At 41.0% G+C, this 144,179-nt stretch overlaps 1 protein-coding gene across 1 annotated transcript; it reads left to right on the forward strand.

The window, feature by feature from the left end:
* The first annotated feature begins 4,387 nt into the window (after positions 1–4,387).
* LOC134601015 (chloride anion exchanger-like) lies at positions 4,388–64,956 on the forward strand. Its single transcript, XM_063445430.1, has 21 exons — positions 4,388–4,441; positions 5,745–5,893; positions 27,773–27,912; positions 31,754–31,864; positions 32,560–32,732; positions 35,099–35,263; positions 36,483–36,635; positions 38,084–38,166; positions 39,228–39,375; positions 39,593–39,706; positions 43,646–43,723; positions 44,283–44,378; positions 50,471–50,577; positions 50,946–51,015; positions 51,096–51,188; positions 51,276–51,371; positions 51,693–51,929; positions 55,195–55,249; positions 57,232–57,377; positions 58,663–58,719; positions 64,066–64,956. Exons 2-21 carry the CDS (start codon positions 5,760–5,762, stop codon positions 64,087–64,089), a joined length of 2,280 nt encoding a protein of 759 aa, XP_063301500.1. The 5' UTR covers positions 4,388–4,441; positions 5,745–5,759; the 3' UTR covers positions 64,090–64,956.
* The last annotated feature ends 79,223 nt before the right edge of the window (positions 64,957–144,179 follow it).

Consider the following 144,179-nt stretch of genomic DNA (forward strand, 5'->3'; position numbering starts at 1 on the left):
TTGGATGTAATTTAATATGCATTGAAATAGAATTTAAGGTTGAAAACTTCTTGAGTCCACTGTGATGGAAACAATTTTTTTTGTTAGTTTTGTTGTTTTGCCCTGTGTTTTTCCCTGTGTTAGGGTATTATTATCTTATTGTTTAGTTATCGAATAAAGTATTTCTGGCCCATATCTACACTGTGTTTAGCCATATACTTTTTAGGTACTTTATTTTTTTTTATATTTTAAGCTATTTTAGTTTTCTTTGTTTCTGGCACTCTACAAAGAATGCTACCATTGGTAGATTATAGATTATTGGAGATTATACCACCATCGCTGAATATTTTGAGCCTGTTGAGATGGAAGATCATACAATCTATAGATATCCATATGGTGGGATATGAAGATTTTTCGCACAGGGCAACTAAAAGCCTAAGGCCAGCCTAAAATACAACAATATAATGGGGAATGGCTAGTTTTTGTGGAAGAAAGGAACATTCATATACATAAATGTTACTCAGGCTTGTAGATAGTAAGGGTCCAAAAATGTGTCAGTTACCCCCAGGCATTTATATGGGAAGTCCAGTGCCACCGTTCACCAAAGGAAGTTTTCCAACTCTTAAATACACACTGAACTGAAGTAACTACAAGTTATGTTTTAATGATCTGGCTATAGGCTATTGTAGGAAACATCTACAAGGATATATACTTGTTAATGATATAATAATATCCAGGAGACTGGTAAGATTAACTCTACACATGCATGCAAGTATGTAAAGCATAACAAATGAACGATATTTCAGTTTTGTTTTGGGTTTTTTTCAGGTTTTTTTTTTTTTTTTTTTACAATATTTCAAAATATTTTATATTTTATCATCATTAATTTGTATCAAGACCTTGCAATGCATTGAAAGAGAATGGATGCTTTACACCATGGTTTACTTTACAGAAAATACGAGACTGGCATTAGGCTGGCATCTTATTGAGACAATTGAGTTATAGTCAGTGAATGAATACAAGTGACTAGAAGTATAATTTTAAAAAGGGAGAGGTTACTACTGGATTTCTGATTCACACAGGCGTAAACAAGAATAGTATACAGATGCATAAACTGAAAAATTATTCATTCTAAATTTAGACTTTCATTATATAAGCATTTTTATCTTTATTTAAACAGGTCTATCAACAAAGGTCTTCTAGTCGTTCTACAAATAACAAAATGCATTATGGGAACATAATGTAATCAGGCAAAGTTAAGTTAGAAATCTTCTTTTCAAAAATATCATTTTTTAATTGGGGTTTCAAAGGTTGACACATGCTAAATATGATTATATATTAAATGGTTCGTTCCAGTTAATCATTACTACACCACAATACGCCTTCTGTAAGGGTATATGAAATGCTTATTAATGAAAGGAAAGTCACTATTTTCTAGAACTTGGTTTAGAAAATCACATTTATAAGGATTTGCAGCATTGGATAAAGGGTAAGCATTACAGAAAAATATAAATGATAATTCTCAGAAAGAGATATGTGGCACATAATTAATGTACACCTCCGCACCTGTTAATGGTATTTGATAGGATGCTGTTGCTTTTAGTGGCACATGTGGATAATATTAGGGGTACATTTTGCTTGTAAGTAGAAGTATAATTAATATAATTAATAATTTGTTACTAGTGCTACTTGGTTGGTAAAACATTTAAAAAGGTTCTGAGTCTTATCTAATATAAATGAATATTGTATATCATTATTTATCTATTGTCATGCATATGAGTTATAATTATTTATCTATTGTCATGTATATGTTCTTAGTTTGAAAATATTCATTATTTATTATTAATCTTATTATAATTAATGTATGTAGACAACAAACACCACATCAAACTGGTACCATTTTGTCAATTTTCGTATTTACAAACTTAAAAGGTAATCATTTAATTGCAGATTGTTTGGATGAAGATTTTAAATTGTAAACAACGCCTACAGACTGGCTTCGAATAATTTGGCATTTCATTGCAATGAAAGCAAACAAAGACATGCTGTCATTTGCCTCCAATTCTATGCTAATTCTCACCAAATCAATTTTTTACATTGACACTACCATCATTCACTCAGCTATGCTTGGAGGGAAAATTATTTTAGCCCTGTCTCCACAGATGCTGCTCTGCTTTTGTCACACAACAAGGCATGTCTAAAGGCTGAAATATAGATGTTTAATTTTGCAAGACACCTATATTTCATCTATGTGTATATTTTCCATCATAAAGGGATAATGTGTATTTAGACGGTTCTATTGGGAACTTGCAGCCAATGCCTTTCAAATACTGATTGGCATATATTACCATTTTTATATTTAAGTGTATCACTTTCTGCATGTATATTTTGCATTCTAGAATACATTTCCTGAAACTGCTGGAAGTGACACTAATTATATAACTGGATGGCAGTATGAGTACACGGTGGTTTAGGTATGCTTAGTAACCCCAATAAGTACCTCGTATTGTAGGGGGCAAGCAGATAGAATTGCAGAAATGCTAAGTATGTAACTGATGGTAGCATTGGGAGTAGAGTAGGTGGAGGGTGGGGAAGGTGGGGTCCAATTGTGATTCATAAAGTATTACTTATATCAGGATGGATATTATACAATACTGAGTAACACTCAAACATTATATGTGTCTGGGCCTCTAACTGTATACATTTTTGCAACTAGTGTAGGTTCATTATATATTGTGAAACATATATACAACTGATGCATGGCTATCCACACCTTCCCTCTTGCTATATGGTATGCTGATGTTTCAGGAAAAGGGCAGTTAACTTCACACCTGAACAAATTCAGAAAAATGATAATGCCCTTAAATTTTCAATTTACTTTAAATTCTTACTTTAGTGAATAAATCTGTCAGTTTTCTAGCACTCTGGTTTTCAGGTCCAGAGGCACCAGGATATCTTAAGTACACTTCGGAGCTGGTTCTGGTGTCTATAGTCTGTCCCTGAAGGGTGAACACCTCTCCTGGTTAAACACTTTGTTTTAATTATTATTCAATCAAACCAATACATAAAGTGCCCAAAATAAAAGTGAGAAAAAAAACCACACTTGGCAAACGGCACAATGCACGTTTCATCTGGGGCCATTATGAAGGTGCGTTCACAGTGACGAAATACGCTGCTTGTAGGCGGACGGGACTTTGCTACCAACTGTGGGTCATTTCAATGTGTGTATAACCCTTATATGGTGCATCTTATTTGAACACTGCAATAGTAATATATATTGTGTGGTTACATTTTATATGTACAGTATAGGTCAATACTTTTTGGGGTATTATACTGCTAGAGACCCTAGTCTGGCTTAACCCTTTATACAGGTAATAGTTCGCAGTTATGAGTGTACACCTTCTCACCCGGGAGTTATCTCATAGTACTAGTTTTAATTGATTTAAATTTATATTGAGACATTTACTTAGCTTCTTTTGGTCATAGGGGAAACCCTTATGGGACCCTGGTGAATTGCCCCTTCCTTGTAATAGTTCATTTCTATACACTGCTTAATCTAGGAGATAATTTTCCTCTGGCTAGAAGGTGAATTTAAGTTTCTACACAATGTATATCAGTTTGTGAAGATGCTGTTACATTTCTGCTCTTATTTCACACCCAACCTATTTTAATAGGTGTATTATATTTATTTTATATGTTTCATACATATCCCATTAAAGATTTTTTTTTTTTCATCACATTTAACCCCTTAAGGACCAAACTTCTGGAATAAAAGGGAATCATGACGTGTCACACATGACATGTGTCCTTAAGGGGTTAAAGGGATGTTATTGTTGGTATGTGTCAGACATTTTTGTGAATGTGTTTAAGTTTAGCGAGGTTAACCCCTCAGCACGATAATTCTGCTCTGGGGAACTATCCTAAACTATTCATAACTTCACACCTGGCTTACACATAAGGAAGGCAAGATTATGATGCACTGTACCTGGGGTGCCCAAAAGGTAGATCCCTAGATGTTTTTACTACAGCTTCCATGGTGCTTTGCCATTCTAAAGGCATTCCAAAGGCATGCAAAGCATCACGTGAGTTGTAGTTCTACAAAATCTGGGGATCTACCTTCTGGGCACCCCTGCACTGGACAAGGCAGGGGAAAACCAAAAATAGCTTATGGGGTCCAAGGTACAATTGCTTTGGGTCCCAGGGGAATGAATGTGCTCTTTGCAGCTGCTCATTTTGTGCTGTGATAAATTATACAGTGGGTAATTTTATTTTCTAGGGTCACAAATATACCTTACAAGGTTTTTGGAGAACTCCTTCTGTGCTCCTCCTCTGGGCACTACAATTCTCATTGAACATCACAAGCATCAATACAGTGTGAAGGAACATTTCACACCGACCAGAGTTCTGATGCAGGAATTTGTTACTGTGCCTGGTAAAAACTAGTACAGGAGCAGACTGAAAGGTAAGCTAAGATTGTTTTAACAAAATTGTTTTGCATTCCAATATAGTGCACATTCACATCTTGAGTAGGGAGGGAAATGATCAAGTCATTGAACACCAGTTATATAGTAAAGTACACAAGTAGATATATTTTAATTCCTCAAAAAATCAATGTTACTTCATTCTCAGAATATTATAAATACTTTTAAATAGAAATAATTATATATCAGGGAATGACAACTCCTAATTTTAAATAACGTGTGCAAAAATAAAGCCTGCAAATCACATGTTGTAACAGAAGAATCAGCATACATTATTTAATAAGTTATTATCAAATAATTATTCAATCATATTATGTTTATAAATTATTTTTCCTATGTAATCAGTAAAGTAGAAAATATTTATGTTATTTTTTTTCCGGCCCAGTCATTTCTTTTAAAGGATCAGTATAGGGTCAGGAACACAAACATTTATTCCTCACCCTATAGTGTTAAAAACCACCAACTAGCTCCCCTGGGCCCCCCATGCCTCCATAAATATAGCAAAATCTTACTGTATTCAAGCCAGAAGCTGTAACTCTGCATGCTGTTTGCCTAAAAAAAAAAAAAACAGGTTACTGACATCATCAGAAGTAGTAGCCTGATCCAATCACAGTGCTTCCTCATAGGATTGGCTTAGACTGACAAAGAGGCAGATCAGGGGCAGAGCCAGCATGATTCAAACACAGCCCTGGCCAATCAGCATCTCCTCATAGAGATGAATTGGATCAGTGAATCTCTATGAGGAAAGTTCAGTGTCTGCATGCAGAGGGAGGAGATACTGAATGTTTGGATGCATTTTAGGCAGCCATGACCCAGGAAGGATCTCTAACAGCTATCTGAGGAGTGGCCAGTGAAGTTATTACTAGGCTGTAATGTAAACACTGCATTTTCTCTGAAAAGACAGTGTTTACAGCAAAAAGCCTGAAGGTAATGATTCTACTCACCAGAACAAATTCAATAAGCTGTAGTTGTTCTGGTGATTATAGTGTCCCTTTAACCTCCTTCATGACAGACCGCCTGCTAGGACCGTCATGATATCAAACACAGGGGTAGGCAACGTTCGGCCCTCTAGATGTTCTGGACTACATTTCTCCTGATGCTTTTCCAGCATTTAGGCTGTAAAAACATTATGGGATATATAGTCCACAACATCTGGAGGGCTGAAGGTTGCCCACCCATGATACAATTTGCCTTTCCCTTCTGGGAGTTAAAAAAGTGAATGTTTTATTATATTTGTATGACATAAAATTATGCTGACTAAATATAAAGTTTCTGTCCCAACAGAAACATTTTGATATAATGACTGACTTTGTTGTGGAGAATAAATATGTGGTGGAAAGACCAATTTATTCTGAAGACTCCTTCAGCGCAGATCATGAAATAGTGGACAGGCGCCATACAACTGTTTTAGACCACTTTAAGCGAATATGTGGGTAAGGAGAAATATCATGATTATATTTTGTAGATATTATAGTTTCAGCACTTCAAGACTAGGGAGAAGTGACATAAAGATTAACCATTTACGCTTAGAAGAAAGAAGTTTGTATAAGGTGTTGTACATTTTTAATGAAGGGCTAGCAAGATTCTTGCACAGTTTGGATTTCCAAACCAGTTGATATATAATAAGCATTAATTAAAATGCAGCCACTTATTTTAACCTTTCTTTTTTCTGGGTTGTATACTAAACAGGAATTATAATGTTAGGCTAAAGTAGCCAAGTGGAAAATATTCTTCAAGAATACTATAGTATCAGGAATGTAAACTATAGTAGCAGGAATGTATTTCTTACACTGTAGTGTTTAGCTAAACATTGAGGTCACTGGACTCTGTCCGATTGCATGGGAAAGGTGTTTTTTATAACTTTTCTCCAAACCTTGCGCTGGCCTCACCGAGGCTAGCCCTACCTGGCACCGCCTCCATGCCTGAGATAATAAATCTTGATTAGACATGTGCAATTTGTTTAGTTCCAGATGTACATTCGGATGAATTTTGACAGTTCGGACGTTCTGATGCTTCCTGAAAAGTGGCAAAACAAGAGAGGGAGGGAAAATTACGGGAATAATGACAGGAATCTAACCCTAACCTACCGATAACCCCTAACCTTACCCCTAACCCTACCCATAACCCCTAACCTTGACCCTACCAATAACCCTAACCCCAACCCTAACACTTCTCATAACCCTACCCCTAACCGTGCCCCCAACTCTAACCCTACCCCTAACCCTACCTCTAACCCTAGCCCTTACCCTAGATATAGTTACATAGCTGAAAAGAGACTTATGTCCATCAAGTTCAGCCTTCCTAACTTTTGTTTTTTGCTCTTGATTCAAAAGAAGGCAAAAGCCCCAATTTTAAGCACTTCCAATTTCTTGGATCAAGAAGCTATTACCCTATATTGAAAAATGATATCCTTGAATATTCTGTTTTTGCAAGTATGCATCTAGCTGCTGTTTGAACATCTGTATGGACTCTGATAAAACCACTTCTTCAGGCAGAGAATTCCACATCCTTGTTCTTACAGTAAAAAATAAACTTTTCTTTGCCTTAGATGAAATCTTCTTTCTTCCAGTCTAAACGCATGACCTCATGTCCTATGTAAAGTCCAGTTCGTGAATACATTTCCACACAATGGTTTGTATTGGCCCCGAATATATTTGTATAAAGTTATCATATCCCCTCTCAGGCGATGTTTTTCTAAACTAAAGAGGTTTAAATTTGTTAACCTTTCTTCATAGCTGATATGTTCCATTCCTTTTATTAATTTTGTAGCCTGCCTCTGCACTTTTTCTAGTGCCATAATATCCTTCTTTAGAACAGGTGCCAAAATTGCACAGCATTTTTAAGATGTGGTCTAACCAGGGATTTATAAAGCGGCAAAATGATAGATGTGTAAGTGGCTGTGGTGGTTAGGGTAGGGGTTAGGATTGGGGTAGCATTAGGGTTAAGGGTAGGTTTAGGGTTGGGGTAGGGTTAGGGGTAGGGTTGGGGTTAGGGGTAGGGTTAGGGGTAGGGTTGAGTGTAGGATTAGGGGTAGGGTTAGGGTTGGGGTAGGGGTTGGATTTAGGGGTGCAGTAAGGGGTGGTGGTAAGGTTAGGGGTAGGGTTAGGGGTGGGGTTGGAGTTAGGGTTAAGGGTAGGGGTAGGGTTAGGGATAGAGTTAGGGTTGGGGTTGGAGTTAGAGGTAGGATTAGGGTTGGGGGTAGGGTTAGGGTTAGGGTTTAGAGTTAGAGAATTGCCGAAATCCCAAATAGCTGTAATCCTGAAGTGCCGAGGTTCCGAAGTGCCGAAATGCCAAAGTCCCGAATTGCCGAAGTCCCGAATTGCCAAAGTCCCGAATTTCGGAAGTGCTGAACCGAACCAAATTTTTTTCCCATGCACATCCCTAATCTTGATGACCTCAGCCAATTCAATGCTTTCCCATAGGCTATTGTGCTTGTGCTACAAAATGCTGCGCTGAGCCAATCAGCACATCCTAGTAGAGTCGAATTGAATCATGTTCAGCGCTTCCATGCAGAGAGTGGAGATGCTGAACACCAGTGCTTGCACATTGTGCAGCACTAGACTAGGAAGCACCTCTAGTTACTGTCTGAGTGACTGCCAGTTGAGGTGTTCTTAGGTAGCAATGTGCTCACCATGCAAGGATAGGCTAGAGACACCAGAACCAGCCCTGAAGTGTACTTAAATATCCTGATGTATCCTGATTCTAGAATACTGGCAGATTTATTTATTAAAGTAAGAATTCCAAGTGCATTTGAAATTTAAGGGTAAAATACTTGAAATGGAAAAATTATTTAAGTCATATCTGCTTCCAGTTAAGCTGAAAGCTTTGACGTGAAATTTAAATTCTTACTTTAGTAAATAAACTTGTTAGGATTAGACCTTTCCCTAATTCCTGATTAGTTTGCTAATGTTAAGTGCCTGTTTGCTTGTTAACCTATAGATAGGACCTGTATTTATTTATTTATTTTTTAAATATCTTTTTTCATTTTCTGTAACATTTAAAAACATACAAATGATGAATGTAACAAATCTCAACATACCCAGCATTTACTTACACCTATAGCCGATAGTGCAAAAAACAAATATCCACAAGTTAGTATTTAAAATAATTAACATATTGAAGAGAAAAAACATACAAACATACTACAAGGATATATCAAAGACTATAAAAGAAATCATTTCAGACGGACTTTGGGCAGTACCACAAGTACAGAGTTTATAAATGTTAGTGATGGCCCTCGGGGGAAAGAAAATTCATGAAATTTATTTCATTCACAGGGTAAGGCTAAGTCTAGAATACTTATTTTTCTGCGGTTGTCTGAAAATTTATTTGAGTTTTTAATTCCGCCCTTGTTGGAACAGATAAGTTTTTCCAGTATCTGACTAAGTACATTTTTACTGCTGCAAAGATATTAATACAAACATATTTATTGTGCTTGTCAGTTACGGAAAGATTAATACAAAAAAGAAACCAACTATATGCTAAAGAAAACAGATCTGCAATCTGTTGTGCTATAGATTTTTTAAGGAGAGCAAGACTCAGGCATTCTTACCTAATATGTATTTGTGTGGAGGCACATTTTTGGCATCACCAGCAACGGCTCCCTGAGTTTGAGTAAAACTTTGAATGACAAGAAGGAACCATATACCACCTTTGCATAAGTTTCAAATATTGCTCATGTAAATTGATACTATGCATGGCACTAGTGAGGCCAAGTTTTCTATTCACTTTAAAACTGTTCCTTTGTCAATGATTTTACCAATTGTAGCTGGCTCTAAGGCAAGGTCTAAAGAAAGAAAACATATTATCCTAATACAGCTAAATATCTGACGAGGAGACAGATTATATTTTTCCTGCATGTCGGTAAAAGAGTTTAATAAATCATTATCATAAAGATCTAACAATATTTGTATATCATGTGATTGCCAATGTGAAATGTTCAGATTTTCTATATATATAGAGAGGGATGAAATATGTCTAGCACTAGTGATATAGTTTGATGTATACAGCTTCCAACCCATCCCTCTAAATTTGAAATTCCATATCATCAACCCCCCCCCCCCCCCCAATATCTGATTAGAAATATTGAGTTGTCTAAAATGTTTAGGGGCCAACCAAAGAAATAGGCAGGGCCGTCTTTAATATTGATTGGACCATGGGCAAGCATCTGCTTGGGCCCCCTGGGCATGCAATCACTCCCTCCACCCCAACCTAGAGGCGAAACTACTGTAGAGAGTGCCTTGGTGCAAAAAAAAAAAAAAAATTCAGGCCTGCCCTGTAGCACAAGAGTAAAGAAAAGATAGATCCCCATCTGTCATACAACTCCTGCGATGCTATGCCAGCTGGGTATCTACCATCCTTGCAGGGTTGTATTTTTGAGCTGTGTTTGTGCAATTGAATGTCAGCATGTTATTGTATAGAGTGCATGTGTGCATGTAGGGGTGTATTTGTATGTACTGTTACCATTGGAATGCAGTGGTGTACTTGTGTGTAGTGTTTGCGTTTGAATGCAGGGATGTGTGATTGTCTGTAGTGTTGGCTTTTAAATGCAGGTGTACTTTTGTGTGTAGAGTTGGTGTTTGTATATACATTTATCGTTTTAATACAGGAATGTGTTTGCATGTAATGTTTGTATTTACATGCAGGGTGGTGTTTGGATGTAGTGTTGTGTTTTAAATGCATATGTACATTTGTGTGTAGTATTGGTGTTTCAGCAAACTGGTGTGCTTGTATGTAATGTTTGTGTTTGCAGGGGTCTGTTTGCATGTTGTGTGATTTCTATAACACATATACATACACACATTAACACGCAGAAACACACATAAGCACACTGACACATGCTCACACCTTGACACATACTGGCACATACATACACACACACTCATATACACACCCTTTGACAAACAGATACAAGCACTTTGATACACACACACACTGGCACATCCACACACAGAGATACACACACACACACACACACACACACAGGTATGTACACACACACTCAGATACACACATACATAAAGGTATAAATGCAGGGGTGTATATGTATACAGTGCTAGAGATGGAATATAGGAGTGTATTTGTGTTGGCATTATAATGCTGGGATGTATGCATTACCACACACTCAGATGCACACTTACACACACCGACACATGCATACACACACACACAGGTACACATACACAGGTATACATACACACAGAAACACTGACACACAGACAAACACAGCCAGATACACACACTGACACAAACACAGCCAGATACACACACACACACACACACACACACACATATGTGTACATTTACATATTTTAATATCTGCCTTCTAGCAGCTCTTGGACAGCAACTCCCAGCAACCTTGGCCAATATAATGTCTCAACTCTGTTCTTACATACCCTGGTCCAGAATTTGGCAAAAGTGACATTTGGAAATGGTGTACAGCCTTTGATAACACTTGATGCAATAATATGTTAAAATACATACTTTTTACATTTATATTTAATAGGGAACTGCCAGGTTCTTCTAGGATTTTGAACATGTACTTATTCCCTGTGTGTTACATTACAAACACCAACACTTGAATAAAAGTGATATCAGAAATAAGCAAAACAAAAACCAAACAATATTTAGCCACCCTCCTGTCTCCTTACCTTTTGGGTACAGAGGGGTGGCTTCCCTGGGGTCCAGTGGGAGCTTGCTGGCCAAGGCTGATGGGAGTCTGCCATCAGCTTTCTCAGTCCCTCTCCCCCACAATGCCTCCATGTGGTGTGTGCCTCCTCCCCAGCGGCACTGAGGAGGAGGCGATCTGACCTCACTTCCTCCCAGCATGCCACGAGAAGAAAAGGGATCACAGGGCAGTGTGTGCAGGGGGCTAGCTGTGAGTATGTATTCAGCCAACCCACATATTACAGGGGCCAGGTCCAGAGCAGTATTAAAGGGCCGGGGCCCCTGATTACCTCAGGTGCTGCAGGGGGCCCATGGGGCAGCTGCCTTAGGGCCCCCAGGAGTAACTGGGCCCAGGGCAGCTGCCCCTTTTGCCCCTCCTTAAAAACGGCCCTGGAAATAGGTAAGGATCAAGTCCCCAACATTTGCTCCTTTCTAAATTATACCACCCCAGATTTGTATTTATTTTTATGTTTAACATAAATCAATGAGAAAGCATACAAGCTTCGTGGATTTTATGTAAGTCTGGGTTACCCAGGCCATCTTTCTTTTATGTGTAATACCAGGAATTGTTAGTTTACTGGATTCCGAGACATATGTTGAAAAAAAATATCTCAATCTCCTTAATTATATTAAAGAGAACTGGGATTGGAATAGCTCTGAAAAGGTATAAGATCTTGAGAACCAAATATGCTTTAAGTGTGTTTATTAGTCCAAGCCATGAGATCTCCATGCCCTTTCATTGAGAAATAGTTTCTTTGAGATCTGTGATCAGGTCGGAAAATTTCTAGACATCATGCTCTTGGAATATGAGCAGAGCCTGATTACCAAGTATTGTACCTCCTTGTAAGACCAATTCAGTGTTTCATATTCTTTTAGAATCTGAAGTTCAGAATCAGATGTATAAAATTGCAAATTGCATAAAAGTTGGGAAAATGTAAGTTTATAATTAGAGAACAGACTAAACATCTGCAATATTTTTAAAACAAAAAAAGAAGAGCCGGGGTGGACAATGTCAATAATACGCCCTCTGCATATAGGAAGACTAAATTGTCTTGTCGGCCAACCAGTTCTGTATGAGGCCGTCAATGTTTCAATTGTAAGGACATAAAGAAGGGGGGCTAGCGGGAAACCCTGACAGGTGCCATTTTGAATTTCCAGGATCATAGAGCTAAGAAAGGGGCCAGTAATCTTAGTGCTAGGAACTGTATACAGCGCCATAGTCCGCTCTGCAAAATGACCCATGAGTCCAAATACCCGCAGAATTTGTCTTAGGAATCTCCAGTTTACTCGATCAAACTCCTTTTTGGCTCTTAGGGCCATAATGATCAATGAATTTTCTTGAGATGGATTTCATCTTCTACCAATCTACCTACCTACACTTCCCTTACCTTTTGTGTCACTTTACCCCACTCCCTCTAGCATGTAAGCTCATTGAGCACGGAACCTTAACCCCTCTGTTCCTGTGCATCAAACTTTTCTGGTTACAAATACATGTTTGTTAGTCCACCCATTGAAAAGCACTTTGGAATTTGTTGGTGCTATGTAAATATTATAATAATAATAATAATAATAATAATAATAATAATAATGAGCCTGTGGGTGTTGTCCTCCCCTGATCTGCTAACTACAATACAATTTGATATGGGTGTATTAGATCTAAAATGATTAATTTTAACCTTAGATCTTAGAAAATATTTTTATATCTAGGTTAATTAGTGAAGTTGATCTCTAGCTGGTTACACTGGTGAGATCTCTACCTGTTTTTTAACTGGGTGAGATAGTGGCTTCAAGCATTTCTTGTGGAAATCCCTCTGGTCTGCATATTGCACCGTAGATGCGCTCCAAAAGTGGGGTAATCGTGGGCTGTAAAATCTGGTAAAACATCTGTGTACAGCACCTTCCATTTCTTCATGTGCCCAATTGTATTAGCGATCTCTGTCTGAGTAAATTATTTATTTATTTTCCAGGGAGTAAGAAATTCTGCAATTTCCTGATCTGTTTTTTGGGGTTCAGGCAAATTATATAAGGATTCATAATAAAATCTAAATGCCCTGCTGATCTGGAGAAAAGAAAGACAAGTCATGCCCTCATGAGCATTTAATTTATTTATTGGATCCCTTCCAACTCTATTATGTTTGAGATACGCTAATGTATTATTAGCCTGTTCTTTTAATTAGTTCTTAATTTCTGTGATGGACCGTCTGGTACCCTGGCTGGGTTCCTCCGCCAAGCACACTTCCTAGCTTTAACTGGGACACCCATAGCGCTTTAGTCTCTCTGGAGATTCCCACCATAGAACAGGGTCCTGTGCTACAGCTCTAAGTGATCAAGCTCTCCTGAAGAATGTATAGTTGTATAGCTGTCTCACCCAAACACTAGCCGAGAATTAGTGAAGGGTGAATAAGAACTACGTTTATTGAACACAACACAGGTATATATAGGAGTAATTACAACAGGGGATCATCAAACAAAACAATACAAGCCACTCCTTGGAGTCTTGGACAGAATTAGGCCAAGAGTCCATAATCAAATTGCCTGCCTGACACCAAGATCCATTGCACAATAGCTATTGTATAACAAACACAGACATGCTAACACAATTATCTCCCATAGCACAAGAACACACTAAAACACATATAATACTATACAACAAATGAAAGTTGTCTCTGGAACAATGGGACAACACCCTTCTGGGAAAACAACAAGGAAAGGGGCGGGGGGACTACAACTAACAAACAAATACATTACACACCCTGTACTTATAATGGACACATGGTGGCTAAAACATATAAGCAATCTGGGAACCCACATAAAGTTTCTGTCTTCAGCCTCTAGTGACGGTGACTACCCTAACAATTTCTTTCTGATTCATTACTATTTCTCTATGGATTTCACAAGAACGGACATAGTTTGTTTGTACTCTCCAGATTGGCAAGGTGAATATAAAGATCAGCTAAAGATTTACCTTGCCTCTTTTTAAAATATATTCCCTGTTTGATCAAATGACCCCTAAGAAAACACTTAATCGAACACCATAAAATAGAATCTGATCCAGCTCTATTATCATTTTTACAGAGGAAGTCTCACCTGCTTTCAGAAGAACTTTCTTACTGATCTTCGAGGATAAAATGGAGTCAATCAGTCTCCACTTGGAGCTAATCTTGTAATGTGGATTATTTTTTAAAGACACAAATACAGGGGCATGGTCTGACCAGCTTATGTAACCAATTTTTTGAGTCAACATGAGATTCTGAAGTTATAATTCTCATAAAAGCTTTCACCTTAGCTCTATTATTGATCACACTATCTTTAAAATACCTTTTTATATCTAGGTCAAAACATCCTACACAGTTCAGATCTCTACCCAGTATAAGGGAACCTTAAGAAAATTCTTTAATGATTTCCAATGTGAAGTCTGACGGTGATTATAGGTTCACTAGGGTAAATGTGATGTCATTAATTTTCCAGATTAATATAAAAAAACTCTCCATTTATTACCACTCCCTCACTCTTTTTACCCAGAAAACATGAGTGTTTACGATATTTCCATAGGCTATTGTCTGTGTTTTTCCAATGTTTTTCGTGAATAAAGACAATGTCTATATGATGTCTTAAAAGATCTAATAGAAAAGTTATCTTAAAAGGAGAGTTCAACTTGAATTTATAGTCACTAGAAAAAAGCAAAGAGAAAGAAAAAAGAAGAAATTGAGCCTGCTAGTTCGCTAGTACCTCCTAATGGGGGATAACCCCTTGAGGTTTAAATATATCTTAAAAGATCTAATAGAAACATTATCTTAAAAGGAGAGTTCAACTTGAATTTATAGTCACTAGAAAAAAGCAAAGAGAAAGAAAAAAGAAGAAATTGAGCCTGCTAGTTCGCTAGTACCTCCTAATGGGGGATAACCCCTTGAGGTTTAAATATATATAGGAGAGAGAAGAGTTGGAGGTAGTAGCAATGCAATATCTAGATAAAGTGGAATATTTTGAGAAAGTAATATATGGATAATTTTAAAACATCACTTTTAATCTTTTAAAAGGTCCCAACACGTGGACTGTATTATAGGCAAAAATAAAAAGAAACAAAAATTGTGAATAAAATTAAAAATCAGTAAAATATCAGACTACAAAAGGAAACAAATCTTTCCACTAAGTCTTTATAAGGACTTGATTAGAATAGAGCCAAATGGTGTATATATATATATAAACCCTAAAAGGTTAGTTGTGATCAGCAAAAATATTGCTTAGCGGTATTCAGCTCTATTGGGCAATTACCAGCTAGGTCAATCTCTAGAGATTCAAATTTTATTGGTGCATTGATAGTAATTACTATGTGTAATATAGTGTCTATAAGGTTGTAGCAATTAGATACTGTAGCAGAGGCTTGCTGTATGTCGTCTGGTATGTTAATCTGCTGCAGTGTACTTAATGATATCTGCTTCACGGTAGCCTCAATTTAAGGCTGATGTTAAAATACAATGATTTAACACCTTGTGGGTAAAAGTAACCGTTTGTCTGTGGAATTTACAATCTTTTTGAGCCCTGGGCAGTGCTGATCATTAGCATAACTATGAATACTTTCTCAAGATATTCAACTTTATCTAGATATTGCATTGCTACTACCTCCAACTCTTCTCTCTCCTATATATATTTGACTTTATAGAAATAAACTTTAATGACATCTAGCTCCATTCTTCCACCCCTATCAGCCACAAACCCATCCCAGCAAAAAAATTGTATGCCCTGGTATGTCCAAAATTTGTATGTAAACTAAAATATTCACCTCAATCCAGTGCCTACAAAAATAGAAACTGTAAAAATACAACCTACTAGCACGTAAATGGAATCCAAAATCTCCCATCACATGCTATAAAAGTAACTAAAAATCACCAGGGACATTTGCGTGCTAAATAAATGCGTGGGGCTAGATAAAGGAAAATTTTCCTTTCCCGGTAATGGCCATGGCAGCACTACCCTAGGGTTAGCTAAATTTTAGCTCATAAAAGGCCACATGACCATAATTCTTTAGTTCGTAACAAGCCAACGACCAGGGAGGGTGCCTAGTGCTGCCATGGCCCATTACCGGGAAAGGAAAGTATGAAACAATTTTCTAGGGCACTGCCCAAGCTATACAACTCTGTGGGGGGGGGGGGGGGGGGGGGCTGAAATGTATTAATTGACAACATAAGTTCAAGAAGCCAATAAGATGGCAGAACCAAATTGAGCCTCTCTAGAGGATCTCACATCCAGTCAATATTGCCGGATAAAGGTATTCTGAGATGACCATTTCACTGCTTTGCAGATCTGATCAGAAGACAACAGCTGCCCAGGAAGTGGATAGAGCTCGGGTTGAATGGGCTTACAGACCTTGAGGAACCAGAACACGTTTAGCCTCATAAACCTTAGTAATGGCCGAGACCAGCCACCTAGAGATGGTCTTACGAGATGCTTGCAGGCCATTATCATGCCCTTCAGGGAGGATAAAAAACCTAGAGGATCTCCTCCAGCTGCTAGTTCTGTCGAGGTAGACCGATAACCAGCAAATCACATCCAGGGTGTGAGACAAACGTTCCTCCTCCTCCTCCGAAGGAGATGGGAAGAAAGCAGGCAAGATGATCTCTTGGTTCATATGAAATTATGAAACTAATTTAGGCCTGAACTCTAGAACTGTTCTCAGAATCACCTTATCCTGTTGGAATGAGATGAAAGGCTCGTCTGATGAGAGTGCTGCCAATTCTGAGACTCTTCTACTTGAAGTCAAGGGGACCAGAAGAGATGTTTTAAGAGTAAGGAACGCAACTGGAATCTCTGTTATAAGTTCAAATGGGGAACACTGTAAGGCTGACAGAACAAGTAGCAAGTCCCAAGGATGAGAAATGGACTTGATAGGAGGTATGATATGCATGACAGCCTTCATAAACAGAGTCACATCAGAGTCTAGTGCCCATTGAATTCTCCTTAGAAGGGTGAAGATAAGGGAAATCAGGGGAAAAACATACTGTAGCGAAAGCCACTTCGCCACTGTGTTTTGGAGGGGGCTGCTTGCCCGCCTCTTACCGTGTGACTACGGTCCCTGGGCGATTTGGCCCTTTATGCACGGTATTTGGGCATACTGTGTTTTATCGTGCGGCTACTGGCCCTTTAAGCACAGTGAATGGACTTTTATTGTACTGTGCTGGCCTTTTAAAAACAGTGTATGGACATACTGAAACTTTTTGGACACTTCCTCTTCCCCTCCCCCGGATCCATTGTTCTCCAGCAGGGTGTTGTCCCAGGGACAAGGAAAAGCCATGCTTGCAAGTGAAAACAAAGGACTTCGACCTAACCGTTAAACCCCTGAACCTATTCAAGTGAATTTTGGATATGTTTGTCCCCAAGTTATACTGGTTAAAATAATATAAGTTTTATGTATGTACGATGTTAACTCACAAAGTTATAAAAATGTATAAAAAGTGTAACTTTTCAGCTTGGAGATAATTGAGTAGATACAGTAATTGACTCAATTATCTCCTAAGCAGAGGGGAGGAATATGCTGGGTGTGTTTCTATTGTCCCATTGTGTCTGATTGGCTGCTGTACTTGCATTGTATGTGTTGTAATGTGTTTATTGGTTGTTCTGCAAAACCCTGTGAGCAGTACTAGGTTTTGTGGATTGTGAATAAAAAGGGCTGCAAGCTAGCAGCCAGAGAGTTCTATTTTTACCCTCAACTTGAGTCCTGTCTCTTATTGGGGGAATCTGCTACAAGGGATTGCTATGCTAGGCATATTCCCTTGCTATAATCACTGAGCTCTTGTAAGAGCTTGTTCCTGCTTCGTTCTGAAGGGAGATAGCTGCAGCCTGCGGTGCTTATGGTGTCTGGTGGAGTGCTTGGAGTCCTCTGGAAGCGCTAGGAGCATCTTTCAACGGAGGTACCCAGTCGGGGTGCCAGGCGATCCGTTACATTGGTGGCAGCGGTGGGATGGCGTCCTAGTGCGAGGAGAAGCAGCTCAGAGACACCGGTAACTTGTGGAGTTGTGCAGCGTCCCTATCTTCAGCAACATAATGGAACCAGCAGTGGCTACAGCAAGCATGGCGTATAGCTACTCCGTACTAGAGTTTGGCACGATGGTAGGGTTGCGCCTGAAGTTTTACGGACCCAATCCAGAGGAGAAATACGTGCGGTTTGTGTGGGACATGGTGACCCGGAACCTACAACACAGGGCGTTGAGGGAAGGCCAGTGGGCACGTTGGGAGAAACTCCAGCCACAGGTAGAGTGGGACGAGGAAGAAACCGAGGTAGCCGGTGGAGATGGGACCGAGGTCTCTCTACCGGCCCTACAGGGATGCTGGGCACCCGGCCCAGATCCCCAGCGGCAGTATGTTTTACAGGGAGGGGAGACAGTCGGTCTCACTCCCCAGCGGCAGAATGTGTTATTGGAGGAAGAGACAACCGGTCTCCCTCCCCAACAGCAACCAGAGGTACCCGAGGTAGAGGACCTCATAGACTGGTCCTGGGAGGACCCCCTGCAGGCAGGTGGAGATGGGACCGAGATCTCTCCACCGGCCCTACAGGGATGCTGGGCAACCGGCCCAGATCCCCAACTAGAGCTGGAGTTACAGAAAGTGGAGAGCATCGACCTCCCCCCCCAGCAGCAGCCGGAGTACCAGGGGGAGGTAAGTGATATTTCTCCTCCCCAGTCAACTCCTTTGTTCCCTGACCCCCCAGCAGAAGAGCTGGCAACTGGGCAGAGCGCCGCTGGCCTCTGTCCTCCCTTGTTTCCTTCCCCTGAGCCTGACTTTCTACAGGCTGCCTCAGCGGAAGAGCTGGCAACTGGGCAGAGCGCCGCTGGCCTCTGTCCTTCCTTTTTTCCTTACCCTGAGACTACCCCAGCTCTGACCCCGGAGCAGAGCACATCGGGCATCTGGCCCCCAAGTACTCACAGCCATTTGCCCAGCAAGGCCGAGGGTGCCACAGTTTCACCCCACAACTTGGGACCTACAGGCCAGTATGACTTATTGTTGGGGGGCTATTCTGTGAATTCTTTATTGTGGGGGAGCTACACTGCTAAATTTGTTTTGTGGGTTAGACCCTCTGTGAACTATGTACCGTGGGTGGGCCATTCTGTGAATTCTTTATTGTGGGGGGGCTACACTGCTAAATTTGTTTTGTGGGTGGGCTACTCTGCTAATTTTGTTTTATGGGTGGGCTGCCCGACTAATCTAGGTACTGACCGGCAGAAGGTCAGGTACCTGGTTAGTCTACCCCCGAATGGGAAGATATGTAGCGAAAGCCACTTCGCCACTGTGTTTTGGAGGGGGCTGCTTGCCCGCCTCTTACCGTGTGACTACGGTCCCTGGGCGATTTGGCCCTTTATGCACGGTATTTGGGCATACTGTGTTTTATCGTGCGGCTACTGGCCCTTTAAGCACAGTGAATGGACTTTTATTGTACTGTGCTGGCCTTTTAAAAACAGTGTATGGACATACTGAAACTTTTTGGACACTTCCTCTTCCCCTCCCCCGGATCCATTGTTCTCCAGCAGGGTGTTGTCCCAGGGACAAGGAAAAGCCATGCTTGCAAGTGAAAACAAAGGACTTCGACCTAACCGTTAAACCCCTGAACCTATTCAAGTGAATTTTGGATATGTTTGTCCCCAAGTTATACTGGTTAAAATAATATAAGTTTTATGTATGTACGATGTTAACTCACAAAGTTATAAAAATGTATAAAAAGTGTAACTTTTCAGCTTGGAGATAATTGAGTAGATACAGTAATTGACTCAATTATCTCCTAAGCAGAGGGGAGGAATATGCTGGGTGTGTTTCTATTGTCCCATTGTGTCTGATTGGCTGCTGTACTTGCATTGTATGTGTTGTAATGTGTTTATTGGTTGTTCTGCAAAACCCTGTGAGCAGTACTAGGTTTTGTGGATTGTGAATAAAAAGGGCTGCAAGCTAGCAGCCAGAGAGTTCTATTTTTACCCTCAACTTGAGTCCTGTCTCTTATTGGGGGAATCTGCTACAAGGGATTGCTATGCTAGGCATATTCCCTTGCTATAATCACTGAGCTCTTGTAAGAGCTTGTTCCTGCTTCGTTCTGATGGGAGATAGCTGCAGCCTGCGGTGCTTATGGTGTCTGGTGGAGTGCTTGGAGTCCTCTGGAAGCGCTAGGAGCATCTTTCAACGGAGGTACCCAGTCGGGGTGCCAGGCGATCCGTTACACATACCCCGTCTGGAAATTCCATGAACAGCTGAGGGCATCCCAACCTTCCACTAGGGGATGATGTTCCCTGGACAAAAACCTCTAAACCTGTCTGTTCTGGAAGTTGGCCATCATGTTGATCTCTGGAAGACCCCATCTGTGAACCAACTTGTGAAAGGCCCATTTTGCTAGACACCATTCTCCTGGCAAGATTTTGCGTCTGCTCAGGAAATCTGCCTTGGTGTTCATGGAACCTGGAAGGTAAATTGCACATATCCCCAGAAGGTATTTTTGTGCCCATTTCATGAGAGGAACCATGATACTTATCATCCTTGGACTGAGAGTACCTCCTTGGTTGTTCACGTATGCCACCACTGCAATGTTGTCCACCTGTACTTTCACCCAATGATGTCGGATTCTTGACTTTAGGTGATGCAAGGCCTGCAAAACCTCCGAGAAGCATCTTCCAACTATCTGGAACTGAGTTCCAACTATCTGGAACTCAGTTCCAGATAGTTGGAAGATGCTCCTCGGAGGGATACAGGCCATTTCCCTTGAAGGTATATCTGGTTCAGATGGGCACCCCATCCTGTTTGGCATGCATCCGTTGTGACTACCATACAAGGTATATCTCCCAGGGAAAAACCTTTGGTCAGGTTTGCCTTTGAGAGCCCCCATCTGAGAGCTTCCTTTACTTTGGATGTATGATGAATGGGCTGATTCAAATCCAGATGCTTGTACTGGGTCAGGAAGATCTTTGAGGGATCTGGAGATGCCATTGAGCCCATCGGGTAAGGCCTATAGTAGATGAAAGGGACCCAAGGATGCTCATGTAAGCTCTTGCAGTGATCTTGCGAAGACAAAGTATTCTCCCCAATTTCTCTTTCAGCTGATATCTTCTGTCTTCTGATAGACGGACAAACCCTAGATTTGTATCGAACCAGGCTCCCAGATAGATCATCTGTTGACTGGGTTGGAGTTGACTCTTCTGTAAATTCAGAACCCAACCATGGTTCTCCAAGATCGATCTGGGATGTCTCGATGGGCAAACATTGATGGGTAATTCTTTGCCAATATCAAGATGTCATCCAAGTAGTGGAAAATGAAGATACCCTTCTTTCTGATTTCTGCAATCAGGGAAACTAGGACTTTGGAGAACACCCTGGGTGCTGAGCTTAGCCAAATGGAAGGGCCCTCAACTGCCAGTGTTTGTTGTTCAGACAGAACCTCAGGAACCTTTGATGTACACCGGCGATTGGGATGTGGAAAGAGGCATCCTTGAGATCGATGGAAATTAATCACCTGGAGATACTGCCTGGATGATGGAGGCTAATGATTCCATCCTGGATCATCTGGCACACAGAAAGGTATTGAGGATGGACAAATTCAGGCTTGGCCTCCATGCATATTTGCCTTTTGGGGCAAGAAAAAGCCTTGAGTAGAATCCCTGAAATCGTTCTTCTCTGGAACTTGGCAGATCATCAATTGTCGGGACAGAGAATCTATGAATTCTATTTTCTGGAAATGAGGACCTGAAAAATTTTCCTGAAGGAGGTGTCTCCTCTTATTCTAGCCAAGAAATGAAGCAATCTGGCGCCTATTCCTGGAGACTGAGCCTGGAAGCAGTCAGACCCTCTGCCCCTACCACCTCTATGAGAGGATTGACCGGCCTTCTATGGCTGGCTCTGTAAGGACTGTCATCTAGGTCTGTATTGCCTTGAGTCTCTGAATGACCTCCTGTCAGCATTAGAGGATCTTCTATTGCTCCTGTTACATGTCAATAAGGCTTTACTGCCTTCTGCAGCCTTTTTGATACACTCATCCAGCTGACGTCTGAAAAGCATGTCACCCTGAAAAGGTAGTGAGCAGAGACTATTCTTGGATGTGGTGTCTGCATCCCAGGCCTTAAGCCAGAGTGCTCTACAGCCAGCAACATTGAGGGCCATGGACCTAGCTATAGAGCGTACCAGATCCACAGAGGCATCGGAGCAAAAATCTGCCGCAAGACTAATGTCTTCTACAGCTCTGATGAGACATGATCTACTGACTCCATCCTTGATGTCAGCTTCCAGATCCTCTGCCCATTGCTTAAGGGCCCTGGAAACTGAAGTTAAGGCAGCTGCTGGGTGCAGACTAGCTCCTGCTGCCACGTAGGCCTTGTAAAGATTAGTATCCATCCTTTTCTCTATAGGTTCTCTCAAAGAGCCAGAGTCGTCCAGAGGCAAGGTGGTCTTCTTGGCTAGTCTGACTACTGTCGCGTCCACCTTGGGAGCCGAGATCCATAAGGATTTATCCGACATTGCAAGGTTCCTAGCTGCTACCCAAGGGTCACTCCAGTATGCACCCTGGCCTGTTAGAGAGGAAAACAAAGGTTTGTGCAGGGACTAAATGAATGGGTATCTATCCATACAATTAAATATGAATTGAAATGAAAATATATTGCAAATCTACAAACAATCTCGACTAGTATAAAAATGCCCTCATACTAGCTTGAAATCTAATGAATAAAATAAGAATTAAAAATCCTAAACGTACCAGGAGATGACTTGCAGGAAATGCAGAAAAATATATAATAGCTGTTGCTAAAACGGGTAATTATATGACATATCTATTATAACTAAAAAAAATACATATATAAAATAACATATAAAACACTAATTAAGAAAATCAGATAAACACTCAATAGGAAATGTCCAGGAAAAGACTATTACCAAACAAATCAACTCTGCTGTAAAAACTCCACGCACGTGCCTGCTACAGTACAGAGAGAAAAAAATATCTACACAAGTGCCACTTGTGGTCACCTACAACCCAGCTCTTGAGGAAATACGGAAAATCATTAAAGACCTACAACCAATGCTAACAGAAGATGAGACTCTGAAAATTTTTTTCTCTGTAACACCCATTTTGGCCTTCAGACAACCACCAAACCTCCAACAAAAATGAATCAACAGGAAGCAGGGAAGAATAAAGAAAATGGGACCAGTCAATGCAAAAAATCTCACTGCAAACGGTGTCACCACATATGCAGAGACAACACAATAAAACCTACAGCATTAAACGTTCATACTCCTGCACATCCAGCAATGTGGTATACATGATTCAATGCACCAAATGCCACCTAGGATGATACATTGGGGAAACCACCCAGCAATTAAATGGCAGAATGAAGAATCATACTGCACTCCTGTGGGGCACCACTTTACCCAGCCTGGCCACTCAATGAAGGACCTAAAAATCAAAAAAACTTTTGAAGCAAGAATTATCAAATTGTTTAGCAGCAAGAATAGAGGACTAAATATAGATTTGGGTTTCCTGTCCAACTACCAACACTTTACATGAACATTCCCCCCACATTATCTTACTGTTCTGTCATATGTATCAACACTTTAAAGCGCATTCCAATAGGTTTATTCTATCAATATACATAGTACTATGTGTAGACTTATGCTTTTCCATACTCTTATGCATGTATGCTTATATATGTGACTGTGCATTTATATTTCTGTATATAAGTTCATGTGCATGTATGTATATGTGTTCATGTGTTTATGTGTTTGCATATATATATATATATATATATATATATATATAAATATATGTGTATGTGTGTATGTATAGTGTACCATCTACATTGTCTGCTTGTTTGTTTTTTCTCCCTCTCCCCACTCACTCTAATCTTCAGAAAGATATTTATGACCCTCTGTAAGAATGTTGTCTATTTTCTATCAAACCTGTGTCTTATCTGCACTCATGTCGCTTTAACCCCTGTATCACAACTCATCTTTGAATTGTATGTGTCGTCTTGCTCAGAAAATGCTTCAGACTTGAGAAAGGGAGGTTCTCCCGAAAGCTTGTCATTAAAAAAATCTGTTAGTCCAATAAAAAAGGTATTACAAGATACATTTTATACATTTTAGCTGTTTTTTTTACATCTACATCACTGGACTAATACAGCTACAATCTCTACTTTTATATATAACATTCCCCCCACATTATCTTACTGTTCTGTCATATGTATCAACACTTTAAAGCGCATTCCAATAGGTTTATTCTATCAATATACATAGTACTATGTGTAGACTTATGCTTTTCCATACTCTTATGCATGTATGCTTATATATGTGACTGTGCATTTATATTTCTGTATATAAGTTCATGTGCATGTATGTATATGTGTTCATGTGTTTATGTGTTTGCATATATATATATATATATATATATATATATATATAAATATATGTGTATGTGTGTATGTATAGTGTACCATCTACATTGTCTGCTTGTTTGTTTTTTCTCCCTCTCCCCACTCACTCTAATCTTCAGAAAGATATTTATGACCCTCTGTAAGAATGTTGTCTATTTTCTATCAAACCTGTGTCTTATCTGCACTCATGTCGCTTTAACCCCTGTATCACAACTCATCTTTGAATTGTATGTGTCGTCTTGCTCAGAAAATGCTTCAGACTTGAGAAAGGGAGGTTCTCCCGAAAGCTTGTCATTAAAAAAATCTGTTAGTCCAATAAAAAAGGTATTACAAGATACATTTTATACATTTTAGCTGTTTTTTTTACATCTACATCACTGGACTAATACAGCTACAATCTCTACTTTTATATATAACATTCCCCCCACATTATCTTACTGTTCTGTCATATGTATCAACACTTTAAAGCGCATTCCAATAGGTTTATTCTATCAATATACATAGTACTATGTGTAGACTTATGCTTTTCCATACTCTTATGCATGTATGCTTATATATGTGACTGTGCATTTATATTTCTGTATATAAGTTCATGTGCATGTATGTATATGTGTTCATGTGTTTATGTGTTTGCATATATATATATATATATATATATATATATATATATATAAATATATGTGTATGTGTGTATGTATAGTGTACCATCTACATTGTCTGCTTGTTTGTTTTTTCTCCCTCTCCCCACTCACTCTAATCTTCAGAAAGATATTTATGACCCTCTGTAAGAATGTTGTCTATTTTCTATCAAACCTGTGTCTTATCTGCACTCATGTCGCTTTAACCCCTGTATCACAACTCATCTTTGAATTGTATGTGTCGTCTTGCTCAGAAAATGCTTCAGACTTGAGAAAGGGAGGTTCTCCCGAAAGCTTGTTATATATGTATATGAAAACTGGGATGTTTTCATATACATATATATACGTATATATATATATATATATATATATATACACACACTGAACAAAATTATAAATGCAACACTTTTGTTTTTGCCCCCATTTTTCATGGGCTGAACTCAAAGATCTAAGACTTTTTCTATGTACACAAAAGGCCTATTTCTCTCAAATATCGTTCAAAAATCTGTCTAAATCTCCTTCTCCTTTGCCGAGATAATCCATCCACCTCACAGGTGTGGCATATCAAGATACTGCATGATTATTGCACAGGTGTTCCTTAGACTGGCCACATTAACAGGTCACTCTAAAATGGGCAGTTTTACTGTATTGGGGGATCTGGAAGGGTCCGAAAACCAGTCAGTATCTAGTGTGACCACCATTCGCCTCACGCAGTGCAGCACATCTCCTTCGCATAGAGTTGATCAGGTTGTTGATTGTGGCCTGTGGAATGTTGGTCCACTCCTCTTCAATGGCTATGCGAAGTTGCTGGATATTGGCAGGACCTGGAACACGCTGTTGTATACGCCAATCCAGAGCATCCCAAACATGCTCATTGGTTGACATGTACAGTGAGTATGCTGGCCATGCAAGAACTGGGATGTTTTCAGCTTCCAGGAATTGTGTACAGATCTTTGCAACATGGGGCCCGGCATGTATTATGCTGCAACATGAGGTGATGGTCATGGATGAATGGCACAACAATGGGCCTCAGGATCTCATCACGGTATCTCTGTGCATTCAAAATGCCATCAATAAAATGCACCTGTATTTGTTGTCCCTAACATACGCCTACCCATACCATAACCCCACCGCCACCATGGGCCACTTGATCTACAATGTTGACATCAGCAAACCGCTCACCCACACAATGCCATACACACTGTCTGCCATCTGCCCTGTACACTGAAAACCGGGATTCATCCGTGAAGAGTACACCTCTCCAAAGTGCCAGACACCATCGAATGTGAGCATTTGCCCATTCAAGTCAGTTACGACAAACTGCAGTCAGGTCAACAACCTGATGAGGACGATGATCATGCAGATGAGCTTTCCTGAAATGGTTCCTGACAGTTTGTGAAGAAATTCTTTGGTTATGCAAACCGATCGTTGCAGCAGCTGTCCGGGTGGCTGGTCTCAGATGATCTTGGAGGTGAAGATGCTGGATGTGGAGGTCCTGGGTTGGTGTGGTTACTCATAGTCTGTGGTTGTGAGGCCGGTTGGATGTACTGCCAAATTCTCTGAAACGGCTTTGGTTGAGAAATGAACATTCAATTCACGGGCAACAGCTCTGGTGGACATTCCTGCAGTCAGAATGCCAGTTGCATGCTCCCTCAAAACTTGCGACATCTGTGGCATTTTGCTGTGTGATAAAACTGCACATTTTAGTGTGGCCTTTTATTGTGGCCAGCCTAAGGCACACTTGTGCAATAATCATGCTGACTAATCATCATCTTGATATGCCACACCTGTGAGGTGGATGGATTATCTGGACAAAGGAGAAGTGCTCACTAACACAGATTTAGACAGATTTGTGAACAATATTTGGGAGAAATAGGTATTTTGTGTACATAGAAAAAGTCTTAGATCTTTGAGTTCAGCTCATGAAAAATGGGGGCAAAAACAAAAGTGTTGCATTTATAATTTTGTTCAGTGTAGATATATATATATATACTTTTTGATCTAGCGTCTTAATTTTCGTATGAAACAGATGCCTTAGTGCTAAAAAAAATAGTTTGAATAGTATATTGACATATTGAACATGATGCACTACATCATCACGCTCACGTGATGGTCAGGGTAATATCATGAATCTGTCTTTATTGTATGGTGTACTGAACCTATTTTTCTATGGCTTTAGCATAGCCACTGCTATGCCTCTGGACACCAGTTCCAGATTTTGCTCCTAGTTCATTTTGTTTCTCCTTTTCAGTTGCTCTATTTGCCCCAAGCTAAGGCTTACTCTCATGCCATCTTGGTAGTGATGTTTGCTTGGGTGTATTCTTCTCTACAACTGGATTCCAGAGCACTGTAAATAATTTTTTACATCTGGATTTCAGAGAACTGGAAGAATTAATTTTACGACATTTTTTTAAATTTTTTTTTGTATAATGCCAGCTTGTGGGCTTAGGACTGCATACTGGCCTGGGCAGAAGATTCAGGATTGTTTATCTTCCTAAATCTTTATCTTCACTGCAGTTCTCCACAACTCTACTTGCACTTAAATCTGGGATCAAGTATTAAATGGCAAGTGTCCAGTGAGCTGAATAAACTACATTTAGCAATCTTATTGAATTCCTTTTAGGTGTTCAGCACAAAAAGCAAAGGGAATTGCGTTAACATGTTTGCCAATTGCATCCTGGCTACCTCCGTATGCTTTTAAGGAATGGATTCTAAGCGATATCATCTCGGGTGTTACCACAGGACTTGTGGCTGTGCTTCAAGGTGAGTTATTCCACATATGTTGTCTTATGCATGCCTGGAAAGTCTGTCTTTCTCTTTTAATGTCACCATAAGAATCATTAATAAAACAATTTAGTACTTTAAGCTTCTTAACTGGATTATGGTCCAGTCAGTTTGCTATTTTTACATGCTGTACTGTTACTGTTGTACTGATATGTACATGTAACAAAATGTGATTTTCTTTTTCTCATTATCTCCCTTTACACTAACCTCGTTATTTTAATTTTATATCTGTTTTACATTTTATTCTGTGTAAGCGTTTGCTATTAAGTTTTAGAAAATTCTCCCTCACCAGCCAGCCCACTGGGCAATACACTTCAGTTTATTATTATTTTTTGATTAACCTCCCCCCCAAATACAGCCCCTCAGCCTGTATCCTCACCACTACCACCCCTATACCCCACTACAGCCACTATTTCACCCACTAAAGCATTTACACCCCTATTAAAGCCCCTATCCTGCCACTACAGCTACTATCGTCCCCACCACAGCCCCTATCCAGCACTACAGCTACTATCCCCCAGTACTACCACTATTAAACCACTATTGCCCCAGTCCCATTACTGCAGCCACTACCCCCCACCCACTATAGCCACTATCCCACATCCACTGTAGCCACTAGCCATCACCCACTGTAGCCATTATATCCCCACTACAACTTCTATCCCCCTACTATAGCCAATACCCCCACTACAGCTACTATCTCCCCCACTATATAACCTTTCTGCCACTACAGCACTGATCCCCCATTAGTGCCTACTGCAGCTACCATCCCACCCACTATAACAATTATACTCCCACTATAGCCCTGCTTTAAGAAACACTAGAAACCTCAACACCAATTGATGTTCACAAAATGACCATAGCATTTTAAGTATTTCAGTGGTGTAAATGCTCTTTACAATGCCCTCTTTCCATGAAAAGGCAGCATATAAAGTGCTCAGCCTACAGGGACAGGCTATAGACACCAGATTTACTACATTAAATACACATGTTTACCAAATATTGATGTTTGCAGTTTGCTAATAATCGATTTCCAATCAATCTAAGATTACATAGTTAGCAGACGTGTTTGCATTCTGTTGAAGATAAACTCTCTGATAAGCAAATGTGATTATGGAAAAAAAAATTCTATAATGCGTTGTTCCAACATAGTGTGCAGATATGGAGGAGGAAAAACACCTTAAAACTGAAAACTATTACTCAAATGTGAAAGTAAGCACTCATAGTGTTTCAAAATAAACTAAAGAATGAATTTATTTTAAGCAGATATGCATTTGCATTATAATCAATGTTTTGGTCCAATTACCTTGACATGTTAAGAGATGTTTGGTAATGGGACTGAAATAGTGAATGTATGCTATTGCACAGCTGTAAAATAAAACGTATGTTATCTTATTTTGAAGTTACAAGAGTGTGCTCTTTACAATGCCCTTTTCCATGAAAAGGCAGCATATACAGTGCCCAGCCTACAGGGACAGGATATAGACACCAGAATCACTACATTCTGGTGACTACAGTGTTCCCAACTCTTCGGGATAGACTCCTGTGCTGAAGAACTGAGTTACAGGGAGAGCAGGAGACACAGGTGAAAATGCTTTTTTTTTTTTTTTTTTTTTTTGCTGTGGGCGGGGATGCATCTTCACCTGTGTCTCCTGCTCTCCCTGTAACTCAGTTCTTCAGCACAGGAGTCTATGCCGAAGAGTTGGGAACACTGTAGTCACCAGAATGTAGTGATTCTGGTGTCTATATCCTGTCCCTGTAGGCTGAGCACTGTATATGCTGCCTTTTCATGGAAAAGGGCATTGTAAAGAGCACACTCTTATAACTTCAAAATAAGATAACATACGTTTTATTTTACAGCTGTGCAATAGCATACATTCACTATTTCAGTCCCATTACCAAACATCTCTTAACATGTCAAGGTAATTGGACCAAAATATTGATTATAATGCAAATGCATATCTGCTTAAAATAAATTCATTCTTTAGTTTATTTTGAAACACTATGAGTGCTTACTTTCACGTTTGAGTAATAGTTTTCAGTTTTAAGGTGTTTTTCCTCCTCCATATCTGCACACTATGTTGGAACAACGCATTATAGAATTTTCCATAATCACATTTGCTTATCAGAGAGTTTATCTTCAGCAGAATGCAAACACGTCTGCTAACTATGTAATCTTAGATTTATTGGAAATTGATTATTAGCAAACTGCAAACATCAATATTTGGTAAACATTTTTAATTCAGCAATTAACTCTTTACTCAATCAAACCACCAGAAATATAGATTTAGAAGCTAACACTTAACTGAGAAACTTGCAATGTTATAATTAATGGTAATATAACACCCTATTTCTCTTGCTTCTGCCATACCTTAAGTAACTATTCTTCATCAAGTAATTCATCCTTGTATGCCTAAATTAAGCTACAAGTGATTATGAAAAATAGTTATGGAAATATCTGAGTTACAGAATAATAATTTCATTATAATTATTGCAAATGTTCAGATCTACCATATATTTTATTTTGGTTGCAGAACAAAATATATATATATATATAAGATTAAAATGTGGTTTTAAAGAATTTACAGTTGTCTTTACATATTGACTACCTCATGTATTTCCATAAGATTATAAAAAAATATATATAGTTACCAATGTAACTTGCTGGAATGGGCTTCTGTTCCTCTGTGGTGACTCGAGCACTTAGGAAAGAGTGAGTTGGCTTGTTTAAAGCAATTTGAAAGAAAGTTAAGTATGAGATGATTGAAAACTTTACTTTCAAGTCTTAGAAAAAAAAATCAAAAGGGGAGAGAATCATTTAGAAATGTCCTTTGGGCAGGCCGTGTTTGTGACCCATCCATCCTTTCCCCCTCATTAGCTAATTTAAAACAAATCCTTATCAACTGAATAACCAATGATTTTCACGAGGGGAGTGAATATTAAAATTCTCTAGATACCAGGGGGCACCCTTGCTTAAGGTTTCATTTTAACTAGCTGACATCTCTCAATAGTTAATGTCATAAAATAATTAACAATGGCTGTTATTCTTGCTTATTGAAAATTTTAATTAGTAGATAGGAAATAGTGATTTCCTTTGTATTTCAGAAAGTACAAACTAATATTTTGATTCGTCCTTATCATGCCGCTGCTGCTTTTTACAAGAGGCTAAGGTATTAAGCCGTGCGCAAAATGGAAAAAAAAATAAGTTAACATAATTATTGAGGGTTAGTAATGCTTGCATAATTAATTGTTAGTTTAATTTATCATTTTATAAGGTCACTAAAATAATCTCTGATATGGTTTTATACACCGACAGATAGATATCTAGTCATTATTACTAAAGATATATATATATATATATATATATATATATATATATATATATATATATATATACCTTCTGTGAATAATATGACTTTATAATTTTCTCATACATAGTTCAATTACATTCCACTGGGGTCTGTAAAGAAAAAAAATTAAGTCTTATTTTACTGCGTAGATATAACCTGTTTCATTATATTTTATTTGCACATCATCTGTGTTTGCAAATTGACTCCTTCACAGAAAGAAGAAAGAGAAAAACATTTTGTTACTCTGTCGCAATCTCTTTGTGAACTAACTGGACGGCAATGGTTATGCCAACTGATAGACATTTTTGGAAATATGTCTGACATGACATATTTATGTGAATGTCTCAATAAATGTTGTGGAATGATTAAAAATGGCATGAGGGAACAAAATCCAATTATTAACTACACAAGGAAGAATGTTTAACATTCTAATTATTATGTTTGCTATTACTTGTTTTTATATTTTTTAGGTTTGGCATATGCCCTCCTAACCAATGTATCTCCTGGATATGGACTATACGCAGCTTTTTTTCCAATTCTGGTCTATTTTTTCCTTGGAACTTCTAAGCATCTGTCTGCTGGTATGAATTGATACAATAATATTAAATTATGCACATGTCTTGCATCATGTTTTTTTACATTTCCGATAAGTGTTAAATTATTATTTCATTTTTGGTACCTAGCTATTTTGATACTTCGTGCCACTTATTGTTAATCCTTTAGTACTATTTAGTCACAGTGCTATATTTAGACATTTTACATATTATTAGTTCAACATGACGTGGACCTTCTCTCCAACTTCTTTTTTTCTAAAAGTAAAGGTTGTGGACCTAGCCTAATTTCCCAACTCCTTTACATTCCAATTCCTATAGCACAAAATAAATTCCTTGAAAACTGGGAAATGGAATGTGCACTTATCTAGAACTCAAGGCCCAGGTAAAAGCTGACAATTTTGTAGTTGCAATTGTTGATGTGAAAGATGTTTTGTTCTCATGATGCTGTTGTCTAGATGCACATTGTTGGCAAAAAAAAAAATATATCAATCTACATTTTTGTATCCCAGTATGTTTGGCGGTGGCATCCTAGCATAATTTAGTAAACCATTTAAGGGTATTTTTTACATAAGTTTATTTTGGGCTGTAAGAAAGACATGTCTCCAGGGATCACATCTGTCCTGGAGTGTACTATAAGCCCAACATATTGTTGTGAGACAGGACTCATTTTTTTGTAACATGCATTTGTAAGCCTGGAGTGTTTAATAAAGCTAATCTTTCAGGTCCTTTCCCTGTAACATGTCTAATGGTTGGTTCGGTTGTGCTTACTCTGGTCCCTGGTGACACCTCAAGCACTAGCAATTCTACAGTTGTTAATTCTACTTCTGAAGAAGCATTGAATAATCAGAGAATAGTTGTTGCAGCATCTTTAACATTTCTTGTTGGGATTGTTCAGGTCAGTATTTTATATGTAATTCATTCTATGTGTTATATTGTCATGTTTCCCTGTGGTATAGGAAATACATTACGGTATATGATAGATTATTTAATTTTAGTGAAACTAATTGATGAAATAGCTGAGTCTATCCTAAAATATCTAATTTCGTAGCTGTTACATTTTGAAGTCACGTGAGACTGGCACAAAATGGGTTCTTGCAACCTTTCCCTATTATTCATCTCACTGCATTATGGGTTATGCAAGGACCACATACCAGGTTTGCATCTGTTAGTTGAAGTTCATGGCCACAAGAACCATCCCTAGTTTCCAGTCTAGTACAAGCAAGTGTTTGTGCACAGCTATCTTTCTACATCGTTTACATCAGTGACAGAATTTTGAGTCAGTTACAAATATATGACTTTGTAGCAGTCATAAGCCTCGATGTAATATTTTTGGATAATCTATTCAAATTTAGTATTTTTTCATAAACTTTTAAAATAATTAAATGTTTTTTTCAAAAATATTTATATTTTAATATTTTTACATTTGTTGGTGTATTGATTTTTTATATATAATATATATTTTTGATATATGTTTTATATGTTTTTGTTTTGTATGTGTAGAAGCCCTAAAGAGGGTTAAATGTGAAAGGGTTTATAGAAGACCCCTTCATGTCTCATTGGAGATTCTTGGCTGATATCAGCAAATCTAATGGCTACAGTAGGACTCACCTTTTGGGGCTTGCCTTGATGTGGCAGTTTTATTCAAATGGCCATTGGAATAAAACTAAAGAGCCTCCATTTTGTTTAAATGTACATGGGGATTTAGGCCAGAGCGCAGGTAACATTCTCTTTGTTTTTACTATGTATTTTGAGCTGTTGGATACTAAGCTACTGCTGCTGTAAGCGCTGTGCTTTATCTTTGTGTTTGTATATATTTTTGATAGTTTATTTTTTGGACAAAAATCAAGGCCAATATTGATAAACAGACAATGTGGAATATTTCTGCAAACTGGCTATTAAATCTGATTTTCAACAAAATTTCCCGCTCAATTCTAAATTAAATCTTAATCAACTGATTGCACAATTTTAAATGGATTATTTGTGCCTCAATATGAGTGAACACCTCATAAAATGTACATACATTGCTGAACTAAATATATAATTATTTTCAGAAATGTATGTGTTATGCTTTAGGAGCAATAAAGACAGTGATTTTTGAAGCATCCTGGTTGATGTGCTAAAATGGTTTCCAAAGTTACTGCTGCTTTTTTTTTTCTAATACTTGTCTCCATGGACTGCTTTAACTGCCTGAACAAAGCTGGCTAAACTCAAGGGAAATGTACTTCAATGACAGATAGAGCTCCATTTTTTGTCTACCCCTGAAAAAAAACCTAAATAATTATGACTTGTCTTTTCCAATTTGGTCAACCAATGTCCTAATATATTTTCTCCTCACTGAAGTCGACAACCTTTAAAATGAAAAAGCTAGAAAACTAAATTAAACAACTACAACAAAAACAATACTGACCACACATACAAAATAGATCCTGCCAGCATGGTAACTGGCTTTAATCTGAGTTTATGGGACTACTATTTTTGCTTTTATATTCCTCACAGAAATCCATCCCAGTAGAAGGATTTAGTCCAAAGCACCTTTATAATCTTTCTACAAATGGCAAGTGTTTAGACCTATGAAAAAAGTTACTTCAGCTTTCAACAATCCCTTCAGCTTTCAACAATCCCTTTGTTTAGTTTGCATTTCATGCACTGGGGCTGATGTGTGCTTGATTCATTGCTGCCACCCAGGAGTAGTAAGAGTTTGAGCACAGGGCCTAATTTTGTATGTAGGTATTTGGACCTGCTTTGTGCCAGACCAAATTGCATGGAAATTTTTTGGCCATAAATCTATTTTTTTTTTCATGTCAAAACCTTACAATGGGTACTAGAATAAAAAATGTTATTGCTACACTTGTAGGTCTCTGGGTAAAAATATTACATGTAACAAATATGTTTTTTGCTTTCAATAAGGCCTTTAGAAGTTGCATTACAAATATAAAACACACAAAACATTATTACTCTGCACATTCCTTGTAATAATTAGGATCCTTATTTTTTTTAATATTGTAGAATAAGAATACAAAATTTGGTAAAATAAATATTGTCTATTAAATTTACTCATAATGAATGGTCATTTGAGACAACTCGTCTTTTTTCGCACCAACACAGTCACAAGTAACAGTCACAAACATAATTTTAATAATCTTTCTATAAAAAAATGTAAGCAAACATTTATGATACATTTTCTTGAATCATTATATGATCTTTCATTTTAAGTTAATTCAAATTAGCCAATTATTTGTGGTGGTATGATTTCTTTTCCAGCTGGTGATGGGAGTTCTGAGAATTGGCTTCATAGTCATATATCTATCAGAGCCTTTAATTAATGGATTTACCACTGCTGCTGCTATTGATGTTGTGGTGTCACAGCTGAAATATATTTTTGGCCTTACAGTTCCTGCATTTAATGGACCCCTCGCCTTATTTTATGTAAGTATTTCAAGTGTTTTTCTAATATAGTATTAAATGTTAATTAGCTTAAATTATTGTTCTATATTTATTGTATCCAGTTAGTTTATTAAATTAATTGACAAGTCAGTTAAGAAACAAAATTGTGTCAGGGACACTCTTACCAACAGAAACGTTACAGTTGAATGCAGTCTCTGCCCTCTAAACAGTATGGCAATTGCCGCACATGCACAGTAGGTCTCCCAATGCTTTTCTGTGGAGCAATATGGGATTGGCCAAGATCATCATCATCGTCATCATCATCATCACTGATGATCTCAGCAATATGATGTATAAATATTATGACTTATTTTATTCTTACTCAAAGTGATAAATATTAAGATACCTATTGGTTTATATCAGTGATTGCTTTATTCAGCACTTTTATCTAGAAAATAACATTTTTCGTTGATAAATTTTCCTCAAAGCACATGGAGAAAATATCTTTGTATTCTATCCTATTCGAGAAACATACATTGTTACAGTGCTTAGCGTGTCTTTTAAACATGGATTGCAGCTGAATTTATATTTTAAGTACATTAAGTAACATTGTGTATATTCATTGAATTAGAATAGGATCTGATGATATTGTGAAAAAAAAATGCATATTTTAGGCCAATATAGGCAAATTGAAAAACAAAAATGCCAACTAAGCTATTTTTACAGCTCAACTACGTAAACTTAAAATTGGCAATCTTCTTAATAATAAATACAAATTTAAAAAGCCTAATTAATGTTGGCCTGTGGCCATCCACTGTGACAATGAGAGTTGGTGAAATGCTATATTTGATAACATGTACTTGACTTAAAGATTTTGTTTCCTACACTGTGATCCATTTTAATTTATTTCTCTATTGATTTGCCATTCTTCAGTAAACTTGGAATTTTGTAGATTTTAGCAAGTAATTGATACCAAAATATCTAGTATTAAAAATTGCCAAAGCAGTACACATACATTTACTAAATAATGCATTAATCAGAAAATATTAATAATAAATCCAACAATATATATCATTTTAAATTATATACAAAATAAAAAATAATAAATTATATTTACATTGTTTAAACAAAGGTCACACTGTATAGTCACACAAATATGCACAATACCAACTACTCAAAGTTCAAATTCTCTGAGAAATCTACATTTTACTCATTGGGAGAATGTTTTTCATTGGCTTCTGATTATATATTTTTTTTCTAGACATTGAAGAGCATATTTGATCAGCTAAGGATTACAAATATTGCTGATCTCGTTATATCAATTATAGTCATGGTCTTTGTTTATGGCTTCAAAGAAATCAATGATCGGTTCAAGTCAAAATTGCCTGTGCCAATTCCTATTGAAATCATAATGGTAAGTATGGTACAATCTTAAATTTCTTTTTATATACCTGTATTTCAAATTACAAGATAATGAGTGATATTCAATTCAAATGCGAGTGCTATTTTATTTGTATATGATATGGACTTAATACCCAGGTGTTGTTTATGCCTGTGTGTACCTGTAAATGCCTGACTGTGCCTATCTGTTTCTGTGTGTACCCATCTTTTTTCACCTGTTCTGTCAACATCTGTGTGTGCCTGTCTATGCCTGTCTATGCCTGTGTATACCCTGGCTGTGTGCCTGACTATGTGTTTACATTTCTGTTCCTGTCTTTGTCTGTACCTTTGTGTTCCAATTTGTGCCTGAGTGCCTATCTGTCTGTATGCCTGTATGTGTTGTGTGCCTCTGTGTGTCTGTAATTAACTGTGTGTCTGTCAAGAGGTGTGTTAAGGGGTAGAATTTACGGTTGGATCGGGTTATTATTTTAAGAAGCAGGTTGACAATTTATTTTTGTACTCAAGCCCTGGATGTTTTTTGGCCCTAGCTCCTGGTAGCTAGGAGCCCCTGGCTCCTGGTAGCTGTCCATCTATTGAGGAACTAAAAACCTCTTATGTGTCCCTATTTATGAGGGACATTTACTATTTTGGACAAAAGTACTTCTGTCCCTCCTTTGGCTTTTATATGAGTTCAGTATTCTGGGTGTGTCTGACTTTATACCAGAGCAATAATATTTACAGTAATGTGTCTTTAGACTACAATAACTACACAAAAAAAATACAAACCAGTTTGTGTAAATACGTTGTCTAGTTCATATTGTAAATTACAATTACCTACTTGCATAAATTGTTATTGGTAAGAAACCTACAATTTCTCCCATGAACATATCCGATGATGCTGTATTAGATTATAGTTCCACAGCTGGTATACTTTAGTGTACTTTAATACCAGTATAAGACAATCTAGTGTTTTTTAAATGAGTCTTCATTTCGGAGGCATGGCATGTGCACCTCCAGATAAGGAACAATACTGCAGTTATTTGTTAAACAAGAAATTGGTTGGAAATGCACATTATGATAGTCTCTCCATCATGGTACATTGGTCTGCAACTCTCATTATTCTCCATGTTCATTTAACATACTTCACAACATTTCAAATGGCCAACGAGGGACATGTTACTTTTAGAGGTGCAAGTGTAGATGCAAGTTTAGGTGTGACAAAAGACAAGGCTATTTTGAGAAATTTTAGGTGGCCTACTAATAACAACAGTTTATGTAGCCTGTACCACAGCCCTCCTCCCCTATCACAGTATCCTTTTTTAACATTACAATGGACACATGAATAAAGATTTTGATCTTTGGAATCACAAACCCATCTTATTTCGGTGCTAAGAAACAGAAATATTCTGTGCATGTATAACATTTGATTTGAAAGGTATAGTGCTCATATTCTAATTTTTTATTCTTATCTTTGTTTTACAGACTGTCATTGCAACTGGTGTGTCATATGCATTTGATTTTAAACATAGATTTGCTGTAAATACTGTAGGAACAATCCAAAGAGGGTAAGTAACCAGCAGCATGTTTGACTTCAAAAGGGGCATATTTTTATATTGCCTAATTCTTTGTAAATCTTCGAAACACTTTACAGAAGCCTACATGGATCATAAGTACAGAGCTGCCTTTGTTAACAAGGGCTTTTTTTTAGGCATAGAACTTTGCAATTCATAGAATGATGTTATTTAATTATATGGTGCATTAGATTGTATAAGGGACACTGTATGAAGCATAAACATTACTGTGTGCCATTGATTGGGATATTAGCCATTACATGAAAGATTATAAAACTATTATGCTATAAAAGGCTCGGTGCGGTTGCGTTGATTCAGCCATGATGTTCTGGCACTGCCAAATAGAGAGGCTCTTTTCATGCTGCCAAATTAACACAGACTTTATATGTGGATCGTATGGCTGTATTATAATTAGTATCCTGAGCGCTAGGCTTGTGCATTATGCAAAAATATAGTTCAGTTGAAGTGCTTCATCCAAACATTTTTTTTTTAGTTATGGAAGTCCGATAGTCAGCCATGTTTTCATGGCCGGGCGACCATAAGGAAAGACAGGCAACAGCCTTAGACAACCCGGGGGTCACCATGTCTGCATTCAAAAAGCACATGGTTGGAAGGGGAAGGGTTACCTCCTTGAGACAGGCATTACTTTGTATGTCAATAGTTTTGTTTTATCTTTACATCTGTTGTATGAATGGTACGCAAGCATATGCATACAAATAGTAATAGAGTATTGATGGTTTCACATTCTGTTTGTAGCCATGTTTTCATAATGATTATATACTGAATAACATTTTTTACATCAAGCAAAATTAACTCTGAGGGTCTTGGTGTAATATCTCATATCTTTTTTTTTTTTTATTAATATTGAACTGTACCATGCTTGCTGGCTTCTTTGGTATTTAGTAACATGAGTATCCAACCATAACTGTCCATGACTGCTTTGTTAGACTATGGCCATCATTAGTCTTTTTCAGTCTGTTCTAGAAGAATAATGACTAAAACATGTATTAATTTATTTCTGCTTCTGAATACATGATTAATATTCTTCTGTTTAGATTTGACCCTCCAGTTGCACCAGATGTTGGGATTTTCCAGTCTAGTGTTGCCAATTCTATCTCTATTGCAATTGTTGGATTTGCTGTGGCATTCTCTGTTGCCCAAGTTTATGCAATCAAGCATAATTACACTATCGATGCCAACCAGGTAAATTATATTTTCTCTCAGCTATCATCAATAAGTAAGGAAATAAAATCTAATTGCAGAGCACAATATGCCATGCTATTATTGTCATGATTATTTAGGAAAATGAACCTAAGATCAATGTGTAAGTTAAAATAATGTAAAGTAAGTTTTAAGAAAGTAAAGGTAATAATAAAGAGCATCACCATCCAAATATTAATTCAACGTTTGTTGTCTACAGGAACTAATAGCATTTGGACTAAGTAACATAGTATGTGGTGCATTTAAAGGATTTGTTGCCAGTACATCTTTAGCTCGGTCTTCGGTACAAGAAAGTACAGGAGGCAAAACTCAGGTAAATAAATATGTGTCAGCGAATGTTATCTGAACTAAACATCCGATTTTGTTTGCAGAGACTGATCGCACAAAAACATATGTGGATATTAGTGGCACCTTCATGCATGGGTTTTCAGTAAATATAATTGTCTGGAATCTCTTAGAAGAGTAAGGGTTTACTTTGCTAACTTAATAGCAATTTTCTGATAGACTTCAATGTAGGAATTGCTATCTGGTGAGAAAATAAACCGCCACTCACAATCCAAAATGTTTATTAAATACTCTAATACTAAGACTATTGTGTACTTTATTGAAAAAACATTAATTATTACATATTGTATCGGATGGTATGTGTAAATTGTATTCCCTGGTTGTTTGTTTTTCTGTTTTTGTTGTTGTTGTTTTTATGTATGTTATTTCCATGTATATCTATATTATATCATTATTCTTACTGTTATGGAAACAAATGTATCTAATATAAAAACATTTGAAAAGACTATATGTGTATTGTGTTAGTATTAGAGTATGCCTAGGGGATCTTATTGTGCATATAGAAATATATCTATAAAGTATCACATAGTTTCATGGGATTTCCATAGACCATAAACAAGAGTAGAAAGATGATTTGGCTGTGGCAAACCTCATTTGCCAGAAACTGAAAATGGTTGCATGATAGAGAGAGTTTAATCAGGTATATCTCACTTCCCACTCTCTTTGTGAAATTGTTAATCTGATTTAAATCTGCTGGTAGATACATAATTCCTGGCTCTGATTTGTTTTTCAGACACTGTAGGTAAAAATAATAATATCTAGGAAATTTACAGATTTGCACTGCAGGCATCTGGTTTAGCAATTAACTTCCCAGACCCTGGGCAAATTTGTTTCCAAGCAGGAGAATTGGTTTTTGTTCTACCCCAATTCCTGTCTGCCCCCTCCCAACAAAATGTATTATATGTTCGTGTTATTAGATGGTACAACATCCTATTGGTCTGTTATGCTGCTTCTGCATCTGAAATTAGATAGAAACATAGACATAGACACATGTGACGGCAGATAAGAACCATGCGGCCCATCTAGTCTGCCCAATTTTCTAAATGCTTTCATTAGTCCCTGGCCTTATCTTATAGTTAGGATAGCCTTATGCCTATCCCACGCATGCTTAAACTCCTTTACTGTGTTAACCTCTACCACTTCAGCTGGAAGGCTATTCCATGCATCCACTACGCCTCTAATTAAAGACTATGTCCTCTTGTTGTGGTGGTTTTTCTTCTTTTAAATATAGTCACCTCCTTTACTGTGTTGATTCCCTTTATGTATTTAAATGTTTCTATCATATCCCCCCTGTCTCGCCTTTCCTCCAATCTATATATGTTAAGTTCCTTTAACCTTTCCTTGTAAGTTTTATCCTGCAATCCATGAACCAGTTTAGTAGCCCTTCTCTGAACTCTCTCTAAAGTATCAATATCCTTCTGGATATTCTTCTGGATATTCTTCTGGTACTTCTGGTCTCCAGTACTGCGTACAATACTCCAAGTGAGGTCTCACCAGTGTTCTGTACAATGGCATGAGCACCCTCTTTTTACTGCTATTACCTCTCCCTATACAACCAAGCATTCTGCTAGCATTTTCCCCTGCTCTATTACATTGTCTGCCTACCTTTAAGTCATCAGAAAAAATCACCCCTAAATCCCTTTCCTCAGATGTTGAGGTTAGGACTCTATCAAATATTCTGTACTCTGCCCTTGGGTTTTTACGTCCAAGAAGCATTAAATGTCAGTTGCCACAACTCTGACCATTTTTCTAATTTTTCCAAATCATTTGCTATTTGACTTGTCCCTCCTGGAACATAAACCCTGTTGCAAATTTTAGTGTCATCAGCAAAAAGACATACCTTACCATCAAGACCTTCTGCAATATCACTAATAAAAATATTTCAGAGAATGGGTCCAAGTATAGATCCCTGAGGTACCCTACTGGTAACTAGACCTTGCTTCGAATATACTCCATTGACTACAACCCTCTGTTGCCTGTCACTCAGCCACTGCCTAACCCATCCAACAATATTGGAATCCAAACTTAAAGATTGCAGTTTATTGATAAGCCTTTCTATGTGCAACAGTGTCAAAAGCCTTACTTAAATCTAGGTAAGCAATATCTACTGCATCACCCTGATCTATTATTTTAGTTACCCAATCAAAAACATCAATAAGATTAGTTTGGCAGGATCTCCCTGAAGTAAACCCATGTTGTCTCTGATCTTGAAATCCATGTGATTTTAGATGTACAACAATCCTATCCTTTAACATGGTTTCCATTACCTTCCACACTTCTTCCACACTACTGAAGTAAGGCTTACTTACTGGCCTATAGTTGCCCGACTCCTCCCTACTACCTTACTTATCAATGGGCACAACATTTGCAAACTTCCAATCTTCTGGGACTACTCCTGTTAACAATGATTGGTGAAATATATCTGTTAATGGTTTTGCTAGTACACCATTAAGCTTTTTTAATAACTTTGGGTGTATTCCATCAGGTCCCATTGACTTATTTGTCTTTACTTTTGACAGTTGAAATAGAACCTCTTTTATTATTATTTGGTATAGGGTTGAGATAATATATAATGTAAGATTGAGTTTTTTTTGTCAAGTACTTGCATATACACGCATTGTTTACTTTTGTATATGTCAGTAGTAAATGTGGCTTCTAGAGCATGACCCTATGGACGGCTGATGGAATTCTGTTATAACAATATAGTGTTACAGTTCTGAGCTGTCTGAGTGACATCTCTGAGCTCTTTTAGAGCTCGAATAATTGTACAGTTGCCTGCAGTTTTAAACAACTCTCAGAGCTGATAGATGGTGCAAAGTGGCAATAATGCAAAACTGAGCGATCCTGTGCCACAATGGAAGATCTCATTCATTTAGCAATGGCAGGCATGTACAGAGCTCCCATTCTGGAGAAGTAGGACATTGTCTGAGGGTACATAGAGTGGTTGTGATAACAGTATGACAGATCCCATTCATTTAACAATGGCAGGCATGTACAGAGCTCCCATTCTGGAGAAGTAGGACATTGTCTGAAGGTACATAGAGTGTTTGTGATAACAGTATGACAGTATGACATAGAATGATTTTTAAAGGACCACTATAGGCACCCAGACCACTTCAGCTCAATGAAGTGACCTGGGTGCCAGGTCCCTCTAGTTTTAACCATGCAGCTGAAAACATAGCAGTTTCAGAGAAACTGCTAAGTTTCACTGAGGGTTAATCCAGCCTCTAGTGGCTGCCTCACTGACAGTCGCTAGAGGCGCTTCCGTGATTCTCACTGTGAGAATCATAATAGGAAGATGCTGGACGTCCATAGGAAAGCATTGAGTAATGCTTTCACATGGGCTGTTTAAATGCGCGTGCGGCATGCATGTGCATTCGGATCTGACGTCAGCAGGGGGTGGAAAATTCCCCAGCACAGAGGGAGCATGGCGCTGGAGAAAGGTAAGTGGCTGAAGGGGTTTTAACTCTTTCAGACCAGCGGGAGGGGGGCCCAGAGGGTAGGGGGATCCTAATGACCCTATAGTGCCAGGAAAACGAGTTTGTATATATAGTGCTCCTTTAACCCCTTAAGGACCAAACTTCTGGAATAAAAGGGAATCATGTGTCCTTAAGGTGTTAAGTAAATAAAATGATGTGTGTGAGAAGCAATTGTTTTACCTTTTAATCGTTATATTCTTTTTTGATAGTCTAGTCTAGACAAGTATGTGTTTTTGTTATATACCCACTTTTCCACTTGTATAACCTTACTAAACAGTTTAAAAGGATATGTGATTTAAAAAAACCTTAAGAAAGACTTAACAGTAAATTTATTAATGAAAAAAAAAAAATATTTGAAGCTAATTTCTCATATTGCTTATGTAATAAATAAAGTAATATAAATATGCTTATGATTATTCTTACCATAGATTGCTGGGATCATATCAGCCTTAATTGTTTTGATAGTGACTTTGGCTCTTGGGTATCTTTTGGAGACATTACCAAAGGTAGCTATGAACATTTTCTATCCATTTTTATATCTAATGTTGTAAATTAATATCTTTAGTAATTAGTTTAGTTTTATATATTTTATTAAAATAACAGAAGAATGTTTGTGCTGGTATTGTGATGATTATTTTGTTGCTGGTCTTTGCCTGCCCTATTGTGGATATAATTTGCCTTTTCTCTACACTACTGTGATAATATCCAAAGCATCAATGTAATTTTATCTCAAATTAAACAACTTCTGGGCAATAAAAATGTCAAGAAGAATGTATGGTGATCTCCAAAGAGCTGACCTAGTTTTACTGGGACAGGTGGTGTGAGCAGACAGAGAATCATGGGAGTTATGGTTCAAAAACAGTTGGATTCCACAGTTTTCCACCTCTGGTTAAACAGATTCTTGTAGCACTCCAAATTGATTTATCTAAATAACTGATTTACCTCTATACGAGAAAGCATATTGTCAGATTAACCATCACGCTGTAGAGCATAATTAAAAAAATATATTTTTGTCGAAAGCATACCTAAAACAAATTGTTTTTTTAATAATTTTTTTTATTTCAGGCTGTCCTGGCCGCTATTATTATCATAAACTTGAAAGGAATGCTAATGAAGTTTAATGAAATTCCTATTCTCTTTCAAATGGATAAATATGATTGTGTAAGTAATAATCTACAGGGAAGCAGGTTTGGGGTTTGAAGCATTGGAACAGGTTAGAATGCTGATTGTCATTAACAGTAATAAGAAAAAGTATAATTATAAATATACCATATTTATAATTAAATAACTGTAAAATCATATTAACTAAAACATATCTAGTACCTGATCAAGTATATACTTAGACAATAAATAATGCTTTATGTTCCTGCAGTGGTGTTACTAGGATCAAAAAGCACCGGGGACTTGATCCCCCAAATAATTTGGTGACACCCTTCCTAAACCCCTTTAGACCCTCCCCAAACTCCTCTCCTTAACACACCTCTAAACACACAGTTACTCACAGACACGCACATGCACACAAACACACATAGACACAGACAGACATATACAGATATACATAGAAACATATAGGTACACGCAGGTACAGACAGACACAAAGAGAGGGAAAGAGAGATATACATAGATACGGGTAAGCACACACAGGCATACATACACCCACAGGTACACCCCAACACAGACAGACACTTATATACCATAAAAACGATACTGTAGCTCTTCAATGTTCCTTGGAGGCTGCTATCATGCAGGGGATGGAAAGAAGGCAGGTCAATTGGTAACTTTTTCAAGGCCAGAGGCTACAAGCCTCCTCCTCAGTATAGGTAGTCACCCAACACCAGTAGAATTAAGTCACACAAGACAGAGGAAGGGAAAAAGACAGCTACTTATTACCGGACCTTATAGTGGCTGGACTTAATTAACTAAATACAGAGAAATAGCAAAGTCAAAAAATAGCTTATGTCAAGTATAACAGAGGTACACAGAATCAATAATCTAGTTTAAGTTAGGGATACAGAAATCAGAGCAAACTGAGATAAATAAACCAGGAGTGAAATAATCTACACACTTTCAGATAACTAGAACAGAAACCACAGCAGGGCAAGGCTTGAATCAAGAGGAGGTTTTTTTATAGCCACAGGGACTCTGTAGTTGGTGAGCACCACATGTGCAACATCGGAAGGTGGGTAAATGGAGGTGGGGAAGCAATTTTCCACATCTAGATAGAGCGTGGAGGTTGTCATTTAAAAAGGGCCCCATATGCAGGTATCTAGCCACCCCTCAGCCACTCTCCTGTGTTCCTGCCATAACCTACCATATTAAGAAAGATACACACTAAAGGAACACATTTAGCTACTACCTGAAAAGTAGGGATCCTTCTATCCCCAAAAGAGTATCACAAACAAAAAATAATGCGGGTGGTAGTTGTGCCAAGAAATATAGTGCAGTAAATATATAAATAAATATAAAGAGTTTCTTTAAGTAGTGTTCCTCACTGTGACGCATGGCCTATTTGCCTTATTTACCGTTATCCATTTTAGAACTCACAGTGCCATTTTGCTACCGATGGAATTTGCACAGGCAAAGAACTAGAGCGTATGGAGTTCATAATGTCACTACCCTAGCTCGCAGAAGCAGGGCAGACTTATAATTATCTCAGACAGTGTTACATTGCAGATCGGTGTGCTGCCTTATTGTATAATTACAAGAGGGAAATGGAACAGCTATGTTAGTTATTGTAAAGCGCTGCAGAATAAATTAGTGCTATATATAAATAAGATCGGGGCTATCAGCGAATATGACTTTTGTGGGGTTTTCCATGTGTTTTAGGGGTACTTTTGGGGTGTTTTGAAAAAGTATGTTTTTTCTGTGCTTGGAGATAATTGGATTAGAATTAGTACAGTTACTGATCCAATTATCTCCCAGGCAGAGGGGAGGGATTCTATGCTTGTATATGGGCGTGTCATGTATTTAAACACCTTTGTCATTGGTCTGTGACTTTGTACTGCAGTCCCTCACAAGGTGCTGGGAGGAGTGTTCCTTGCATGGGGACATGTATATAAGGCCAGTTGTGGCTGCCATTAAAGATTCCAGTTTGCACTCCAAAACTGTGTGTCGTCCTGTTATTGGAGGGAAGGAAGATTTAACACGGTGTCTGCCATTCCAGCTTGCAGGGGATTCAATGGGGAAAATCATTACAAGGACTAGAGATCCCAGGACTGAGTGTCGTCCTGTGCCTGGGGGTGTCTAGAGCGAATTCCCCATTTGGCTCCAGGAGGGAGCAGTTCCTGGGCCCCAGTCAAGCCACGGCGACTGTAGGCAGAAGTGCTGCGGTTTGTTCACTGTTCCAGCTAGGAAGCAGTCCTTGGTGGAGGTACCCAGTTAGGGTACAGGGAACTCCGCTCACTATATAAATATCAATAATAATAATGGTGCATGTGTAATGTGTTTTCAGTTAATCTTAGTCTCAGATGGCCACAAATATCTTCCAGGCTGTCTGATGGGATTAGGAAATGTACCTGGCAAGTCATTGTCAGATGTTTACCAAGCACAGTGGGAGGTGAGACTGAGCTAGCAGTGTTACATTGTCAGCAGTGTTTTGCAAGAGCTGGCTCTGACCATTTCCCCACTGTAATTACTGTACTTGCATTCTCCTCCCTGTATTATGCAAACAAGTTTGTTATGCCTGTAAATGTAGAAAAAGCTGTGTGCTAATACAATTAGGCAGTTCATTTGACCTTTTATCTTTCTGTGTTGTAACTATCTACGATCTGCTATAGTGCGATTACTTGGCCTGAACTGGTCCACCTTGAGGCCAGAGATGCCAGGGTTGTATCATTACAAACTGGTTGCAGAGGTGGGATAGCCTGTACTGGAAGAGTCCAACCAGAGTGTGGCACCCTTCCAACCATGGGAGCAGCAGCGTGTGAGGATTGAGTCCCAGTACACCAGTGCAGTAAGGAGTTGCAGCGCCTTGCCAGAGAAAGGAGTATCTGGTACAGAGCCTGAGCTGATAGAGGATATCCAGTTTGTCAATGAGAAGCCTAGCAGAATAGAGGGCCAGTTTACTCATTACATGGAGAACGTAACCGACTGTGTGTTCCCTTGGACTGACTCTGCCCTGGGAGAGCGGCGTTGGGAGGGGTAATGGCTACCGTTTTGACGACACACACTTGTACCCACTTGTCCAGTCACATTGGACCCACAAAGGCTTGGACTGTGGACTAAGGGGGTATGACAGGCTTGTTGCAGGTCGTCGTGGGTCTGGACACAAGTCTGTCTACCTCTATAGGGGAGAAATGTGATGAATGACCTATTTGCCATATTTCCCCTTCTCCATTTGTGGACTCACAGCGCCATTTTGCTATCATCGTTAGCATTGGCAGGTGTCCTCACCTTTTCCTTGGGGACAACTGCCATTCATATGTCCTAGAGCAGGAATCAAACTTACTAGAGATTTCAAGAAGCTCCTTCTAATTGAGTGCTTATTTGTCCTCTTATTATATCATGTTATTCTTGGATACTACGTGCATCGTCACGTCATCGACGCGCACGCACGTTATGTTGTCAAAAGGGCCCATTCTAATAAATCAGAAGCATTTGAGGGTTTTTAAAACCCAAATGTACTTATTATCAGTGCCCTGTTATGGTTTCCCCTTTCTGGTTATCTGGGAGCGCGCTTATATAGTTTTTTTTTTTTCTGGTATTTTGATCTCTGCTTTATTCCTCACTATCCCTGATTCTGCTATCCTTGACCTTTTGGCTTTATCTGTTCGTTGTTGTCTCTGTGTTCCTGACCTTGGCTTGATACTGACTATTCTTTTATGATATGTATGGACATTCTAAGGCCTGCTATATATGTTTTTTTATATGCGTTTTTCTATGTTGGGCCACAGTATCGTCCTGATAGTAACTTAACTAAAATAACCAGAATTAATGGTATAGTATATTTTATTGACATGTTAATTAATAAATCTTTTATCTCAGATTTTACTTCCAGTCCCTCATTTTCTCAATTGGGGTTAAGTAATTTTCTTAAAATATAGCAATAGGAAACAGTACAATTAGAGAAGATACACTCAGGGTTTACTTAAAGTAAGGAAAAAGGGCATGTTCAGACACTGGACACACAGACACGGGGATGAGTTGGCACAGCACTGAGTATTACACCCCCTAAAATTGTTCCTGCAGACCTTCCATTAAGTATTGGAGGACAGGACTACTGAGGACAGTGGTCAAGGCTCCTGGTACTTATCTTTATCCATCAGCCTATTTGAGCTCCAACAAGTCATATTGGATGGATGGATAGATAGATAGATAGATAGATAGATAGACTTGATTGAGCAGGGTCCTCAACTACTTATTGTTCCTGTTACATTTTGTTATTGTCTCATTTGGTAAATTCCCCTCTTATTGTAAAGCGCCGCGGAATAAGCTGGCACTAAATACCAATAATAGATAGATGTCAAAATTAACACTGCCAACATTAATACTGGCAAGTAAGACACATGGGGAGGGAGGAGAGGAGATTATACACATGGGGACTGGGGAATTGAGACACATGGGGTGGCTTGGAGAATGAGACAAACAGGGGAACTGGGGTAGGGAATGAGCACATGGAGGGGCTTGGAGAGAGAAATTGAGATACATAGGCGGCTGGAGGAATGAGAAATTTGGGGGAGATGAGATACATGAAGGGGCTGGGGGACTTAAAGTGACATAGAGGGGCTGGGGGAGAAAGAGACAAGGTACTGGGGGGAAGAGACACACAAATGGGGATATGGAGAGAAAGAGACACACAGAAAGGCTGGGGGGGGGGCAAAGGGCCATAGAGTGGCCAGGGAAGAGGTAAAAGAGACATAGGGGAGGTTGTGGGGAGACACCTAGAGAGGCTGGGGGGGAGGGCACACAAAGAGCCACAGAGGGGTGTGGAAGGGGTAAAAGAGACAGCCTGGGGCTTGAGAGAGAAACACTCAGCTGGGCTGGAGGGTGGCACAGAGGGGCTGGGGAAAGGGCAGAAGAGACAGAGGCTTTAACTAAACCCATTAAATTTTAGTTGTGTCAACTAAAATCTACTGGTGATTTAGTCGAATAAAACTAGACTAAAACTAAGACAGTTCAGATGACTAAAATACGACTTAAACTAAAATGGCTTTTTATTTACAAGGCTATGACTAAATCTAAATTGAATTTTTCTACCAAAATTAATACTGCTGTAGGCAGGTGCCTAATGAGAAATCTGGTCCTAGGGGCCTGGTGACTTTCTGTAGTTATATTCACATACAACTAACCACAATTCGAAGCAAATAGAATCTAATGCAAATACAAAAATGATCAATTTAATGAGGGATATTTAGAAGTCCATTTTGGGCACAGAAATTCTGAGAAATCATGTTTCCACAAGCCGCCCAAATCTCCCAGCTCAACATGCAAATGATCACAGACAGGCATCATGTTTCAGACATCATACTGTGTTTCTGTAGGCACAACTTTATTTCAAAACAGAGCATGGATTTTAATCCAAAATGCACGAGTGATCATGAAGCAGCCATTGACTGTACAGTTATTGGCTCTTATTAACATGGCACCAAGGTTTTGCTGTTAGCATGTTGCTAGGTGTCAAATAAGTTGTGGTGGGGAGACCAAACGCTATATTTATATGCGTGTGTGTATATATACTTAACCCCTTAAAGACCAAACTTCTGGAATAAAAGGAAATCATGACATGTCACACATGTCATGTGTCCTTAAGGGGTTAAAGGACCATTATAGGCACCCAGACTACTTCAGCTCAATGAAGTGGTCTGGGTGGCAGGTCCCCCTAGTTTTAACCCTGCAGTTGAAAACATAGCAGTTTCAGAAACACTGCTATGTTTACATTGAGGGTTAATCCAGCCTCTAGTGGCTGTCTCCCTGTCAGCCACTAGAGGCCGCTTCCGTGATCCTCAATGTAAAAATCGAATTGAACTCACGCTGGATGTCCATAGAAAAGTATGGAGTAATGCTTTCCTATGGGTGGTTTGAATGCGCGTGCAGCTCTGGCTCGATTAAGGTAAGTGGCTAAAGGGGTTTTACCCCCTTTAGCCCAGTGGGAGGGTGCAGTGAGGGAGGGGGGACCTAATAACCATATAGTGCCAGGAAAATGAGTTTGCTTTACTGGCACTATAGTGTTCCTTTAAATGTATAAATGCAAAAACATTTTTAATTTTTTTGTGTAGATTCCGTATTTCCTGATTGAATATTTGCTTTTGTCCTAGTTTGTATGGGTATTGACGTTTATATCTTCAGTGATTCTTGGACTGGATCTTGGCCTTGCAGTTGGTGTAGGAGTTGAGCTTCTAACAGTCGTATTTCGAGTGCAGTTGTAAGTAAACAGTTAATTCAATAATTTAAAATTGGTAAACGAAATTATCTGTTTTAGATAGTTTTCCATAGTGAAATGATTCAATGTACTACAAGCTTTCAATATTGTGTAGTTTAAAAATATAACACTATAAAACATTTTTTACATTATAATATGAAATAAACAAGGAGGTCTGATTTGTGTATCATAGCATTTAGTGTTCATTGAATTGTGGGAAAAATCAAAGTTGTAAAGTATGAACAAGCAAGAAAAATTTTAAAAAATGCAAAGTTATGTGATATATTATTTCCCATATCATATATTATTTCCCATATTTGTAGGAACAGGTAAAGATGCTTATATTGTTTTGTCTACTTTTATTCAACCAGCCCCAAATTTACAGTGATTGCCAATGTCGAAGGAACAGACATTTATAAAAACAGGAAAGATTACAGTGATGTAAGTTAAATTATATTACATATATTACATTATAGAATAATATAAACAATTGTTTCACTATTTATCTTTATTTTCCATAGATTTATGAACCTGATGGACTGAGGATTTTCAGATGCCCAGCTCCAATTTTTTTTGGTAACAATGATTTATTCAAAGAGAAACTTATAACTGCTGTAAGTAAATATATGTATAACCTACACACTAAGGTATTTGCAGATATGTGAAAAAAATATATGATACCCATTTATTACTTTTTGCAGGCTGGTTTTAATCCATTATGGGTTCTACGTAAGCGAAATAAGGCTCTAAGAAAAATCAAGAAGCTGTTGAGTAAAGGGGAACTGCAAATGACTACAGTAAGTCTAACTCAGCGTGAAATACCCTTTTAGAGGTTAAATATAAAATATGTGTCAAGTTCTAAGTGAAATAATCAGTAGGAATATCCATTAGTTCTTATGGTAAACTTTTAAAAATGTTTCCTCGAATAGCTGAATTTACATATAAAGAGTTTATAAAGAATGAACAATATATATATATATGTATAAACCAATGTGTATTCATATATTATTATTTCATTCCTGGTTTTGTTTTATTTTTAAATTGAAGTATTCACAATCGGGGCTTTGACATCGATATGTACACAATATATTATATTCCTTTAAAATGTCATTCTCTAGAAAGGGTTGGTCCTCGCTTCAGAAGACTATAACGATACTGACGATGAAGAGCTAAACAATAACAGATTAGAAGAGCTGGATCAGCCTATAAATACTTCTGAACTACCTATTGAAATTGATTGGAATGCAAATCTTCCAGATATCATCAAGGTTCCCAAAGTTAACATTCACAGTTTGATTCTTGATTTTGCCACTGTGTCATTCATCGATGTGTCTGGGATGAAGGTTCTTAAAGCAGTAAGTTATTAAAATAGTCTCATACGTAGCTATTCATCACCACAACATTTTTGTATATGAATCCTTGTACTATCCTCATGATGATGATGACATACACTGGTAAGCCACTACATCAAAACCACCTGCCTATTATCGTGTAGGTCCTCCTCGTGCTGCCAAAACAGCTCTGATGTGTCAAGGCATGTCAACTCCACAAGGCCTCTGAATGTGTCCTGTGGTATCCTGCAGTCCTGCAAGTTGCAATGTGGGGATTTGTTATTCTGCACATCCCACAAATGCTCAAATAGTTTGAAATCTGGAGAATTGAAAAGCCAAGGCATCACCTCACACTCTGTCATGTTCCTCAAACCATTCCTGAACAAGTTTTGCAATTTGTCAGGGTGCATTGTGCAGCTGATAGAGGCCACTGCCATCAGGGAACACCATTTCCATGAAGGGATGTATGTTGTCAATGTTCTTCACTTCACCTGTCAGTAGTTTTAATGTTGTGGTTGATCAGTGTATAGTTTTATGGTCTAATTTATGGTCTAATTTCTCAAATAAAAACCATAAGTGAGTTATGGGTTTATGTTTGCAATTTGTTTCATGCACTCAAGACAAGTTAGGGATAAACCACACTTGGACATCCTTGTAGATTCTCATCTTGATCAGATTGCAGGTAGTTAAGGGATAGTGTCATTCTACAACAACCATCACAATGAAAGTGTACAAAATCCATAAATATATATGTGGCCATTATAAATCACTATCCACCCTACCAAACACTACATCTGTTGAAAAGATAGCAGAGTTAATTTTTTTTTGTTCCTATCAAAATAATTACTCTAGAAGTACAACAATCAAAAAAGCTTTACTAGATCTCATTAACATTTATAGAAAAATGTCTAACCAAACACCTAGAAAATTGGGGGGTAACCCCAGAGATAAACCGCTCTATTGGAAAGGTAGGAAGCGAAACATAACATTTTACTTGTAAAATATGTAGAAAATATTTGTATGTCTTTAAATATAAATTATATAGAGTATATTTATTAGTACCATAACCATCCTTCATAAATCACACAAAACTATAGTAACTGGGAAGCTGTATAAGAACAATTCTGGGAAGAATAATTCAACTATATAAATAACATGGAATCAAATATGTACTAAGCGATCATGAAATATTCAAAATGTATACACAATAACAATTATGTTCATGTACATTTGTTAATATAACCTAAATGTCAATCCTTTCCCTGGGAAGAATAAGAGGAAAACTAAAATATATATAGGGACTGTGGTTGAGTTCTCATATAACGAATGAACAGGAAATCGGCTCTGGCAATATGTATGTATATGTATGTATAAATATATATATATATATATATATATATATATATATATATATAAGGTAACACTAAATATGATGTTAACCCAAAGTCTAAACTGTATAGCTAAGATTGAGCATTGTGTGGTTCCATAAGGGGATACGTACTAATACTACTCATTTGATTGATACTTTTATGAGGTTTGAACCCTATTTTAGATTTTGAGTTAGAATCATATTTATATTATATAGAATTATATATATATATATATATATATATATATATATATATATATATATATATATATCAAAAGGAGAAAAAGAAATGGCTAAAGGAAGCCCATTTATGGAGAGTAATGTGGTAAAGGGAAGTCCCTACCTTTAATAATCCTAAGGGGAAACAATGGGTAATAAAATAGGTAGACAGGAGGGTAGTGATAAGCCAGTCAGAGGGGAATATCTACAACGACAGATGCTCACTATAAGTGAAGCCAGCTGGGTAGTATCCTAATTTAAAGGTGAATAGGAATCCCCCCAAAAACCTCACAATGAATGGTTCAAAGTAGTTGTGAGAGCACTTTATACAGCCAGGCTTAAGGAAGTCTCTAAAAGGAGACATTAATAGATTCCAATTTCTGAGCCTAAACAGAGGCCCCTGTAGAGGGTAAACTGTCCCTAAGTACCTCAGCACAGTGGATAAACCACTAGTGCCTATTTATATATATATATATATATATATCTGTTAAAACAGGAATTTTAGGGCCTATTGCCTAAAGTGAATTTCAAGTGCATTTGTTATATAAGAATTTTTTTTTTAATAATCTTTATTAAGACATTTTTGTTTTTGTTTTCTAGTACAAAACAACATAAAAAAGCATGTACAAAATTTGTACACTGATATTTGTGCAAATATACAGTACAATAGACTTTCATGCTTATTACTTGAGTAATTTATGTGTCTATTCTTCAGAATTTATATTACAAAATAGTATCTGACTGGTACATCATACTAGTTAACAAACCTACATGTAGACATAGACCACTACATACAAAAAAGAACAAACACAAATATGCACTGCTCTCTCTCTCTCTCTCTCTCTCTCTCTCTCTATATATATATATATATATATATATATATATATATAAAATGTAACTTTTATTACAGCATTTAAAACAGGATCAAAGTTTCAGTCCTCCTTGATGAAAGTCCCCAAGGAGGACTGAAACGTTGATCCTGTTTTAAATGCTGTAATAAAAGTTATATTTCATGGAAGACCGAAAGTGCAGCCATCTACTTTAACTACTTGAATATTGGAGCCCTGCTAATGCACCCAGCCATGGAATTTTGAAGCCAGAGTGCAAGGTATTGTAGCCTTTTTATATATATGAGAAACCAGGGGTCTGCACTCACCTGACTATTCATAAGTGGGGTGCTGCTGGAGGCAAATTTATATAGGCAAAAATAATGGGGGTTTAGTTACATTATATGATCATACATTGCATAAGCCTGCCACAACGTCAATGTACCCCATCTTTGGCAGGTCCTACTCTAACAGCCTAATGGCTGCTCTTATGAGATTAACCCACTTACTTGGAGAAAAAATTCCATCTGGGGCTCTCTGCAGTACAAGGCTAAATAGGGCCATGGGATGAGGCACCTGTGACAGGGAAGGGTGCAAATCATTGAAGTTGCAGTTTAGTGGATAGGTGAGTGTGCTGGATCTTGTGTATTGTATAAATTGACCCCCAACAGCACCCCATTTATGCATGTTCAGGTGAGTGCAGCCCCCTGGTATATATATATATATATAGAGAGTCCTGCCACAGTAAAGCGAGTAGAACATTATATGATTGAATAGGGTCTCAGAAGGTCTAGAATCTAGATTGTTATTATAACATACATAGTTTCTGGTCCATAATTTTGTAATTTAAAGAACAATGTCATTTTCTTTACAGATTCTAAAGGAATTTATGAAGATTGGAGTAGATGTTTACATTGGGGCTGCTGATAGTAAGTCTGGACCCCAATAAGAAAGGGTTTGAGTTTAAAATGTGTTTTTTTACATTATATTTTGTTTATAATTAATTGGCAACTTATTTTAAAGGGATTTCAAATAGAAATGCTGTTTAAAATTAAACTGTAGAGAAATGTCAGTTATAATAGTGACGGTACTATCTATGGCATGGACCCTTTGAAATATAAATTAGAAAAGTATTTTACTATGGGATACAAAAATGGTAATGAAAAAAGACACACTGTGTTACAAGATTACAATGATCTATATTTAATGTAGCTAGTGTTTCTGTAAAATATAATTCTAATCACTGATATAAGGTGAAAATTAGATATAAAGTTATATAAATTCATTTTATTGATCTCATTGGCATATTCTGAAAAAGCCTGTTGAGACATTGGATACATTCTTTCCTTATCAAGACGTTGTTAAATTTATCTAAAATCTCTAGTTCGCAAATGTCAACAATATAAGATATATAGTCATCTTGTAACACAGTGTGTCTTTTTCATTACCAGTTTTAGGATCCTCTAATGGGAGACTTTTTATTTTTTATTTTAGAGGGACATGCTAAGCACCAGAACCACTAAGCTTAATTTGGTGACTGATGAAAAGAGACTGTCTCTCAAGCCTCATCAATGCAAACACCTTTTCTGAAAATAAGCTGTGCTTAGATTGTGTACTAAGGTCAACCATAGTGACTGTCACTCAAACAGCCACTAAAAGGGCTTTTTAGTGCAGTTCTACAATCTTTGCAGGATTGATATGTAGTGTCTTCGAGCTCTGCATGAAGAAATCAAATGCTCCCCAAAGAGTAGATATTGATTCATGCAGGGTAGAAAATGCAACACATGCACACTAGCCTCCCATTGTATTGGCTGTAATCATAATAAAGATGGTCTCGACCAGGGAAAGAGAGGCGACCAAGGCATGACTATTTGGGGGGGGAGGGGGAGGGGGAGGAGAAGGGGGCAATGATCTATACGGACACTAAAAGCTTGAAATCCTAACTTTAAAGTGTCCTTTTAAATATTACATTTTCATATAAGTTCTGAAGGAATGTGAATCAGTATCAATGTTTAACCCTGTCAAGGCCATTACAGAACCAGGATTGATCATATTCCATAATAGGTTAATATGGAAACACAAAATATCACCCAAAAGCATAGATTGCACTTAATACTTAAATATGTCAGTGATTGAACATGCAGTTGAACCTGGGAATTCAGTCCTTTTCATGCAGACTCTGAGCACCCAAACAATTATATCAAATATTGCTTTGCATCTTTAGAATCAAACTAGTGGACATGCAGTAAAGACTTTCCTGTCTTAATTTCCCAGTATGTTTCAGCCTCCATATACTTTAATTACATTAAAGAAACACTATAGGGTCAGGAACACAAACATGTATTCCTGATTCAATAATGTTTAATCCCCATCTAGCCACCCTGCCCCTCCCCCTTGCCTCTCTAAATATACTAAAATCTTACTTGTATTCAAGTCTGCAGCTGCTGTTTCTGTCCCTGATCTGCCTGCTTGGATGACATCATCAGAAGTGATTCTCTGAGCCAATCACAATGCTTTCCCATATTATTGACTAAGACTGTCAAAGAGGCAGATCAGGTCTGAGCTAGCACAAGTCAAACACAGCCCTGGCCAATCATCATCTCCTCATAGAGCTGAATTAAATCAATGCACCTCTATGAGGAAAGTTAAGTGTCTCCATGCAGAGGGTGGAGACACTGAATGTTGTGCTGCACACTGTGCAGCACTGCCCCAGGAAGCACCTCTAGCAGCCATCTGAGTTTACTGCATAAAGCCTGAAGGGAATGATTCTACTCACTAGAACAAATACAATGAGCTGTAGTTGTGACTGGTGACTATATTGTCCCTCTAATATATGAGTCACAAAACTATATAATAGATTTACTGAAACATCCTTGAAGAAAATTTAAAATTTTTATCTTTACTTATCTAGGTCAAATCTTGGAGAAGTTAAAAAACAGCAAATTTTTTGATGCTGATCTTAAAACATCTATATTCTTTCTTACCGTCCATGATGCTGTTTTACATGTGCTAGAAAAGAGAGGCTTGGGAATGCAATCACAAGAGAAGCTAGAGAAGGTAAGAAACTCACAACTTATTCCAACAAAGAACAGAAATGATAAATGTAGCAATATTTTAATTATTGGCAGGGCCGGCGCGTCCATAAGGCAGCACAGGTGGCCGCCTTAGGGCGCACCGGCTCCGGGGGCGCAAGATTTCAGTGACCGGCAGGAGGGAAAACTCTCCCTCCTGCTGGCCACCATCTCCGCCCCCAGTGTGGCAGTGCTGCGATCAGGCGCGGCGAGGGAGCTCTAACCTGTCTGCTCTGCTCCCTCGCGCGCTGTCTAGTGATGCCGCGGGAGCCGGAATATGACGTCATATTCCGGCTCCCACGGCATCAGCAGACAGCCCGCGAGGGAGCAGAGCAGACAGGTTAGAGCTCCCTCGCCGCGCCTGATCGCAGCACTGCCGCACGCCGCCCAGCAGCCCCACTGGACCCCAGGGAATGATCCACGCCAGCTCTCCAGGTAGGGAGGCTGGGTGGATATTATTTATTTATTAAAATAATTTGTGAATGTATGTGATGTGTCTGTGTGTGAGAGTGTGTGTGAGTGTCTGTGTGAGAGTGTGTGAGTGTCTGTGTGTGAGTGTCTGTGTGTGAGTGTCTGTGTGTGAGTGTCTGTGTGAGTGTGTGTCTGTGAGTGTGTGTCTGTGAGTGTGTGTCTGTGAGTGACTGTGTGTGAGTGTGTGTGAGTGAGTGTATGTGTGTCTGTGAGTGACTGTGTGTGAGTGAGTGTATGTGTGTCTGTGAGTGACTGTGAGTGTGTACGTGAGTGAGTGTATGTGTGTCTGTGAGTGACTGAGTGTGTGCGTGAGTGAGTGTATGTGTGTCTGTGAGTGATTGTATGAGTGTTGCATGTGAGTGTATGTGTGTGTCTGTCAGATCAGTGAGAGTATCTTTGCCATTGAGTCTGTGTGTGACTATCAGTGTGTCTGTCAGTGAGTGTCAATCAGTGTGTGTGTCAGATCAGTGAGTCTCTGTGTTTGTCATTGAGTGTGTGTGACTGTCAGAAGAACACAAAGGGACAGGGAAGGGAGGGGACCAATAATGGACGGGGAGAGGGGCTGGTTAAGAGGCACATAGGTGAAGATGTTATTTTTGAATGGGGGGGGGCGGAAAAATACATCTTCGCCTATGTACCCAAAAATCCTTGCACCGGCCCTGATTATTGGTATTAAACATCAAAAACGTAAGTGTGCACAGACTATATATTTTTTTTTTTTTTTACCAATTTCTTGTGATTATCTATATATTACTCAATATATACATTTTCAGAATTTTTATTTTTACACTTTTTTATAGGAGGCAGAAACACTACTCTATGAAAGTGGAATTATCTATGACAGAGAGCCTACACCCGTAAGTTGATTCAATTACTTTTTCTTTTTTTTTTTTGCAAACCTTTAAATTTAGCCTAAAGTTTAAGAAATTACTATCTGACCTACTTGCTTTCATACTGCTCTTACCCTACTACAATTCATCAGTTAAAATATGTGTATACTGAGAATGTTTTCAGTGTTTTTGGTTATTAAATTTAAAAAAAGAAGAAAAAAATGGCTACCCTGACTTTTGGTGATATGTTTATTCATTTCGACCGAAAGCATACTTAAACTTTTGTTAAAATAAATAATTATTTTCAATCGTTAATCTCTATTGGAAAGGAATTAAGACAGATAGGATTCATGAAAAAATAAACCAACATAATATAAATGAAATAAAGCAATAGAGAATAAAAACAATTCTAATGGCAGTCTAGCTACTAGTGTATTTGGTTAAATAGCTGTGCAACTTGCATATGCATTAATATGCAATATAATGCATGCATTGCACACTTTGCACAGTGCACACAGTCAGATTAAAATAAGACTTGGATGCGAGCCCAGGAAAAGAGTTGGCAGACTGGCAGATGGTCGGACAGTCACTTTAATATCATCAGGACATTGCATTGTGAAGCACTGCAGTGGTATCCACAACTAACTACCCCTAAGAGGGATATTTGAATTTGTAACTCAGTCAGTCAGTGTTCACACTTAAAGGTTACTAATAGTTATTACTATTAGTTATTACTATATATGTATTACTATTACTAATTTTCTTGCCTTTATATCTCGACTGTCATGCTAAAATGTAGTTTTGCTAGCCCTGTAAGATAAGTAAAAATAACAGGTGTACACAGTGCCTCTTATTAGTACACTCATGCACTTTCTTAACCCATGACCCTTTCACCTGCTCTTGATATTCCAATTATTTCCAATTTACTTTTTCCAAGTTTAGCAATGATCTGTCTTCTCCTCCTCTTTATTTCCTCCTTCTCCCTCGGTATAAAAATCTCTCCTTACACCCACTTCACTCATCCCCTCAACCAATTTTACATATGCCCCTCTCTGCTACACTCCCCCCTTCTCTTATCTCGTTCCTTGTACTCATTCACTCCTACCCACAATCGATCTCATCCTAGACCCCATGCATACAAAACACATTCCTGTCACTTTCTCTCCTCCTTCTTCTAGCAGCTGGTGATGTCTCTCCCAATCCAGGGCCCTTCACCTTCTCTAAATACTCTGGAACGCCTGGTCCGTCTGCAGTAATTTAAATTTAACAGCCATACACAACTTTTTCATCTCAAACTCACACACACTACTTGCACTTATAGAAACCTGGCTGTCTCCCTCTGATAGTGCTACCTCTGCCTCTTTATGTTTTGGTGGGCTACAATTCTCTCACATTCACAGACTTAACTGTAAAGGAGGTGGTGTAGGCATCCTTCTTTCCCCTCAATGTACCTTTAACAATCATAACTGCCCCAGCGCTTTCCTTTTCTTCTTTTGAAGTTCACACTGTCCGCCTATTTAAACCCACTCCTTTATGAATTGCTATCATCTACTGCCCCCTCGGTCATCCTAGGCTATTCATTGAGCACTTTTCTTCCTGGCTTCCCCACTTCCTCTTATCTAGCACTCCTTCCCTTATACTTGGGGATTTCAATATCCCAATCAACAACCCCAACTGCACTGATGCCACTCGTCTGCTCTCTGTAACCTCCTCCTTTGGCCTCACGCAATGGTCCAATTTAACAACCCACACAGCGGGAAACACTCTTGATCTCGCCTTCACCAATCTCTGTACTGCCTCTAATCTCTCCAATATTCCTTTTCCTCCATCTGACCACCATCTGCTGACTTTTGACATAGGCATACCCAAGACCCAATTGACACCACCGTCTGAACATCAATCTCACAGAAACCTCCAATGTCTTGACCTTGAGCATTTCTCCACTAATCTCCAAACTCTCCTTTTACCTATCTCAAACCTCACCTGTCCTAGCTCTGCAACCTCCTTCTACAATTCCACCATCTCCTCTCACCTAGACATCATGGCACCTCCTACATTTAAACGCAGCAACAACAACCTTGGCACACCAAGCTGACTCGATATCTCCACAAATGCTCCAGAACTGCTCAACGCTGTTGGAGAAAGTCTAACTGTGCGTCTGACTTTCTCAACTATAAATTTATGCTGCGCTCATACAGTTTGGCTCTTTGCTCTATAAAAGTAAATTACTTCAAAATCCTCATAACCACACTCTCCAGCGAACCCAAACAACTATTTCACACATTTAACTCTCTTCTTCGCCCTGTTGTTCCTCCTCCACCTACTAACTTGACTGTCTCAGACTTTGCAACTCATTTCACTGACAATATCTCTACAATCAGGGAAGAGATCTCTCATCTTTCTTCTTCCCCTTACAATTCTTCCCCTAACCTCACTCCCTCTGCTGTTCTATGTTCATTCGCACCTGCTATAGTGGAAGAGGTTTCTGCTCTGATCCAGTCCTCCCACCCAACAACCTGCTCCCTAGATCCAATTCCCTTGCATCTCATCCGTACTCTGTCTTCTTCCCTTTCTCTACCTCTTACTAAAATTCTCAATCTCTCTCTCTACTCTGGCATATTTCCATTGCCCTTAAAACATGCAACTGTAACCCCAATTCTAAAGAAGCCTAACCTTGACCCTAACTCCCCGTCCAACTACCATCCTATCTCGCTACTGCCTTTTGCATCTAAGATCCTTGAAAGAGTTGTGTATGTGAGATTTACAGACTTCCTCAAGTCCAACTCTCTGCTAGACCCACTTCAGTCTGGTTTCCGCGCTAATAACTCTGTGGAAACAGCATTGACCAAAGTATGCAATGATCTACTCGCTGCAAAATCTCATGGTCACTACTCTATCCTAATTCTCCTTGACCTTTCTGCGACTTTTGACACTGTTGATCATCAACAGCTTCTTCTCATCCTCCGCAATATCGGTCTATAAGATATTTCTCTCTCTTGGTGCTCCTCCTTACTCTCCCAGCACACTTTCAGTGTTTCTTTCTCTGGCTTTGCTTCTTCCCCCCAACTCCTCTCTTTTGGTGTCCCCTAAGGTTTAGTCCTTGGTCCCCTATTGTACTCTATCTATACTGCCTCCCTTGGTAAACTCATTAGCTCCTTTGGCTTCCAATATCATTTCTATGCGGATGACGCGCAAATCTATCTGTCCTCTCCTGATCTCTCCCAGTACTTCTTGACTAGTGTCTCTAACTGCCTCTCTATTTCTAACTGGATGGCTGCCCACTTCCTTAAACTCAACTTGACCAAGACTGAAATTCTGGTCTTTCCTCCCTCAAGTGTTGCTACTCCTGTGTCTGTCTCCCTCCAAGTTAATGGTGCTACCATAAGCTCCACCACGCAGGCTCGCTGCCTAGGTCTTCTCTTTGACTCTGACCTCTCCTTCACACCTCATGTTCAGTCTATTGCCAAATCCTGCCGCTTCTATCTCAAAAACATTGCGCGAATCAGACCCTACTTAACGCCAGATGCGACTAAGGTGCTGTACCATTCCACTGTTTTTTCTTGCCTTGACTACTGTAATCCTATTCTCAGTGGTCTTACATGCTCCCAACTTGCAAAGGTTACAGTCCATAATGAATGCGGTGGCGAGTCTCATCTTCCTGTGCGCCCACACCTCCCACGCCTCAACCTTCTGTCAGTCCCTACATTGGCTTCCTATAAGATATAGGGCTCAATTTAAAATTCTGGTTCTTGCTTTGAAATCTCTACTTAATGCTGCTTCCACCTATCTATCCTCCCTAATACACAAGTATGTCCCGTCTAGGCCCTTCCGTTCTGCTGAAGACTTACGTCTATTTTCTGTCCGTACTCCCACCTCTGATGCTTACCATCAAGACTTCTCATGGGCTGCACCCATCCTGTGGAACTCACTTCGATCCTCCATTAGATACCCACCCAGTCTCCACTCCTTCAAAAATTCATTGTAAACCTACTTCTTCATAAAAGCGTATCAATTAAACCGTTAATAGCTCCTGACTGATTCCTCTCTTGCAACTGTCATTAGTCTAATACTATCCTTACCCCACTCCCTTTAGCGTGTAAGCTCATTGAGCATGGCCCACAGCCCCTCTGTTTCTGTGTGTCCAACTTGACTGGTTACAACTACATGTTTGTTTGCAGCGGAATTTGTTGGCGCTATATAAATAATAACATAATAATAATAATACCACTTCAACAAACAAATTAAGCCCCTACCTCTAAGTGACTGTCTCTCTGAGTCTTACACACTATAATACTTATCTGTCTAGTCTGTAATACTTTCCTCAGTTTAACAGGAAAAAAAATCAACAGAAAATGTTGGAGAATGGAGAATAGCTAAAGACTGCAATCCAATCAACAAACTGTGTGCCTGCTGACTGCTCAGCTGCTCAGCTCACACTGTCTCACATTCAGCAGCAAGGGTTTGTCTAGAAAATGTTCAATATTGGTCTAATTTTGCAGGAACTTGACATTAATCTCACAATAGCACGGCATGGTGACATTATGTATGCTGCACTGTGCACACAATTAAATAGATGACCGAATGTTGACCATTGAGCTGGTAATTCCGATATTCACAGAACAGGGATTTTCAGTCATTTTGCGAATCTTACAAAACCAAATGCACATGTCTAGTATTTGGGAATAAGTTCTCTTTGCTGCAATTTTCAGAGAAATGCCTAAGTTTTTTAAAAATTCTAATTATGAGACTCTATCAGGTTTGTTTTCAACATTAGAGTTCACATACTGGGTACTAAAGAAAAGTCTGATACCTTATTTTCTGATTGCTAAGTGTCCTGATCTTTGCCACTGGATACTTTGAAATACATGAGACACACAAATTAATTGCATGACACATGATTCTATGAATGAAATAGATAGATCGAGACTCATGGGAGTTGTAGTTCAGCAACATCTGAAGGGCCGGAGTTCGGGGAAGCCTGCTAAAGAGAGTATTTTTCTCCTTTCAATTACTTTTTCAGTGAAATTTGCGTTGTCATGTGATGTTACACAAAAGGTCATCACATGCTATCTTGCATGACTTTTAATGACAGAAAAAGGTAAAACATAAGAGTCTCTCTCCCATTCTCAAATATTAGAACATAAAATTCCTCAGAAGAAATAGTGATATCCATTCTTGTCATTGCAGAATCCCATTCTGTTTAAGACCTTGATCTGAAAGATAACACATTACTTTCCAAGTCTGATTTCAGTGAAAACAACACTTTGTAATACTCCCACATCGTGTTTTCTTTAGTTACTTATTTTTATGTAACTATTTGTTAATATCTGATAGTAGTTGATTTGAAACATATAAATTGCTTTTGTCTTTCAGGTAGCACATGAAACAAAGTTCTAAGAATGAATGATACCAGAATCATCTTATTTATGCAAAGTATACTGGTTAATCATTCACCAAGGCTCATCTTTACTCTAGAATACTAACAAAAGAACATGACTGAACATGAAGAACGTGAAAGAAGTGACTCAAGCATATGTACTTTTATTATTGTAGTGCTAGAATGTGTTATGCAGAACACAATATAAAATGCTCTAGCCAAATTGCTATTGTAAATGTGTTTTTGCTTAAAGGAACTCTATATTGTCAGGACTTCAAACATATATTCCTGACACTACCGTGCCTGAGTGTCTGTTTAGGTCCCCCACCCTCCAAAGATTGCTCTGGAAAGGGGAGTTTACTCAACTTTTTTCCCCATGCACCCGGCCTGCTGTGCCTCCATGTTCTCAGCCAATCCAATGCTTTTTAAGGTAAGAATTAGCATTAGTAAGCTATTGCATATGCGTGGCAAAATGCTGTGTTGCGCCAATTAACATATCCTCATAGAGATGAAATGAATCAATGCATCTCTATGGGCAATGTTCAACGCATCCATGCACACTATGCAGCACTGACACAGGAAGCACCTCTAGTTACTTTCTGAGTGACTGCCACTAGATGTATTACTAGGCACCAATGGAAACACTGACTTTTCTCTGAAAAGGCAGCATTTATAATAAAAAGCCTGCAGGGACAGACTGTAGATACCAGAACCACTACATTAAGCTTGTTCTGGTAACTATAGTGTTCTATAAATGTTTTATCTTTTGAAATCAATTTGACTTCATTTAAATGAGCACTATAGTGTCAGGAACACAAAATGTATTCCTGGCACTCTAGTTCTAAAACCACCATTTAGGTAATCATCCCCCTTACCTCTGGTGACAAAGGTGAATGTTCAGTGTCTCCATGCAGAACGCGGTGACACTAAACATTAGTGCTACACAGTGTGAAGCAATGACCAAGGTAGCACCTCCAGTGACCTTCTGAGGAGTGTCCATTAGAGGTGTTCCTATGTTGTAATGTAAACACTGCCTTTTCACTTAAAATGCCTGCAGGGACTGACCATACTCACCAGAACAACTACATTAAGCTGTTGGTCTGGTAACTTTAGTGCCCCTTTAATATAACCTGTATTCTTACCCACATAGAATCATTGCATTGTTGTCTTTTTTTATTTTCAGGACATCTATAAGAAAACTATTTTGTAAGCATTCCATGTATGATAGAATGTGTGCAGTTAGAAAAATGAAAGTGCCCATTTTCTTTTTTTAAATTAAGCTTGCCATGTATCTGTAATCTCTGCATACAGCCATTTTTACAGTAATATTTTCTACTAAAACATGTTCATGGATTGGATAAGAAGCTATTTAGAAGTGACACATAATCAATGGGGCAATAAGGGATGTACATATACAGAGTTATTAATCATTTGAACCCATCAGTGTTAACCCCGACAGAGACTCACTCACTGAAAAATGGTGGAAATATATAAGTTAATTAAAATCTTGAATACAGAAAGAAAGCAAAATTAATGCAATAATAATTGTTTTTTACAATCATGAACATTTTCTAAAATAATGCAAATTTGTGCACATTAGGTATTGAAGTACTCCTGATGAAAGTGATGATAAAATAAATTATGCTAAGCAACATTTTAAATGAAGTCATTTATTATCAAAGAGTAAGAAAGGGCGTGTTGCCTGACCTCAAGCTAAATGGTGGTATATTGAAGTAGCTCTGCCGTGGATGGCCCTAAAAAGTGTTTACCATAGGCAAAGCCAGCAAGCAGAACTAACGTAAAGAGGGTCATGGCCAAAAGGTATATCTCCATCTCTTGTACTACTCCCACAAAGCTTTGCCAGCTTGGGATTTACCATTTGCCCATCCCTACAGGGATGGATATAGCAATGAGCTGTGTTTGAATGTAAGCTTATTTTTGTATGGAGTATGTGAGAGAATGTGTGGGTGTAATTTTACACTGAACAAAATTATAAACACAACACTTTTGTTTTTGCCCCCATTTTTCATGAGCTGAACTCAAAGATCTAAGACTTTTTCTATGTACACAAAAAGCCTATTTCTTTCAAATATTGTTCACAAATCTGTCTAAATCTGTGTTAGTGAGCATGTCTCCTTTGCCGAGATAATCCACACACCTCACATTTGTGGCATATCAAGATGCTGATTAGACAGCATGATTATTGCAAAGGTGTGCCTTAGGCTGGCCACAATAAAATGCCACTGTATGGGCTGTTGGCATTTGAATGCAGGCGTGCATATGTGTGTGGAGTTTTGCGGGTTGTTTTTATGCATTGGGTGTGTTTATATATAATGTTAGTGTTTTAATACAGATAATTATTTGAATGTAGTGTTGATGTTTGAATGCAGGGATGTATTTGTTTGGAGTGTTGGCATTTGTGATGCTGAGATGTATGCACATATGCACATACACACAGAAATACACATATATATATACACATGAAGTTAACAGACACACTGATACACACACTGACACACATGCAGATAAACAGACACACAGACAAACAGTGACACATGCAGAAACACACACATATACAAACACTGACAAACATGCAGATGATCAGACACATACACAAGCACTGATACACATGCAGATGCACAGACATAGATACAAACACTGGCACAAATGCAGATGCACAGACACAGATACAAACACTGACATACATGCAGATGCACAGACACAGATGCAAAACAGACATAAATGCAGATGTACAGACACAGATACAAAACAGGCACAAATGCAGATGCACAGACAAACAAAGACACACATTCTACTCTGTTTTTTTCCTTGATTGATTTTTTGTGTTCTATGTATTAAATGCATTTTTTCTTACAATTTTTTTTCACTTTTCAGTTTCTCATTGTTTGCTTTTTTATCTAAGTGCCCAAATGGTAGATCCACATATGTTGTAGAACTACAACTCCCATGATCCATTTAGAATGTGTCACGGGCCCCGGCTCCTCACGACGTGCAGTTGCGCTTGACCGGCACAACCACACCCACACCCACGAACTGAGCTTACCTGCTCAGCGGCAAGTCGGGAGCCGCTCCACCGGCTTCTCCGGACACCTGCCTTAAAGAAAAATGCCGGCGACCACCATTTATAGCCCGCCCCCCAAGAACATAAGAACATGCGTGTGACGTCATGACGTCGACGTACACGCACGTTCTGAGGTCAGAGGTCACCCTCTGACCAATCACAGTCAAAGGAGGGATATATAAATTCCTGAAGCTACCCAGTTCATTGCCCTGTCGTTGTTTCCTGTCCTGGTTCCCGAGAGTGCGTTTTCTGTTCCAGGGAATAGCTCAAAACACCTGCTTTGCAAAGACTTTTCAGTGAGCTGTATTGGAAAGTCTGTGATTGGACAGACACAGAAAGTCTTGGCTGGGTTTGTAGAGGATGGCTTGCAAAGGCAGCAGACAATAGATCTGCAACTTTTGCAAACTGTTTTAGATATATTCCCAATGACAAATGCATAGTCATCTACTAAGTAGTGAGTTTTTTTTGTTTGTTTTTCTTTTGGCTGCACAATGTTACAGATTATGGTCTCTAAAGTAGGTGTCTCTTGCTTCTTCCATGAATTGCTTAGTTAAACAGTTAAAAAAAGGTTCAGAGAATACACGTCCAATTTTCAAATAAAAAATATAAATATGATTGCTGCTACTATGGTTTATTTTAATTATTCTCAAAGCCATTCTCAAAAATTATTCTCAATGCTTTCCTATGGACGCTGGCGTCTTCTCACTGTGAAGATCACAGTGAGAAGCGCGGAAGCACCTCTAGCGGCTGTCAATGAGACAGCCACTAGAGGCTGGCTTAACCAATAGGTAAACATAGCAGTTTCCCTGAAACTGCTATGTTTACAGCAAAAAGGGTTAAACCTACCTGGACCTGGCACCCAGACCACTTCATTAAGTTGAAGTGGTCTGGGTGCCTATAGTGGTCCTTTAAAGGATCTTTGATATACTCTTCCATGATTCTACTCTCCTGTGGGAATAAGGCATATACTGCCCCCTCAGGGGGCATAGCACCGGATAGCAGATCTATGGAGCAATCATACGATCTGTGAGGAGGTAGAATATTAGTCTCACTCTTACGGAACGCCTCTTTAACCTCCCAGTACTGTATGGGAATTTTGGAGGTTTTCAGTAGGCAAAGAGTATGGATACCCACTCTCTTAGTGATGGGGTACATGCATCTCTCAGTACAGTCTTTACCCCATTCCAGTATTTCCCCCTTAGCCCAGTCAACATGAGGGTTGTGCTTGATGAGCCATGGAAATCTTAATATGATGGGACAAGAAGGGGAAACAATTATCTGAAATGTTATGTTTTCGTTGTGTAAAGCTCCTATACTAATGCTAATAGGCATGGTTTCATGTGTAATCAGAGGTTGAGAGAGATATCTCCCGTCAATAACCTCAACGGCTAGATGTGATGATCTCTCCTTGATAGGTATGAAATGTTTTTTAACAACATACATGTCAATAAAGTTTCCCGCCGCACCTTGTCCATCAGGGCCTTGCATGAAAAGCTTTTCTTATTGCAAAGAACAGTGATGTTAAGGAGGAATCTACTTTGGTTATTACCAGAGGACGTATCCATCACACCTGTCCACTTATGGTTCTTAGGTGTGGAAGTTTTCTGGACGTATGGGGCAAGCATCTCTCATATGTTCTTTTTTTGCCACAGTATAAACAAAGACCCTCCTTTCTCCTATATTGTTTCTCTGCTGCTGACAGTCTAGTAACCCCTAATTGCATAGTTTTGGGTTCAGACTGTACAGAGAGGCCAGGGTCAACAGGTTTGGAGAAATGAGGTGCCAGTGACATAGTCATATGTCTGATTTTATTTCTGGTCATTTTCCTGGTCTTAATTCTGTTATCGATCAGCATCAGATATGTGATGAATTCATTTAATCTCTTCAGTAGATCTTTGGCAGCAATTTTGTCAAGAATAGCCTCAGATAATCCTTCTTTAAATGCAGAGATCAATCCTCTATTAGTCCAGTCTACCTTAGAAGCCAAGGTGCGAAATTCTATGGCGTAATCTGAGATAGACCGGTTCCCTTGTTTGATACGCATTAGGGCAGTGGAAGTGTCATCCTCCCTCTCTAATGATTCAAACGTTAATTTGAATTCCGCAAGGAATTCCTGGTAATTATAAGCTATACTCCTATTACTCTTCCATAATGGACTGGTCCACGTTATGGCTTTACCTTTAAGTTGTTTCATCAAGTAACCAACCCTAGCTCAATCTGAGGGAAAAGGCCTCAAAGTGGTACTCAATCTGAATGAGAAATCCCCGGTATTCTTGGATATTACCATCAAAATGCGGGGGAGGAGTTAGGGAGATAGTAGGTGCCTTATATATTATAGGTGAAGGTACATTAGGCAGAGGTGACGTAGTTGGAGAAACATCAGGCTGTAAATGAGCTGTCCACGTGAGAAGCGTACTGAAGGCTTTAGCAAATTGATCTAAACAGTGATCATTCTCCTCTAGCTTTCTCATGCAGCTATGTGCTGACACAATTCTGCATGATCTATGGCCCTGTCATAATCTCAGGATTACTAAGTGATTGTGCACGCAGAATAATATCACACCTAGAACTAAGGATAACGTATAACCGGACCTTAGAATGGCCGGACTTAATGTATCCAAGAATAGTCAGAATACTTGCCGAGGTCAGGGATAGAGAACGAAACACAATGATGAAAGAAAGCCAGAAGTCAGGGATACCAGAAATCAGGGAAGTCAAATGAAGTCAAAGTAAAATACCAGAAATCCAATGATCAAGAACACTCTCTCGGATAACCAACTAACGAAAACCCCGACAGGGCACTAATCAAAAGGTAATTTGGGTTTAAATAACCCTCCTAAAGCTGTAATTGGCTGTGTGTGACCTCTGACCCCAAAACGTGCATGCATGTCTATGACATGACGTTTCACACACGTAAGCGCCATCCTTGGTCTGGGCAAAGGCTATTTCCCTATTTAAATCAGAACCGCAGCAGCCAGTGTCTCTAGTAACGCCACACATATTAGTTGGCATCCTATCAGCACCATTGCGCATGCGCGGATCATGTGGTAGGCCTGTTAGTACTTTCGGTAGTGCCATTCATGCACATGCATGCGATTGATAGCGTTCCTATTAATTTCAGCTGTATAGGCAAGTCCTATTAGCTCTTCTATAATATTATTTAGCTTTCTTTCTTTATATCATTTGCTTCTTTTGATTACTTTGGCTGTCTTTTCCGGTAAGTAGATTTTAAAGACACAGTCACTTAAATCTCTCTGTATTATTTTATGAGAATGCTAAAAGTTTTGTTTGGTATTGCTTGCCTTTATTCAGTCTTCATTATTCAAAAAATTGAAAAAGAAAGATCAGCAAGAATGGATTCTAATTCAACGGCTTCAGATAATAGGCCACACTATAAGAGCCATAGGTAAGCCATTTTTTTCTGTACAAACGTTTTTGTACATTCTTTATCTTCTGTATTCTCTCACGTATTAAAACAAAAGAGTGCATATTACTAATTGTCCTTCCCTATATGCCAGTTCTAAGGGAAAAAAAGGCTTCAGGATCATCAAAAGGAAAATCTCCAAAAAGGTTGCAGTGTGAAGCCAGTGACAAGAGAGCCTTAAAAGGTAAACGCTTCTGCGCAGACTGTTTATCTACAGCAGCAGGCCCATCAAACCCAGCTCCAGATATTAGGCAGTTCATAAAGCAAGCATTTTCCCAGGGCATCAAGGAGGCAAGTCATCTTCGAAAAAGACCCAGGTATCCAGACTCTCTTGAGTATCCAGAGGACGAATCTTCTGAGGAATCCATGGAGGTGGAATCATACATGGACAGATATTCTTCTTCAGAGGAAGAGATACAACCTACTCCAGAATCTCTAGATCCAGCTCAAGTGGACCATTTGATTTCTAGAGTCCGTATGTCTTTGAGTCTTAAATACACTTCTAAAGAGGAACCCTCCACGTCTAACAGATACTTCTCAGACTTAAGGAGGAAAAGAGATACCTTTTTAGTCCATGACACTAATAAATCCCTGATTGTGGAAGAATGGTCTAAAGGAGACAAAAGGTTCCCGGCACAAGGGAGAATATTATACCTTTATCCATTCAGTAAAGCAGACTCTCGATATTGGGATACAGCTCCTAAAGCGGACGCAGCTGTGGTGAGGTTAGCGAAACCAGTGGTTAATGCAGGTAACCTAATATATTCCATGGACAAAAGGATGGACTCTTACCTGTCAAAATCCTATGTGACGACAGGCATGGGCTTCCATCCAGCAGTAGCCCTAACATCATTCTCCAGGGCTTTAAAGATTTGGATTGAGAACCTAGAGGAAGTCATTAGAGATGGCAGGAGCCATTCATCTCTTATGGGCAGTCTACAGGACATTAAATTGGCAATGGACTTTACTACTGAGGCTTCAGTGGATATGGTTAAAGCTACAGCCAGAAATATGGCCTTATCCATGTCAGCCAGAAGGGCTCAATGGCTTAGATTATGGTCTGCAGATTCCTCCTCCAAAAACAGTCTGTGTTCTCTTCCCTTTTATGGAGACATGCTTTTTGGAAAGAATTTAGATTACTGCATTAAAAGAGCTGCAGAAGGCACGAGAGAATTTCTTCCTCAATACCGTGAGCCAAGGAAACCTTTCAAGGGTAAAGGATCTTATGAGTTTTCTTCCTTTCAAGACAATAGATCTTATAGACCAGGAAGAGAATACGGCAGATCTCAGCCATGGAGAAGCGGTCAATCTTCTATCAAAGAAAATCAAGAGGAATATCTAGTAAGGGTTCCAGAACATTATTAGAATTTTCTCCCAATCTGGAGGTGTAGGAGCCTGTCTGCTTCTATGCCAAAAGGGTTGGGAAAAATCCACAAAGGACGAGTGGGTTCTAAATATTATTCAGAGAGGATACCTTTTGGAATGCCACAAAAAGGTCCACGTCGCAGTTTTCAAAAGACAAAGTGGTCAGGAGACCCATAGAAAAAGAAAGCCTTAATGCATTTAATCTCATCAATACAAGACAAAGGAGTCATTGTAAAAGTCCCACTTGTAGAAAAAAGACAAGGATATTACTCCCATCTGTTTCTTACAAAAAGGCATCAGGAGGTTGGATTCCCATCCTGGATTTTCACAGGCTCAATGGATTCCTAAACACCAGGAGGTTCAAAATGGAATCTCTTCAATCCATAATCAAGGCAGTTTTTCCAAGACAGTGGATGATGTCCATAGACTCACAGGATGCATCTTTCTACATACCTATTACTCTGCAACACCAAAGATTTCTAAGATTTGCAATTCAAAGATAATATTTCCAATTCAGAGCACTTTCGGATTAAGTACCACACCTCAAACCTTTTCCAAACTCCTAGTAGTGCTGATTGCAGAATTAAAAAGAGCACTATAGGGTCAGGAACACAAACATATATTCCTGATCCTATAGTGTTACACACCACAATCTAGCCCCCTGTCCCCTCTTGCCTCCCTAAATATAGTAAAATCTTAATTGCATTCATGTCTGTAGCTGCTGGCTCTGCCCCTGTCTGCCACTAGCAGCTGACATCATCAGAAGTGGTGGTCTGAGCCAATCAAAATGCTTCCCCATATGATTGGCTATAACTGTCAAGGAGGCAGATCAGGGGCAGAGCCAACACAAGTCAAACACAGACCTGGCCAATACATGCATGTCTATGAGGAAAGTTTAGTGTCTGCATTCAGAGGGTGGAGACACTGAATGGCAGTGGTGCTTACTCTGCAGCACTGCCCAAGGAAGCTGCCTTAGCAGCCATCTAATGAGTGGCCTGTGAAGTTATCACTAGGCTGTAATGTAAACACTGAATTTTCTCTGAAAAGACAATGTTTACTGCAAAAGGCCTGAAGGGAATGATTCTACTCACCAGAACAAATGCAATAAGCTGTAGTTGTTCTGGTGACTATAGTGTCCCTTTACGGAAAAAAGGTATAGCCATATTTCATTATTTAGAGGACATCCTCATTTTGGCGGACATCATAGATTCCATATTAATACAAAGGGAAAATTTCCATGAACTACCTAATGCAACATGGTTGGATTATAAACTTTGCCAAGAGTCATCTATTGCCCTCCCAGTCGATGATATACCTGGGAGCTCAGTTTGATAAAGTCAGAGGTATGGTTCATCTATATCAAGAAAGAAGGGAAAAACTGGTTGCAAAAGTAAAAGAAATGTTGGCACTCAATGTAACATAGGCGAAGAAGGTTATGAGCCTGCTGGGATCTATGTCTTCCACCATAGGGCTGACAAGGTGGGCACAATGGAGGATGAGGACCTTTCAAAATAATTTCCTGCAGGAGTACAGAAACAACAACCTTCTACAGCCTATAAGAATTAGACCGTTAGTTCATCAATCCCTGAGATGGAGGTTACAGAAGAAATTTTTGTTTCAAGGTTTTCCCTTAGGAACCTTGGATAGTATTGGCTACGGATACTAGCCATTGGGATTAGGCGGCATATCTTCACAACGCTTACATCCAAGGAAAATTGACTTTCTCAGCAAAAAGTTCCCCTTCCAACATTCTAGAGCTCTTACCAGTGATCCAAACTCCGAAGCATTTCAAGACAGAACTCCAGAACAGTTCGGTCAGACAATGCGACTGTTGTGGCATACATCAACCACCAAGGAGGAACTTGAAGTCCAAAAGTCATGTGATTAATGAGACCACTCATGACTTGGGCCCAACAGCACCTTTTAGGTCTGACTGCAGTACATCTTACATAGTCACATAGTTACATAGCTGGAAAGAGACTTGCGTCCATCAAGTTCAGCCTTACTCACATATCTTTCTGCTGTTGATCCAAAAGAAGGCAAAACACCCAGTCTGAAGCACTTCTAATTTTGCAACAAACTAGGAAAAAATGCCTTCTGGACCCCAAAATGGCAGTCAGATATCTCATTGGATCAAGCAGCTATTACCCGACTAATTAGAAATGTTATCCCTATGTGTTATGTTTTTGGAAGTATTTATCCAATTGCTGTTTAAACATCTCTTCAGGCAGAGAATTCCACATCCTTACTGTAAAAAACAAAACAAAAACAACAAATTTCTTTGCCTTAGATTAAATCTCTTTTCTTCCAGCCTAAATGCATGACCTCGTGTCCAATGTATTGCCCTGTTTATGAATAGATATCCAGATATTAGTTTGTACTGGGCCTGAATATATTTGTATGATGTTATCATATCCCCTCTGAGATGCTGTTTTTCCAAACTAAAGAGATTAAAAAATGTTAACCTTTCTTCGTAACTAAAATGCTCCATTCCTTTTATAAATTTTGTAGCTCGTCTGTGCACTTTTTCTAGTGCAATGATATCCTTCTCATCTTATTCTTACCTGCTCTTATCAAGCAGGTGCCCAAAATTGCACAGGATATTCATCTCATCCCTACAAGCGATTTATAAAGAGGCAAAATTATATTTTCATCCCGAGAATTTATGCCCCTATTTATACATGACAAAACCTTACTGGCCTTAGCAAATGCAGATTTACATTGCATATTGCTGCCTAATTTGTTGTCTATAACAATTCCCAAATCCTTCTCGTGTGTTGTTATCCCTAATTCACTACCATTTAGGGTGTAAGTTGCTTGTGCATGCTTGACCCCAAAGTGCATAACTTTGCATTTCTCTACATTAAATTTCATCTGCTATGTTAGTGCCCCATTCTATCTAAATCCCTCTGCAGCAAAGCAATATCCTGCTCACATTTTCTCACTTTACAAAGTTTTGTGTCATCTGTAAACACTTAAATTTGGCTTTTAATGGCCAAAACAGAACCCTGAGGGACACCATGTACCACTTATGTCCAGCTTGACAATTTTACTATTATTGAAACCTCGTTGTACTCTATCCTTAAGCCAATGTTCTACCCAAGAACAATAATTCATCTAGACCAGTTTCTTTTAGTTTGAAAACTAACCTATTATGAGAAACCATATCAAATGCCTTGGCAAAATCCAAGTAGATCACATCCACTGCAACACCCTGATCTATACTTCTACTTACTTCTTCGTAGAATGCAATTAGGTTAGTTTGACATGATCTATGTTTCATAAAACCATGCTGATTATTGCTAATAACAATTATCCCTTAGTAGCCCTTCAAATATTTTCCAAGACACAGAAGTTGTATGTTAACTTGATTAAATTGCAGTATTAGCTATGATAGGTCTTTTTGTATCATTTCAAGGTTAAAAGCTCACAGTGCAACAATGTACCTACAGATGCTGTGACATAGCTGCAAGACTAATCTTAACCCTGTAAAAGATCCTCACCCAAGATTTATTGCACCCTATAGCAAGACTTTTTATGATTATTTGAGTACTACACTTATGCTGGTCTGTTTTATTGTATTTTATTTTATTGCACTTGGAAGTATTTCCAGAAATCCGCATATATAAGTGTTTTACTTCAGATTGAGTGATCACCTAAATTAGGTTTTCAAGTATAGCGCTGACACTTTATTTTGTTGATATATTATGTGTAAAGTTTTTAAGGATCTTTATATGTGTATAGCTGCTGAATTTACTTACGTTCTTATTGATATTTAGTTTTATTTACTTTTAAGATCTGCGCTCTCCTATTTTGTCTATATCTAGATCTGTTTTATGCAGACAAGCATTCACAATTTATACACACAGTAAACTCCTCCCCTGCAGGGCCGAACTGGGAATAAAAAGCATTCCTGAAAAAATGTTATACCAGCCCTATCATTAATTGTGCCAGCTATGACAGATATACAGTTACAATAATTTAACCAACAAGAAGGAGCACACTCATTATTTAACCAACAAGAAGGTGTACACTCAAAGGACTTAAAATACACAAAAGAGTCCTTTTATTCTACTCATATTTGCAACATCTTACTTCAACGTTTCATCCTTATAATTTTGAAACGTCCAGTAATTGGTCTGAAACATTGACTGAATGCTGCTGCATGTCTGATTTAAATAAATGTTATTTTGTTTAGTCCTCAATCCTACAAGTGCACTCTTCGTTGGATGTAGTTTAACACCAGGGAATGAAAGACTGGAAGAAGGGCAGGGTTATCCACTAAACTAATAATGTTTGTGAATGAAAATGTAAATTGCTAAATTTAGGCTACAATAGTCAAACTGCTGCTATTTTGGTTTAAATTATGCAATTGAGATTTTCACTTCCTAAAATTAAAAAAAATTGTAAAAACCCTTTGGCAAATGTATATATATACATACACACATATATATATATACATAGTGATGTAATACACATAAATGAATATACATTTGTGCATTTGTATGTATGCATAATACTTCCACAAATCACAAAGAAAAAGCAAAGCTGTATTTAATTTTTTGAATTCAACGTCATTTAAAAAAAAAACAACACATATATAGACATACACACAGATTTTTGATTAATGGATACTAGTGATGTACCGAACTGTCCGCCGGCGAACAGTTCCCGGCGAACTTAGCGTGTTCGCGTTCGCCGCGGTGGGCGGACACATGCGCAGTTCGATCCGCCCCCTATTCGTCATCATTGGGCAAACTTTGACCCTGTGCCTCTCGGTCAGCAGACACATTCCAGCCAATCAGCAGCACTCCCTCCCTTCCACACCCTCCAACCTCCCTCCCAGCATCCATTTTCGATTCATTCTGAAGCTGCATGCTTAGTGAGAGGAGGGAAAGTTTAGCTGCTGCTGATTAGATAGGGAAATTGATAGCTAGGCTAGGGTATTCAGTGTCCACTACAATCCTGAAGGACTCATCTGATCTCTGCTGTAAGGACAGCACCCCAAAAAACCCTTTTTAGGGCTATAACATCAGGCTGCTTTTTTTTTTTTTTTCCTGTGTAATGTAATTGCAGGTGCCTGCCTGCCAGCTTCTGTGTGAGGTTCACATTGGATACTGTGCCTACTTGCCCAGTGCCACCACTCATATCTGTTTTAACAATAGGTTAAGCTTTACATTTAAAATAAATAATTTTTTTTCACTGTAATAGAAGAGCAGTTGCCTGCCTGCCAGCTTCTGTGTCAGGTTGGATGCCTTGCCCATTTGCACAGTCAGTGCCACCACTCATATCTGTTTTAACAATAGGTTAAGCTTTACATTTAAAATAAATAATTTTTTTTCACTGTAATAGAAGAGCAGTTGCCTGCCTGCCAGCTTCTGTGTCAGGTTGGATGCCTTGCCAATTTGCACAGTCAGTGCCACCACTCATATCTGTTTTAACAATAGGTTAAGCTTTACATTTAAAAGAAATATTTTTTTTCACTGTAATAGAAGAGCAGTTGCCTGCCTGCCAGCTTCTGTGTCAGGTTGGATGCCTTGCCCATTTGCACAGTCAGTGCCACCACTCATATCTGTTTTAACAATAGGTTAAGCTTTACATTTAAAAGAAATAATTTTTTTCACTGTAATAGAAGAGCAGTTAGTTGTCTGCAAGCGTCTGGGTGTCAGGCCTACTTCAGCGTGTGCTCTGCAGACCTGTGCCAGCGTGCTTTGACAGTTGCCAATCATATCTGGTGTCTCTTTAGCGTGCTTTTACAAAGAAAAAAGGTTTCTAGTGTAAGCTAATAGCAGCCAGTCAGTGTCCTTCAAGCGTCTCTGTCAGTCCTTCCTTCAGCGTGTGCTCTGCAGAACTGTTCCAGTGCACATTGCCAATCATATCTGGTGTCTCTATAGCGTGCTTTTAAAACCAAAATTTATTTTTCACTGTTATAGATTGAATAGCAGTTACTTGTCTTCAAGCGGGTGTGTCAGGCCTACAGTGTGTGCTCTGCAGAACTGTTCAAGTGCACATTGCCAATCATATCTGGTGTCTCTATAGCGTGCTTTTACAAAGAAAAAAGGTTTCTAGTGTAAGCTAATAGCAGCCAGTCAGTGTCCTTCAAGCGGCTCTGTCAGTCCTTCCTTCAGCGTGTGCTCTGCAGACCTGTGCCAGCGTGCTTTGACAGTTGCCAATCATATCTGGTGTCTCTATAGCGTGATTTTACAAAGAAAAAAGGTTTCTAGTGTAAGCTAATAGCAGCCAGTCAGTGTCCTTCAAGCGGCTCTGTCAGTCCTTCCTTCAGCGTGTGCTCTCCAGAACTGTTCCAGTGCACATTGCCAATCATATCTGGTGTCTCTATAGCGTGCTTTTATAAACAAATTTTTTTTTTCACTGTTATAGATTGAATAGCAGTTACTTGTCTTCAAGCGGGTGTGTCAGGCCTACAGTGTGTGCTCTGCAGAACTGTTCAAGTGCACATTGCCAATCATATCTGGTGTCTCTATAGCGTGCTTTTACAAAGAAAAAAGGTTTCTAGTGTAAGCTAATAGCAGCCAGTCAGTGTCCTTCAAGCGGCTCTGTCAGTCCTTCCTTCAGCGTGTGCTCTCCAGAACTGTTCCAGTGCACATTGCCAATCATATCTGGTGTCTCTATAGCGTGCTTTTATAAACAAATTTTTTTTTTCACTGTTATAGATTGAATAGCAGTTACTTGTCTTCAAGCGGGTGTGTCAGGCCTACAGTGTGTGCTCTGCAGAACTGTTCAAGTGCACATTGCCAATCATATCTGGTGTCTCTATAGCGTGCTTTTACAAAGAAAAAAGGTTTCTAGTGTAAGCTAATAGCAGCCAGTCAGTGTCCTTCAAGCGGCTCTGTCAGTCCTTCCTTCAGCGTGTGCTCTGCAGACCTGTGCCAGCGTGCTTTGACAGTTGCCAATCATATCTGGTGTCTCTATAGCGTGCTTTTACAAAGAAAAAAGGTTTCTAGTGTAAGCTAATAGCAGCCAGTCAGTGTCCTTCAAGCGGCTCTGTCAGTCCTTCCTTCAGCGTGTGCTCTCCAGAACTGTTCCAGTGCACATTGCCAATCATATCTGGTGTCTCTATAGCGTGCTTTTATAAACAACATTTTTTTTCACTGTTATAGATTGAATAGCAGTTACTTGTCTTCAAGCGGGTGTGTCAGGCCTACAGTGTGTGCTCTGCAGAACTGTTCAAGTGCACATTGCCAATCATATCTGGTGTCTCTATAGCGTGCTTTTACAAAGAAAAAAGGTTTCTAGTGTAAGCTAATAGCAGCCAGTCAGTGTCCTTCAAGCGGCTCTGTCAGTCCTTCCTTCAGCGTGTGCTCTGCAGACCTGTGCCAGCGTGCTTTGACAGTTGCCAATCATATCTGGTGTCTCTATAGCATGCTTTTAAAACCAAATTTTTTTTTCACTGTTATAGATTGAATAGCAGTTACTTGTCTTCAAGCGGGTGTGTCAGACCTACAGTGTGTGCTCTGCAGAACTGTTACAGTTCACATTGCCAATCATATCTGGTCTCACAGTAGCTTGCACGCATAGTACCACTAATCCCCCAAAAAATGACAGGCAGAGGCAGGCCACCCCGCAGGGGCCGTCGTGGTCGTGGTGCTGTGATTCCCTTTTGCCCTAGAATAATGCCCAGTTTTCAGAAGCCACGTACCCTGAACTTGAAAAGTTCTGAGGACATAGTTGACTGGCTAACACAGGACACCCAATCTTGTACAGCCTCCGCTCGGAACCTTGACGCACCATCCTCCTCCAGCTTAGCTTCAGGCACCTCTCAAGATACCACTCACCCGCCTGCCGCCACCACCAAAACTAGCACCACAGCCGCTTTACTTGGTATGTCAGAGGAGTTATTCACACACCTGTTTGAAGAAATGAGTGATGCGCAACCATTATTGCTAGAGGATGTAGATAACAGGGATATGTCTCAGGCAGGCAGCATTAAACACATGGAGGTACGGTGTGATGATGATGATGTTGTACCCGCTGCTGCTTCCTTTTCTGAGTTGTCAGATACAAGCGAAGCGGTTGATGATGACGATGCGTCCATGGATTTCACGTGGGTGCCCGCTCGGCAAGAAGAAGAACAGGGCGAAAGTTCAGATGGGGAGACAGAGAGGAGGAGGAGACGAGTTGGAAGCAGGGGGGGGTCGTCGCAAGGAGCTAGTGGCACAGTCAGACAGCATGCATTGGCACCCGGGGTCAGCCCGACAGCACGCCAATCAACGCATGCTGTGTCCACCACCAGAATGCCGTCATTGCAGAGCTCAGCAGTGTGGCATTTTTTTTTGTGTGTCTGCCTCGGACAACAGCGATGCCATTTGCAACCTGTGCCAAAGGAAACTGAGTCGTGGGAGGTCCAACACCCACCTAGGTACAACTGCTTTGCGTAGGCACATGATCTCACATCACAAACGCCTATGGGATCAACACATGAGTACAAGCAGCACGCCTACTCTAAGTCGCCATCCTCCTCCTGGTCTAGCATCTTCAGCCACGACAACCACTGCTGTCCTTCTTGCCCCCTCTCAACCATCCGCCACTCCGTCTCCCGCCTTGAGCAGTTCCCGCTCATCTGCCCACAGTCATGTGTCTGTCAAGGACATGTTTGAGCGTAAGAAGCCAATGTCACCAAGTCACCCCCTTGCCCAGCGTCTGACAGCTGGCTAGTCCGAACTATTAGCCCGCCAGCTTTTACCATACAATCTGGTTGAGTCTGAGGCGTTCAAAAAATTTGTAGCTATTGGGACACCGCAGTGGAAGGTACCCGGCCAGAATTTCTTTTCACAAAAGGCAATCCCCAACTTGTACTCGATTGTGCAAAAGGAAGTCTGGCACACAGTGTTGGGGCAAGGGTCCATCTGACCACTGATACCTGGTCTGCAAAGCATGGTCAGGGCAGGTATATCACCTACACTGCGCATTCGGTAAACCTGCTGACGGCTGACAAGCAAGGAATGCGTGGCATTGCAGAGGAGTTGGTGACACCACCACGAATTGCAGGCAGTCCTGCTGCCACCTCCTCTACTCCTCCTACTCCATCCTCTTCCATAACCTCCTCGGCTGAGTCCTCTTGTTCTGCTGCGTCTTGCTCCACATCAACGGCACCCCCCCAGCTCCCCAGGTACTATTCCACATCCCGGATACGGCAGTGTCACGCCGTCTTGGGTTTGACTTGCTTGAAAGCAGAGAGTCACACCGGACAAGCACTCCTGTCCGCCCTGAACGCACAGGTGGAAAAGTGGCTGACTCCGCAGCAACTGGATATCGGCAAAGTGGTGTGTGACAACGGAAAAAATTTGATAGCGGCATTGAAGTTGGGCAAGTTGACACATGTGCCATGCATGGCACATGTGTGTAATCTGATCGTACAACGCTTTGTGCATAAGTACACAGGCTTACAGGACGTCCTGAAGCAGGCCAGGAAGGTGTGTGGCCATTTCAGGCATTCCTACATGGCCATGGCTCACTTTGCCGATATCCAGCGGCGAAACAACATGCCAGTGAGGCGCTTGATTTGCGACAGCCCTACACGTTGGAATTAAACACTCCTAATGTTCGACTGCCTGCTCCAACAAGAAAAAGCTGTTAATGAATATTTGTATGACCGGGGTGCTAGGACAGCCTCTGGGGAGCTGGGAATTTTTTTGCCACGTTACTGGACGCTCATGCGCAATGCCTGTAGGCTCATGCGTCCTTTTGAGGAGGTGACAAACCTAGTCAGTCGCAACGAAGGCACCATCAGCGACATCATACCATTTGTTTTCTTCCTGGAGCGTGCCCTGCGAAGAGTGCTGGATCAGGCTGTAGATGAGCGTGAAGAGGAAGAGGAAGAGTTGTGGTCACCATCACCACCAGAAACAGCCTTATCAGCATCGCTTGCTGGACCTGCGGCAACGCTGGAAGAGGATTGTGAGGAAGAGGAGTCAGAGGAGGATTGTAGCTTTGAGGAGGAGGAGGAGGAGCAAGACCAAACACAACAGGCATCCCAGGGTGCTCGTTGTCACCTATCTGGTACCCATGGTGTTGTACGTGGCTGGGGGGAAGAACATACCTTCAATGACATCAGTGAGGAGGAGGAATGGGAAATGAGTAGCTCGGCATCCAACCTTGTGCAAATGGGGTCTTTCATGCTGTCCTGCCTGTTGAGGGACCCTCATATAAAAAGGCTGAAGGAGAACGACCTGTACTGGGTGTCCACGCTACTAGACCCCCGGTATAAGCAGAAAGTGGCGGAGATGTTACCGAATTACAACAAGTCGGAAAGGATGCATAATTTGCAAAATAAATTAAAAAGTATGCTTTACACAGCGTATAAGGGTGATGTCACAGCACAACGGGAATCTAACAGGGGGAGAGGTGGAAGTCATCCTCCTCCTCCTCCTCCCACGACCACGCCGGCAAGGACAGGACACTTTAAAGACGTGTTGTTGATGGAGGACATGCGGACCTTTTTAAGTCCTATGCATCGCCACAGCCCTTCGGGATCCACCCTCAGAGAGCGACTCGACCGACAGGTAGCAGACTACCTTGCCTTAACTGCAGATATCGACACTCTGAGGAGCGATGAACCCCTTGACTACTGGGTGTGCAGGCTTGACCTGTGGCCTGAGCTATCCCAATTTGCGATAGAACTTCTGGCCTGCCCCGCTTCAAGTGTCCTGTCAGAAAGGACCTTCAGTGCAGCAGGAGGTATTGTCACTGAGAAGAGAAGTCGCCTAGGTCAAAAAAGTCTAGATTACCTCACCTTTATTAAGATGAATGAGGGATGGATCCCGAAGGGACTGACACTGGGCGATACATTCGATTAAAAAAGGCCTGATGAGATGAGCTGCCTTGGGCTAAAAATGGTCCACACGCTGCTGTATTTTAGCTCTGAATGACGTTTGACTTGCGTGACTTATCCGCCACCAACTAGGGTTCAAGCCGCCATGTTTTAGGGCACTTTCTGCCTGTGAAACAAACATCAATTTTTCTGGCCGCTGCAACAATACCAAATTTTTTAGGCCCACTGGTGCAGCACTGTGGCTTCAAAAACCAAACCAAAAAAAAATCCTCCAAGATGGCACCAATATACCAGTGGTCTAAGCATCTTCCCACCTTGGCCTAAAAAGGGGAGGTGATTCAACAATTACACGTCCACTGATAGGAGACGCGGAAGGTATTAAACTGATATGAACAATACTAAACTCACCACTCCTATCTGGTGGCACATTAGCGTGCCCGCGCAGTGCCCCAAATTTCAAGTAAGAGGACCGACCAAGCATCTTCTTCCATCTCCCTGTTACATAAATCAATGCCATATCCATAGAAATTGTAGAGAATATCCAGGATAGTTTTACAGGGCCAAATCATGTCGCCTGTTGAAAGAGGTGACCTTGCTCGGGTCCCAGGTGTGCGGTTACTAAAATGGCTGCCATATACATGTCTTCTGATAGGAGACGCGGAAGGTATTAAACTGATATGAACAATACTAAACTCACCACTCCTATCTGGTGGCACATTAGCTTGCCCGCGCAGTGCCCCAAATTTCAAGTAAGAGGACCGACCAAGCATCTTCTTCCATCTCCCTGTTACATAAATCAATGCCATATCCATAGAAATTGTAGAGAATATCCAGGATAGTTTTACAGGGCCAAATCATGTCGCCTGTTGAAAGAGGTGACCTTGCTCGGGTCCCAGGTGTGCGGTTCCTAAAATGGCTGCCAAATACATGTCCTCTGATAGGAGACGCGGAAGGTATTAAACTGATATGAACAATACTAAACTCACCACTCCTATCTGGTGGCACATTAGCTTGCCCGCGCAGTGCCCCAAATATCAAGTAAGAGGACCGACCAAGCATCTTCTTCCATCACCCTGTTACATAAATCAATGCCATATCCATAGAAATTGTAGAGAATATCCAGGATAGTTTTACAGGGCCAAATCATGTCGCCTGTTGAAAGAGGTGACCTTGCTCGGGTCCCAGGTGTGCGGTTCCTAAAATGGCTGCCATATACACGTCCACTGATAGGAGACGCAGAAGGTATTAAACTGATATGAACAATACTCCACTCCTATCAGTAGGTCCGTCCCATTGTGATTTATGCCCCCCACCCACCGCGCAGGGATGGGGGCCGGGGGGAGTAAAGTAGGCCACCCCATTGTGATTTATGGTCCCCACCCACCGCGCAGGGGTGGGGGTCGAGGGGGGGAGGACAGTAGGTCCCCCATTGTGATTTATGGCCCCCACCCACCGCACAGGGGTTGGGGAGGACAGTAGCTCCCCCAAGTGTGTATCATGGGCTTTGAGGACAAGTGTCAATCCATACCTGCCAAGTGACCCTATGTAGGGGTAACAGTCCCTATTCTGCTCTGTGTCAGTGTGTATCATGGACTCTGTGGACGGGGAACAGTCTCTATTCTGCTCTGTGTCAGTGTGTATCATGGTCTCTGTGGACGGGGAACAATCTCTATTCTGCTCTTTGTCAGTGTGTATCATGGTCTCTGTGGACGGGGAACAGTCTCTATTCTGCTCTGTGTCAGTGTGTATCATGGACTCTGTGGACGGGGAACAGTCTCTATTCTGCTCTGTGTCAGTGTGTATCATGGTCTCTGTGGACGGGGAACAGTCTCTATTCTGCTCTGGGTCAGTGTGTATCATGGTCTCTGTGGACGGGGAACAGTCTCTATTCTGCTCTGTGTCAGTGTGTATCATGGTCTCTGTGGACGGTGAACAGTCTCTATTCTGCTCTGTGTCAGTGTGTATCATGGTCTCTGTGGACGGTGAACAGTCTCTATTCTGCTCTGTGTCAGTGTGTATCAGGGGTTTTGAGGACAGGTGTCAATCCATATCTGCCAAGTGACCCTATGTAGGGGGAACAGTCCCTATTCTGCTCTGTGTCAGTGTGTATCAGGGGTTTTGAGGACAGGTGTCAATCCATATCTACCAAGTGACCCTATGTAGGGGGAACAGTCCCTATTCTGCTCTGTGTCAGTGTGTATCATGGTCTCTGTGGACAGTGAACAGTCTCTATTCTGCTCTGTGTCAGTGTGTATCATGGTCTCTGTGGACAGGGAACAGTCTCTATTCTGCTCTGTGTCAGTGTGTATCAGGGGTTTTGAGGACAGGTGTCAATCCATATCTGCCAAGTGACCCTATGTAGGGGGAACAGTCCCTATTCTGCTCTGTGTCAGTGTGTATCCGGGGTTTTGAGGACAGGTGTCAATCCATATCTGCCAAGTGACCCTATGTAGGGGGAACAGTCCCTATTCTGCTCTGTGTCAGTGTGTATCAGGGGTTTTGAGGACAGGTGTCAATCCATATCTGCCAAGTGACCCTATGTAGGAGGAACAGTCCCTATTCTGCTCTGTGTCAGTGTGTATCAGGGGTTTTGAGGACAGGTGTCAATCCATATCTGCCAAGTGACCCTATGTAGGGGGAACAGTCTCTATTCTGCTCTGTGTCAGTGTGTATCAGGGATCATTAGGATAGGTGTCAATCCATATCTGCCAAGTGACCCTATGTAGGGGGAACAGTCCCTATTCTGCTCTGTGTCAGTGTGTATCAGGGATTTGACTATCTTTATTCAGATTCAAAAATTACAATTCCAGGAAAAATGTAACAAACATTTACAAGAACATGTTATGCACATCATAGAAACAACGTAAACCTCTTTAAAGCCACAAACTTAAGACAAAAAATACGTACACACAATGTGTAAGGGTTTGAAAGAATATTCTGAATCCTTACATGTTTACTTTATCGTTTGTTTGATTTTTGTGAACCATATATAAACTACAAGCAGCGTGAAAACTATAAAAACTCAAGTGGCCATGCTGATCAAATTAAATAGTATGCTTTACACAGCATATAAGGGTGATGTCACAGCACAACGGGAATGTAACAGGGGAAGAGGTGAAAGTCATCCTCCCCCTCCCACGACCCCGCCATATCTGCCAAGTGACCCTATGTAGGGGTAACAGTCTCTATTCTGCTCTGTGTCAGTGTGTATCAGGGCAGGGCTTTGAGGACAGGTGTCAATGTTAGGTGATTTCTGCCCTTTATGGATTAAAAGCAGACTCTGCATCAACTGTGCAATTTTCCATGGGAGTTTTGTCATGGATCCCCCTCCGGCATGCCACAGTCCAGGTGTTAGTCCCCTTGAAACAACTTTTCCATCACTTTTGTGGCCAGAAAGAGTCCCTGTTGGTTTTAAAATTCGCCTGCCCATTGAAGTCAATGGCGGTTCGCGCGGTTCGCCGGTTCGCGAACATTTGCGGAAGTTCGCGTTCGCCGTTCGCGAACCGAAAATTTCGGGTTCGCGACAACACTAATGGATACTCACTGGCACGTACTGATGCTCACACATACACACACTGACATACACTCATTAACAGACACTGGCACACAATGATCCATACAATGATGCATACTGACACACATTGACACATACTGACACACACACATACAGTGACATATACTGACACATACACACACACACAATGATCCATACTGACACATAAACAGTGATCCATACTGACACACACAGTGACACATACGGACACACACATTGACACATACTGACACACACACATACAGTGACATATACTGACACATACACACAGTCATCCATACTGACACACACAAACAGTGATCCATACTGACACACACAAATAGTGATCCATAGTGAAACACACACACAAACACAGTGATCCATACTGACACAAACATTGATCCATACTGATTCACATACACAGTGATCCATACTGACACAAACATTGATCCATACTGAGACAAACATTGATCCATACTGACACACACACAGTGATCCATACTGACACTCTCACACACACACACACACACACAAACTAATCCATACTGACACATACATGGATCCATACTGATACATACATTGATCTGTACTGACACAAACATTGATCCATACTGACACTCACACACACAGTAATCCATACTGACACATACATTGATCCATACATACACTGATCCATACAGCTTGAGGCTGTGCTCCAAGACCAGTTAACAGAGGTAGAAAAGTCACAATGATCTTTGGAACAGTACCTAAATTACACAAATTACACAATGCCCACCTATCCATCAAAACAAATTCAAATAGCACACTTATCGCAGTCCACTCTTTCAAATTCCATTATCGTATGGTGCTTGGGAGATGCAGTTTTCATGGCATTAATACCATGTTTTTTTTTTGTTTCGTTTTTTATTGTATGGCTTGTATGGCTCTCAGCAAGCAGGGAAAATTATATTTTTTAGTGTGTATAGCACGCTAGGCTTGGCTGGGATGCTGACACCCAGGTATTGTTTTGATGTATGGGCCCATTGGAATCGGAACTCTCTCTGCAGTTGTTCTACTTCTCCCTTTTGCACTGTGAGATTAAGTAATTTAAAATTAGCCAAGGAACTAAATTTGGTCATTTTGCGTGTCAGTTCTGGGAGGGTGGTAGTTGGGTTAGAGAGTGTAAAGAGTAAGTCATCCGCAAAGGCGGAGACCTTATATACCCATTGTCCTACGTGTATTCCCTTGACTCCCCCATTTTTGCGTACTGCTTGAAGCAGCAGTTCTAATACCAAAATGAACAAGAGGGGAAACAGGGGGTTCCATTGGTAATGGACAGCGGCAATGATAAGATGTCATTCATGTTAATCCGAGCTGAGGGTTGAGAATAAATACCCCTAACCTACTGCATCCAAGCGGGCCCAAAAGCTAGGGTCTCCAGCGTGAGCATGAGGAATGGCCAGTCCACACTGTCAAATGCCTTTTCAGTGTCAATTGCCAACAAGATGGCTGACACTCCCCTGCTCCTTTAATGTTGTATCAGATCCACTATATTTGTGGTGTTGTCTTTTGCCTCCCTTGCTGGCCGAACCCTGCTTGATCAGGCTGTATTAAACCCTGCAAGTGTGGCCTTAAGCGTAATGCTAGTATTTTAGTAAACAATTTCATGTCCACATTTATCAGAGAAATAGGAAGGAAACTGCCACAGGCCACCGGGTCTTTTCCTGGCTTGGGGATTAGAGCAATGGTGGCTTCCAGACAGGAAGGTGGCATAACAATTGAAGGGGATATGGAATTCAAGAAGTCCAAGAATTGGGGTGCCAATTCCTGTGCAAAGGTTTTATAGTACGCACAGGAAAATCCATCCGGTCCGGGGGCTTTATTCGAGGGGGTTGTGTTTAATGCTTGAGCTTCTACCTGTGATAACCTAATATTTAAGCCATGTTCCAGGTAGACCCCCATGTTTTCAGCAGATGGGGGGTATGGTGCAAATTGTATAGGGAACTATAAAAGTCCATAAATGCCTTGGCTATATCCTTGGCCGTATGGGCACACGTCCTGTTTGTCCGTTTGATTTTTGGAATATATGTGCATTGTTGTTGGGTTTTTAGAGCAGCAGCCAGCAGCTTACCATATCTGTTGCCCTGTGCGTAAAATCTCTGTTTAGTCCAGATCATTGTTTTTTTGGTGTTGTCACCCATGAGAATCTTAAGTTCAGATCTAAGGGATACTAGTTTGCAATAGTCTGGGTCTGACATCATGGTTTTATGTCTGTCCTCCAAGTCTTTAATATCCTGGAGTAGCCTTTTCCTAGATTTTTTCCTCTTCAACTGTGACCCCCACTTCACTAGCTCCGCCATCATGACACACTTGTGTGCCTCCCATTGTACTGTAGCGGTGGTGTCTGATTTTCCTGGAAATATTGTGTGATGGATATCGCCAGTGCTCGCCTTACTTTAGGATTTTGTAGTAGATAGGGATTAAGTTTCCATTAATATTTAGGTACCGGTAACGTGGGAATACCTATGTTCAGCAATATGGGGCATGGTCGGACCATATGGTCAGTTGGGGAGCGGATGTATATGATCCGATTTTCTGAAATAGCAATCCTGAGCGTCTCAATGTATACTGGGGGATGAGTGAACAATGGTATGCAACCAGCAAGTTTTGGTATGGATGCTATGGCAATAGATCTAGGTACAAGTAAGTATAATTTTTAAATATGAAGGGTGGGGGAGGAGTTAGCAAACCAAAACTAAAATATATGCAAATGAAGTCAACACATGATGCCTAAGGCTGAAGGCTTGCCATGGAAAGATTGTGGTAAGTGGAGGGTGTCACCGGACAGCAGTAGGGGTCACAAGTTAATGCGTGTCCTTCTGGCCAAATAAGCCCCAATAGCACTGTACATACGACCTGATTGATCAGTTCAGGATATGGTTGAGTCCCGTCTAGCCCTCGTGCTGGGTTGCTGGGAACTGGACTGGGAACTGGTTCATTTTCATCCTGTGGTCGGTCTACATTTGGCCCTCTGGGGTAAGGCCTGGGCCAATGGTGAAGTAGCCTCCATATACCAGTCCTGGACTTCCACCAGGGATAAGTTAAGATTCCGCAGGTTGCCCCATCGGTATTGAATTTGACGGTCTTGAAGAGCCTGGGTAATCGGGCGGAGAGCCTTACAGCCCTGTAATGTCGTCCAGGCCAGGTCTGTAAATTTCTGGATAGTGGTATTGCCCCTTTGAAGTGCAGGAGAGTCATTTGCCAAGTACATGATGTCTTCCTTCACTCTAAAGTAGTGGATCCTACAAATTATATCTCTCACCCTGTGAGCCCTGTCCATTAATACCGGAGAGTCTGGTGGTCTTTTTAAGATGTCGTTAAAAAGTAATTATAGTGTGGCCTGAAGGTCTTTTCCGCAGCATCTTGCGGTTCAGGTAGGCCTCGGATGCGTAGGTTGTTGTGCCTACTTCTGTTTTCGAGATCCTCCTAATTCCTGGCCATGTGGAGAATTCTTCTCTCTAGCGTAGACTGCCTTGTCTCAATGGCTTTAATAGCCTTGATAGTAGTGTTAGTAGTAGTTTTCCTCCTCCAGCTCCCCTACTCGTTGTCCAATTTGGCGGACGTCCTTAGCTAATGTGGACATCTTGCAATGCATAGAAGCCTCCATTCGGCTCAACATGGAGGCTAAGTCTGACCTGGAAGGGAGACTCTGAAGTATTCTCGAATATCCAGTACCTTGGATGCCGTAAAGCGCTCGGAGAGTGCAGGGCTCCGTGGATGGGAATCAGATGCATTAGACGGCACTGCCATGCGGTCTTCCCTGTCGGACATGAGAGCCCTCACCTTGTCCCTAAAATAGCGATCTATGTCCCCAGAGTTTTTGCCAGATCCTGGTCCCACATGGTCCTGAGAGGTCAGGGGTTTCTTGCTGTTGCCCATATAGTCTGGTAAATAATGGCTTTTTGGTTCGAAATGTCGGGAGTTCTAAACACGTGCGACCGCTCACATGAAGATGCTGGACACGCCCCCTAATACCATGTTTAATGTACCTATGTTTCCACTGTGTTTTTAAATACAAATGGGTATTGAACAAGCATGTCTTCTTGTGATTGAATACGGTTTCCTAATTTAGTGTTTATGCCTGTTTAGCACCACCTTTCATCCACTGAAATAGGTATCCTCAAATATAAAAAAAGAAAAAAGAAGGGGGCGTGACCGAGCGACTGATGAGAGAGGTCGCCTGAACCCGGAGCTCTCCCGCCAGCAAGTGCACACAGCGTGATTATCAGCGATTTTCCTACCCTCAAGCACGGCTGAAACGATACTCGAAAGCAGAACAGCGATGTCCACCAAGCAGCTTAAGAAATACAAGCAGAAAACGCTTCAGATGCAGCTAACATCGACGCCGAACAACGGAGCAGAAATCCAAGATGGCGCCGACAGGCCGGAGTCCCCAGCCTCATGTGCTGACGCAGGTGAGCTTACCCTCACCACAGGCAATATGCAAACGCCTGTCACTAACGACACCCTGCACAATCTGCTTATAGACCTTAAAAGCACATTCAAATCTGAACTTAAACAGATTGCCAACAATATCAGATCAGATATAACATTTTTGGGAGAAAGAACATCCCGTTTAGAAGAAAAAGCAGACGAACTCACAGACTCCCATAATAACATACTGGAGGCTCACTCAGCCCTACTCACAAGGCTGCAATCCTTAGAGGCAAAAGTAGCAGACCACGAAGACCGTGACAGACGCAACAATATTAGGCTCCGGGGGATCCCGGAGTCGGTTGGTCCACAAGATCTGACCAGATGCGTCCAGGATATCCTTAAAGCCTATATCCCAACCCTGATGGAGGCCGAATTGCTTCTAGACCGCACACACCGTCTCCCAAACCCAAACACCTACCGGCGTCCATACCAAGAGACGTGATTACTCGGGTGCACTACTTCACAATAAAAGACCGAGTCATGCAAGCCTCGAGGAGCCAGGGCCAACTCACAGGCCAATTCTCACAAGTCAAATTATTTATAGACTTATCCTCCACCACAATGCTCAAACGGCGCACGTTTGCTCGCATAACAACAGCACTAAGAGCAGCAGAGGTCCCATACAAGTGATCCAAACGCAACGGTGTGGACAACCAGATCTCCGACCCCGAAACTGGCAAGAGACTCCTGACAGAATGGAACATCCCGTTACCGGAGGAAGTATTGCGGGACACTGGCAGCAGACCCCCCAGACCCCTGCAGAAAGAATGGGAAAAGCAAATTCGCACCGCCATCGCGCAAGGGCGCACTTGAAAAATTCAAGGACCTGACAACCCAAAGTCTACAACACAATTCCATACAGGGACAGGTCGTATACATTACATGTGCCTTATTTTTCACAACTATTCTATGCTCCCAGTTTCCATCCTACACGATGAACTACCGGACTCATAGCCTATTTGCACTATGCTGAGGCAACACTGTGACCCTCTCCATTACATTTGGTAGTTAATTTGTTTAACTTGCTAATGGCATCTATGCCTACCCCCAGAGTGGCTACTTCATCAAAGCCAAGAATGAAACCGTTATGCTCATTACTGCACCGCGAAGTCGTGGTGAACGGAATGTTGTACATAGTTATTTACTGTTTTAGTTATTTTATTATTTCTTTATCCTTTGACAGGCAGGCCATACAAAACCTAAGGCCAGTACTCATATTGCTCCACTATAACCCTAAGAAGCCTATGCACTTCCCTCCCACTGAGAGTAAGAGCAGTGACATGTCATCAATGACCTTTAGCGGTCCTTTAGGTATACCCAAACTTGCCCACAATCTCACCCACTACCAGGATGGCACTTAAAATTTGCTCGTTGAATGCCAAGGGACTAAACTCCCCAAACAAACGCCGCTTGGCTTTACGTGAAGCGAAATCCCTAGGTGTCCACGTAATGTTTTTTCAAGAGACACACTTCCAATGGGGCCATAAGCCTAAATTTAACTCCCCAGCTTTCCCCGTAGACTATCACTCCTGCTACTCAACTAAGAAAAGAGGAGTATCCACTCTGATCAGTAAGGACGTAGCATTTTCCCTGATACAAAAAATATGGGATAAAAAAGGAAGGTATCTCATATTGCAATGCTACTTGAATAATAATGCATATACCCTGATCAATGTATATGGACCTAACACTAATCAATGTGAATTTGTTGATGTATTGTTGGGATTGCTGTCTGTGCATGCACTGGGGGAGGTAATTATTGGAGGAGATACAAATTTCCTATTAGACAGTGATATGGATTCCTCTGGAGGCCCTCATTTGAGGAACCAAACACTAAAGGCCAGGTCCAAATTAACCTCACGCATATGCGACAAACTAACAGCACACAACCTTGTAGATCCCTGGCGCGTTACACATCCCACAGAGAGAGACTACACATATCACACTGCAGTACATAACAGCTACTCTAGGATAGACAGATTCCTGATTCACACCTCCTCTCTAGTAAAAATCGACCACACCGACATTGGCCTGATCTCGTGGTCAGACCACGCCCCTATCTCAATTTCAATTCAAGAACAATTCCCCAACAAAGGGAGAGGTAGCTGGAAACTTAATGAACAACTTCTATCTGACCCAGAAGTGACCAAACAAATAGAACAAGAATTACACCACTACTTTAGAGAGAACAAGACCCCGGACTCACCCCTAATTCAAATATGGCTAGCACACAAAGCCTTCATACGAGGTTGCTTTATCAAACACGCTAGTTACGCAAAAAAGCAACGCCTAGAGAAATACACCTCCATACTTTCTGAGCTAGCCTCATTAACCCATGCCAAAAAGAAAAAAGAAAATGCCAAAGCATTTTTAGAAAAATGCGACCATAAAAACTGTTAGAGACATTACCTTTATTGTTGGCTTCAACTGTTGCAACAGTAACACAGATAAGTTATACACCAGAATCATACCTATAAGGCTATCATAAATATAGTTAAGTATTAAAAGTTAGGATTACGTGTAAACCTAAAACAATAAACATAAATTGTATCATATTGATGATGTTCCTTCTCTGTCACGTCAGATGCAGTGTAGTGTATGTCAATGAAGCGTTACTTATTTGGGGTTTTTCAGTATTTGTGTAATCAGTTTATAGAATATTCTGTAAATAGTCCTCATACACCAGGTTAATTACAACCAGGTTATTGCTAAAAACATTGAATCATAGCTTTGACACAGCACAAGTATGATATTGCAGGCCAATAAAAGTGCTTTGATAGTAGGACATTACAAAATAGCCTTTTGCCCACTAAAACATCTTGTAAAACATATCAATGGACTCTATCCAACTGCTTTTGGTATACCGTTTGTTGTTTCTTCAATAACTAATGATAGTTGCTTATTTGAAATCTGGACTGATGCAGTGCTATTGATGATAAGTGATTGCTATTTACAATAGTTTTAGTTTAACTCATGTGTATATGTGCGTAGATAGATGATAAATGGGTTTAGGAAAATACGTTTTCAAACATATTTAAGTAAACTTACATCTATCTACATATACATGTATGTAAGCATTCTCATACATTTTTAAAGGGACACTATAGTCACCAAAACAACTTAAGCTTAATGAAACAGTTTTGGTCTAAAGGTCATGCCCTGCAGTCTCACTGCTCAATTATCTACCATATAGGAGTTAAATCACTTTGTTTAGGCTACCCTAGTCACCAGGGCCGGACTGCGAGAAAAATTCGCCCGGGGCATTTTTTTTATCACGGCGGCCCACTAAGAAGGGGGCGGGGCAGAGAGGTTGTGTTTCGTCATCACCAATGAAAAACACGCCCCCTCTCAAAGTGAGCATTTTGGTTTAATGCTCTTCCAGGGCAGACCATGCGCAGAGCTCTGCTAAAGAGCTCATGCATGAGAAAAAAAGCCCTGTGTTTGTTCTGCACAGTGCAAGCAAATTTAATAACATGCTTGCACTGTGTTTCCTTGCAACTTGTCTCTGGTGTCTCTATAAATGGATATCAGGAGACAAAAGGGCCAGGAAAGAGTATTGTGCATGTGTTTGGAGCCTGCTTGTGGTATTGCGTGTGTGTGTAGAGTGAGCTGATTGTGGTGAGGTATTGTGTAATAAGGTCGGTTTTAGAAGTGTTGTGTTTTTGGTGTAATGTAATGCATTTATGGCTAGGGGCTGTAGAGAATGTGTGTATAGGGGATGTAGTAAGTGTGTGCATACATGCTATAGTGTGTGTGTGTATAGGTGATGTAGTGTTTGTAGGGGTTGTAGAGAGTGTGTGTTTTTGGGTGTAGTATGTGTTTGTTTACAATGAATCTAGTGTGTTTATAAGGGATCCAGAGTGTGTATTTTAGGAATGTAGTGTGTGTGTGTAGATGGTGCAGTGTTTGTGTATACAGGAGTCTAGTGTGTGTTTGAAGGACCCACAATATTTCACTTTCTTTCCCCTCTTCCCTCTCCCACCTTCCACCCCTCCTCTTTACCCAATGCCTTTTAATGCCAATTTTTTTTACCTCTGTGCAAAATTTGGAAGGAAGTTTCAAAATTCTAGTGATATCAAAAAATAATTTTAAATTTTGTTGTTCTTCCCCTTTTTCCTTTTTCTTTCCCTTCTACCCCTTCTCCTTCTTTCCCTCTTCTTTCCTCCTCCTCCCTCCCCCCTCTTTCACCGCCTATCTTTTAAGGAGTGATATTAGATAAGTGATTTTGTGATTTCTTTTATTAAGCTAATGTTCTTTCTATTGTTGTCAATTAATATCAAAACGCCTCTGTGGATTATTTTTTTAATTTGTTACTTCAAGAAACCCAGTAAGAGAGAAAAAAACAAAACAAAAAAGTATATATATATACTTTTTGTTTACAACTTCCTTTTCTTAATTTTGATATGTTTCTTCTACAGAATTTTCTTCATTGTTATCATGCTACCTTGTTTCTTGTGGCTTCATAGATATTTCCATAAAGTCAATTTTTTTTGTAGTTCCTTCAGATCAGAGAAGGAATACATACCTCCATTGTGGGTGAGCTGTAACTCTGTGGGGAACATCCATTTATGCCTTAAGTCATTTGACATTAAGATCCAAGTTTGATCGATGAGAGATGTATTGAAAATTATTTATTTATTTATATTTTTTTTAGGGAATGCCTTATTCTGTCTTACTGCTTGAGAGATTTTTTATTTCATATATTAGTGTGAAAACCGTATTAAGAAGTCTCTTGGAGTTTTTTTGTCTGTAGCTGTGTAGTATGCTAGATCATGTACTCTCTCAAAGTGATGTACTTCCAGTTTTTATGGAGCTATTAATGATTCAATTGAATCTCGAAAATATAAATCAAGGACATCTTGGGAGACTGAATCACTAATTCCTCGCATTTTAAAGTTCTTTCTTCTTCCTCTGTCTTCTAGGTAACTTTATTTTCTAAGTATTTGATTATTTTGTCCATCTGTGAGTTCTCTTTTTGAATTACTTTGTAGTCAGATTGGATCTTTTCAAGAGTATCTGCTTGTAAGGATAAAGTAGTATTAAGATGTATAACTTCCTTCTTCAGATTTTGTATATTGTGTTCAAAATCTTGTTGGATTTTTTTTTGTATAAATTATCCAACATTTCTGAGATACTTTGATGAGAAATAACGGTGTCTGATACTTTTGGATCCTCTGCTACTGATTTAAAAGCATGTCTATCACATATTGCTGGAAGTGTGCTTTGTTTAGCAGTCAGGGATCACCTTTCAGTTTCTGGATTAGATTTAGGTGAGTAATAATGACTGATTTGTTTAGTGGAATTGGAGGAATTTCTTTTATTTTTCCTTTTTTGAGCCATGATGATATCAATGGAAATCAGTATTTTTATGTTAATAGAGTGTCTGATAAAAGTAGCTGTGAAGGGCTTAAAGGGAAACTCCAGTGCCAGGAAAACAATCCATTTTCCTGGCACTGCAGGTACCCTCTCCCTCCCACCTCCCATCCCAGGTAGCTGAAGGGGTAAAAACCCCTCCAGGTCACTTACCTGAGACCCCGCCGATGTCCCTCGGCGGTGGTTTCGGGTCGGCGTCGCTCCTCCCAGATTGGGACAAATGATGCATTGGCAGTAATTGCCGCAATCCGCCAGCAGTGCTTCTCTATGAAAAGCTTAAGTATCTAGTGTGGGTAAAAAACTAAAAAATATAGTGAAATTAAAGTTATGAGATGATTCTTGCAGAGGAATGAATAGCAATATTCAGGGAAAACAGTGTTTTAATCCCAATTTTAATCATTTTTTATACTTCATGTTATTAGACATGTAGCAGATGTGGTGCACTTCTTAGGTTATATTTTTTTTAGAAAAACATCCACTCCAACTCTAGTTATATATGAATTACAATGTTTTAAACTAACAATTAACTTTTCTCTTTTTGCAGATACCATATGAAACCATTTTTTTTATTTTTTTTACACATTTCTACTTTCTGATGAACTACTCACATTTACTAATATTTGTGATCTTCATGTTCCAAAAAGGTACTGATCCTAATATTGCATGAAAATATATAAATCTTGTTGATCAGAATTATGTTAGTTTTTTTGCAATTTAGGAACTGCACTGAAGCAAACTGTCAAACTTTCATTTTAAAACACAGAGCAGTACACTTGGTGATTGTCATAAGGATAACAAAAATCTTTATAGGATATGTATTGCATAAAACAATCACTGCATTAAACAACATCTTGATCAGCAAGCAACTTCATCTCCACTGTGTTTTGAATGAGAAGCACTTATTTGTGAAGTTAAAAGATTAAAGTTCACTGTTGAGTTTTAACTGACTTATGGGGAGATTTATCAAACTATTCTGTTCTAAAAATATTTGCAAAAATGAAAATTTAAAGTGTCTGTTGGTTCCACTGGTTTGAATGGTGATTGCCCCAATTTTTGTACTTTTGGACCCTTTTTTAGAGCAAAGCAAACTGATAAATCTAATTATTAATTTTTATTTCCATGATTGAACCATATTCAAAAATGATTCAAAACATATTAATATATAAAATAATAAATAAGAACATAAGAACAACAAAGCACATAATACCATCTGAGGATATAAACATACTGTGTTGAAATAAGTAAGAGTAGTAAATATAAGTATTAATAAAACACCTACTAATGGGAGGGAAAAAAGGATGTTAGATGTGATGGTAGTGGGAGCAGAAAGACACTTTACAAAGGTTCCTAATTTGTTCATATGCATAAGTCACTCTGTACACATTATAGGTGCAGGGTGTTTAGCATGTGTTTGTATATTGTTAATTGTTTTGTGTGCTCTCCTGTCCTGCTGATGTTTGTTACTAACTAGTGGATTTGGCTATGGAGCCTGTAAAGCGCCCTCTGTTGGTAGCAACAGCAATATGCACTGCCTGAATAGCAATTAGCATTTTCAAGTAGATTTGCATATTGCTAATTCTGCAGACAGGAGAGATATTTTGTGTTGATTATTGACTTCCCCACTCATTTGTAGATATATTATTGTGTTATTAGAATTCCCTGTATGTTCTCTGATGTGTTTTGATTATTTGTATTTTTATTGAATTGTCACCATAAGTCACATGTAAGGAGCATTTGGACCAGTCCCAAGAAAAAAAAAAAAAGAAAGTTTGTATGTTAGTTCCATTTGGAACGGTGTCCTGTGTGGATTTTTAGGGATCCCGTCACAGAGTTGTTATACCTGTTGGTTGGCTGCAAAATCCCTTTAGCCCTGTGATAATTCAAGAGGTAGCCCTGAGAGCCATAAGTGCCTATATAAAGGCAATATAAATCACAGTGCAGGCAGAGGTGGATATCTGCCTGGAAGAAAGGCTGCAGCGGAATAGGCAGAGGGGACAATATCTGTCTGGAAGAAGGACTGCAGTGGAATAGACATAGGGGACAATACCTGCCTGGAAGGAGAGCTGGAGCCTGATTGGGTGGAAAAGCTCCAGCTTTATTTTATAATAAAGAGTACTTTGCGGTTAACACAATCTCAAGCCCTCATATGTTTATTGAGTGGAGTCATCTAAGTTAGAGTTTTAACTGTTCTACTCTTGTGTTTTTCCTTTAATTTTTATTATTGCCATGTATCTTAACCCCTTAAGACCGCAGGACGTACTATGCCGTCCTTATTTTGGTGGCTCTAAAAGCCGCAGGACGGCATAGTACGTCCTGCGATCTTATGTACTTACCCGGTCGCCGGCGATCCCACGCCGGCGATCGCGGTATGGGGGACTTACCTGGGAGCCCAGGGAGTCCCCCTGCGTCCTCTTCAGCCGCCCAGGGCCATGTAATCGCGAGGTCCTTGCGAGGACCCCGCGATCACATGGACGGCATAGCCGTCCAAGGCATTGCCAGCAGGGGGAGTGCCTGTAATGACAGGTACTCCCCCTGCTGTCTGAAAAAAAAATAAAATCAGTTAAAACAGTGTAAAAATAAATAATATATACTTAGATCATATATATATTTATTATATATATGATCTAAGTATATATATACACACATATACACACATACACATAAATATGCATACACTGTCTACGTGTATTTTAATATTAATATATACATAATTATATATATATATATATTAATATCAAAATACACGTACAATGATATTGATTAAATATATATATAATTTTCATTATATATATATTTATATATAATAAAAAATAAATAAATATATAAATACGTTAAAAAAATAAATAAAAAATAATTAAAAAATAATTAAAAAAAATAGATAAAAAATATATAAACATGCGTAATTTCGTTCTAACTGTATTTTAAAATTAATATATATATATTGATATCAAAATACATGTAGAACAAAATAATATATATATCTATATACATAAGTATATACGTATATATCACTATGTATAAATAAAAATAATTAAAAAAAATTATATACATATATATACACACATATATATATATACACACATATATATATAATAATTCTACGCATATATTTATGTAATAATTTTACATAATTAGGTCATTTTATTAATTACAATTTGCAGGACCTGCCTGCCAACCCAGGCCAAAAGTTCAGGGAATTACATTGTCTAGCACTATATTTAACTCTGTAACTTTCCAAGACACCATGAAACCTGTACATGGGGGGTACTGTTTTACTCGGAAGACTTCGCTGAACACAAATATTAGTGTTTCAAAACAGTAAAATATATTACAACGACGATATCGTCAGTGACAGTGAAATTTTTTGCATTTTTCACACACAAATGGCACTTACACTGACGATATAATTGTTGTGATACGTTTTACTGTTTTGAAACACTAATATTTGTGTTCAGCGAAGTCTCCTGAGTATAACAGTACCCCTCATGTAAAGGTTTTATGGTGTTTTCAAAAGTTACAGAGTCAAATATAAGGTTTGCGTTTCAGTTTTTTCACATTAAAATTCGCCAGGTTGCCTTTGAGACCGTATGGTAGCCCAGGAATGAAAATTATCCCCATGATGGCATACCATTTGCAATAGTAGACAACCCAGGGTATTGCAAATAGGGTATGTTCAGTTTTTTTAGTAGCCACTTAGTCACAAACACTGGCCAAAATTTGCGTTCAAATTAGTTTTTTGCATTTTCAAATATTATCACTAACTTTGGCCAGTGTTTGTGACCAAGTGGCTACCAAAAAAGACTGGACATACTCAATTTGCAATACCGTAGGTTGTCTACTTTTGCAAATGGTATGCCATCATGGGGGTAATTCTTATTTCTGGGCTACCATATGGTCTCAAAGGCAACGTAACCAATCTGGCGAATTTCAATGTAAAAAAACTGAAATATGTAACACGCTATATTTGACCCTGTAACTTCCCAAAACACCATAAAACCTGTACATAGGGGGTACTGTTTTACACGCGAGACATCGCTGAATACAAATATGTGTATTGTATTGCAGTAAAAGCAAACAGTATTATGACATTCACAGTTAGAATGTCGCGTAGAACTAAAAAAATTTAAAAAATTCGTATTTTCTCCCATTTTTTAAATCTTTTTTTCATATTAAATTATGTTCCATACCTAAATATTTGATGTTAAACGAAAGCCCCGTTTCCCCTGAATAAAATGATATATAATAATGGGGGGTGTATTTAATATGAAAGAGGTGAATTATGGTTGGACAGACATATAGCGCAAATGCCAGGTTTTGTTTACGTTTTTTTGGATCACAACTTGTACATTTGGCTGCGGTCTTAAGGGGTTAATATCATATCATATTTATCATAATATTATCATTTCAATATTATCATAGTAGTATCATATCAATATTGTCATATTATGTGCTTTTTTCTTTTTTTCTCTTTGCATGAGATGCTACCTTAGAATATAATATGTGGATAATATATATGTAAGTGGAGAGTTACACTTTGTTTCTGCACAAGCATTTATAGCACTTATAAAATGTGTTTTGCACTAAACTGCAAATGGAATGCTTTATTCTGGCACAGTGCACTTTAGTAGTATTCTGTGTATTTTACAATATTATGTTATACACTTTTTTTTTCAATATATATGCACTATTATATAAACTGGTGTTATCTACCAGTTCGAGTCTTTGCACTTTATTTTATTATTACTATAGTCTTAAAGACACAGCGCACATGTAACATATGGAATAGGGAGAGAAGACAGAAATACGTAATAATAATTAAAATTAAAAATAATTACATTGATTTATTTACCAGGCTCTAAATACTCTCAGAGTTCTCGTGGACGCTCTGCTCACTCTGCCTAGAGGGGTATTGGCTACACCATGCTGACAAGGCCCAAAGAAGCTCAAAACAATTGTCTTGGTTGCTGTATCTCTGTGCAGAGGGAACTTGACATCATTTTGATTTTGGACTGCCTTTATGGGTGGGATCAGTCTGATCAAATGGCATAAGTTCTCTTTGTAAATGATACAAGAAGGCAAATAAATGTTGAGACCTGAGCAGGGACTAAGGGCATGCTGAGTTTATCTAAGCTTTGCCCTTTTCAGAGGTTTTCTTTTAGGTATCTGTTTTTGTTTTGCAAGATTCTAAATTCTACCCGAAACTGACTCTGTTCAAGAAACATTGGAAAATGATTACAAAAAATGCTGTAATGATTCAATAATGACACTAGATGGCATTATGTTGCTTAGATGTGAGAGTCTTCAAACAATTAATACTCTACCAAGTTCCTTTTATTATGTTTAACATTAATTTTTAGAATGCTACTTATGTGTCCCTAGTATTAGCAGTTAAGTCACAGGAACTAATAGATAGATAGGGTAAGGTCTTAAGATTGCGTAACAGAAACAGTGATTTGAGAAGTCGCCCTTATAGTTTACATCAAATCTATAGCAATAAAGAGATATTCCTATTGCTGCTGTATATAATCATAAAAATAATATATGCTTTATAATTGAACCATAATGTCATTAAAGAGTCAATATCTGTGGTTTCATAAACCTGACTAATAAAATAAATGCTCCATTATACTAAGTGGATAGTAACAAACATGTCGGGATAAAACACATTTCAAAAGAACATATGGATATATAATAAAGTTTAAATAGGAGTAAACTGTTTAGAGGTAACATTTAAAGGTTAATTGTTACGTCTCAGGATTTTTAATATTATGTTTACTTTATAAGTTAGAAATGTTTACTTACTAAATTTAACAAATATATATTTGTGTGGTTTGAACAATTAATTAAATCCACAATAGATATCTACACATATTTATCCTGAAATTGCTCACTTCCATCGTAGTTCCATAATAATCATAATAGTAAGATAAAATAAATAATATTCCTATAGTCTTCTTTCAATAGAAGTTATAGATGATCTATACCAGGGGTAGGCAACCTTTTAGCAGCACTGTGCCGATATAGGATTGTGATGTCCTGTAGCGTGCCGGTCCTATTTTTTTTATAAATCGAGGTGTGTGTGCTGCCGTATTCTGCTTGTGTTTGTACTGTAATTGCTTTGTATCATTGTATTTGTGCGTATAAATGCAGGGCTGTCTTTAATAATGACTGGACCCTGGGCAAAGCATTTGCTTAGGGCCCCCTGGACCTTGTCCCCCCCTTCCCAGGCATGCAATCACGTCCTACACCTCAACACAGTGGTGGACCTAAAGTAGAGAGGTGCAAGAATTCTTGGCGGTCTCCCTGTTGCACGGGTGATTAAAAGGTAGATCCCCATCTGTCGTGCAACTCCAGAAATGCATTGACAGCTGGGGCTCTACCATTTACTCATGTTTGCAGGTCTGTATTTAGCACTAAGCAGTTTTTGTGTGTTTTTGTGGAATATGTTTGTATGTGGTGTTGGCGTGATTGCAAGCACACACACACACACACACACACACACACACAGAGACATACTGACATACACACAGACAACACACACACACAGATATACTGAAACATAAATAGACATGCTGACATACAAACATATTGACACACACACAGATATACTGACACACACACAGACATACTGACACACACACAGACATACTGACACACACACAGACATACTGACACACACACAGACATACTGACACATACACATGCTGACACACAAACATACTGACACACACAGATATGACACACACACACTGACAGACATACTGACACAGACATACACTTTAAAACTCACCCTCCAGTTTCCTACCTTTCCTGTTGGTGGCTGAAGGCGTTGGGAGTTGGGGTCTAGAGCTCTTCGCCAGCCCCCCTCCCATCTGCCTACTCTTCTTTCCTGCGCGCTCCTCTCTTTGTGGGAGGAAGTGATGCGTGGCCGTCACTTCCTCCCAGCCTGCTGCCGAAAAGCAAGGGGCCCGCTCGCACTGTTAAAGCACCTCAGCGTGTGCTGGGTCCCTGCTGACCTTTGTGCATGGGCCTCCCGGTGGGCCTCCTTAGTGTGCAGATTACCAGCCAGAGGGTTAGAAATAGTTGAGGCCAGCAGGGCTCACGGTGCAGCTGCCCAGTTTGCCCCGCGTTAAAGAAGGCCCTGCGTATATGAGCTATTATATTGTTTATGTTCATGAGTAGTTTATGGTATTGTGTATGATACATATGAATGTAAGCTGTGTATGGGTGCTGCTTGTGGTATTGTGTGTGTGGATGGATATGTGAAAGTGTGCGTTTGGTAGTGTGTGGGGGCTGTTTGGGATATTGCATGTGGGGTTGTGTGCATGTATGTGGATTGTTAGTGGTGTTTCGTTTGTGCGGATTGTGTGTATGTTTGTGTGTGGGCTGTCCGTATTATTTGTATGAGGGGAGGGTTATTCTGCATTTCTGTGTATATCTAGCAGTGTGGGTGGCTTCCCTGGGTTCCAGTAGGGACTAGTCCGGCCAGGTACATGTCAAGGACAGGAGCTGCAACAGCAACTGCGAGCTGCTCTACTGCAGTGTGGCTTCCTATTCACAAGTGCTGGGAGGAAGTGATCTGAGATCACTGCCTCTACGTGCTGCAATGCATAAATTGAGGATTGTCCTTCACCACCTTTTCGAATTAGCAGATATCTGAAGTTTTACTGGGACTCCTGATAGGCCAGAGCCTGTTTGACTCTAGCAGCCTTGAGTGCCGTGCAAAGACACCTCGAGTGCCGTGCATGGCACTAGTGCCGTAGGTTGCCTACCCCTGATCTATACAATGTTATTCAATGGTGTGATTTCCAGGGAAGAGAAAGTATGATTGATTTGTTCAATTATATTTTATGTAAAAGAGTAAAACAACACAACCAAATAATAAAACAAACTCTAATGTAACTCAACTCAATTTATCCCAATATAAAAAAAGGGTTGTGTAAATATATCATATCATTTTTGCACTTTACCCGCATATTATGTGGAATCATTATCTAACAACAATATCACCATAGGTGTTGAAACACAAATATGTAAATTAACGATTTTCATGGAAATTCTGAAATTGTAATGAAAATGATTTTGTAAAAGCACTACATATATAATTATATAGATAGATATAGATATATATATAAGCCAAGAAATACAATATACGTGGGATTCAGCTGATGGATATAAAATAAAATAAAACATAGCATAATACAGTTTTTGGAAATATAATATTCCCTGCTATAGGTTGCACTCACAGGATGTTGAAATTATATGCGCTCTATTGGTGCCTCCCCCGATGTTTATGGGGGCTAGTTTCTCCCTCTTAGGATCAAGTATCACCCAGTATCAAGAACCACGCAGGACTCCGACAGGTAGATGGGTAGAAAAAGAGGTTTATTGATTTAAAAAAATAATAATAAAAGAGGATTGGTCTTACGCGTTTCGTCTACTAGGGGATTTCCTCAGAGACCAGTATACAATAAAAGACAATTATATTATCAATAATGCTCCTAAAAAAGCAGGCTTATTGCACCCTCCCATCAGTCCCCTTAAATAGGGCTAATCCCTTTAGTTCATTGGTGGTTCCAGTGGGTGTTTTCCTTGTTCATCCCCTCATTGGTGATTCCTGGATCCCCTTCATCTGTTGTTCATTCGAACATAATTGATGTTATAATTCCAGCTGATCGGTATTTTGAGTACGGCGAAACCGGAAGTGACGTATCGCAACCACTTCCGTGCGTTCCAATTTGCGTTCCAACTTGTGTTCCACTTTATACATTATAATTATATACTTTAAAACCAGGCCAGAAGCATATAGTTGAGTTACCCCTTAGCTCATCATCATCCTCTGCCCATGTTCTTGGAACCTTTTCCAACATGGATGGATATTTGCATCATTCTTTTGGTCTTGCTGGTGTCCTTGGACAATGCCAGTGCTGGCACTGAAATGCAAATTAGGCAATTAGCAGCCAACTGGAATACATGCTTCAGCATCTTTTCATGATATGCACTAGACTTGGAGATTTGTTGCAATTGGGTGATTGATTAAATTCTCAAACTCTAAGCTGAAGTGCACCTAAATCACAATGAAAGATCTGCACAAAGGCAGAACAAATTTTTTTGATTCATGATTGTAAATTCTGCCTGTGATACCAGAAAAAGAGATGATGGATGAGAGAAAAAGATGATTGGTGGCTAGTAAGGCAGTCATTAAATGTTGAACTTATTCATAGACAAGTGAGAAATGATTTATAGAGTGTAAAAAGGAGACTCAGTAAATAAAATATATATTTATATATGCAATACATAAATAAATATAGATTTATTTTTTACTGCTCCTTCTGTTTTTCTCTCTATTGGTTACTTTTTCTCATTTGATCTGTGAACCAAATGGCGGGGACTTGGCCCATATTTATATTTAAGAGTACACTGATTGGGCCATTTTCAGTTCACCGGATTCATTTTGGGCTTTTGTACAAAAATTCTCCTGAGCCAAACTCACTTATGACCAAAATTCAAGTGTCCTGTTTTCTCTTTTCAGGAAAAGTGGTGCAGCAAAACACAAGCCTAATATACACTACCTTACTGTTGCTCATTTTTACTGAAAACTGAATGAACAGTACGGTCTGTAACCTAGCAACCAGTTTCAGCCACTGTTGGTGCTTCTCCTTAAAGGAGGTTCCAAATTACGGCGGATTAGCTAACCAGACCACTGGAATTTGGATCTCCACCTGTGAGCACTCAGAGAGCAGAATCAGACACAGGCACAAATGTAAAGTCAAACTCTTGTTTGTCACAAAATTAAATTCATCTTTTATACATAGTGAAGTGGATATCAATCCAATCGATTGATTATCTTGTATATCTGCTCCCAGCCAAATTAAAGAAACAGTGCGTGCACGCTCCTGAAGTAATTCACACCAGACACAGGTTTCGGGTTAATGAAAAACTTGGGGAATGTTTATTCAGAGGGGATGGCATGCCCCTTATAAAGTTATTTATAAAATTACATCATATGCTTTGTCAGAGATAACATGAAATAATACATCAATAATTGGTTAGGTGTTAAGTGGTTCATTTATTGCTCTTCCTACCGGGTGTGATGTCACTGGTATCTTGGAGGTCTCCCCCCTAGCAGCCATTTTAGGTAAAGCACATATAAAGTTGAATAATGCTGATTGCAGTTATACTAAGTAAATATACATTTTACTAACATGAATTAGGTTAATATTTTTATGTCCACAACAGTCCCCCCTTAAAATGACTATTTACTAAAAAGACAACCACTAACTTTCCCTAATGATGTCCCTAATTGGCTGCAGCTCATCTGTCTGAACAGGCCTCGAACGCTTCACTGCGCAGGTATCCCGTAGTGGCTAACCCACTACATCTCCCACGTCAGACTCCTGCCTGTAGAGACAGACGCTGTCCCTACACTATCCCTAAAGATGAGCAGTTGTCTGTTTGAAATGGTGAGACTGAATCGGTGTGTATGGTGTATCACATTCTGTATCGTCGAGGTCCTGATGTAGGAATGTAGGTGTAGTGTGGTCAATGGTCTGACCTACAGTTTTCTGTAAGTATTTCTGCACCCAAGGCAACACCTAACAAGTCAGGAAGAGAAAGAGAATTGTCACCGTAAGGACTGCCATACCCACTTGGAAGAGAGTTTTCTGCCATCCCTTCATCCATCCAAACCATCTATCCCATGTATTGGGGACCCCGGAATTCCATTGTAACTCGTCAGAGAGGCTTTCTAATTTCTCTATGGCCATGGTTACTTTACCATTGGGACCGGTGTTGTCTGGGATGAAGGTACAGCATGTCATAGTATCGGGGAGTATTTTGCATACACCCCCTTTTCTGCTAGGATCATGTCTAGAGCCATTCGATTCTGAAATGTCATTTGGGAGGTAGTCTGCAGCTGTTCTGCCAAGCCCTGGAGGGCATCTCTGGTATAATTAACAAAACATTGCTGATTATAATAGATATAGTTAATCAAATTAACATTCTTGTTAGCAGTGATGAGCGGAATCAAGGATTCGAATCCTGCCACCACTTCATCTCTGGCCAACTCATTTGGTACCCCCCTTTGTACACCAATGGCATCAATATATATATGTGGGTCGAAACTACCTCGAATAGGAGTTTCTCTTTTTACTCTAAAGTATGTATGTGGTGAATCAAACGGCCCTTGGTGGTTATCAGAAATTATGTGTATGGGCATTATAGCTTTAGTCAGGGTACATTCTCTCCACCATAGGCCAGCCAGTTGGCATCTGAGTTGCATATCTCCACATAGCCAATAAATGTCTCCCACAGATTTAACTTGATTTACTAGTAGGGTCATGGGAGGGTCATGATATGTGGCACAATAGCCAGACGGGAATTTGCCCACAAATTTACCGGTGTTTTAATGTACTGTATAACAAGTGTAATTACCTGGGTTCACGGTGACTCTATCAGGTGGTCTGATATTCCCCTGGGTTGTCGGGTATACCTTTTTCCATGATTTACACACTGATGAATTCGTTGTTGATTGTGCATAGAGGCTTAGGAAACACATCTCAACATTGGGGGGTAGATTAAAAGGTACCTTACCCAGATGGGGTCTAGCCCCACCACAAACATAACAGTTAGTCTTATTGTGTGAGTTAGCATTATACCTCATCCATTCAAGCCACAGATTAGTGTCGGAAAACCCAGTTTTCACTGCTATGGTGTCTTTAAACGTGGGGCTAGAAATGGCCACCATGTCTTCTAGGGTTTTAATGTGTGGTTTTAGAGGGTTAACAGTCATGTGTGTAGAGCTTTCCCAGTCAGGCGATGTAAGCATATCTTGTAAATAGAAGGTCCCCAACTTGTTATGTGAGCCACCCTTTTTCCAATACATACCCATTACATATTCCCCAGCATCCCCTGGGCTGGGATGTTCAATGTTTAAAGTGAGTTTCATTGGGGTAGACCCTGTGGGTTTACATAGGGCCATTCTGGGTAACAGAGGTTTCCCATTTCTGTCAACCCTGTCTAGGGCACTTTGTGGTTTGTAGCCCCATGGTCGGCCAGTGTTCCAACCCGCTGCCTTTCAAGAACTACAGTGATGTCCCCAATGCCCCCCGTCACACAGATGTAGGGGTCCTTTTTGTCAGGTCTGTCCTTGTATATGGCTGAATTTTGTGAGTGTGGAAAAGTACAATAAACAATATCACAGTAATCAAAAGTAAAGGTAGCCACATGTGTGTTTAAGGAAATATACCAAAATGTGTAAACATGATTATCTTTGGTAATAGCAACTTGTTGGGCCTTCATTAGGCCTAGCAGCAAAAATAGGCACAGGAAGCTCATGATTTGACGGGATCTGCTTCCTCTGGATCAGGAACTTTCTTACAATGTGAGGCGTGTATCCAGGTACCCTTCCCGGCCAGCTTTACGGAGGTAGGCGCAATCAACAGGACTTGGTATGGGCCATCAAACCTTGGCTCAAGAGTGTGTTTTCGGAGGAATTTCTTGACCATAACCCAATCACCAGGAAGTAGCTTGTGAGTGCCTGTGTTTGACTCTGGATCTGGAATAGAAGAAAACACTTAGGCATGGATTTTGGTCAAGGCATGAGAGAGCGCAGTTATATAGTCTACCATTGCATCTGATTGAATCTGGAGTTGCTGAGGGAAATAACAGCCTAACCTGGGTGCTGTACCAAATAAAATCTCGTAGGGGGATAAACTAAACTTCCCTCTTGGGGTGTACCTTACACTGAATAGTGCTCTGGGAAGACTTTCTGGCCAGGGCAGGTTAGTTTCTTGGGACATTTTTAGCATTCTGGCCTTCAGAGTGCCATTCATGCATTCTACCTTACCACTACACTGTGGGTGATAGGGTGTTTGGAAGGCAAGGGTCACCCGCAGTGCTGCCCAGATCGCCCTGGTTAATAAGGCGGTGAAGGAGGTTCCTTGATCACTTTCAATCACTTCAGGAGCTCCGTATCTCCAGACAATTTCGGTAAGTGTGATGTCTGTTAGTGTGATGTGTATTTCTACCAGGCGGAATAGCTCTTCTTCATAGTATGGATCAGGGCCTGGGGTATCCTTGAACCACAAGGTGCAATGTTAGAGGTTCTCAGGCTGTTCATCATGTGGAACCGTGGGCTTTGTTACTTGAAATTCCATATGGACGTCAGGATTGATGTCTAGACTGTACCAGTAGTGTGGGACTCCCCCCTTGGGAAGTGGCATAAGAATGTCCGGATTCAGTGTGTAACAACGTTGTTAAGTGATGTTATCAGGTAAGAGGAGGGAGGTTTGAAGGCGAAGATGTCGTTGAGATGAGAGATGCTTTGGCTGGACTTGTTTCAGGATGGCAGCAATATCATGTGGAGCAAGTACAGTCAGTTTGTGTCCAAGAACAAAGTAATTGGTTTTGTCCAATAAAGCACTGGAAGCAAACACGGCACGCAGACAGGAAGGACTACCCCTGGCAACGGGGTCTAGCATGCATGAGAAGTATCCAATAGGTTGTTGGCAAGAACTATGGGATTGAGTAAGGACCCCTGAAGCATGGCCCATCTTTTCAGACACAAACAGCTTGAAAGGCAACTGGTAGTTCGGTAGGCCAAGAGCTGGGGCTGAAGAGATTGCTCTTTGAAGAGCAAGGTAACAGGCACTTGCTGTAGGTGATAACGAAAAAGGTTCAGTCTTTAAAGCATAATAGAGAGGTTGCATGAGTTGAGAAGCCACAGGGATCCAAGATCTGCAATATGTAATGAGGCCCAAAAAGGCATGAAGGGTCTGGTGGGTGGATGGAGGAGTCAGATTTGTGATAGCAAGGATTCTGTTCCTGGTTAGGTGACGGGTGCCATGGGAAAGGCAATGTCCCAAGAAGAACACAGAGGGCCGGCACCACTGTAGTTTCGTTTTGGAGGTTTTGCAACCCTCTTCAGCGAGGAAACACAGGAGATCTTCGGAGTCACATTCAGCAGTTGTAAAATCATTAGCACAAAGAAGTAAATCATCAACATACTGAAGCAGGATCACGTCTGGGTGAGACTTCTGCCAAGGTTCCAAGACAGCGGACATTGCTTTGGCAAATTGAGTAGGGGAATTCTGTGCACCCTGTGGCATAACAGTCTAAGTATACTGTTGACGCTCATGGGTGAAGGCAAAAAGGTACTGACAAGAGTGATCCAAGGGCATGCTGAAAAAGGCGTTTGCAAGGTCAACCACCGTGAAGAATTTAGCTGTTGGAGGAACTTGTGACAGCAGTGTATGTGGATTGAGAACAACAGCAGTATCCCGGATTGTGACTTCATTAACGGCACTGAGGTCTTGGACCATACGGTACTGATCAGGTTGTCCTTTCTTTACAGGAAACAGAGGTTTGTTACAGTGTGACACACATTTGATTAGAGCACCTTTTGCCAGCAGGCTGTCAACTTGTTTTGAAATGGCTAGGGCCTGAGCAGGTTTCAAAGGATACTGAGGCCGTCGTGGTGGGGCAGCTCCCTGTATCAGAGTAACCACCACAGGTGGAACTCTTAGGCGTCCAATATCATCAGGGCCCATGCACCAGAGTTTGGCAGGGACCCTTTCCAGGGCACTGGGGGCATTTGGGACCCTTACTTCCTTGGTATGGGAAGTCATGTGCAACAGTAGGGGAAAAGAGCAAAGGACAGAGGTATCTTTGCGAGACAGGGGTGTTAATAGTTGGACCAGGCCATCTGCAGTGAAAGAAATAGAGGCTTGAAGGTGAGACATTACATCAGCACCTAAAAGGTTAATTGGACAAGTTGAAGAAACAACAAATCGTGAAAGGATGTCAGAACCCACTCGCAGGAGCTTAGTGAGTGGGTTGCTTCAGGGGGTACCATCAACACCAACACAAGAAACATCTGTGTCAGACAGAAAGGATGAGTCAGGCAGGTTTTGTTCTCTAAGAACACTGCGGGCTGCACCTGTGTCAACTAGAAAGGTAGTGGGATGTCCCTCAATGGGTAGGACAACTGTAGCAAGAGGCCCCTCTTTATCCCCTGTAGACACTGCCATGACAGGGGTGTTAGACACAGGTTTGCCGGTTACCTATTTCACTAGGTCAAGATGAGACTGATCAGGACCAGTGTAGTGACATGTGGGTGTAGTAGGGTGATTGGACTGATGACCTTGGCGTGTAGGATGGTGTTGGCTAGGCATGGGACGTTCATCATGTTGGTAATCGTCAGTGTCATAGCCATCGGGAGAAGGATGAGGGTAACTGCAAGCATCAGCTGGGGACGGTTGGTAGGGGGCCTGGGAATACTCCTGGGGAGGAAAATACGAGGTGTGAGCTGGGGGGTGTACCTGTGGAGGATAACCTGGCTGGAAACAGCCATAGGCGGCAGTACGGGCGTTGGGGTACGTAAGGTAACCCAAAGCAGGATTAGGTAGTCTGTTAGTCGGTGGTCTAGACACTCTAGGGTGAGGATAATCCCTCCGGAAGTGGCCTAACTGATTACAGTTGAAGCAGGCCCTAGTCTGGGGCCTAGGGGCAGGTGGCATGAGTTGTCCCTGTACAGCTGGCAGAGTGGATGGCGCGGGGTATCCAGGGGGAACTGGGGCAGGTCTGATGATGGGACCTGTGGCAGTGAACATAAGGGGGTTATTTTTCCTTTGTGTAGGCTGTAGTACAGACTCTAGGCCTTTAGCAACCAATAAGAGAGTATCCAGAGGGATGATTCTATATTCAGGACGGGAAAGCACTAGGCCTTTCCTGATAGCTTATTTTAGGCCTGCAACAAAGGCAGCAGATAACATTTGGGTATGTGCTTTATTGTGCACACTGAAACTGAGATCAGAGAAAGTTTGAGTCAACCGTGAATGGTACTTTTCCCGAAGTTGTTCACAAAAAGTAATGCCTGACTGGAAATCCATGTCAGTTGTGAGGAGAGCATCATTGAAACTCCTTTCCATAATTGGCCAGTAGGCATCACCGGCTTTGATCTCGCACAGACTGTACAGATCACGCCAGGCTGCTGAGTATGTTTTACGGATCTGAGCCATTCTGCGGAAGAAGGGCATGGGTTGTTTCTCAGGGTCAGGGAGGGAAGTAACCAAGGTTGCAGCTTGGGAGGGGTTAAAAGTAACATACATCGGGGAAGCCCCGTCCACTGTGGATAGGGCCTGGACGTGGTGGGCCGGGGTTGTCTGTCTTAAGGAAACTCTATTATCTGAAGGACGAAATGGGCTGAGCCCCTGTACATTATCGTCCTCGGGGGGAACAGGGAACGGGAGACCATGATAACTAGCAACATCGGGGGAATTAGGGGCTTGAGCGGCTGGGGCATCAGAGCCGGGGGAACCAACAGCGATGGCCTGGGGAGTAACCAACTGGGAAGTAGGAGGATGGAAGCCTGACGCTGCAGGGGAGACACCTAAAGCGTGAGGTTGTCCTGACATGGTAGACTCATTCGAGCCAATCACCATGATCGGGAAGCTGGGTACCGTCTCAGGGGACGTGGGGACAGGAGCTGGGACCGGGGGAGGGGCAGCCTGTACAGGCTTAGGTAGATGGGGAAATGAGAGTAGAGAGCGGAAATGAGAGTAGAGAGATCAATAGGGGGAGGGACAGCTGGGGAAGGAGGATCAGGAACTGAAACGGAAGGGGTGATGGGAGGTGGAGTAGGATGAGTAGGAGCAGAAGGAGGAGCTTTAGAAGTGGAAAGGGCAGAGAGGAGTGACGACAGATCAATAGAGGGAGAGGCAGCAGAAGGAGCATCAGGAACTGAAACGGAAGGGGTGATGAGAGGTGGAGTAGGAGGAGTAGGAGCAGAAGGAGGAGCTTTAGAAGTGGAAAGGGCAGAGAGGAGTGACGACAGATCAATAGGGGGAGGGGCAGCAGGAGGAATATCAGGAACTGAAACAGAAGGGGTGGGGGGAGTAGCAATAGCACTGGTGGCAGAGAGAGCGGAAATGAGTGACGATAGGTCCAAGGAAGGCGGAACAACAAGGTTGGAGGCAGACAGGATAGGGAGATCGGCAACTGGGGGGGGTGTGCTGGGAGGTGGGGTGGGAGGAATAGGAGTAGAAGGTGTGGCACCAGGGACAGAGAGGGCAGAAATAAGTGATGCAAGATCGAGGAAAGGCGGGATGACAGGGGTGGAAGCAGAGGGAGGGAGAGAATCGGGGACTGAAACAGAAGGAATGACGGGGAGAGGACAGGGAGGAGTGGGAGTGGAAGAAGGAGAGAGGGTAGCAAGGGAAGAGGGAGGTGCAGTAGGGAGAGAGGGAACAATGGGGGGAAGTGGAAGGGGAACGGGAATAGAAGGGATGGCAGGGAGAGGAACGAGGGAGGTGACGGGGAAACGGCAGGTAAGGGTAGAGGGGAAATGGGGACAAGAGGAAGACTAGGGGAGGACGGTAGAGGAATGACATCGGAAGAAGTGACAGAAGGAGATGGTGGGAGGATAGGATCGGACGCAGCAAGGGAAGCGGGAGACAGGAGAGGGGCTGGGATGATGGGAACAGTGGAGAGGGACGGGAGAGGAACCAGGTAATACTAGGGGGTGGTGACTGGGTGTTAACGGGGGAGGCAGGGTGGGATTCAATCACAGTACTCTGGGCGCCATCATAGGGCGGTGGCCGGGGAACAACAAGAGGTGCATCTTCATTACAAGCATTGCGGTGGTACACATAAATCGTTTGCCCTTCAAAATCTAGTTCTTCCTCTGTCCAACCCTCCCGCTTGAGTCCTCTAGCTACCCGATACCAAGCCTCTACGGCTTTTGTCAACCCATTATCCAATAAGAAACCCTCCTTGTCAACAAGTAACTTTCTCCAAAATTCTGGTTGTAATCTACCACTAGGTGACATTTGGAAACCACAAATCTTAGCTATCTTCTTTATTTTTAGCATAGCCTCCTCTCCTGCCCTCTCCTTGACGATATCACAAGCTAAATAGCCTTTTGACGGTCTGGCGTGTTCCTGTCCCATTTTTACCAAACAAGGCTTTCCACGTGATAGAGACAGAGAGAGAGAGAGAGAGAGAGAGAGAGAGAGGAAAAAGAAGGAATGTCTACAGTGCTCGACTGCCATGAGGAATTGGTTCCCGTGCATCTTCCCTAAACGTAGACTAGTCACGGGATCCGACCACCCGAGATGGTGGTCACGGATCTGAGCCTTCGAGCGTGGGTGACTAACACAGCTCTGGGCAACAAGTGCAGAAGAGGTAGAGAACAAGAGAAAAGATTAACATGGAGAGGCTAATCAAGAGACATTTGCAAGAATCACAGATGCAAAGATGTGCACAGATTCCGGAATCAAGAATGAGCCACACAACACACACACTCACAACCAGGGTACCCACACTATGGCTACAACTGAACAGGAAACATAAAATGATGAACAGTACAACAATGAGCATATTAAAAATTCAACTGCAAATAAACCCTGTTCCACTCTGAACAGTACAACAAAATGCCCAGCCTTTCTCTAGGCGGATCCCAGCCCTTCACCGGGCGGACACAATTCCCAGCCTTTCTCTAGGCGGTTCCCAGCCCTTCACCGGGCGGATTCGTTCCCTGCCCGCTAGGCAGTCAATCTATAGTATTAAAAAAACAGAAGTCACACACCGGCTGTCACACACGCACATACACACACATTTATTCAGGAGGCAGATAAACAATTGACAGGTTCGTTCAAAAAGGCACCGGATAAGAGATTCCCTGTCTTGTAGCCTTCTGGAAGCCGGAAGTGGACATGGAGACAGACCAGCACAAAACAGGAGAATACAGACAAATGGCTGTATTTAGGAGGTGATCAGGCTCTCATTGTCCCACTTTCTGGGGTCTGCTCCGGTCCGTGGTTTTCCGGCCGTCCGAACCTAGCGGCCATTTTAGGTAAATCACATATAAAGTTGAATAATGCTGATTGCAGTTATACTAAGTAAATAGACATTTTACTAACATGAATTAGGTTAATATTTTTATGTCCACAACACATAGCAAAATAATTCAAACCAATGGATGGCAAATATCCATACAGTAAAAGTTACCCTTTCTGGAGACATTTAGTTTCTGTGATTCCAATGACCTTCACAATTCTACAGCAACAGGAGACAAACAGATAAGCAGCATTTTGGGGGGTTCAGTTCACATTCCATTGCAGTTACTTCGAACAATAACATTCCCACTATTCAACTATTACTTGATAACTTTTCAGCAAAGCAAGCTTATCTATGCTAGGCTCATCGTCTGTACTGACTACATTGCTCAGTATCTCCTTTCAATCCACACTTTTATTCTCTAAAAGTATAACCTCAATTCTGACAATGTAGGCTGCAACATTTGGGGACCTGTCTGTAGCATTGTCTCCATTCCTCCAGGTTGGACTGGTCATTGTACGGTAATAGTTTGGTGAGGGATCTTAGGAGGACCATTTCTTAAATGCTTATAATAGGTGTCTCTAAAGATGTGTTGTCATTCAGAGAGTCAATTGTCCAGGGGTGCCCTAAACAGGAGTAAGAGTACCCTTAATTTTGTAATGTGGGGTGTACAATCCAAAGCTAGAGGAGTATGGATCAATTTGCCCAGGCTTTCAGTACGCTTCTTACTCAGAGAGTGCATTTACAGCCTGAGATTTCTCCGACTATGTCACCTCTGCCTAATGTACCTCCAAATATAGTACATAAGGCACCTACTATCTCCCTCTCTCCTCCCCCGCATTTTGATGGTAATATTCAAGAATAACAGGGATTACTGAATCAAATTGAGTACCACCTTGAGGCCTAACCGGGATCTTTTCCCACGGATAGAGCTAAGATTGGTTACCTAATGAACCAACTTAAAGGTAATGCCTTAACTTGGGTCAATCCTTTATGGGAGAGTAATAGGAGTATTGCATATAACTACCAGGAATTCCTTCGATTTGAACCTTTGAGCAGGAACCATTTGAACCATTGAGCAGGGAGGATGACGCTTCCACTGCCCTAATGCGTATCAAACAAGGGAACCGGTCTATCTCGGATTATGCCATAGCATTTCGTACATTGGCTTCTGAGGTAGACTGGACTAGTAGCGGACTGATCTCTGCCTTTAAAGAAGGGTTACCCAAGGCTATTATTGATGAAATTGCTGCCAAAGATCTACCTAAGAGACTAAATTTGTGATGCAAATTGATAACAGACTTAGGACCAGAGAAATTAGTAGAAATAGGCCATGTCATAAGGCCATGTCACTGGAACCTCGTTTTTCCAAACCTATTATCCCTGACCTCTCTATACCGTCCGAACCCAAACCTATGCAGTTAGGGGTCACTAGACTGTCAGAGGCAGAGAGACAGTATAGGAGAAAGGAGGGTCTTTGTTTATACTGTGGTAAAAAAGGACATATGAGACATGCTTGTCCCATACGCCCGGAAAACATCCGCACCTAAGTACCTTATGGGGACAGGTCTTAGGTGTGATGGAAAAGTCCTCTGGTAATAACCAAAATTGATTTCTCCTTGACATCACTGCCCTTTGCAACAAGAAAAGCTTTTCAAGCAAATCCTTGATGGACTCAGGTGCGGCAGGACACTTTATTGACATGCATTTTGTAAAAAAAACACTCCTTACCTATCAAGGAGAGATCATCACCTCTGGCCATTGAGGCTATTGACGGGAGACCTCTCTCTCAACCTCTGATTACCCACAAAACCATGCCTTATAACATTTCTATAGGAGCTTTACACAAGGAAAACATAACATTCCAGATAATTGCTTCTCCTTCTTGTCACATCATATCAGGATTTCCTTGACTCATTAAACACAATCCTCATATTGACTGGGCTAAGGGAGAAATACTGGAATGGGGTAAAGAATGTATAGAGTTGTGTATTACCCATTACTAAGAGGGTGGGCATGTCTCAGACTGCCGAAATTCCCATACAATACTAGGAGGTGTTCAGTAAGAGTCAGACTAATATTCTACCTCCTCACAGATCATATGATTGCTCCATAGATCTATAGATCTGCTACCCTGCGCCATGCTCCCTAAGGGGGCAGTATATGCCTTATTCCCACAGGAGAGTAGAATCATGGATGAGTACATCAAAGATTCTCTAAATGAAGGTCACATACATAAGTCATCCTCGACTGCTGGAGCAGGGTTCTATTTTGTATCCAAAAAAGATGGAGAATTACGGCCATGCATTGATTACAGGGCTTTAAACAAGACCACCATAAAAAATGGCTATCCCACTCACCTTATCTCCAAATTGTTTGACAGGCTCCAGGGTGCTAAGGTATTTACTAAACTTGACCTTAGGAGTGCGTACAATTTGGTAAGAATTAAGGAAGACCATGAGTGGAAGACAGCATTTAAGACTAAAAGTGGGCACTACGAGTACCTTGTCATGCCCTTCGGTTTATTTAATGCTCCGGCCATATTTCAGGACTTTATAAATTATGTACTCGGAGACTATATTTATTCTTTTGTTCTAATATACCTGGATGATAGCCTTATTTATTCCCCTGACCTCCAGATCTCCGCCTCTGGTTTCTAAATGGATCCTCGTAAACTAGAGACTGTTCTACACTGGCTTTTACCTAATAGGTTAAAAGCCATTCAAAGATTTATTGGTTATGCTATTTACAACAGGAGATTCCTCAAAGGTTTCTCTTCTGTGATAGCCCCCATCACCAATATGACATGTAAGGGGGCTAGTTGTACTATATGGTCTAAAGAGGCTAGAGAAGCTTTTGAACCTTTTTAAAAATTGTTTGCTTCTGACGACATTTTGGTACATCCTGACACTAGCAAATCCTTCATACTGGAGGTTGATGCCTCCGAAACAGGGGTGGGGGCTGTTCTTTCTTAAAAGGAGTCAGGATACCCCTTTGCATCCCTGTGGGTACTTTTCTAGAAAGTTGTCTCCGGCAGAGTATAATTATGATATTGGCAACAGAGAATTGTTGGCCATTATACTAGTGCTAAAAGAATGGCAACATCTTTTAGAGGGTTCCAAGGATCTCCTTTTAATCATAACTGATCACAAAAATTTGTCTTTGTTCTTATCTCGCTTGAACTTTATTAACACTTACAGACCTGGTCCCAAAAACATTAAAGCTGATGCATTATCTAGACAGTTTGACAATGACTCAATTGATCAAGAACAAGAGATATCCCCTATTGTTCCTCCTGAGCGTATCATTGCTTCCACTGTTCTTTCCTTGTCATCCCCTCTGCTTTGTGCTATCATGGCGGCTCAAACCCAGGCAACTTGCAACAAACCTCTGGATAAATTATTTATTCTGTTGACTGAAAGAAAGGAAGTAATGAGAGTATTCCACGATAATGTGACTGCTGGGCACACGGGCATTAAAACTATTTCCGCTGTCTTTTTGGTGGGATCTTTTTGGTGGGATTCACTTAGGAGAGATATTAAAAGAATATGGAGAGGCCTGTTCTGTGTGTGCTGTTTCTAAGGTTCCTGATAAACTTCCGTGTGGATTGTTACATCCACTTCCTGTACCTAGTGTTCCATGGTCCCACTTCTCCATGGATTTCATTGTGGAACTTCCGAGTTCTAATGGTCACACCACCATCCTTATGGTAGTTGATCGCTTTTCCAAGATGGCTCATTTTATTCCACTCAAAAAATTGCCATCTTCACAAGATCTGGTTTTGATATTTATGCACAACATTGTCAGGCTACATGGTATCCCTCAAAATATTGTGTCTGACAGGGGTTCTCAGTTTGTGTCTCGATTTTGGAGAGCTTTTAGCAAACAGCTGGGTATTGAACAGTCGCTTTCTTCCTCTTACCCTTCCCAATCTAATGGTATGGCTGAAAGAGCTAACCAATCCTTGGAACTGTATTTACGTTGAATAGCACACAGGATAATTGGTCTGAATTGCTACCCTGGGCCAAGTTTGCCAGGAATAATGCTACCCATGACTCATCCAGGCATTTGTCCATTTTTTTCAATAACGGTCGTCACCCTACCGTTACCGGTTTCTCTGACACCCTACCGGCCGTATTCTCTGACACTGCTATTCATGCTCTGGATGATCACCTTACTTCTATTCGTGAGACTTGGTCCAAAGTTCACTCTGCTCTTGAGACAGCAGCTGCTCGTTTTAAATTTCATGCTGATAAACGGCGGGGTGTCAACCCTGTTTACTAGGTGGGTGAGAGGGTGCGGTTATCTTTGTGCAACATCAAACTAAAAGATCCTAGCATGAAGTTTGCCCCCAGATTTCTTGGTCCATTTTGTGTTATTCAGAGAATTAACCCTGTTTCTTATTCTCTGGCCCTTCCAGCCTCCTTGCATATACCTAATAAATTTCATTACTCAAACCGCTTATTTGTAATAAGTATACTGTCCCTGTTGTTCCTCTACCTCCTTTGGTCGTTTATGTAGGTATGACAGTAGGAATACGAAATCTCCTCCATAATTGATTCCAGGTTCTCTGGTGGTTCCTTGCAGTATCTAGTGGATTGGAGGCGGTATAGGCCTGCCAATCGTTCTTGGGTCCCGGCTTCCAACATACATGGTGGCCGCAAAATTAGTTCTATACACGCCAAATTCCCTCTCAAACCTGGTCCTGTCCACCTGGTGGGTGGTCTTGAAGTGGGGGGTACTGTCACTGTGCCACAGTTTTCTGTCAACGTGACCGCACTGAAAACCAGCGGTCACGTCAACAGAAATTACAAACATTCATCTTACCCGCGGCAGATCAAGACCCGACCTCCTTTCATCTTGGTTCCCGGCGTGTGTGGCGTTATCTGAGACGCCGGCCGCTGCGGTTCCATTTCTAATAAAGAAAGGTGCGTGCAGCGTCGTGTCATGGACGTGCAAGTACATTTTGGGGTCAGAGGTCACATATAGCCAATTACAGCTCTAGGAGGGTTATTTAAACCCAAATTACCTTTTGATCAGTGCCCTGTCGTGGTTTCCCTTAGTTGGTTATCCGAGAGTGTGTTCCTGATTGTTTATTTCTGGTTATTGACTTTGGTTTCGTTTTGACTTTCCTGAATTCTGGTATCCTTGACTTTTGGCTTTCCCTCATCGTTTTGTCTCCTTCTGTGTCCCTGACCTCGGCAAGTATTCTGACTATTCTCTGGTACGTTAAGTCTAGCCATTCTAAGACGTTACCTTTAGTCCTAGGTGTGATATAATTCTGCGTGATGGATCAACTAGTAATTCTGAGAGTGATTCACCCAATCACTCTCACCTTCTCTAGCACTGTCACATTCACCCCCAATCCTGTCACACTCATTCTTCATCACTCTGTCACACTTGCCCCCTTTCTCCCTGCCACACTCACCCTATAACATTAACCCCTGCAGTTCTGTCATACTCATCCCCCCAATCATGCCATAACCACCGTGTGGGGCATGAATGAGATACATGGAGGTGCTGGAAGGCGTGAATGTGAGACATGGAGGGGCTGGGGCGGGGGCAAGATGTATGGTTGGGGGATCCCAGGGAAATTTGTGTGGTTTCTAGTTACGCCTCTGGCAGTAACTATCCTTTTAGGAATTTTTAAACTATACTGAGCTATTTTTGGCTGTCTTTGCTAGCTCCATTGTGTTTTGTATTTATTAGACTGATACTCTGAGTTTCTGTGAGATTATCATCAGTGGTTGGGAAATAGTTTGAAGGGCTGTTAAGGAAACCTATTGATTATTTTGCAATAAGCTTTGAACAGGCTTTGCACATGACACAAAACTAGTTACGATAATAATATAGCAGGATATTACTTTTCTGCAGAGGAATGTGAACAAATTGGAGGGTTGGTCCGCCAAGTGTCAAAAGAGATTTAATGTAGATAAATACAAAGTTATGGGTTTTGGTTTTTGAGTTTTTAGGGACTTTTTTTGTTTTCCATCCATATAATTCATTTTAAAAAATCCATATAGTCAAATGGTATGTGTTAGAATGATTGTAAATGGTGACACAATAAATGACAAGTTTGAGGGGGGGGGAAGGGGGCGTGGCCAGCAGCTGAACCGATCGGACGTCTCCTCGCAGAGCTCTGCTCAAACCCAAAGATATACACGATAAATGCCACCGAAAACATAACGATAGTGATGTACCGAACTGTCCGCCGGCGAACAGTTCCCGGCGAAATTAGCGTGTTCGCGTTCGCCGCGGCGGGCGGACACATGCGCAGTTCGATCCGCCCCCTATTCGTCATCATTGGGCAAACTTTGACCCTGTGCCTCTCGGTCAGCAGACACATTCCAGCCAATCAGCAGCACTCCCTCCCTTCCACACCCTCCAACCTCCCTCCCAGCATCCATTTTCGATTCATTCGGAAGATGCATGCTTAGTTAGAGGAGGGAAAGTTTAGCTGCTGCTGATTAGATAGGGAAATTGATAGCTAGGCTAGGGTATTCAGTGTCCACTACAATCCTGAAGGACTCATCTGATCTCTGCTGTAAGGACAGCACCCCAAAAAGCCCTTTTTAGGGCTATAACATCAGGCTGCTTTTTTTTTTTTTTTTTTCCTGTGTAATGTAATTGCAGGTGCCTGCCTGCCAGCTTCTGTGTGAGGTTCACATTGGATACTGTGCCTATTTGCCCAGTGCCACCACTCATATCTGTTTTAACAATAGGTTAAGCTTTACATTTAAAATAAATATTTTTTTTTCACTGTAATAGAAGAGCAGTTGCCTGCCTGCCAGCTTCTGTGTGAGGTTCACATTGGATACTGTGCCCACTTGCCCAGTGCCACCACTCATATCTGTTTTAACAATTGGTTAAGCTTTAGATTTTAAATAAATAATTTGTTTCACTGTAATAGAAGAGCAGTTGCCTGCCTGCCAGCTTCTGTGTGAGGTTCACATTGGATACTGTGCCCACTAGCCCAGTGCCACCACTCATATCTGTTTTAACAATTGCTTAAGCTTTAGATTTAAAATAAATATTTTTTTTTCACTGTAATAGAAGAGCAGTTGCCTGCCTGCCAGCTTCTGTGTCAGGTTGGATGCCTTGCCCATTTGCACAGTCAGTGCCACCACTCATATCTGTTTTAACAATAGCTTAAGCTTTAGATTTTAAAGAAATCATTTTTTTTCACTGTAATAGAAGATCAGTTAGTTGTCTGCAAGCGTCTGGGTGTCAGGCCTACTTCAGCGTGTGCTCTGCAGACCTGTGCCAGCATGCTTTGACAGTTGCCAATCATATCTGGTGTCTCTTTAGCGTGCTTTTACAAAGAAAAAAGGTTTCCAGTGTAAGCTAATAGCAGACAGTCAGTGTCCTTCAAGCGGCTCTGTCAGGCCTTCCTTCAGCGTGTGCCCTGCACAACCCTGCCAGCGTGCTTTGACAGTTGCCACTCATATCTTGTGTCTCTATAGCGTGCTTTTACAACCAAAATTTGTTTTTCACTGTTATAGATTGAATAGCAGTTACTTGTCTTCAAGCGGCTCTGTCAGTCCTTCCTTCAGCGTGTGCTCTGCAGAACTGTTCCAGTGCACATTGCCAATCATATCTGGTCTCACAGTAGCTTGCACGCATAGTACCACTAATCCCCAAAAAAATGACAGGCAGAGGCAGGCCACCCCGCAGGGGCCGTCGTGGTCGTGGTGCTGTGATTCCCTTTTGCCCTAGAATAATGCCCAGTTTTCAGAAGCCACGTACCCTGAACTTGAAAAGTTCTGAGGACTTAGTTGACTGGCTAACACAGGACACCCAATCTTGTACAGCCTCCGCTCGGAACCTTGACGCACCATCCTCCTCCAACTTAGCTTCAGGCACCTCTCAAGATACCACTCACCCGCCTGCCGCCACCACCAAAACTAGCACCACAGCCGCTTTACTTGGTATGTCAGAGGAGTTATTCACACACCCGTTTGAAGAAATGAGTGATGCGCAACCATTATTGCTAGAGGATGTAGATAACAGGGATATGTCTCAGGCAGGCAGCATTAAACACATGGAGGTACGGTGTGATGATGATGATGTTGTACCCGCTGCTGCTTCCTTTTCTGAGTTGTCAGATACAAGCGAAGCGGTTGATGATGACGATGCGTCCATGGATGTCACGTGGGTGCCCGCTCGGCAAGAAGAAGAACAGGGCGAAAGTTCAGATGGGGAGACAGAGAGGAGGAGGAGGAGACGAGTTGGAAGCAGGGGGGGGGTCATCGCAAGGAGCTAGTGGCACAGTCAGACAGCATGCATCGGCACCCGGGGTCAGCCAGACAGCACGCCAATCAAAGCATGCTGTGTCCACCACCAGAATGCCGTCATTGCAAAGCTCAGCAGTGTGGCATTTTTTTTGTGTGTCTGCCTCTGACAACAGCGATGCCATTTGCAACCTGTGCCAAAGGAAACTGAGTCGTGGGAGGTCCAACACCCACCTAGGTACAACTGCTTTGCGTAGGCACATGATCTCACATCACAAACGCCTATGGGATCAACACATGAGTACAAGCAGCACGCCTACTCTAAGCCGCCATCCTCCTCCTGGTCCAGCATCTTCAGCCACGTCAACCACTGCTGTCTTTCTTGCCCCCTCTCAACCATCCGCCACTCCGTCTCCCGCCTTGAGAAGTTCCCGCTCATCTGCCCACAGTCATGTGTCTGTCAAGGACATGTTTGAGCGTAAGAAGCCAATGTCACCAAGTCACCCCCTTGCCCAGCGTCTGACAGCTGGCTTGTCCGAACTATTAGCCCGCCAGCTTTTACCATACAATCTGGTTGAGTCGGAGGCGTTCAAAAAATTTGTAGCTATTGGGACACCGCAGTGGAAGGTACCCGGCCGGAATTTCTTTTCACAAAAGGCAATCCCCAACTTGTACTCGATTGTGCAAAAGGAAGTCATGGCATGTCTGGCACACAGTGTTAGGGCAAGGGTCCATCTGACCACTGATACCTGGTCTGCAAAGCATGGTCAGGGCAGGTATATCACATTGGGTAAACCTGCTGACGGCTGACAAGCAAGGAATGCGTGGCATTGCAGAGGAGTTGGTGACACCACCACGAATTGCAGGCAGTCCTGCTGCCACCTCCTCTACTCCTCCTACTCCATCCTCTTCCATAACCTCCTCGGCTGAGTCCTCTTGTGCCGCTGCTTCTTGCTCCACATCAACGGCACCCCCCCCCAGCTCCCCAGGTACTATTCCACATCCCGGATACGGCAGTGTCACGCCGTCTTGGGTTTGACTTGCTTGAAAGCAGAGAGTCACACCGGACAAGCACTCCTGTCCGCCCTGAACGCACAGGTGGAAAAGTGGCTGACTCCGCAGCAACTGGATATCGGCAAAGTGGTGTGTGACAACGGAAAAAATTTGATAGCAGCATTGAAGTTGGGCAAGTTGACACATGTGCCGTGCATGGCACATGTGTGTAATCTGATCGTACAACGCTTTGTGCATAAGTACACAGGCTTACAGGACGTCCTGAAGCAGGCCAGGAAGGTGTGTGGCCATTTCAGGCGTTCCTACACAGCCATGGCTCACTTTGCCGATATCCAGCGGCAAAACAACATGCCAGTGAGGCGCTTGATTTGCGACAGCCCTACACGTTGGAATGCAACACTCCTAATGTTCGACCGCCTGCTCCAACAAGAAAAAGCTGTTAATGAATATTTGTATGACCGGGGTGCTAGGACAGCCTCTGGGGAGCTGGGAATTTTTTTGCCACGTTACTGGACGCTCATGCGCAATGCCTGTAGGCTCATGCGTCCTTTTGAGGAGGTGACAAACCTAGTCAGTCGCAACGAAGGCACCATCAGCGACATCATACCATTTGTTTTCTTCATGGAGCGTGCCCTGCGAAGAGTGCTGGATCAGGCTGTAGATGAGCGTAAAGAGGAAGAGGAAGAGTTGTGGTCACCATCACCACCAGAAACAGCCTTATCAGCATCGCTTGCTGGACCTGCGGCAACGCTGGAAGAGGATTGTGAGGAAGAGGAGTCAGAAGAGGATTGTAGCTTTGAGGAGGAGGAGGAGGAGCAAGACCAAACACAACAGGCATCCCAGGGTGCTCGTTGTCACCTATCTGGTACCCGTGGTGTTGTAAGTGGCTGGGGGGAAGAACATACCTTCAATGACATCAGTGAGGAGGAGGAACGGGAAATGAGTAGCTCGGCATCCAACCTTGTGCAAATGGGGTCTTTCATGCTGTCCTGCCTGTTGAGGGACCCTCGTATAAAAAGGCTGAAGGAGAACGACCTGTACTGGGTGTCCACGCTACTAGACCCCCGGTATAAGCAGAAAGTGGCGGAAATGTTACCCAATTACAACAAGTCGGAAAGGATGCAGCATTTGCAAAATAAATTAAAAAGTATGCTTTACACAGCGTATAAGGGTGATGTCACAGCACAACGGGAATCTAACAGGGGGAGAGGTGGAAGTCATCCTCCTCCTCCTCCTCCCACAACCACGCCGGCAAGGACAGGACGCTTTAAAGACGTGTTGTTGATGGAGGACATGCGGACCTTTTTAAGTCCTATGCATCGCCACAGCCCTTCGGGATCCACCCTCAGAGAGCGACTCGACCGACAGGTAGCAGACTACCTCGCCTTAACTGCAGATATTGACACTCTGAGGAGCGATGAACCCCTTGACTACTGGGTGTGCAGGCTTGACCTGTGGCCTGAGCTATCCCAATTTGCGATAGAACTTCTGGCCTGCCCCGCTTCAAGTGTCCTGTCAGAAAGGACCTTCAGTGCAGCAGGAGGTATTGTCACTGAGAAGAGAAGTCGCCTAGGTCAAAAAAGTCTAGATTACCTCACCTTTATTAAGATGAATGAGGGATGGATCCCAAAGGGACTGACACTGGGTGATACATTCGATTAAAAAAGGCCTGATGAGATGAGCTGCCTTGGGCTAAAAATGGTCCACACGCTGCTGTATTTTAGCTCTGAATGACGTTTGACTTGCGTGACTTATCCGCCACCAACTAGGGTTCAAGCCGCCATGTTTTAGGGCACTTTCTGACTTCTACAGCGGCTGCAACAATACCAAATTTTTCAGGCATGTGTACATGCCTAATTTTTAGGCCCACTGGTGCAGCACTGTGGCTTCAAAAACCAAACCAAAAATTAAAATCCTCCAAGATGGCACCAATATACCAGTGGTCTAAGCATCTTCCCACCTTGGCCTAAAAAGGGGAGGTGATTCAGCAATTAAAAATCTCTGCCATTTACACGTCCACTGATAGGAGACGCGGAAGGTATTAAACTGATATGAACAATACTCCACTCCTATCAGTAGGTCCGTCCCATTGTGATTTATGCCCCCCACCCACCGCGCAGGGGTGGGGGCCGAGGGGGGGAGGACAGTAGGTCACCCCATTGTGATTTATGGCCCCCACCCACCGCGCAGGGGTTGGGGAGGACAGTAGCTCCCCCCAGTGTGTATCAGGGGCTTTGAGGACAGGTGTCAATCCATACCTGCCAAGTGACCCTATGTAGGGGGAACAGTCTCTATTCTGCTCTGTGTCAGTGTGTATCATGGTCTCTGTGGACGGTGAACAGTCTCTATTCTGCTCTGTGTCAGTGTGTATCATGGTCTCTGTGGACAGGGAACAGTCTCTATTCTGCTCTGTGTCAGTGTGTATCAGGGGTTTTGAGGACAGGTGTCAATCCATATCTGCCAAGTGACCCTATGTAGGGGGAAGAGTCCCTATTCTGCTCTGTGTCAGTGTGTATCAGGGGTTTTGAGGACAGGTGTCAATCCATATCTGCCAAGTGACCCTATGTAGGGGGAACAGTCTCTATTCTGCTCTGTGTCAGTGTGTATCAGGGATCATTAGGATAGGTGTCAATCCATATCTGCCAAGTGACCCTATGTAGGGGGAACAGTCCCTATTCTGCTCTGTGTCAGTGTGTATCAGGGGTTTTGAGGACAGGTGTCAATCCATATCTGCCAAGTGACCCTATGTAGGGGGAACAGTCTCTATTCTGCTCTGTGTCAGTGTGTATCAGGGGTTTTGAGGACAGGTGTCAATCCATATCTGCCAAGTGACCCTATGTAGGGGGAACAGTCCCTATTCTGCTCTGTGTCAGTGTGTATCAGGGATCATTAGGATAGGTGTCAATCCATATCTGCCAAGTGACCCTATGTAGGGGGAACAGTCCCTATTCTGCTCTGTGTCAGTGTGTATCAGGGGTTTTGAGGACAGGTGTCAATCCATATCTGCCAAGTGACCCTATGTAGGGGGAACAGTCTCTATTCTGCTCTGTGTCAGTGTGTATCAGGGGTTTTGAGGACAGGTGTCAATCCATACCTGCCAAGTGACCCTATGTAGGGGGAACAGACTCTATTCTGCTCTGTGTCAGTGTGTATCAGGGATCATTAGGATAGGTGTCAATCCATATCTGCCAAGTGACCCTATGTAGGGGGAACAGTCCCTATTCTGCTCTGTGTCAGTGTGTATCAGGGGTTTTGAGGACAGGTGTCAATCCATATCTGCCAAGTGACCCTATGTAGGGGGAACAGTCTCTATTCTGCTCTGTGTCAGTGTGTATCGGGGTTTTGAGGACAGGTGTCAATCCATATCTGCCAAGTGACCCTATGTAGGGGGAACAGTCCCTATTCTGCTCTGTGTCAGTGTGTATCAGGGGTTTTGAGGACAGGTGTCAATCCATATCTGCCAAGTGACCCTATGTAGGGGGAACAGTCTCTATTCTGCTCTGTGTCAGTGTGTATCAGGGATCATTAGGATAGGTGTCAATCCATATCTGCCAAGTGACCCTATGTAGGGGGGACAGTCCCTATTCTGCTCTGTGTCAGTGTGTATCAGGGGTTTTGAGGACAGGTGTCAATCCATATCTGTCAAGTGACCCTATGTAGGGGGAACAGTCCCTATTCTGCTCTGTGTCAGTGTGTATCAGGGATCATTAGGATAGGTGTCAATCCATATCTGCCAAGTGACCCTATGTAGGGGGAACAGTCCCTATTCTGCTCTGTGTCAGTGTGTATCAGGGGGTTTGAGGACAGGTGTCAATCCATATCTGCCAAGTGACCCTATGTAGGGGGAACAGTCTCTATTCTGCTCTGTGTCAGTGTGTATCAGGGGTTTTGAGGACAGGTGTCAATCCATACCTGCCAAGTGACCCTATGTAGGGGGAACAGTCTCTATTCTGCTCTGTGTCAGTGTGTATCAGGGATCATTAGGATAGGTTTCAATCCATACCTGCCAAGTGACCCTATGTAGGGGGAACAGTCTCTATTCTGCTCTGTGTCAGTGTGTATCAGGGATCATTAGGATAGGTTTCAATCCATATCTGCCAAGTGACCCTATGTAGGGGGAACAGTCCCTATTCTGCTCTGTGTCAGTGTGTATCAGGGGTTTTGAGGACAGGTGTCAATCCATACCTGCCAAGTGACCCTATGTAGGGGGAACAGTCTCTATTCTGCTCTGTGTCAGTGTGTATCAGGGATCATTAGGATAGGTTTCAATCCATATCTGCCAAGTGACCCTATGTAGGGGGAACAGTCCCTATTCTGCTCTGTGTCAGTGTGTATCAGGGGTTTTGAGGACAGGTGTCAATCCATATCTGCCAAGTGACCCTATGTAGGGGGAACAGTCTCTATTCTGCTCTGTGTCAGTGTGTATCAGGGATTTTGAGGACAGGTGTCAATGTTAGGTGATTTCTGCCCTTTATGGATTAAAAGCAGACTCTGCATCAACTGTGCAATTTTCCATGGGAGTTTTGCCATGGATCCCCCTCTGGCATGCCACAGTCCAGGTGTTAGTCCCCTTGAAACAACTTTTCCATCACTATTGTGGCCAGAAAGAGTCCCTGTTGTTTTTAAAATTCGCCTGCCCATTGAAGTCAATGGCGCTTCGCGCGGTTCGCGAACATTTGCGGAAGTTCGCGTTCGCGAACCGAAAATTTCGGGTTTGCGACAACACTACATAACGATTTTGCCTGAGACACAGATCACTCCCAAGCAGAGACAATGGGGAAGAAGAACAAGAGAAAACAGGGCCTAGCTGTGCCCAGACAGCCCGATATCAGGCTATCTTTCGAGATCCCACAGAAACCTGCTGTACACCCGAGGGATCTGAAGCCTCCCTAGAAGCCTCACCTCGATCAGATGCTGGATCCGGCACACCGGAGTCCCGCCACAAAGGGTGATATAAAGAGGCTCCTGGTAGAGCTAAGGCAGGTCTGGAAGGAGGATCTTCATAAAGTCCAGACGGAGGTGGAGGAGGTATGCCAGACGGTCCAAGGCCTAGAAACACGTGAGGCCTACAGAGACGGAAAATCCAAGCTACTGACCATAACCTGCAAGAGCTCACCTCACAGGTAAAACAATTGAGACGCCAGCGACCACAATGGAGGCAAGACACAGGTGTAAAAACCTGAGCCTCAGGGGTGCCCCCTGAAACGTTCGCACAGCTCCTGCCTTACGTCCACAACCTCATAACAGCCATGGGCATTAAAGGCACCACAGACAAGCCACAGATTACCTTGGCATTTCAAATGAGAAAATCTGCAGCGGCACCTAGCGAAGCACCCAGAGACAACATTATTATGACCCGGGACATCTCCGTGAGATCCGCCATAATGACTCGATCTAGAGAACTAGGGATGATACCCAATGACAGGCACAGGGTAGCTATATACCTAGATATGCCATTCTCCGCCCTTACATAAAAAAGAAAACTGGCACCTATCGCCAAGAAACTAAGAGATGCTAACATACGGTACTGCTGGGGAATGGTCCCTCTCAACAGAAATCAGGGGAGAGAGCCACACACTAACATCGGAGGACAACCCAGACAGCTTTCTGCAACTCGCAGGACTGTCAACCCTGCAGCAGCATGGGGCCTCACCACCTACTAAGACACCAGAGGAACTGGAGAACAGTAACAAGCGCAGGCACGGCTTGCCACCCGGCATCAAAATCCAAAACGGACACCAGCGCCCAGAGTCGCAGTGCCTGGATCATACAAGTAAAGAAGAGGGACACATCAAGCCATGGTCATTGACCTGTAAATGTAAAGAGGAGAGCAATCCAATGACAGGCCCTAGGCTGCTATGAAAATCAAACCTATTGGAGTAAATATGAAAAAGGAAAAATTAGGTTTCCCAAGACTTACCTATGCATTCTCTGATATGTGATAGTAGAGAGACACTTATGCATACTCCATTCTTGATCTTTATATAACTACATAACCAAGTAGAGGACATATTTGTTGACACCTAAAATTATTGTATGACCAGCAAGGAAAAATATATTATCATTTGCCTTTCACAATAACAGATCAGTTCAATACTGCAAGGTTTGCACCTAGATGTTACTGTAATACATGTATTACTTTATAGTTGCTTTGGTACACAGGCAAAGAGTAGAACGAGTGAATGTGCATTCTATATTGCCTAATCCTCTCACTGCAAAGCATTTAACTAAGGCTATACCGTTAAAATTTGCCTATCATGGGTGATAGTACATGTTTTAAACATATAATATTCTCAGTGCAAGATAATTTGCGTAGCTTATTATTGTTTGGTTGAGGACAAGATGTAGTCTACTGACAACCGGCTTCTGATTTAAGGCAGAATGGCAGGAACTCATATTTTTTGCTTGGTGTGCTCTTGGTCCCAAATGGTTTGGGTCCACATGAAATTAACAAGCAACATGTTCAGTACCAATATGACTCTTGAGTGCGGAGATTAGAAAAGGCCAGTTAAAAAGACGTAATGGAGCAATTGTACTGTTGTTATTAATAACGATTTTTATTGTTTTGTTTATACTCTTTTTCAACATTTGGTGTATGTATATCCATATACAATTTGTCTTGTACGAATTCAATATAAAAGTAATGCATTTATTGTTGTAAAACTATAAAACTTCTAATAAAAAAAATGACAAGTTTGAACCCTAAATAAAAAAAGTTCTGTAAAAAAGGTTACAGGGAGTCTGTCTTGCAAACAACCAGAACAAATACTAAAATTACTGTATATGGACTTTGAGAAGACTTTCTTGGGCATAGAAACTCGAGAAATAATGTTTTCACAACTATCCCAGAATTTCCAGCTTGTTATGCAAATGAGCAAAGACATCACTTTTCAGACACTATACTGTATTTCATGCTCCCTTGATAAAGGCTATTTTGCCAAAACGTTGGGGACAATTTTGATTATCTCCCTCTTCTCACTATTTCTGTTGTCTCTTTTCACGGTATGTATTTTGATGTTTGTTTTGATATTTTTATTAGGGATATTGCAGAAGGTCTTGATGGTAAGGTATGTCTTTTTGCTGATGATACCAAGATATGTAACAGGGTTGATGTTCCAGGTGGGATAAGCCAAATGACAAATGATTTAGGTAAACTAGAAAAATGAGTTGTGGCAGTGACATTTAATGTGGATAAGTGCAAGATAATACATCTTGGACATAAAAACCCAAAGGCAGAGTACAGCATATTCAATAAGTTCCTTTCTGAGGAAAGGAGTTTAGGAGTAATTATTCCAGATGACTTAATGGTAGGCAGACAATGTCATAGAGCAGCAGGAAATGCTAGCAGGATGCTTGGTTGTATAGGGAGAGGTATTAGCAGTAGAAAGAGGTGCTCATGCCATTGTACAGAACACTGGTGAGACCTCACTTGGAGTATTGTATGCGGTATTGGAGTCCTTATCTCCAGAATGATATTGATACTTTAGAGCAGCGCTTCCCAATAAGTGTTCCGCGTACGCAGTGAAGGAGTTTACGCATGCGTGGGATAGGCATAAGGCTATCATAGCTATAAGATAAGGCCAGGGACTAATGAAAATATTTAGAAAACTGGGCAAACTTGATGGGCAGAATGGCTCTTATCTGCCCTCACATTCTATGTTTCTATGGTTAGGTTTGCTTTAATGTATCATTGTGAACTCTACACCATGAATAACATTGATGTAATTGTTTTTCTGTTTGCATTAATACATGGGATTTATGTATACTATTTTTTCAAATGTATTGTTACTTTAATATTATTGTTAATGTTTTTGGTACCATTCAGGTATACCTTGTACATTGGACCTGATTAATAAAGTTAATTTTCCTTTTAATGGTTGTGCTCATCATTTGACATGGCTTCTAAATTGTTTTGGTTCATTGGCATATAGGACCTTTGAGTGAGAACCCTATCTAGTGATTTGCTTTTTGCTGAGATATTTTGATGTAATCCATTGAATGTAACAAAAATAATGATCCCTATGGAGGATTAGTAGGTTGTGTTGGGGAGCTTGCAAGGGCATAACCCACAGAGCAGTGGAGAATAATAAATAATTCCAAAGAACCCCTACTAAAAGAGGAAAAATGGAAATTGGACAAAAAATGTATTGAAATCAGAAGTATTCAAGTAATAATCAGTAAAAAATTATAATAAACCCATCACCTAAAAGAAGAAAATATATACATATGGAGTCTCCTAATTAGATCTCTGGTCTAGTCTATGGAGTGAATATAGGGAGGACATATGTTTAAAATTCCACAAAGAAAATGGCCCGGCAATATAAACCACAATTGACACTTAGAAAAAAAGCAAGAATGACTACTAAATTAGTATAGATACTCATTTGAGACAAAATACTGGTCTGTCTTGATATAATGATACTTGCGGTAAGTATATATCAATCGAGTCTCTGTAACACTTACAGTAGTAGTGATTAGGTATAATACATTTGACTACATAAAACCAGGGGATTTGGGGGTAAGGGTAAAACAAACCAAAAAAAAAAAAAACACAACTAACTAATGAAAAAAGAAGAACATTTATTTGTAAAGGATAACTTATGCCTAATGCTAAAAAGGATAAATTGGAAAGCATATAGCCTCCTAATACCACAGGGTGGATCTCCGATATAAGGATGTATCTGAGAATGCTACAATGACTTAACCACCTTTTTACCTTGCATTTCTTTAGGCTATCCTATCAATGGTTAAAAAGAGTCAAAAGGTAACTTTGCAATTACACATCTTAAAAAGTCGGATTATAGTTAGAGACTCTAACAGACAGATCACCACTCACATACCGTGAAAAATTTAAAAACAATCCCTTGAATGTGCCTATCTTTCTAAATTAGATTGTTTATACTGTATTTCTGCAGATACTTTTAGCAACAGATTAAAAAAACGAAAAAAACATGGGCTATGATCCGTAAGGTTTAGTGACCATAAACCAACCATGGACTACAGTTTCGACCTTGATAGTCTGGTCTGGACGTTGAAGTCTCTCTGCGAGCATTTAGCTAGATAACAGAAAGGTTGTGGTGAGACCAAACATGATAAAAATCCCATAGTGCAAATACAAATATGACTGCCATGCATCACCTGATTATTTCAAGTGGCACTTTGAGATGTCCTTCTTGAGCACAGAAAATTGAGAAATGTTTCCACAACTTTGACATTCAAATGAAAACTGACAAACATTGTATGCTAGACTTCATACTGCATTTTCTTCAGATAACTTTGGACATTGTTTAAAATAAAAGCTTTTTTTTAAGCAACTCATGGGCTATGATCCAAAAGGATCAGTAACCAGAAACAAGTCAAGGACTAAAGTTTCGACCTTGTGACAGTAGTAGTGGTTATAGTTCTGTTCCTGTAATCTTAGCAATTGTAATTTTAGTTTTAGATTTAGCACTAGTTTATTATTAAACATTCCAATTTTTTATTGGACACAAAACAAAACTTAATTTATGTATTGGTTTATGTTGGTGTTTGATTTTATCACACTGTTTTCTTTAAGGGATATTTAGTTTATAAGTAGGTGATATTTAAGATTATTCTAGTTGCATGCCCTTCCCTCTCACATTATATTCTTGTAATTTCTTCACCTATATAGAATTATTATAATTACATCACCCTCTTATAAAGGATTACTATAATTATTATAATCCCATATAAAGTGGCGTACTCCTATAGGATTTTTGTTATAATAACATCCACCTTGCCATACTAATCACCACATTCTAATTTATTTTATCCTTGTATCCATGTTCCTGAAAATAAGAATACATATGTGCTGGCACTATCTTCCTTAAGAGGCTAACTATTTACAAATGGCTTAATAACAATTTGCAAATGTCTTATCCCCAAAGTTGTGAAAATGGCAGCTGTCTGACCTGCCCCTCTTCTTCCAGTGATAGTCCAAGGCTTAAATGAAGAACATCTCAGTCTATCACTGGCCCCCCATACACAAACCAGTATGAGACAGTTAAGTATGTGGTTTCAGGGTTCTATCCTCCACCCACACTTGTGCTCTGCTGAGTGCACTGGTTTCTAATTCATTTCAATTTGCTGTTTAGAGCATAAGTCCTGTTTTTTTTTACAAGGGCTATATTTTATACTTAAATGCCCCAGGATACTATTTCTTTCAAGTTTTACATCAAGATCTTTCCCCTTATAACTTCATTATCTAAGCGGTTATATTTATCAAAAATTATCTCATTTATACTTCACAGCTGATTGTATGCTTATAAATGTAGTTAGAATTGGAGAGAAATCAGTTTGTGCAGGAGCTAGAAGCCCCCATTTTCACAATCACATATTTGTTGTAATGTTTTTGTTTCAAATGTTTATTAACATAATTTATACAACTTACTATCGATCCACATAAACATTACTTAATAATAGTATCACATGTGATAACAAATAAAATATAATGTAGTGTTTGTGACTTGTGCACTTGTCATTGGTATGTAATAATAAACAATGAGCCACTCACTACTGGTTTATCACCCCGTTCAATAAAAATTGATTTACAAAAAAAGAAAATGAGCCATTAAGCATGACAATGATTAGAACTATTTCACCATATAAGCTGGAGAATATTCATAATTAGCCAGAGCCTGGTTAACTATAAGGTTACCAAGATGTCCCACTAGTGCTCAGGCTCAGACAGGGGACCATACTCCAGCTCTGATCGGGGCCCCCATGAGCTGTCAGGAAGATCAAAATATCACACTTATCACCCCTCACCCTGCCATGCACCCTGTAGCACTCACCTGCTCATCTTGTCACAATTACTCCCTCTTTTTCATACTCACCCCAACCATGTCACACTCACCACCCTGACACACTAACCGTGTAACCCACACCCCTTAACCCTGTCACATTCACCACCCCTCACCCTGCAACATATCTGTCACACTCACCCATCTCATTCTGTCCCATTCGCAACCCCTCAGTTCACCACACTTACCCCATAACCATCACGTTCTTCTTATGCTTACATACACAGGAACATAATGACATACTCAGACCCTCATACAGCTCTCAGTCACCTTCACACACAACACACAGCCACTACAGACACTCTTACATACCACTCACAGAAACAGAGCACAGAGTTCTAAGAGAGGACCGCAATCTGTCATCCTGCATAGGGACCTGGGCGACCATAACCTGGCTCTGTAATTACTATGTAATTACTACTATGCTGCTTCTGTCCCTCCAGTTACTATCCTACAATACACTTTCTGCTCTTCGCCCATTATCATGCCAATGCTTCTTTACATATATATATATATATATATATGTTGCCAAATCCTGTAGATTCCATCTTAAAAACATAGCCCGCATCCGCCCCTTTCTTGCACCAGATACTACCAAGGAGCTTGTCCATGCTCTAGTAATTTCCCGCATGGATTATTGTAACCCTCTCCTGATTGATCTTCCCAATAGCCGTACTGCACCCTTACAGTCCGTAATGAATGCTGCTGCTAGATTGATTTTCCTCTCTAGTCGTTTCTCTCACACCTCACCCCTCTGCCAGTCCTTACATTGGCTTCCTGTATGCTATAGGAGTCAATTCAAGGTACTAACTCACACCTATAAAGCACTGAACAACTCTAGCCCCTCTTATATCTCCTCACAGATCCATAGGTATGTCCCTTCTCGGTCTCTCCGTTCTGCCCGTGACCACCTCCTGTCCATTGTACGCACTCGTACGGTCAACTCGCGCTTGCAGGACTTCTCGCGGGCAGCTCCCTTCCTATGGAATAGCCTGCCTACCGCCATCAGACTCTCCCCTAGTCTTGCATCTTTTAAGAAGTGCCTTAAAACCCATCTCTTTAGGAAAGCTTATGGCCTCCAATACTAACCCTTACCTCACATACCTGTCTCTTGCCCTCTCCTAAAGGGCAGCCCACCTTATTTGATTGTAAATTCCTGTCCTAATGTGTTTTACACCCCACCTCCTATAGAATGTAAGCTCGTTTGAGCAGGGTCCTCTTCAACCTATTGTTCCTGTAAGTTTATTTGTAATTGTCCTATTTATAGTTAAATCCCCCTCTCATAATATTGTAAAGCGCTACGGAATCTGTTGGCGCTATATAAATGGCAATAATAATAATAATAATAATAATATATATATATATATATATAACGAAAGAAAAGGCCAGCTTGTCAAGGGACTTCCGTGTATAAAAAGTAAAAACCTTTTATTCCAGTTTGTCAATGGCAAACTGGAATAAAAGGTTTTTACTTTTTATACACGGAAGTCCCTGAGTGCTGGCCTTTTCTTTTGTTATACATTTGTGCAGCCGAGCACCGGGCAGACACTTGAGGAAAGCTGGAGTGCAACTCCAATTCTGTATATATATATGCGTGTGTGTGTGTGTGTGTGTGTGAAGAAGCAGTTATAATATATATTATTTATTGTAAATTCTTCTTCATATATAGGTAAAGAAGCATTGGCATGATAATGGGCGAGGGGCAGAAGGGGTATTGGTAGGATAGTAACTGATAGTAACTGGAGGGACAGAAGCAGCATAGTAGGATAATGGGTGGAGATACAGATCAGTAATATGGACATATCTTACACTGTAGGCAAAGAGCTTACAGACATGTATAATGCAATTATGCAAATAGAAACAATCTCTACCCAAGCTTGTGAAGTACTTGAGGTTCATTTATATATGTGTGGTTTGCACTAAAAGGAAAAACAGGGTTATTATGAAAATGAAGGTCCACTTATAATACACATCATTATTGTTATTTAAACTAATGGTGTAATATATTGTAAAGCGCTACAGAATCTGTTGGCGCTATATAAATGGCAATAATAATATTAGTATTGTACAATTTGTACCTGTTTAAGTCTCACTTTCTTTGCTGCTGGTGCAACTCTTCTTGGTGATCCAGATTTTATTAATGACCATGAAGTTACTAATGAGTTTTACTTCTTAGTCCAGTTGCTCTTTTGGGCTCAACTAACACGGTGAAATTGCTAAAGATATCATCAATGTAGCAATATATATATATACACTGAACAAAATTATAAACGCAACACTTCTGTTTTTGCCCCCATTTCATGAGCTGAACTCAAAGATCTAAGACTTTTTCCATGTACACAAAAGGCCTATTTCTATTTGTGGCCAGCCAAAGGCACACCTTTGCAATAACCATGCTGTCTAATCGGCATCTGGATATGCCCAGGGCCGGCGCTACCATAAGGCGGCCCAGGCGGCCGCCTTAGGGTGCACCGGCCGTGGGGGCGCAAAATCAGGCTGACCGGAAGGAGGGAAGCGCACTGCGCTCCCCTCCAACCGACGACCTGTTGTAGCGTGGCCGAGCGCCCGGTTCTGCGGGCGCGCGAGGGAGCACTTGTCAGGGTCTTACCTGAGTTGGGAGTCTGTAGCGCAGATATGACGCTCACCCTTGCAGATAGCCACAGGCCGAGGTGGTCAGGTAAGAATTCACCTGGCCTGTGGGTCTGTGCACGGGGGCTGTGCAGGATGCAGTACCAAATTCGCAGGACAGGCAAGGACAGAACCAGCAGGATAGTCGAGGGATAGCCGAGGTCAAAGGATGCCAGAGGTAGAATAAACGTAGTCACAAGCCGAGGTCAAATACACGAAGCAGAATAAACAGGAACACTGGTACGACACAGGAACAAAGATCAAAGACTTGACAATGAGTGCTGGGCGAGGCTGGGTTTAAATACCCTGCTAATGAAGATCAGAGACAGGTGAGAAGCAGACAAGTCAAGGTGCAGCCCCCGGTGTAGTAGCCAAGCCAGGATGAACAAGGCCGGAATCAGAAGTCTCAGGTAAAGCCGCTGTGGCTCAGAGGTAGAGAGCAGGACTGGGATAGACTAGTACCCCGGTTCAAGTCCCCTGCTGGGAATTCCAGGAGCGACCACGTCTGGCCGTCTGTCTCACAGGTGAGTACCCTGACAGTACCTCTCCCTTCAAAAACGACCTCTGGGCGTAAGCAGGCTCCTCATTGAAGTAATCCGTCTCACCAGAGTCACTCTCAGAATCCGTCGAGTCCCCAAAGTGAAAGTCCTCAGTATGGGATCCCTGATTAGCTCGGGATTTCCCAGTACCAGTTTCTGGTACAGCGGACGATCGGTCTAGGTTCCGGGTAGGGGTGACAAAAACTTCCACAACTTCGGGAGGGACAGTGCTCGCAGCTAGCAGTGCTTTTTCGAACACTTCCAAGTCTTTTTTACAGACCGTAGTGCCATTAGAAGCAATGACACAATCCTTAGGTAAATCCTTTTCAAGTGGGTAGGAAGTAGTGGTGGTAATACAGGAAGCAACTTTGGTAGTACAGGCAGACGACTCTGGAGCAGGAGGTCTAGGAGGGCGAACAGGACAAAGCGTGATGAAGTGTCCACCTTCTCCACAGTAAAAGCACAGACCATGGCTTCTCCTTCGGTCCCTCTCTCCCGGTGTGACTTTGCAGTGGACACGTCCAATTTGCATAGGCTCCTCAGGATCAAGTTGAACACAGGGCCCCTCTGGAGTTCTCCTGGGAACTGGATCATAAGAGGGTATCACTGGGGTGTGGTGACGTAGACTCCGCGATTTTTTAGTAGGTGGAGCTGGCTTGGGCTTAGTGATCCTGCACTGTGAGTCCAAGGCAATAATAAAGGACTCCCAGCTGACAAGGACAGGACTCTTCCTCTGCAACATTTGGTAAGACCAAGCTTTAATGCGTCCAGACAACAGGTTGATAGCCGCTCTGACCCTGATGAAATCCGTGGCGTAAGTTCGAGGCTTTAAAGAGAACAATACCTCGCAATCCATCCTGAATGACTGGAAGGACGTGTAGTTACCATCAAATCTGTCGGGCATGATGACAAAGGGTTCCGGAGCTGGATGTACTGCGCCTTTAAGAGATAAAAGTTCCTGCTGCAACTCCGAAACAATCTGGGCCAGGCTGGACACTTGCTGGAGTGAGGGTGAGCACATTTCTGCGGACTCCATATTGGTCAAGTCTTTTGTCAGGGTCTTACCTGAGTTGGGAGTCTGTAGCGCAGATATGACGCTCACCCTTGCAGATAGCCACAGGCCGAGGTGGTCAGGTAAGAATTCACCTGGCCTGTGGGTCTGTGCACGGGGGCTGTGCAGGATGCAGTACCAAATTCGCAGGACAGGCAAGGACAGAACCAGCAGGATAGTCGAGGGATAGCCGAGGTCAAAGGATGCCAGAGGTAGAATAAACGTAGTCACAAGCCGAGGTCAAATACACGAAGCAGAATAAACAGGAACACTGGTACGACACAGGAACAAAGATCAAAGACTTGACAATGAGTGCTGGGCGAGGCTGGGTTTAAATACCCTGCTAATGAAGATCAGAGACAGGTGAGAAGCAGACAAGTCAAGGTGCAGCCCCCGGTGTAGTAGCCAAGCCAGGATGAACAAGGCCGGAATCAGAAGTCTCAGGTAAAGCCGCTGTGGCTCAGAGGTAGAGAGCAGGACTGGGATAGACTAGTACCCCGGTTCAAGTCCCCTGCTGGGAATTCCAGGAGCGACCACGTCTGGCCGTCTGTCTCACAGGTGAGTACCCTGACAGCACTCTCCCATGTGTGCTTCCTCTTCAGCTCCCTCGCGCGCCGCATACTGATACCGGAGCCGGAAGATGACGTCATCTTCCGGCGCCGGCATCCCTACGCGGTGCGCGAGGGAGCTGAAGAGGAAGCACACATGGGAGAGGGCTCCCTCGCGCCCGCCCGGGAGCCAGCCAGCCAGCCAGCCAGGGAGGGAGCCAGCCAGCAAGGGAAAAAGCCAGCCAGCCAGGGAGGGAGCCAGCCAGCCAAGGAGCCCAGCAGCACCACTGGACCCCAGGGAATCCCTTAGGCACTCCAAAAAGGTAAGGAGGCTGAGTGATTAAATAAAAAAAAAACATGTGTTAGTGTGAGTGTTAGTGTGTGTGTCTGCTAGTGAGTGTCAGTGTGTGTGTCTGCTAGTGAGTGTCAGTGAGTGTGTCTGCTAGTGTCAGTGAGTGTGTCTGCTAGTGTCAGTGAGTGTTTCTGCTAGTGTCAGTGAGTGTGTTTGCTAGTGTCAGTGAGTGTGTCTGCTAGTGTCAGTGAGTGTTTCTGCTAGTGTCAGTGAGTGTGTTTGCTAGTGAGTGTCAGTGAGTGTGTTTGCTAGTGTCAGTGAGTGTGTCTGCTAGTGAGTGTCAGTGTGTTACTGTGTGTCTCTTACTGAGTGTGTTTGTGTGTGTATTAGTGAGTCTGTTTGATGTCTGTTAGTGAGTGTTTGTCAGTGAGAGTGTATGTTTTGTAAGTGAGTGTGTATGTATGTCTGTCGCTGAGTGTGTCTGTCAGTAAATGTGTGTGTTTGTTAGCTGGTGTGTATGCATCTGTTCGTGAGAGTGTGTGTGTGTCTTCAGCACTTACCTTTCTCTAGCGCCGGACTCCCTTGGCGCTGGGGATCCCTCCGCCTCTCAGCTCTGAATGCTCTTGCCGCGCATGCATTCAAACCGCCCATAGGAAAGCATTACTCAATGCTTTCCTATGGACGTTCAGTGTTTTCGAATAGCGGAAGCTCCTCTAGCGGCTGTCAGTGAGACATCCACTAGAGGCTGGATTAACCCTCGGTGAAACATAGCAGTTTCTCTGAAACTGCTATGTTTTCAGCTGCAGGGTTAAAACTAGAGGGACCTGACACCCAGACCACTTCATTGAGCTGATGTGATCTGGGTGTCTGTAGTGGTCCTTTAATTGTGTGTGCATCTGCATGCACTGGCGTAAATACCGCGGTCGCAGGGGTCACAGCCCTGCAACCCCTGCGACCAGGTGCCCGCCACCATGTGTTGGAGGGGGCGAGGATATGAATGACATCATATCCCTGCTCCCTGTGTACCACACAGCGCGGCTGGCGCCCTGTGATGGGGCTGGGCTGCAGGACAGGACTCCAAGGAGCCAGACAGCATGCATCCAGGGGACAAGATTGAACTAGTATGTAATTGTGTATGTCTCTGTATGTGTGTATGTCTCTGTATGTATGTATGTAGGTCTCTGTATGCCTGTATGTCTTTGTATGTATGTATGTATGTCTCTGTATATACAAATGTATGTGTCCGTATGCCTGTATGTCTCTGTATGTACAAATGTATGTGTCTGTATGCCTGAATGTCTTTGTACGTATGTGTCTGTATGCCTGTATGTCTTTGTACGTATGTGTCTGTATGCCTGTATTTCTCTGTATACCTGTATATATGTATGTGTCTGTATGTCTCTGTATGCGTGTATGTCTTTGTATGCCTGTATGTATGTATGTGTCTGTATGCCTGGATGTCTCTGTATGTATGTTTCTGTATGTCTGTCTATGTATGTATGTATGTGTCTGTATGACGGTATGCCTCTGTATGTATGTCTATATGCCTGCATGTATGTCTCTGTCTGTGTCTGTATGTCTCTGTATGATTATTTCTGTGTTTGTATGAACCTTATTTTAAACGAGGGTGGGGGGCACCAAAATGCATCTTCGCCTGTGTAACTAAAAATCCTAGCACCGGTCCTGGATATGCCACACCTGTGAGATGGATGGATTATCTCGGCAAAGGAGAAGTGCTCACTAACACAGATTTAGACAGATTTGTGAACATTATTTGAGAGAAATAGGCCTTTTGTGTACGTAGAAAAAGATCTTTGAGTTCAGCTAATGAAAAATGGGGGCAAAAACAAAAGTGTTGTGTTAATAATTTTGTTGAGTGTATGTATGTTGTCTGTTGTGCATGTGGATTATGTAACATATACCTTTTTAAATATTCTTTTATTTGTAAACTTCAGAGGCACTCCTAAAGGCGGAAAGTTTTTGAATACATGCTGGAAGCATGGGTGAACTGGTGTGAATAATAAAATACAATCTAAAATATGGTTTCCATAATAAAAACATGTTGACTGTAAGTAGACATAATGCTTATGTAGACTAAATACAGTTAACTAGTTGTGTGCTGTGGATAAATTTGTATCTCGAACGTGTGTGAACCAGATTTGGTAGGGAAGAGAAAGTAACAAGGATTTACTTTCTCCCAGGGTGAGGGTGTGAATGAGCCCAAGAACAGATCTTTCAATGTCTATGCATAGTTAGATTAAACCCTGGAAATATTCTTGATGTGACCTCAAAGTATTGTAAAATCAATTGTGACCTTTGATAACAGCAAAAAAATGTAATTGATTTTCATATGTTCATCAAGTGATATATATATATAGATTTTTATTATACACAATAGTAAAAGCTTTAAGTTCAGTGAGATAAAAGTGATGATAAACAGATCTCACTTTCCATGTACGTCACAATTTTTTTTTTGTTAAATAAAAAGCAAATTAAAATACCATAATTCTCATGACCTCCTTTATATACCATACTAAATTAAGAAATTGATTATGTATAGTAGGTGCTGCGCTTACACCCCAGCTGCCAGCCTATGCAGTAAGTCCATGTGGGTCGCAGCGTGCTGGGAGTGGGAGGACCACCATGCAAATCCTCTGACCGACCTACCCTCTGGTGAGTGCTCCATGAGGGTTCCTGCTTAATGTTCCCCAAGTTGCTCCAAATTCCCCTCTGAGCATAAGAGCTCTTGGCGGCTCAGATCAGACTTCAGAGGAGCAGTACAGTGCAGAATAATAGCATGAGAAAGAGATCCAACATAGCGTCCAGCCCATGAAGGGGGCATGGATGCTTACAAATCAAGGGGAAGCCATTCCTACTCATGTATCTCTCTCCCACTCCTCTACTTAAACCTTGACCACCCAAGGCTCATTGCTCAGATGTCTTGTGAGCTCCCTAGATGTTATAAGTATCCACTGTCAGTCTGCACTGTCTAAAGACTTTGAACATGCTTCCTGATCCTGAAACTTTGCTGCTAACTTTGACCTTTGCTTGCATGACACTTCCTCCATATTTCCTTGCCTGTTTTGAGGCATTCCGAAGTTTAAAAGACTCTTGCTCTGTCTCTCTGCATACGGAGTCCATTCACCCCAAACCATTACACCCATCTTCCAATAATGATATCCAATTCCTTCTTGTGTCTATTTGGGCTCCCAAAAAGACTATTTATTGTGAATGTTTCAAGTGGTTTTTCCAAGTGACTTTTCTCAAAATTAACAAATTATCCAAATGTTTGTAATGCTTCCTTATTATTGATTTGTGTTTTGCCAATCTGTGTGGACAATTGTTTTCTATGAGAATATTGTCGAAATAATGAAATATTTTTACTCCTGTTTCTCTGAAAGCTATTAAAATCTTCAAAAATGTTCTTGGAGCAGAACATTCTCCAGTAATGTTTGTTGAAAATAAAGACATTTTCTATTTTGTGGGGCAATAGGTATTTGATAGTGCGCATCTTGCAGTTTGACTTATATTAACCATTCTTGATTTGAATCTGAGGTAGAAAAAATTGCAGACTTTACATCTTGAAGTTTCTTTTATTTATGTTGCTGTTCAACTTTTTTAAAATCTGGGATCATTCTCCAAGTCCTTATTACTTCTTGATCCAGTTTGTGGATGCATTCTTGCATTGGAGTCTCTTTTGATGTTGACACGGACGATCTATCAATCTCACTACAAAGTTTTTCGATGGACTGTGTTTGAAGTTGAGAATTTATTATTTTTCTATAATAGTAAAAAAAATTGATCGTGAATATGCAAGATCCAGATTTCTGCAAATCTTCAGGATATGCTCTGACCTTTTCCTCTTCATCTACTTCTAGCTCCCTTGCTACATGACTTGCTCTATTGGCCTTGCCATTAAGATGCTCTGGCATATTCTCTTCCTGGTTTATAGGATTGGGATTCTTGAAACCCATATTGGTCACTGGTTCCTCTTCCCCATCCCTGTTTATTCTTCTACTCAGTTAGTAATGTTTTCAGCTATCTTAGATATGGTATTATCTAAGGGTTTCCCAAATAAAAAATTGGTGTGAAAAAATAGGAGA

The sequence above is a fragment of the Pelobates fuscus genome, chromosome 3 (assembly GCF_036172605.1).
Source record: "Pelobates fuscus isolate aPelFus1 chromosome 3, aPelFus1.pri, whole genome shotgun sequence".
Lineage (NCBI taxonomy): Eukaryota > Metazoa > Chordata > Amphibia > Anura > Pelobatidae > Pelobates > Pelobates fuscus.

Excerpts from the sequence above, each read along its gene's own strand:
- LOC134601015 (XM_063445430.1), top strand. The coding sequence starts at position 5,760 with ATGACTGACTTTGTTGTGGAGAATAAATATGTGGTGGAAAGACCAATT. Across the intron at positions 51,016-51,095 it reads ACAGGAAAGATTACAGTGAT|ATTTATGAACCTGATGGACT; the intron begins GTAAGTTAAATT and ends TATTTTCCATAG. Across the intron at positions 51,372-51,692 it reads GGGAACTGCAAATGACTACA|AAAGGGTTGGTCCTCGCTTC; the intron begins GTAAGTCTAACT and ends GTCATTCTCTAG.